This window comes from Myodes glareolus, chromosome 2, assembly GCF_982192425.1.
Source record: "Myodes glareolus chromosome 2, mMyoGla1.1, whole genome shotgun sequence".
NCBI classification, from domain to species: Eukaryota; Metazoa; Chordata; class Mammalia; order Rodentia; family Cricetidae; genus Myodes; species Myodes glareolus.
Window position 1 is genome coordinate 8,247,832 of NC_142027.1, and position 122,306 is coordinate 8,370,137.

The 122,306-nt window shown below is 48.8% G+C and overlaps 1 protein-coding gene and 1 long non-coding RNA gene across 3 annotated transcripts; both read left to right on the forward strand.

Moving 5' to 3' along the window:
- Positions 1–13,871: 13,871 nt before the first annotated feature.
- On the forward strand, positions 13,872–97,305 carry Rcan1 (regulator of calcineurin 1). 2 transcript variants are annotated; one of them, XM_085685788.2, is made up of 4 exons: positions 13,872–14,149; positions 91,085–91,258; positions 92,744–92,903; positions 95,662–97,305. In XM_085685788.2, exons 1-4 carry the CDS (start codon positions 13,907–13,909, stop codon positions 95,832–95,834), a joined length of 750 nt encoding a protein of 249 aa, XP_085541914.2. In that variant the 5' UTR covers positions 13,872–13,906; the 3' UTR covers positions 95,835–97,305. The 2 variants fall into 2 exon arrangements, with proteins under 2 accessions (XP_085541914.2, XP_048278511.1); XM_048422554.3 differs by lacking the exon at positions 13,872–14,149 and adding an exon at positions 87,886–88,151.
- Positions 97,306–117,716: 20,411 nt separating this feature from the next.
- LOC146895732 (uncharacterized) lies at positions 117,717–120,413 on the forward strand. Its single transcript, XR_014997848.2, has 3 exons — positions 117,717–118,009; positions 119,362–119,462; positions 119,914–120,413. It is a non-coding gene; the product is annotated as an uncharacterized LOC146895732 (long non-coding RNA).
- Positions 120,414–122,306: the final 1,893 nt, after the last annotated feature.

The window sequence follows — 122,306 nt, forward strand, 5'->3', positions numbered from 1 at the left end:
AAAGCTGAACACACCCTATTACAGGGACACTGTGTCATTGATCCCTGGAGACTTGAAATCCCTCTCGTCTCACCATGGATTCTTCTCAGCTGACCCCTACTGGCAGGTATGAAATACTGCACCCTCACCTTTTCCCTGACCCCCAGGAAACACTGGCTTCTTCTTTCCACTCTCCCCACTTTCCTCTCCACACTTTCTAGATCATCAAGGCAGTGACCACCTCGATGCGGAGGCTGAGCAGTCTTGTGATTGATGATTTGCATCCGGCTACTACAGTGGGCCAGGGCCAGACTTTGGGGTGAGACTTCCTCCCTCCCTTGAGCCCTTTGGGGACCTTCTTGCCACTGAAAGTGTGTCATCCTTGGGCTTTTGTAGCGACTCTGGGGCGCCCCAGGCTGCTATCCAAGATGCTGTTCTCCTGCCTTCCAGGTGCCTGGGAAACAGATTTGTATCCAGCAGGAGGCTTGGTAAACACGAGTTCAGAGCATAGGAAGACATTTATCACGGATCGTAACACAAGTCTGGAGTAGCAGTGGCCTCAGCAGCCCTGTGGGCGAGATGCATACATAACACAGAGATACACAAACACAGACACACACAGGCACACATACACAGACACACACGCAGGCACAGGCACACATACACAGACACACGTAGGCACACAGGCACACATACACAGACACACACAGGCACACATACACAGACACACACAGGCACAGACAGACACAGACACACACGCAGGCACAGGCACACATACACAGACACACGTAGGCACACAGGCACACATACACAGACACACACGCAGGCACAGGCACAGACATACACAGACACACGTAGGCACACAGGCACACATACACAGACACACACGCAGGCACAGGCACACATACACAGACACACGTAGGCACACAGGCACAGACAGACACAGACACACACGCAGGCACACAGGCACAGACACACACAGACACACATGCACTCACAGACACATACGCATAAATAAACAAATAAATAAATTCAAAGCTAGAAAAAGAAGGAAATAAAGAAGCAGCCACACCTTTGTGAATTTTGCAACATATTTTGGGGGTGTAGGACGCCCTCAGCATGGTCATGCCTAGGTTCCTGACACCTATAAAGAGTTCATGGCAAATAAGAGTTAAGTTGAAGATAAGATGACCCATGTGGAACGGACGCTTAAAAGAAATCCCACACTAGCTCAGAATTGAGAAGAAGGTAGTTATTTATTTAGGGGTAAACTCACAAATCAGAATTCTCTGCTTGAACGGTGAACAGAGATCAAATCCACATAGAGGAGAAGGTCACGTGGAGACAGAGATCAGAATGATACTGCAAGCCAAGGAAAACCAGGGGCCTACCCCAAGCTGGAAGAGGCAGGAAGCAATTTGCCGTAGACCACAGCCAGTCCTGCTGGTGTCTGACTTAAGACTGTGGTCCCCAGAGCTGGAGAAAAGAAGTGTCCGTTGGCTTCAGCACGCCCTACCCTCAGCTGGTAGTACAGTGCCCCTGTAAGCTCAGGAACCCATACTGAGAGTTAGCTGTGTGGTGGCCTCAGAGCAGACGTTTAAGCTCTCCCAGAGTCCCTGTAAGACAGGCAGCTTCCTCTGCAGAGGCAAAGTGGCACGGACCTGCCACTGCCATGTTTCACTGGAGGCAGAGGAGTAGCTGTCCATGGCTGATCTGAAGTTGGCCTTTTATTTTTGTCACCTCTGTTTCTTGTCCAGTGTGTCGCCCATCTGCTTGTGGTGGCACCTGTGTTAGTCACTCTCACCTCACTGGGGCAGAGTGATGGACGGAAGTAATTAAGGGCGACAGTATTTATTCCGGCTTGTAGCTAAAGAGGAGATGGCCCAGCACGGAGAGGAGGGCATGGGTCCTACCCAGGAGCTTTCGATGTGACTTGTTACAACAGAAACCACAGGCTAGAAGCCCAGTATGTGGTCAAGCCCAGCCCCTAGAGGGGCTAAGCCCCCGGATGTTCCCGCCAGACTTTCTAAAATAGCGCCATGAGTCAGATATCGGATATCCAAATGCATGAAGTCTGTAGGTGACATCTCACAGTCAGACCATTCAAACCACAACAACATCTTCTAAATGTAGCCTCCTAGCCAGGAGCTCCAGGTCCCAATTCCCTGATTCCAGAGTTGCCCTCCAAAGTCCCCACCCTACATACTAGTCAGAATCCAAAACGGCATCTCTCTCCCACACAGAAAGGCGCTACAATGCTGATGTGTTTCCAGATGCCATCGGAAACATTCCATCCTGAGGACCAGCAAGACGGTGGAGCAGACAAAGTCCTCGTTGCCAAGCCTGATGATGGAGCTTCAAGCCCCAGTACCCACAGGGAGAAACGAGAGAAACGGCTCCTGCAAGCTGTCTTCTGATCTCCACATGTGTGCCACAGCATGCACGCACATGCACACACATGTACACACACACACACTAGGAGTTAATTGATTAATTAATCAAGATAATTTTTGAAAATCCACCTGAGCTCCCAACAGGCATGCCTGATCAGAATAGAACCTGCCATATACTCACCTGACAAGGGTGTCCTGTATATTCACGTCTTGTGTAACACAGCAGGGTGTGTGGACAGAACCACGCAGTCAAGCCAGTAGCTCTCCAGACTCCTCCGTGGCCTCAATGCCAATCAGACCTGACCTCCTCTGTGTCAAAACCCTCCCTCTTCCCATTCACCCCTCTCCCTCCCTTCTCCCAGCTTTTTAAAAGGGATGTGTGTGTGCTGTGCCCAACGTTGAAGGTTTTGCCACTGAAAATGAATTTGACAGAGCGATAAACCACAGTTTTGAAAGTCTTTAACCACCAGGGGGAGTGTTTGTACAGGCAGTTCATCTGAACCTTGGCATTTGCTGTGGAGGACTTATGAGGAAGGAATTCTATTCTACACATATGTAAAAGGAGAGAAAAGACCACAGTTCGTGGCTGTAAGAGTAAAATCATTCTTTTAACGCTAATCTGTGCGATCCTGAAGAGGTACAATCGCAATTCATCTGTCTCAATTTCCTGTATTGCTTTTGTGAGCATGCCACTGTCTTTAAAGCTGCAGGTTATGTTTTGGAGCAGTTTGGGGTTATGGAAAACCCAAATGGAAGGTACACTGAGTTTTACAAATGGCTTGCCTACCTCTTCTCCCCTCGTTTTCCAGTTACTAACACTTTGCAGTTGGGTGGTTCGGTTGTTAAAACCAATAAGCCGATGTTGGTATACAATTATTGACTAAATTCACAACTGACAATAAAGTTCATTCTTGGTGTTGAGTGTCCTGCACACAATATACATATAAACATGTATACACGTGTGTGCGACTGCATACAACATACAGGATACAACAAAAATACTCGTGACTCTCCCCACAGAGGGCACAGACTCGGGAGAACCTGCTGCTCTTGTCACAGTGCCATGCAAAGCAGAATGCCCTCTCCCCTCCAGCATGTTGGGATCCAAAGATTGGCAGCTAGCTCACTCCCTGTAACAGCCAACCGTTACCTCACTCAGCATCGCCCTCCGTGGGCACAGCGCTGCCAATCACTTATGGTGGGGGAGGGGGTCTTATCTAACAGCAAAGGAAATGTGCGCTAGGGACCCGGTCCTTTTCTGAAGCCCACCAAGGCTCAGCGTCCTCAGAAAGGAAAGCGGCTGAAAAGGAAAGACCAGTAGAAGTGAGGAGGAGACTGAAATAACTCGATACATCAATGAGGATCGCTATCAGTGGTAGCGTGGGAGTCAGGTGGATGGGAAGCGGTGGGGTTGGTCCAGGAGACCTGGAGCAAGGTCTCAGCCGTGAGTCATCTGAGGTGAGTTACACAAGAAATGGTCCAGTCCTGAGCTGGCCATCCCCAGGTAGGAAGAGAGGAGGGCCGCTGACTTCATCGATACGCACAGTGATTCACCAGGCAATAACGGTCAGGACCTGAAGCCCATGTCTCTGGTGATGATGGGTCAGTTGGATGCCGTTCACAGGGGACCCGGGTTTCTTCCCCAGAGACTGAGATATGGGAGGTGTGGGCTGGAGCAGAGCTTGGCAGAGGGCAAGATGGCTTGCTTCTTGGCCTTCTGAACCGGAGACAGTTTGGGGATTTTGGTCTGGGTTTCTGACATGGGCAAACACAGTAAGTCCCACAGCTGGCAGTCACACCCAGGAGCAGACAGCAAGACAGTTGTCAATAGTATGTCAATAGTAGACTCCTCCATTTTGTTTGTAATACTGGAGCAGGACTCCACGGTGGACAGTGATGGGATAAGGGAAAATATCTGGATTTTTTTTTTTTTTGGTTTTGTTTTGTTTTTAACAAAATAAAAAAAAAAGACATTACATTCTACTGTTTTGTGAAGTGAGTTTGGTGCAGAAGCTAGAGCTGCGGTTGCATAGATGGGACAGACACCTGCAGGGTACCCGGGCTAGAGCAGGTTTGTTCTCCCAGCAGGAGCCAGCCAAGCCGAGGACGCAGCAAACCTACTAACGTGACACGTGGAGCTCACACAGTGTAGGCTAACATGGCTCTGCACCTGCTCTGCTTCCAGAGTTTCACTGCCACTGCAGATCTTGAAGCCTTGTGGGGAGGATTTGTTGGTAAGCTATCTCGTTTATACCCAGGCTAATCCTCCCTGAAGAAACAAGTTCTTACAGAGGCGCTAAGGAGCACTATGAACCAATTCTATCAAGCAAGTAAGATGGACAGAAAAGACTGGCATGCCCCTGCTCCGGGTATTAACAACTACCGGCCGTGGTTAGTGGGACTGAGCATCAGCATCGAGAGTAGTTTAAAATATATAAGCAAATGTCACCTGCCCACCCAAGGTCCAGACACACTTAACACCTGCAGAAAATTGTAACATCGCAGAAGAACATTTTAGTAACAGAAGTCTGGAAAGATTTCTGTCATTAAGCAATTTTGGTGCCAAAAATCAAGGTGTGGTATCTGTTAAAGCTCTCCTATCTCACACTTTAAAACCTGCAGGCAATTTTCAGTTATCTGCTTTCAGGGGGCCCTGTGGGCTGCACCCATTTGTGAAGTTCATAAAAGTAAGTAATTGCAATTGATTTGCAAGAGCAACTCACTGACACCAAGGGATGTGGAAATGCTCTAACTGCATAAAGTAGGAATAATATTCTTCTGTCTATACGTAGATGGGGTTGAAAGTATGAATACTGTAGATTAATAAGCATGGCACTCAATGGTGCCATGCCTCAAAGAAGAAATACGCTTAACAGGTGATTGTTGATGAGCAATCAAAGGAACACAAGGGTTTTAAACAATTTTTCTTTCTTTCTTTCTTTTTTTTTGTTTTTTTTGTTTGTTTGTTTTTTGAGACAGGGTTTCTCTGTAGCTTTGGAGCCTGTCCTGGAACTAGCTCTTGTAGACCAGGCTGGCTTCGAACTCACAGAGATCCACCTGCCTCTGCCTCCCGAGTGCTGGGATTAAAGGCATGTGCCACCACCGCCTGGCGCACAAGGATTTTAAGAAGGCAAAATCATTTCTTATTTTATTTTACTCCCAGAATGGATTCTCTGAAACCCATCCTGAGCCCAGGCATGTGAGCTTCTAATTCAACCTTCCTCCTGAGCATTTGAGACACAGGTGTGCCACACCACGCCCACACCACACCCATACCACACCCAGCTAAAATGTCTCTCCTTTTTTTTTTTTTTTTTTTTTTGCACTTTAAACTGTGTTAGACTCAGTAAGTGTTAGACTCAGTAAGTGAAACTCAGAGTTTCATCCCTGCCGCTGGGATAAAACACCCCAACTGAGACAACTTAAGGAGAAAGTGTCTGTTTGGGTTCCAGGTCCAGGCTCAGTGCATTTCTGAAGGGAAGCCACTTCATGAACTTGCAGCAGCTAATCACATCCAGTCAGGAGGAGAGAGCCCGCGCAGCTGCCTCTCTACTCCTTTATGAACCCGCAGAACCTTACTGCCCACTCTCAGGCTGTGGTTTCCATGACAGTCCCTTTCGGATACACCCTCAGGTGTACCTGAGCAGGACAGCCCTCACAGCCATTCTCTTCCCAGGTGACTCCCCATTATGCCGAGGGCGACAATGACATCACAATGAGAAAGGCATATCATTTTAATTCATTTAGCAAATGTTACTGGGACCCTATACGTGTTCAGAACATTCTAGGCTATACAAATCATAATTTAGATGAACATTGTACCTCCATCAAGCTTTCGTGCTAGAGGAGAGGGGACATGGAAGAAATCTTTGAACCTGTGGTTGTTTTCTTCCTTATGCTGTCAATACTACTACAATGCATGGTTTATACCAGGCATGAAGCTTACCAATAAAGTGGAGGAAACAGATACCATTAATAATACATATATTTAAAATTTTTGCATTTTTAGTGTAGACAACATAACAATGTTATTACATGTTATGATCATATTTCCATATTCCTGTATAATGTGTGAACATATTTTCATATGTCACATTGCATATAGTATTTATCAGGTCCTGGAGCTATAACTGTTGCTATATATTTTAAATATTATCTATATATGTATTAAATATTATGTATCACTTCTATTACTGTATATACAAACATTTTAGTTTTATGCATATAGTGACCTGCCACATGTTAGACATGTGTGTTTTCTGCTATACACAAGCACACCACATTTGTGTGTGTGGAGACTCTCCCTCCACTTGCTAGCTTGGGTTCTGAGAAGATGAACTACTTCACCATTTTTCTCTCTCACTTTAGATACTCAAAACCCCTATTCCCTACTCTCGCTTCCTAGTTCACTAAGATTGAAGCAAACACAAAGAATTTCCCCAACCCCAAAACTCTGCCCCGCTCTCCCACCCACCACTCTCTAGCCCTTGTCCTGGGAACAATACAGAGCATGCCCCACCATTTCTCCAGGACAATGCATGGATGTAATCCCAGGCCAGGCTAGGCCAGCACACAAGGAGCTTTCAAGAATGCAAAAACAGGATGGTTAATCTGAATTCTCAACTTGATGGGATTTAAAATCACCATGGAAACAGAGCTCTTGGTGAATCCGTGAAAGGTTACATGGATTAGGTTATCTGAGACTGAAAGACCCACCCTAATTCTAAATAGCACCATTCCAGGGTCCCCAATTTCCTAAAAAAGTGAAAGGGGTCGAAGCTTCAGCATCCCTCCCTCCCTCCCTCCCTCCATCTCTCTCTCTCTCTCTTCTTCTCTCTCTCTCCCTCTCTCTCTCTTTCTCTCCTGCTGATGCAATGTGACCTGCTGCCTGACACCCCTCCTGTAGTAACTTCCCCACCAGGTTGGACCATGTACCCTAAAACTGAAAGACAAGACAAGTCCTTCCTCCTTTAAGTCCACTACTTATTAAAATGCCAGGCATTTTGATTAGCTAGTGTAGGTCAGCTGCCTGAGGAGAAGAAGATGGGCTGAGTCACTGTGGGTCCATTGAGTCACAACCTGGAGAGCTGAGGTAAGTCCTTCCTCCCTCACTTTGCTTCTCAGCAGGTATTTGGTCATAGCAATGGGAAAAGTAACTGATGAACCACCTTCAGAGATTCCTATTCTCACAGCTGGAAGAACGCGGAATCTGCCTTGAGTGTCCACCAGCAACGGAGAGAAATGTGAATTGCCGGTTTGTAATAGCTTTCCCATAATTCCCCCAAACTGAACTGATGACTTTCTCCTGCGTTAACTGGATGATGCTTTTCTAACCTTAGGAGAGCATCAAAACTACCTGAGCTTTTAAGGAATGGGTTTTGAGAATGAACTGTAGTTAGAAAAATGTTTTTTTCTATAAAACAAAGCTAGAGACTGGGGACTCAGAAAAGTGCTTAAAGTGCTTGCGTTGTAAGAACTTGGGCCAGATTTTGAGGTCCCCTGTAACATGAGGGGCTGGCTTGTTGGGGTTTCTGTCCCACCCGGTACCCCACAGCCAGCATACCCCAAGGAAAATCACACACAGGACTCCATAAGATTATAAACTGATTGGCCCATTAGGTCAGGCTACTTATTAGCTCTTATAACTTATGTTACCCCATTATCCTTATCTATGTTAGCCACATGGCTCAGTACCTTTTCCAGTGGGGCAGCTTACATCTTTCCTCTCCGGTGGTCTGGGCAGAACTGTGAAGGGAGCTTCCTGCTTCCCAGAATACTCCCAGTCTCTTTGCTCCACCTCTACTTCCTGTCTGGCTTTCCCGCCTATACTGCCTGCCTGGTCAATCAGCGTTTTATTAAAATATGATTGACAGAATACAGGCAATTCTCCCACATCAGTCCCCAGAATCCACCTGAGTGTTGTGTGGGTGTGGTGGCTACTCCAGCTTCGGAGAAGCAGCAGCTCATCCCCAGAGCAAGGTGGCTGGCAATCAAGACTAGCCATCTTTGCAAGCTCTGAGCTGGACTGAGAGACCCTGCCTCAATGAATAGGGTGTAGGAATGACTGGTTCCTAACATCAGTATCAAACGGCCATGCATGCACATCCACGTGCATGTGGATCCACACGAATGTGCAGCTACACAATCCAACTTTCATACATACACACACACATAGCACATAAGCACACACACATACACACAAGTGGAAGAAAATAAATAAATAATAAGTCAAAGCAAAGCAAAACACACACACACACACACACACACACACACACAAAATTGCTTGATATTCTGGTTCATTCGTGTGGAGTAACAAAGCTGGAAATTCTAATTGGTTAGTCAGTCTGATTGCTTGAGCAATCTTTGGAACCCTCAAAAAGTCAGCAATTTACCTTCTACTTTAAGTAGAATTTGCAAGTGTCTATAATTTCTCAGACTCTGCAGAAATGCCTTTGGTTCATTTAGTAAACATTCAACAAATGCCTGCTGCATGAGCCTCCTCCATCTTCAGGACAGAGAATAGAAAGCAACTGAGGGTATGGCAGAAGGAAGTTTCTCACCTGGCGGACAGATAGGCTGGCTCGCCCACTGTGGGCATGGCTACATAACGGGGGGAGGGGTGATGGAAGAGGCAGGTATGAGGAGCAAAAATAACCAAGCATGGCATCCTGAGCCTCATTTCCTTTTATGCTGGGTAATTGTCATGGCCGACATAAAGCAGCAGAAGGGGGAATGAGTGGGAAGGAGGGGCAATATCCTAATTCAAATAGCCTCACCCGGTTTGAAAAAAACCTGAGTAGCTCTTCGTGTCTTCTGGTTCTTCTCACATCTGGATCAACTCAGTTGCAAGCAGCAGGTGTGGTGCCAAGGAGAAAGGAAGTTTCTCTAGTCAGACACTAGGTAGATTCGGGTTCCCTTGCTGCAGCCAGTAAAGGGGCTTCAGGGAATGAGACTTGAAGGGTGCCGGGGGAGGGGGGAATCATCCATGTTTCATGGTGGCATGCTCTTTAAAAAGATTGTCCCCAAGTTCAGTTGATTTCCCTTCGGAAATGGCTGTGATTCTGTTTACTCCGGGGATGTGTCACAGCTCACATTCTCATTTTTCTCCTCTTCGGGAACAGCTACTGACTGCTGATGCTGACGGTGTCACTGCAAGCATAAGGCACAGCTTCATCAACCTGAATTTAAGAGGCGTGGTGAGGGTTCCAGGGCTACAGAATGCTATATTCTACAGGCAAAGAGAAATGGGGCATTTTCTTATTAAATGTGCTGCCAGTGGGGAGCAAGAATTCTGGCTACCTAGATATGGAAAACAGGGTGCTAATCTTATTTGTACATAGAGTTTTGACCCGGCAATTTTAAGAGTGCTGTCTTGCGTGCATCCTGCCGGAGCTAGCTCAGGTGTGTCAGGGTGTGCACTGCAGCCTGTGGGAGGGAGGCTGCTCTCTCCTAGGACCGGTACCTCTGCTCCCTCTTTCAGCCCCAAGCATCATTTACCCTCTGCTCTCAGTCTCCCCACCTTTCCCCCTTCTTTTCCTTCCCTTACATTTCTCCTTCTCTATTTTTTATGCCATGTTTCTTTGGACCTTTCTCATATTTATTTGGCTGTGGAATGAAGATAGCATGAGAATGGCCGGGTTCTGCCTTGCTGCCTGCTGCCTGTTTGCTTGAGGGAAAGCCATTTGAGGGATTCCCCGTGCCTCCACTCTAAGAAGCTGCAGTAGTAACAGCTGTCTCTGAGGATGTGAGTAGATGTATTTGCTGACAGATGCACCCATAAAGCATTACATTTAAGAAGGAAAAGGAGAAGAAGAAGGAGGAGGAGGAGAAGGAGGAGGAGAAGGAGGAGAAGGAGAAGGAGGAGGAGGAGGAGGAGGAGGAGGAGGAGGAGGAGGAGAAGAAGAAGAAGAAGAAGAAGAAGAAGAAGAAGAAGAAGAAGAAGAAGAAGAAGAAGACAAAACCCGTTTGTTGCTGAAGAGATGGCTCAGAGGTAAGATTTCTTGCTGCTTTGTCAGAGTGCCCGAGATCAGTTCCCAGTACCTTCACCACGAGGCTCACAACACAACTGTCTGTAACTCCAGCTCCAGGAGATGGGGGGGAGGGGAGAAGAGGGCAAGGCAGGGAGGGAAGGGACAGGGATAGAGGTGGGGGGAGAATAAAATTTAAAAAGTACTCGTGTTGGGCTGGAGAGATGGCTCAGCGGTTAAGAGCATTGCTTGCTCTTTCAAAGGTCCTGAGTTCAATTCCCAGCAACCACATGGTGGCTCACAACCATCTGAAATGAAATCTGATGCCCTCTTCTGGCCTGCAGGCAGACACACAGACAGAATATTGTATACATAATAAATAAATAAATATTTTAAAAAAAAAGTACTCGTGTTACTGTTGGAGAAACTGATTTGGTATCAATCACATCTTAGGTCATGAGCCTAAGAGCCAGCTTTCTCCTCTTTGCTGCCTGGGTAAGACCAGGCAGAGATGTTTTCCACCCAAAGCTTTAGCAGTGACCAGCAGCACTGTGATGTTAATTATGGGTCACCTTGTCCTTGCCACTTGCCTGAGGTTGTCCCCCATCCTCCTGCCCCAGAGCTGCAGCAGAGAGCCAGCTGTGATCTACGCCTGACCACATCTTGGGTTTCTGTCCCATGGTGTGTTCTTTCCTCTCGTTCTCTGCCCATCGGGCCCACTCTCTGTGCCACAAACGGCTTAGGGTAAGCCAGCCATGAAACAGTGCCCTGTCCCAAGGATGAAAACAACAGACCCACCCAGCAACTGGTTGGCTGGGTGTTGTTTTTCCAACACTGGGGCCCCGCACCCTTTGCCATCTTCTTCAGAATGTCTGGCTGGGGTCCACAGAGGGTTTTTGACTCCGTGATGTCATTCTCTCTGCTGAACTTCATCTAATTCCACGTGGCCTTTATCATACTCTATTTTAAAGATGCCGGCTATGTGGAGACAATTGTGTGCCACAAAATTTGCCCCTTAAAGCACCACAAAGTGGTTCTTCCAGTCCACAAGGAGTCGGGCAGTTTTAGCTGTTCATTGCTGCTCAGAGAAGTGTGACTCACGGCAGTCACTCCCTGCTCCCTCCCATCAGTCCCTGGCAACCACTGGCCTATTATTCTTTGTCTCCGTGTATTTGCCTGATCTGGACATTCTATATAAATGGAATATATGTCATTTTGTGAGTGGTTTATCATTAGCATGTCTCCAAGGTCCATCATGGGAGGGTGACAATATTAACACTTCTTTCTTTTGTATGCCAAATATGTTTTCGTTGTGTGGATGCCCTGGTGCCTCCATCCACAGGGCACCTAGGTTCTTCCCATGAATAAAGATGCCAAGAGCAGTGATACTATAAATTGTCAGATGCAGGTTCTTGGTTCTTGTATGATTTTATTTTTCTTGGGTTTATACCTAAGGAAAAAACTTCTGGGTCACATGATGGTAATTTGAGATTTTTTTTCTTTTCCAGGGGACCACCAAACTATCTAGCAGAGTGATGTGTCACTTCACAGATCCACCTGCAGGCCTGAGGGTTCATGTTTCTTCCTATTCACATCCTCTGGGCTTCTGTGAATTATTTCTGCATGAGCCGTCTTTCTTCTCTTGAATTCTTGAGGGTATCATAAAGACAACCACAGGGCCATACACTCAGTTTGGTATAATTTTTTTGTTGTTTTCTTGTTTTGTTTTGTTTTGCTTTTGGACAGGGTTTTTCTGTCGCTTTGGAGCCTGTCCTGGAACTTGCTCTTGTAGACCAGATTGGCCTCGAATTCACAGAGATCCACCTGCCTCTGCCTCCTGAGTGCCAGGAAGCTGGGTGTATATTTTATGACGATAGCTCCACTTCCTGACTAGTTGGGGTGCCTATTTTAGGAAAGAACATGGTGTTAACTCAACACCCCCCCTAAGAACCTAGTGACACTAGCAGAGGGTACCATTTACTGAGTACATACTTGATTATTTCCCATGTGACCTCATTTAATTAGAAGGGACACCAGGTTCTAGATTATTCTCCAAGTAATTAAGAGAAGGATGAAACTCACACTCGAGATTCCCTTCTGCCTTGATGTCCTTGCATAGTGCTCCCTTGAGGTCGCCATAATCCCCATAACAAATTTCCCCAAACCAAGGCCCAGTGTCTTGCCTCATTTTCTACTGCAGCGGTTCTGAGCCTTCCTAAGGCTATGACCCTTTGGTACAGTTCCTCATGTTATGCTGACGCCCAACCATAAAATTATTTCATTGTTACTTCACAACTGTAATTCTGGTACTGTTATGAATCATAATGTACACGCTGGAATTGCAGGATATCTGACATGTGACCTCCGTGTAACGATCCACTCCCAGGATAAGAACCACTATCCTGCTGTATAGGGCAGTTTGAGTGAGAAGTACCCTGTGGGCTCAGGCATTTGAATACTTGGTCCCCAGACGATGGCAGGGTTTGGGGAGGTTTATGAAGTATGGCTTCACTGGAGGAAGGGTCCACTGGGTGTGGGCTTTGGCAGAGATAGTCTCCCTCTATTTCTAGTTCCCTGTCCCTGCTTCTCACTAGTGCTTGGGACGTCATCTCTCATGTCTGTTACTGCCGCGGTCTTCCCACCAAAATGGACCCTTATCGCTCTGGAACCTGACTCTAATAAATGCTTCCATAAGTTCCCTTGGTCTTGGTATTTTATCACCGTAACATAAAATTAACTGATATGCACGGTAATAAAAAAAAAAGACATTAAAGCAGAAAGATAAGAACTTAGAGGGAAGAAAGGAGGCCAGCAGGATGGGGCAAAGGGCACAAGGGAGGGCAATGGGAGGCAGATGAGAGCAGAATACACTATCTGTGTACACATACCTATACACAGTATATGTATGAAAATATACTATTGAAACCCGTTATTTTGTATGCTAATTTGTATTTCTAATTGTTTAAAAATTGGACAGTGGTATAATGACTAATAAATTGACATAAAGACGCGAGGCATGTTATCATGGCGTGATTCAAACCTTATTTGTGATTCCGTGGCAATCCACACTAAGTATTCAAAGATTGCTGATGACCACTGAACAAGTCCTCCAGACGTGGCCGCGCAGGAACCGCAGGAGCTGCCTCCTGGCAAGGACCGGGCTGGTGTCCTTCAACAGGCACCGCCAGCTGTCAGAAAAGAGAACCAACAAGAGGCCTCCGCCCACAACAAATATGGCCATCCTGAGGCTTCACGCTTAGGGCGGTGGGATGGGCCTCACGTGGCAAAATACTGCTCCGTTATTGGTCATGTCTATTGATAGGGCGGGACTTAATGACCCGAGTGAGCCGACCTTAAAGGGACCGCTCCTGTGCTCCGCAAGATCTGCAGCTCGAGGCCGGCGGGCGCAGGCTGGTTGCCCCTCCCACGCGGGGCGGAGACTGGCGGGGCGGGCGCTAGAAGCCGGCGTCCTGGCGCCGCGGTGACCCCGCGAGGGCGAAGCGGGAGCCGGCAGCCGCGGCGCGGAGCCGAGCGCAGCCGAGCCGAGCGAGGGAGCGCGCGCCGGGCATGGAGGACGGCGTGGCGGGGCCGCGGCTCGGGGAGGCGGCGGAGGCGGTCGAGGCGCGGGCGCCCTCCGGGGTGACTCTGAGGCCCTTCGCGTCCTTCTCCGCGGCTGCCGAAGCCGACGAGGGCGGCGGCGACTGGAGCTTCATCGACTGCGAGATGGAGGAGGTGGATCTGCAGGACCTGCCCAGCGCCACCATCGCCTGCCACCTGGACCCGCGCGTGTTCGTGGACGGCCTGTGCCGGGTGAGAACCATGCGGCCATCTGGGCGGAGGGCGGACACTTGTTGCGGGGCGCGGCCGGGGCGGGGACGGGCCGCAGCCCTGTTCCCGGGGTCGCCGGCTCTGAAGGCGGGCTTCCTTCTGCACCGCCTACATGGTCCAGATCGTGTTCTACTGGATCACTGAAGATTTGAAATCAATTCCTCCTCCCCACTGCCATGGTTGGTTACTCTTACCTGCCCCCTCTCCTCCTTCCCAGAGTGTCCAAATTGTGCGGATTAGGGAGGGGAAGGAACGACTCCCAGAATACTGGATGCCCCTGATGGTGACATGCCACCCCTATAAGGAACTAAATATCCTAAAGGCTTAGGAAAGGGTCCTCTTCCCCCTAACACCATTCTACCAAAACTGGCCAATCAACCGCAAGATAATGAGCAACCAAGATCCTCACCCAAACATCGGCTTTTCTTCCAATAGTGCAGATTGAGAATGCAGAGCCGTAGTCCTATTTATGAACAGTGAGTCACGTCTGTTTCCTCCTTCCTTCCAGTGAATGATGTGAACCCCTCCTCTTCCAAGTAAATGCAGGGCAGGGGCTGAACCCCCCAGGGACAAGGTATAGCTCCCCTGGCCACTTCAGATGATAGTTCATTCTGAGGTCCAGCATGCACTGGCTTGTTAGCCCTAAAGGCAAAATTGAAATTTTATTCTCTGCTGTATCCTCAGATCTATAACAGCCCCACAACAGCATCTTAATAAATGTCGAAATTAGTTGCTGTCCTAGTGGGCAGATCCTTAGACAATGCTGTTTCAAGATCTTGCCACAAAATGTATAAGTTACCAGCACCCAAGCAAGTAAGTACAGTCTCACAGTGAACTGATCTTGCTTGAGGGAAAGAGAGAGCCTGGGGTCCCTAAGAGGTCTGAAGTGCTGGCCAGAGCTCAGCCTGCAGAGGTGATGAGGGAGCTCCTGAACTGTGACAATTGTTGCTTGGCACGCGATGTCTGGATGCTTACATAGTCATTGTAAATCCTTTCCGAAAGTAAATGGGCGTATAAATTATACATCACCAAGACACAGTGGTGTTTCTCTTGGCAGCGACCTTCAGCTGCAGTTCATTGACATATGGACCCAGCGCCAGGCTGGGAGCTTTGCTGACATGTTTGACGGAGGGAAAGAGAACAGGCAAATAGCAGATGAAGCAGAAGATGACCGTGCTGTGGGGAGGAGGAGGGCTCAGGGACTAGAGGTCTGAGGAAGGAAGAAGTTGGCTGCTGTGCATCAAATGAGCAGCGACACCTCTGGAATGATAAGGTGGTTCTTGCTAATTCCCGACGCTGGCTTCCTGATGCGGTTCCAGGCTCAGAGGAAGGGGTGGGTGGCCGTGAACCTGCCAAGCTTGTTGCTTTCATGGGGCTTGGATTCTGGAGAGTGTGGAGAGGAACGGACCATAGGAAAGAAGCAGCAAGTAAATGGGGCATTTTTAAGCATAGCCATTCCTTTGTATCCATGGCAGACTCTTGGTTCTGGGACACACGCCCCCATATTAAAATCTGTCCGTGCACAGCCGTGTAAAATAGCATGATGCTTGCAAATAACCTATGCACATCATCCCGTGGGCTTAGTTCATCTTCAGGTTATGTATGATTCCAATAGGTTGTAAATGCTGTATAAATTTATCAGTAGGTTGTAAGTGCCTTATAAATAATTGTTACACTATTTTTTTTTTAAATAATGGCAAGAAGGGAAGGTCTGTGCCTGTTCTAGCTGGTGCAGTTTTTATGAAGAAGAAAGGTTGATTCCAGATTGCCCAGATCTGAACGTGAGGAACCTTTGGGTACAGAAGGTGGTCAGAAATGGTGGTCCAATGTAGAATGTGAAACCGAAGCAGGTAGGAGTGACAGGTGGCGGGCTGAGTGGCATCCAGGTCCATACAGGGCTGCCTATCGGTGCTTTAGGATGTTGAACCAAGAACTGGCTACTTGGGCTAGCCTCAGGAGCCTCACAAGAGGCATCCAGGCCATCAGCCATGTGCAGCAGCTAGAAGCTAGATCAAGGAGTGGAAGCAGCATGGCTGGACCTCCCCCTCGCCCCGTGAGGAGCTGCGCTGCCCGGCAGGAGCTCTCTAGATCTGAAGCTGTGGAGTAGAGGGGCCGAAGCTCGCAGGGAAGGAGCCAGCTGTTGCATCCCAGATCATCCAGTGATGGGGTCTGCCTTCCAGGGTCCAGAGAAGGGCTCTGGGGACAGTGTGGATGCAGAGATACCCACGGAGGACTCAGATCAAGTAGCCCAGGATGGCCCCTGCACAGGCTGACTGGGCTGACAGAAAGTAGCTCCTGAGGGTACTTTTGTTTCTGGGATCCACGCGAAAGGAATAGCAATGCTGATGGGTGGGTGGGTGCCAGGGTAAGCGCGGGAAAGACCAGAAGGAGTTCGAGAGAGTGTTGAAGGGCAGGGTGCCTGGAGAGGTCTGAAGAGCAGCCAGGAGAGGGTCCCCAGAGGGCTGGACTTTAAAGTTGGGTGGAAACTGTCCTATGGGGAAGGAAGGTGGGTGGGCAGGAGAGGAAGCGGGAGGCGGGCCAGGTAGGGGTAGGCTGTGCTCATTGTCAGGGTTGCTGAGACAGACACTGCTTAATGCAGAGGCATAGCATTGAGGGAGAGAGACCCAGCCTGGCGGGTCTCCCCTTGAGGTCTGGAGCTTCAGGATGAATGGGATGGGGAGTGTTCCACACTGATGGGCTGCCGGTTCATGGGTCCGGAGGGTTAAAGTGACGTTGGCGTCATTAACCCACTGGGCGCAGGGCGCCAGTCCGCGGAGCGAATAGCTCTGTACAGGAAGACCGCCTGACTAAACGACCTTCATAGCAGGCCACTGGTGGGTCTTTACCCGTTAGCTAGTGAGAAAGTCTAGCAGGGGTTTTAACTTGCTGTCTGTGGGTCACTTGTGGATGGTAGATTGAAAACGTGCCTGCTTCAGGTTGCCTACTCTGGACTGGCTAGGTTACTGACAGCAGAGCTGACCCCAGGCCCTGGAGCTGGCACCCCCTTTCTAGTCCTGAAGTCTTAAAGGAAATAAGAACCGAACTTCTCACGGGTTGAGAATTTCTGAAACTTTTATAACTGCTAATATGCGAGTCGGATATGTGAGATTTGCTTTTAGTGGACTATGCTAGTTAAATGTCTGCATAAGAAACTGTACCCTCGTTCATGTAAAGTAGACTCACTAAAGAGACTCAGACCATTACCGGGAGTGGAGACCTTTATTAAAATAAGGCCACTTTCTGCCTGGGCAAATATTTGCCGGGCATGCTCCGTTGCACTAGCTGCTCCTTCCACGAATAGGTTCTACTTAGAAAGCAGAGCTGTGCTTTCAACAAGCAATTACCCATGCTTTGGGCTGTTGGCACTGGTTAGTTGGTTCCCTTTACCTAGCCGTCACCAAGCTAGCAGGCAGTTTCAGTGTTCCCATTTGACTTCCATGGGGCTGAGCTCCAGACAGTGGAGAAACATGCGCTTGCCTTGATTGTCTCAAACACGAATGTGCATTTGATGGGCAGAGCTTTGCCTGAGGCTATGTCTGGAAATCGCATAGAATCTACTTGTTTCTACTGAACACACATTTCTTTAAAAAATGATTATGATTTATGATAGATAATTTTCTTTTAATAACATATACTCTGATCTTCATAAGAAGAGCTTAAGCAAGGGTCCTAAATTCTTTATATGCATGTCCAGCCCCCAAGCAAGGAGATTCCAACTGTACCTGCACCTTGGAATCTGTTTTAAAAATGTGTGTGTGTGTGTGTGTGTGTGTGTGTGTGTGTGTGTGTGCGCGCGCGCGTGTGCGCGTGCGTGCGAAGGGGTCAGGACAACTTTTGGAAACCCCTTCACTCCTTCCATCTTGCTTTTGAAGCAGAGTCTCCCATGCTTCTGCAGACTTTAGGCCCTGCCACTGGCCCACAAACTGTGTGCTCTCCTGTCTCCTCCCACCGCACCCCAGGAGCCCTAGGGTTAGATGTGAGCCACCTCTGGTTTCTCACCTGGGTTCTGGGGCTCAACTCATACCATTAGATTTGTACCTGCTGAGCCACCTCGCCACCCCTCCCCCAGCCCTCGGAATCTCAAGGGAGGTTTGAGAAGTCCCCTGTCCTACACTCTAAACTAATTCCATTCTGAGGCGTGGGAGCTGGGAATGACCTGTGGGTGACTGTCTTAGCCAAGTCTGGGCCTCATGGGCTAGAAGGGGTTTGGTCTCAGGCAGGTATAGTAGCTCAGGCTTGTATGAAGGAGCTGAAGCAGGAGGATTGTCTTTTGTTTGAGGAGACCAGGGCCGAGCAGTGAGCTGTGGTCCAGCTTGAGCTACAGTGTGAAACCCTGTGGGAAGAAAATGTGGCTGGGAGAAAGAGGCGATGCATAATTTAAAGAGACACAGAGTAATTGGCCACTAGGTCCTGTCTAAGCAGATAGCCAGCCTGCCTGTGCCTGGATTTCTTCCAGTCCATAATGCAGGTCAGGTTCTCTGACCCGAGGCTCCCTTTCCTTGACAGTCTGTGTGACTCTGAAGCCTAAGCAGAATGACGGGCCATCAGCAAGAGTGTCTGTGTCTTTGGGAAGTTTGCTCTAAGGAAGGGCCATCTTCCTCCCTTCTGCCCTTACATGAGGTCCCCGAGGGTAGACCGTGGGCTTGCAGGCAAGTCCACGTTCCATGGTGATTTGGTGGTTGAAATGATTTGGGGAACTGGAATGGCACCGCCGGTGTCCACAGCTTCCACCCCAAGGTTGAACATCAGTCGTGTTTCTGCCTGTTTCCTTGCCAAATCAGTCTGGGTAACGTACTGGAAATATGACATCCTGGGGGTGGGATGGGGGAGGGAGTTAGGAATCCAGGTAGTTTCAGGCCATTTTCACTTGTCAGCCAATTCTGGGGGCAAAACTTGTCTTCTCTCAGGCATACATCTTGGGTGAAGTTTCCTCTTCTGTTCTTTGGGCCCTGGTGTGGTGGGTTGCGTTAACTTCAGATGTAGTTAAGTTGACAACCAAGATTAGCCTCCACTGTGTCTCTGGCGGAAACCAAATACGCTGTGATAATCTGTAAAAGTCCACATTCGCTAGGTGCAAGGCTTGGTTTAGCATTTACCCACTATTTCCTTGACTTTAGAATTTCAGACTGTTCACAAATAGTGATAGTCGCGCTCTGTTTCCTTTCTAAATTTTTAGTCTCTCTTCCACCGCACAAGTCAGTCCACCACCAAGACTTGCAGATTCTTCATAGCAGAAGCTATAACTGTTCCTGTGCCCACAGCTACAGGCTCTTCAATCCTGGGGACACTTACATAAGGTGACAGAAAAACAGGCTTCGTGACAGAGCAGGAGACTGCCTGCTATTGACTCGGGGTTTGCATCTCAGGCCGCGCCCTTTGTCTCTTTGTTTGGCTTCCTTAAAAAACGGTGGTGAAAACACAATCTTGTCTTCAGTGCCAGTCAGCAAAGGGCTGGTTTGCTTCTGTGAATGCATTGCTCCTGTGCAGTGTGCATGCGTGTGTGTCTTTGTGTGTGAATGTTGACTAGACCCCTTGATGATGCATGTGTCATGCACAGTCAGAGCTGTGGGAGAGTTCCCTTTGTAAACACTAATGACTCTCAGAACCAGCAGATACCGAGGTAATGAGACCAGGGGTGATTCTGCTGTGCTCTGGAAGCAGTAGCAGGTTATCCCATAGCAGTAGATGGTAAACACGTATCCTGTGTATCTGTATTGGCCAGGGTTCTCTAAGGAGCAAAACTGATAGAATGAACACACACAGGATTGTTAGAGTGGCCTACAGACTGTGGTCCAAGTAGTCTCCTGACAAAAAGGCCAAGGATGCAGTGGTTAAAACCTGACGTTCTGGTGCCGGAGTCCCAGGGGAGTCTTAGAAAGGTGCTGGTTTTCAGTCCTTGTTGGCATTCCAAAGAAGTGGTCTCTAATCCCCATGCACAGTGAGTGGGTCAGGATAGATGAGGCTGCCAGTGAGGGTGAGGGCAAGCAGGCAGGAAGCACAAGCTTCCTACTCCCCCATCCCTTCAAGAAGGCTGCCACCAGAAGGCGTGGCCTAGATTTAGCGTGGGCCTTTTCACCTCAGATGATCCGGATTAAGAGAGAGTCTCCCACCTCAAATACTCCAACCAAGAAAAATTCCTCACAGGTATGCCCAGCTGCTGGGGTTGAGTTAATTTCAGATGTAGTCAAGTTGACAACCAAGATTAGCCTCCACCGTGTCTCTGGCAGAAACCAAATACGTTAAAATAGGACCTGGAGAACAGCCGCACTAGGAACATCAGTACTGTAAGGCTCCGTTAGTTTCCAGTTGTGTGAAATATAGTCTCTAGAAATCCTGGCGTGGCCTGTCCACAAGGAGGCAGTGTAGCATAGTGGTTAAGAGCATAGGTCTTTCTCCAGCCGGCCACATTCACCCAACCTGTGTTCGTGAAATGGGGGTGCGAATAGTAGTTTTGGGGAGGGGGAAGAAGAGTGAGTGGGTGACTTGGATCTAGCAAAGGTTCAGTGTGAGTTCCGGTATCAGTTTTCAACGCTGTGTAACAAACGTGTGAGTTACTATATCACTTTTAACTCACCCAGATCGTCAGTGAACTAACAGGGCATGGTTGTGGGATCCAGGAGTGGCTGAACTTGGCACAAAGCTGCACTCAGGTGTCATCTGTGTCTCACACGAAGACCGGCAAAGGCAGATTTCTTGTGGACTGTTACTGGCAGCCTCGGTCCTTTGACGGTTAAAGATGGGTGGTCCTTGAGTCTCTCCACAGGGCAGCTCAGAGTGAGAGCCGCTGCTGCGCTGCCCTAGGAGTGAGGCACAGATGCAGGTGTGACCTGGAATTTGCCCACTAGTCTCCTAATTTTAGGATTTCTGGCTCTTAAGTAAAGGTGATGCTTACAGATGCCATAATACAAGGCAACCGTGCTGGGAGCTGGGTCCTGAGGACCAGAGACAGGCCACCTGGCAGCACCACAAGGACCTTTGCCATCCTGCTTACTTTCTTTCAGACAGGCCTCAGGAAGCCCCACACTCCTCCAACTCCCTAGGTAGCCGAGAATGATCTTGAATTCCTGGTCTTCCTGCCTCCACCTCCCAAATGCTATAATCACAGGTGCCCACCACCATTCCTATTGGGTTGTTGGCTTTGATTTGATTTGTTGTCCTTACAGCCCCGCCCCCCGCCCTCTGTGGAGCTGCTGCTGTTTAGAAATGTTTGCTAAAACAGGCTTAAGACAGAGCTCAGTGTGTAGAACTGCGTGCCGTGCTCAAGGCCCCGAGTTCAAGTCCCGGCACAGAAAACGGGTGTTTGTTAAGTCTTTCTTGTTTGGTTTTCTTTTGAAGTTCACCTTCATAAAAGAATGCCTCTGTGGCTTACACAAACTGCCTAGTTGGTGGTTGTGGAGCTCTGGAGAGGAGATTCCATACCTGTCACTGAATTTCTGAAAGGGATGGAGAAACTGAGCCCGTTGGCGACCACAGCATCCTGGCTCATCTCAGAGGATGAGCAGTCGGGCCTGGTTAACTCAGAGGGGAGAAACTGAACCATGACAGCTCGGGAAGGCCCAGTACTTTTCCTCTGTTGTGAATTTTGACGGGCAAGGTATGAAATTCCCACCGCAGTCATAATTAACCCAGTAGAGAGAGGTATTTGAGGTTGGCCTGGATTTAGAATTAGAAGACAAAAATGTTATTTAAATTAGAGAGCTAATTTTGGAGTTTTTCCACTCAAGAAACAGTAGCTTTTCTCATTTTATCATGGCCTTAGCCTCTGACAGACTTCCATTTCTCACAGCTCAGAGGCTCTGTGGCTGTGTCAGGGTGGAGTCTCTCTGCTTGGCCTACAGATGGCGCCCTCTTACTGTCTCCTCGGAGGGCCTTTCCTGGTGTGTGGGTTCAGGGAGTTCCTGTGGCCTTTCCTGAGGACTTGTAAAGACATAAGGGCCCCGGTCTTGGACCCTGGATTAATTACTTTCTTAGAGACCTCATCTCCCAGTCCAGTCTGTGTTAGGACTTCAGCATGTGGATTTGATAGCTGAGGAAGGGGCCCAGCTAGGCCTAACCACCCACCTCTGCGTTTCCGGTTAATCTCTGAGACATTGTTAATGCCCGTTTGTGTAGTACGCTTTGTTTCCCCTTCGCAGAGCCTTGTGAAATAGGCACTGTTGTCACTGTCCCATTGCTCAGGCGGTGTTCAGTGACCCTAATCCCAGGTCACACAGCGCTGGTCCCGCTCCCACCCAGCTTCCACTCTCTCAGAAGGCCTTGATGCTCACACTCTGACAGAGGGACAGTGACGCACGGGGAGGTTCCACATCTTAGAGGAATCCCGGGAGTTTTGTGAAGGAGCTGGTTTGTGCATAGGGTGCAGATTGACATGGTGCGGCTCTGTCACCCCTAGACTGACACGGTGCGGCTCCGTCACTGCTACATCAACATGGTGCGGCTCCGTCACTCCTTTCACTGTGCCCTTCCCTTGAAGGGAGGCTGTTGGTGATCCCAGTGGGTCAGTCAGCACAGTGACAGCCCTTATGCTCGTCGTGTGCTCAAGCCGACTAGTGCCTGGACATTGGAGCCAGGCAGACCAGGGTCCACCATTTTACTCACCCACCCGTTCGTGCATCATCAACAGTGTTTATTGGGCCCCACTCACATTCTGAGCATTACACCTCTCAGAACTCGCCATGGGAGCCCAGACAACTCCGATCATCATCCTCGATTGCACAAAGATCACAGTGATCTCTACCTAAAGTCCAGGAAAGTCTGTGTAAGAAGGTCTACTGCTCTAGACAATCAGCGTCTCCCCTTTCAAATCTCTGGGCATAGGGAAGATGTGAAAGTTAATTCTGGATATTGTTCATGCCATGCAACTGTGTGTTGTTGGGTGGATTACTTTCTTGTCCAAACCTTGTCTGCTTCCTATCAGTTGAGCAGGTTGGAGTCTCTGAGGTCATCTCTAGCTCCAGAACCACAGTGTACTTACTATTCTCCCTGTGGGTGCCATAGCTCGCTTACCCCTTGCTCCCTACTCCCCGAACCCACACGTTCAGTCAGACTTTCCCCAGTTAGAATTTGCTCAAGATGAGGTGTGTTCAGTACATTCTATCTGTCCTCTGTCTCCAGGTCACCAACCTTCCATCCCCTCCCCAAGCCCTCCATGCATCATCCCCCTTCCCCAGCCTTCCATGCATCCCCCTCCCCCAGCCTTCCATCCACCCCTTCCCCCAGCCTTCCATGCACCCCCTCCCCCAGCCTTCCATGCACCCCCTCCCCCAGCCTTCCATCCACCCCTCCCCCAGCCTTCCATCCACCCCTCCCCCAGCCTTCCATCCTCCCCTCCCCCAGTCTTCCATCCACCCCTCCCCCAGCCTTCCATCCACCCCTCCTCCAGCCTTCCATCCTCCCCTTCCCCAGCCTTCCATCCATCCCTTCCCCAGCCTTCCATCCACTCTCCCCCCATCCCCTTCCCCAGCCTTCCATGCATCCCCCTCCCCCAGCCTTCCATCCACCTCCTTCCTCTACTCTCCCCCATCCCCTCCCCTTGTATTGTTAGTTTGTGGCTAAAGGATGGTGAATCTAGACACTTAAACTTTGTGCCTTTAATTGATTTTAGAAATTCATGTAAAATTGATCTGATGATCTTGCACCAGTGAGGATTTAAGTGATCCCAGCCCTGATCATTAAGTGGTCCAGCTGCTGTCTGAAGATTTGCCAAAACACTAGAATGACATTTGTTTAAAGTCTGACAGCGGAGAGTTTTCCAAATGTCAGGGCAGGTTTACCTTATTGAGAGGATGGCTAGTAGCTGTCTGTCCACCTTATTTATGCTTATTGCCTGGGGAAATTAGTTCCTCGTGTGTGTGTGTGTGTGTGTGTGTGTGTGTGTGTGTGTGTGTGTGTGTGTGAAAGTCTCACTGTGTTGGCCAGACTGCCCTCCAGCTCCAGCTCCCAGCTAGGACAACCCTCTGGCTTCAGCCTCCTAAGTAAATGAGATTACTGGTCCTGCCACTACTCTGGGTGAGGGTATTCTCAGTGCGCACCTTCCCGGTTTGGGTGGCAAACTATAGAATTAGCAATTCCAAAACTAACTGAGTACATTGATTTAGCATTTTATGACTTGCGCCAACTCTGTATGAGTATCACCCTTTCCTATCTTTCTTATGACCTTCTAGGGGAGATGCTGTTATCTGCTCATTTTATAGACAAAGGTGACTTCTCTTTATAAAACAGCAATATCACTGAATCTCACAGTTCCTGCAGGTTTTCTTCCTGCCCTCTCAGAGCCCATGGGAAGAAGCGTCCTGTGAACCTCACCTTGCATTTGTCTGGGAATAACTGAGACCCAGGTGATTCACCAGATGTGGGCAGACCTGGAGCTGAACACAGGTCTCCTTTCTTGGCCTCCTAGCGTGGGCAGCTCCGTCATTTCTGGATCCAGCAGAGGCTTCTTTCTTATTCCACATAAAGGAGCTCAGAGGACCCAGGCAGCAGGGAGTCTCCAGGCCACTGTTCAGCTCTGATCTGAAACTTGCTATTTAGAACCAAGTTGGTCTTGAATTCGCAGAGGTCTGCCTGTCTCTGCCTCCTGAAAGCTGGGATTTGAAACTGTTCCTGTTATTCCTTATGCTCTGGTTCCTTTAAGGGCTAACCACGCCCACTCCCAGCCACTTCTGACCTCCCTCGGCACCATCTTAACTCTCTCTCTTCTGTCTCCCGTCTCTTGGCGTGTGCACACGTGTCTTTGTCTCTCTCTATGTCTGTCTTTATGTCTCTCTGTCTCCCTATTCTTTAAGTAATAAATATTTAGCTTTATGTTTACCCTTACGTTTATTTATTATGTCCTATACACCTTTTATCCGCCAACTCCACCCGCCAGCTCTGCCACTCGCCGCGTGGAACCTGCACCCGTTCTGCCTGGACTAGCCTGCCTCGGTCACCCGCCAACATATTATCTTTTAAAGAACAAAAGTTCCAGCAAGTATGGCTTGTTTAAGTCCATGAAATGGTAACCCTCATTTTCCTTAGGACTACCTGCAGCCCTAAGAGAGGGAAGGAAGGTGTATGTGTGTGTGTGTGTGTGTTACAGTCTGAATTACTTGTCATTTGGAAATATGTAGAATAAACTGCAATTTTGGTATTTTGTTTTATTTTGGTTTGGTTTTCAAGACAGGGTTTCTCTGTATAGCCCTGGTTATCCTGGAACTAGTTCTGTGTGTTAGGTATTTTGTCTTAGACGAGCCTCTCCGCCAATGCAAATAATCCCAATCAGACCAAATTAAACCAAATTAAAAGACACCCATGTTTAATGGAGTGCTCCTGGGTGGCCCCAGGGAGAACATGGAGAGGGGAAGAGAGAGAAGGGGAGACCACACAAAACCCACCCGGAGACCACCTGTTCGTTTTCTAGGGAGCAGTTTAAATAACCTGTGGGAGTGGTCTTGACCTTCCCTGGGGAGAGGTTACCGTTTGGTGGGCTTTCTCATAGGTGGAGTTTGGACTGCAGCAATTCCAGGGGAAGTAGCTTATGCCAGGAGCTGGGGTGAAGCCCCCAGCCAAACAGGCCAGGCATTTTGTATAAAGGGGTGTTAGGGAGCTGATGTGATACTTTCGACCAAACACTGCTGCCTGCCTCTACCTCCTGTTGAGATCAAAGCTGCGTGCCACCACCACCCAGCAGGACTTTGTTAGAAGGTTACTTAGTGTGGAAATGACCTTTACTTAAGGTTGATAGCAACTTAGGAACTAAAGCACATTTAAAAAAATAAGGTGCAGGGCTGGAGAGATGGCTCAGTGGTTAAGAGCATTGCCTGCTCTTCCAAAGGTCCTGAGTTCAATTCCCAGCAACCACATGATGGCTCACAACCATCTGTAGTGAGGTCTGGTGCCCTATTCTGACCTGCAGGCATACACAGAGTATTGTATACATGATAAATAAATAAATCTTTAAAAAAAAAATAAGGTGCAGAAAACACAGATATAGGGACACCATGAACTGTGACGCGTCAATGAATATCGCAGATAACAAATCCTGGGGTCCCTAGCACAGTTTGAAAACAAGCCTTCCAGCTAGCTTTGTGGAGTTTTCCCGCCCTCCTGCACCTTCCTTCATTCTTGTCCCATTCTCTTCCCCTTCTCTGTCCCTTTTGGAGATGGGCACCTCAGAACTTCATCCTGCTGTATTCCCTCCTCTCCTGCTGGCCTCCAGCTCCTCCCCTGCTGGCCTCCAGTTCCCAATGGACAATGGCTGGGCATCCTTTACCACGTGTGGTCCTCGGAAGGCCAAAGCAGCTGTGACCCTTTTGTCTTCGAATGCTGCCCTGGTTTGCAGGAGGCTGTGCCAGGGAAGGTGACCCTCCATCATCAGTGCGTGCTGGCTTCATAGACTTCAAGGCCCTGCTGTGCTTTTAATTTAACGAGTCGGTCCTTTAAACTCCATGTTCACCATGCCCCTACAGCTGTGGCCCTAGTCAGCACTGCAAGATGATTGTGTCACAGAGGCGCCTGGAGGGGCTAAAGAGTAGAAGGGGGACCTTTGGCATAGTGTGATCCATACTGAGTTTTCGGGGTCCCCATGATCCAGCTAGCTCCTTGAAGCTGGAGAGCACAGCTAATCCAAGCTGAGTTCAACAGACAGCTGCCCACCAGCTGTTAGCTCTGCACCATGCTGGCTGCAGGGCTAGTTGGTAGCACTAGGGTGGGATGTCTGGAGAGCCCGACTCATCCACACTTTGTGCTAAGTACATCCATAGGTTAGTACAGTTGTTTAGATCGCTTTGTGGGTCAAAGGGTAATTACAAAAGTAGCCATAGAAAGAAAAATACAGGCGTTCACTAAAACCCTGCTTTGTCTTTTCTCACTCTCTCCCTCAGAGGTGGCATCTGGGCATGTCATATGTTGTTTTTCATACATGTTTCAGAGTCTGCCATGTTTACAGGCTGTAAAGTGCTGTGTCAGGACTTTAGCTGCCTGTCTTTCCGCGGGTAGGCCTGGGCTCTGCATTCCTTTGGCTGCCTGAGGTTCCGCTGTGACAACCGTCTTAGGCCTGCCCTGTTTGGGGAGCGCCTTCCTGCTACACACAGTGTTGTGCCCAGTGTCCCTTCACACGTCTGTTTATGTGTGTGCATACGTTTCTGAGGCAGGAGCCTCTGCCAGTTTCTCTCCATCGTATTACCGTATGGCTGTGTTTACATTGCCACCAGCCCTGTGGAATCCTGTTTTTTACCATTTTGGGTCTTTGACAGATGGGGAAGAATCCCTCCTTGCTTTAAGTAGCCTGTCCTTAAGAAGGAATAGGGCCGGCCATCGTAACAGGCTCCTTGGTCATTTGGCGCATCCTCTTTGTCAATTGCTATGTTTACTGTTTATCTGGTGAGCTTCTGGCCTGAGGCTAAGAATTTAAGAGGGCTATTAATTAATTCATTTATTTATCTGTTTATTTATTATTTACAGCTGACCCTCTGACTCACTGGCAATGACAGGCCCACAGAACCCTTTTCTTCGTTTCATTTGTGATTCAGATGCAGCATTGCATCTGGGGAGACAGGGAGGCAGGGAGGCAGGGAGGGAGGCAGGCAGGGAGGCGGGGAGGAGGGGAGGCAGGGAGTGTTTCTTTTAGTGCTTTGCATTATTGTTCTTTTTTTTCTTTTTTTTTTTTCTTTCTTTTCTTTGTTTCTCGAGACAGGGTTTCTCTGTGTAGCTCTGGCTGTCCGGGAACTAGCTCTTGTAGACCAGGCTGGCCTTGAACTCACAGAGATCTGTCTGCCTCTGCCTCCCTGAGTGCTGGGATTAAAGGCGAGCTCTGGCGCCTCCACTGCCTGGCAGTGCTTTGTGTTCTTACTGTCGGCTTTTCTGTTTTGCTGCAGGAAAGGGGTTGTTGTTTGTATGTTACCCATGACTTGTTCCTGCTCTGCCTACTAACACTTCCCCTTGAACATTTGAAATGCAGCCTAAATGGTGTTTATATATGCTTGTATCAGAACCCCTGTTAATGTCGTTGTCCCTGTCTGAACCAGCTTTGTCCTGATTTTGCGACTATGGCTAGGATATTAGTAGGACCGATTCTCTCCCACCATCCTGTCAGCCATGTAAACTTAAAATGTGTTCAAATAGAGCTGAGCCAGTGAGATGCTCGGTGGGTCAGGGTGCTGGCCACCAAGCCTGATGACTTGAGGCCGATGCCCAGGGCCCACATGGTAGAAGGGCAGAACTGACCCCTGCACACTGTTCTCTCACCTCCGCACAATACACTCACACACACACTCACACCTTTGTCATGTGTGCACATGCATATACACATACACACTAACTACAGTACACTCACATACACCTTTGTCATGGGTGCATACACATATACACATACACACACCTTTGTCATGTGTGCACACACATATACACATATACACCAACTAAATAAATGTAATAAAAAAGTGAGAACTCACTGTACCTTATTGTACTTTCCTGTAAGGGAAGTGTCTGCCCCATCTTGACTCTGTAACCCAGCCCTCGTACCAAAGCCTCCTGCTGCTCCTCACTGGCCGAGTCCCTCAAGTGTTTGGGACAACCTGCTTTGACTTTTGTGTTTTTTCAGACTTTGGAGTATTTCCACACATACAGAGATATCTCATGGGCAGGACTCCAGCCTGAACAGGAGTCCGTCATGCTTTGTGTACGTTATCATGCACATGGCCCAAGGCTGGCTTTGCAGAGGATTTCTGTTGTATCCATGTTTTCACGTCAGCCCTCACTTCCCCTTGTGTTATGTGAACATTCCAAAGGCGTTGGGGGAGGGGCCATCAGAGTTCGGCAGTGGACCAGGTGTCCCAGCCTGTGGTCGATTATTGCAAATTGTTTAGATGCAAAATCATGTCACCTCTAAATGGTGACTGCCATTGCCTGTAATATACATGTTTTGATCTCCTGTGCAAACCATACCTCAGCAGTAAATTACAGATGCAGCGGGCAGATGCCCTGCTCTATGGAAACACGCCAGTGTTTGTCCAAGACCAAAACTGCAGCACACTATAGTTCAGCTTGCCCCGCCACCTCTGGCGGCCACTGTCCTGCTGCCGGCCTGCTGCAGCCTGAAAGTACTTCTGGGTTTCTTCCCCAGTACTTTGTGTAGGTCATGCACCTGATGAAAAGTGCCTCTAGAAGGTTCTATGAAGTATATGCCCCCACTACAGACTTGAGGCTAACCAGTGGAACTCTGTGCGCCCAGATAGTAATGTTCTGTGCCATCCCAGGCCGAAGTCATGAACCAGAAATGGATACTAGAGTTTCCAGTAGCGACCGGGGAACCAAACTTATAATTTTATTACATTTTAATCACTTTCATTTGGATTGTCTCATTGCAATATTCACTTGTAGCTGGTGCTTCTGAGAGGAACTGGATTTTAATTTTAAGACTAGTTGATTTTCATTGCATTTGACATTTTTCACCCAGAGAGGTTGAGACTGGCCCCAAATCACACAGCAAATTCATGATGAAATCCAACCTGGAAATCTAGGCCTCTTTTCTTAGCGTGAGCCCACCCCGCCTCCACCTGCCCCCCACTTCCTTCCACTCTGTAAATGCTAACCCTGGCCCTGTGTTTGCACTGTCAACAGACCCGCACTGCCTGACTTCTGCCCCAGGCTGGGTTGGCCCAGGTGTTTGTGCAAGTTTTGAATTTTGGCTTAAGTCACCCCGCTCTTGTTCCAAGATAAGGCCGGTAAGCCCAGTCCCCCAGCTGTAGCTCAGGTCCTGCACCTGACTGTCCTTGTCCTGCAGTGGACGTCTGCCGCCTGGCCCTCTGCTCTGAATCTGTTAGTGCCTCCTTTGTGGGCTTCGAGTCTGTTGATGGGCTAAAGAGGGAAAGCCAGGTGTGGCAGTGTATGCGCATAGTCTTAGCTCTCTGGGATAAGGCGGGAAGGATAGTGAGTTAAAGGCAATCCTGGGCTAAGTAATGAGACCTGGGGTCGAAAACAGGAAGGAGGGCTTCTAGAAAACACCTGAGATTGCCAGATTGCCCTGTCGTGCAGGGTCCTCCGGAGTGAGGGAGTGAGGGTGCCAGGGCCTCGCCCATACCTCTCTCTTCCCCTTCCGCCATCCGCTCAGCAGGAGCAAAATGAGCCACCCTCCAGGACATGGTAGCCTTTCCTGGCGGATAGGAAGGGCCACCTTGGCTCTGAAGGTTAGAGAGAGGGCAGTATGGAGGGCAGTATGGAGAAAAAGAGCTGAGCAGCAGCTGCTGTGCATTCTTTCCTGCCTCCAGCTGTGGACATGATGGAGCAGCTGTTTCAAACTACTGTTACCTGACTACCCCTCCATGTTGAACTATACGTTGAACTGTGGCTCATAACAAACCCTTTCTCCCTTATATTGCTCTAGTCAGTGTTTGATCACAGAAACAGAAACTAAGATACTCCCACATCACTGGGATTCTCCCACATCACTGGGATACTCCCACATCCCACTCCAGGGGCCTACAGGCTCCCACATCACACTCCAGGGGCCTATAGGCTCCCACATCCCACTCCAGGGGCCTACAGGCTCCCACATCACACTCCAGACCCATGGGCTCCCACATCACACTCCAGGGCCACGGGCTCCCACATCACACTCCAGACCCATGGGCTCCCACATCACACTCCAGGGCCACGGGCTCCCACATCCCACTCCAGGGCCACGGGCTCCCACATCCCACTCCAGGGCCACGGGCTCCCACATCCCACTCCAGGGCCACGGGCTCCCACATCCCACTCCAGGGCCACGGGCTCCCACATCCCACTCCAGGGCCACGGGCTCCCACATCCCACTCCAGGGCCACGGGCTCCCACATCCCATTCCAGGGCCACGGGCTCCCACATCCCACTCCAGGGTCACGGTTCCCACATCACATTCCAGGGCCACGGGCTCCCACACCACACTCCAGGGCCATGGACTCCCACATCACACTCCAGGGCCCACAGGCTCCCTAAAGGGTGGCCATTCCCCTTTGCTGCCACAGAACACTATTTTTCTCAGACAGCAAGATTGTTCTCTTCCATGCTTGTGGCTCTGTTGCTTCTTGTGGGTGGCAGTTCAGAGTCTTCATCTGTTCAGCTTCTGTTTGTTTATTCTAGGAGATCCGCATCTGACTCCAGGGCCAGGAGAGACACCCTCTAAAGTCTGTGGGGGACGTTTCTGTTCCCTGTCTGTAACACCTCAGAATATACTCGCTTGCCCAAGACGCTGAACAAATATGTATGAGCATACTTTACCCATTCCCTCCCTTCCAATTCCAGAATTCAGAGTGAGTGAACACTAGCCTGCCTTGCTATTTGCTTTAGGTCTGACTGGGGCATTGGTCACCCTGGGGCATGAACCATTCCTCTGGCTGATCCCTCTGACCTTGAGGGCAGATGGGATCTGGCTCAGCATTCTGGACTGCTTCCATTTGTTTACTAAGCCTAGTTCCCTCTGGACTCCCTGCAGCAATGGGCCTGATGGTAGAGCCCCCCTGTAATATAGGCATCCCCCTGTAATATAGGCGTCCCCCCTGTAATATAGGCGTCCCCCCTGTAATATAGGCGTCCCCCCTGTAATATAGGCGTCCCCCCGTAATATAGGCGTCCCCCCTGTAATATAGGCGTCCCCCCTGTAATATAGGCGTCCCTCCTGTAATATAGGCGTCCCCCCTGTAATATAGGCGTCCCCCTGTAATATAGGCGTCCCCCTGTAATATAGGCGTCCCCCTGTAATATAGGCGTCCCCCCTGTAATATAGGCGTCCCCCTGTAATATAGGCGTCCCCCTGTAATATAGGCGTCCCCCCTGTAATATAGGCGTCCCCCTGTAATATAGGTGTCCCCTTGTAATATAGGCGTCCCCCCTGTAATATAGGTGTCCCCCCTGTAATATAGGCGTCCCCCTGTAATAATATAGGCGTCCCCCCTGTAATATAGGCGTCCCTCCTGTAATATAGGCGTCCCCCCTGTAATATAGGCGTCCCCCTGTAATATAGGCGTCCCCCTGTAATATAGGCGTCCCCCTGTAATATAGGCGTCCCCCTGTAATATAGGCGTCCCCCCTGTAATATAGGCGTCCCCCTGTAATATAGGCGTCCCCCTGTAATATAGGCGTCCCCCCTGTAATATAGGCGTCCCCCTGTAATATAGGTGTCCCCTTGTAATATAGGCGTCCCCCCTGTAATATAGGTGTCCCCCCTGTAATATAGGCGTCCCCCTGTAATAATATAGGCGTCCCCCCTGTAATATAGGCGTCCCCCCTGTAATATAGGTGCCCCCCTGTAATATAGGTGCCCCCCTGTAATATAGGCGTCCCCCCTGTCTACTACAGATTGTCCCCTGCTCCAGGAAGAAGGGTCAGCCAGTGCAGGCTACTGAGTGCCACTGTTGTAGGGAAGTGACAGATGTGTTTGCCTTGCCTACCCGTGCTTCCTAACTCCCTACATGGAAAACTGAGACTCAGGATGGCCCAGCCAGTGTGTTGAGAGGGTCATACAGGGACACCCTGACCTGGCAGTGACAGGCACTGGCGACGGGTGGCAGGCAGTTGGGTGAGGACCGTCTAATATTAGGCTGAAACATTTGAACCCACCAATACCCAGCATTTTCGCCAGAAATGTGTCTGATCAGGTTTCTTAGAGATCGTCGTGTAGTCGAGCTTTTGGGACCTAGCAAGGTGGAGACCATCAATTATGGAAAGTCGGAGGCAGATTTTGTAGACATGCAGCAGGGAAGGGTTGAGCTTGTCTTGGGGAGGAGCATGCAAGCATCTTTTTCAGTGCAGTGAACATTGGTGAGCAGAACAGTTCCTAACCGTGTTCTCTTCCCATGGACCTAGCGCCAAGGCCCCATCCCATGGCCTCCCGCATGCTAATTAAGTCAAGCCACAAGGTTTTCCTATAATTGCAGATTGAATCCTCAGGGTCAGTCACTAGAACGTGCTAGGAACATTACACATGGAAATCTGGGCAGAGGTAAGACGACCTCAGCCAGGAAATGTGTTTTTATTCCCCCCCTGGACTTGGAGAACACAGGTACAGATGGTTGAACCTGTGGTTTGGTAATAAATGAGTCCTTACTTATGACAAGACTTTGGTCTTGACAAGGGATAGTGGCAGAGATGTTTCCAGACCCAGAACAGTGGCTCTAGTGGAGCGGAGGTCAGGAGTTGGGCCCGGGTGTGCTGGTGCACCTCGCCCCGTTTTGGTACTGACTTCCATCTCTGCCTTGAACTGGGAAGAGGGACTTTGCCCCTCTGCCTGAACCAGCCACCCGTGTTGTGTTCGGAACAACAGTCCAGAACTGATCCTGGGACTTACCAAGTCTTATTTTATTTTATTTTTAGCATCATCCAAAGATGATGACAGAGGTATGTGGCTAGGTACCACTGTCAGGGACTAATTGTGGCACTGTGCCTGACTGGAGAGCTGTATGCCAGCATGGGCACTTAGAACATTTAGGAGGATTCTGGAACCATTTCCTTACAGATACTGAGGGACGACTGCACAGGGCAGGCATCTTCTGGTCCTCTTGTAACATCCTTTACAGTGCCTGGCACTAGGGGCATCAAGGATATAACCGACCAGCCACAGCCAGGCTCCAATGGGACTCAATGGGCAAAGCTCAGTGGCCAGGGGTCAAAGCCTGGGAAGGTGTCAGCGCTGCTGCATCCTGGGATGGGACATGGAGACAGCCTTCACCCCCAGAGATGCAGTTTAGAAGGGGTTTGGAGGTGTACCCCAAAGCTGAAGCTCTTGGTTAGGCTTTGTTATTATGATTGCTGGGACCCATGAACCTTGCTTCTGTATGAATTCATGTGTGCATGCGTGTAGAAAGAGACAGCTGCTCACATTGTTGGGTTCAGGGGGGTCACGCAAAGATGAGAACACCATCAAGTCTAATAAACCAGAAGCAAACTTTATTCCAGAAACCAGATCCTAGGAAAATCAGAAACAAACTTAAAAATAAAAAAATAAAAATAAAACACCACAGGGCACAGAAGCGTATCAGCTAGCTGAGACCACAGTCAGAGATGGTGTTTGTTAGGCTGTGGCAAAAGGCCGGTTTCTAACCCACTTTTTATAGTAGGGGCACCAGGCATTATCTCTGAACAGAAGAATTTTTACAACCTTGCCCTGACCCTTGGGTTGGTCAGCGGAGACCCTAAAGAGGGAGTGAGTGCTAATGTCAATGAGTAATTAGGCAGCCATCATGAAATATGTTTTAGGGGAGACTACAACGAAAGTCACTAATTGCGAGAAAACAGATATCTTTAGCAATTCGTCAGAAAAGGGGCTGCTTGTAACACTAGAAGGTTAATAAATTAGGATTAACTGGTTCTTGGGCTGAGAACTTAGAAGAAAAGCCTTTCACACTGTTTCCAGGTAAATCTTCAGATACTGACTGCCATATTTTATAACCTCCATTATCAGAGCTCATTAATTAAACCTTTGTATTTATCCACTGTCTCCTGGTACCTCCAGGTGTAAACCGGAGTCTTATGCCTCTCCTCTGGTGTCGCCAGTTTCCCATAACAGAGACAATGTCTAACCCAGAGGTCACATATCTCTGTCTCCTAAAGGTTAACTCAGTTTACATCTGCCATTTATCAAGGATGGTCAGGACACTGCTCTTAATTTGTCAGAGACACTCTGGGCTTGTAAATAAAACAGCCAGTTGTAAAATGACCTACGTTTCCCAAGCATCTGAGGAAATAGCTCACTGTGAATGACTGATCCTTGATCTGCTGAGAAAGCTGCTGACAGTCTGTTCTCATTCTCCTAGACTTATAACTTTATATTTCTTTATTTCTACATTTTTATTTTCTTATGCCTGGACTCTTCAACATCACATGTGTGCACGCGTGCATGCGTGCATGAATGAAGCAGGATGGATATGTTAATGGTAGATGTTGGGGCTCTGCAGTAGCTGCTCTGGCCATGTGGGCTCTCAGTTATAGATCAACCTATAGACAGAACAGTATGCCAGACACTGGCAGCTTAAGCAACAGAACCTTCTCTTTATTTGGAAGTTGGAAGTCTGAGGTTAAGGCACCAGCAGGTTAGTTCCTCTTGAGGCCTCTCTGGTGGCTGTGTAACAGGCTGCTTTCTGTTCCCCGTGTCCTCACAGACGGTCCATCTAGTGACCTTTGTGTGCTCTAGCATTTTCTGTCTTGTGGAGATATCAGGCTGACTCCAGACCCACTTAGTGACCCTGTATTAACCTCCCACTTCTAAGGCTGCAGATACTCGGGCTGCAGCCCTCGTGGTGAGGGCTTCAGTGCCGGCCTGGAAGCTGTGTATGAGCTGTGCATATTATCACTCCAGCCAGATACCCAGTAGCCACAGCTTAGGGAACGAGGAGTCATTCTGGCTCATGGCTTCAGGGGACACAATCCACATGGCCAGGGAGGAGTGGCAGCAGAAGTGGGCTCGTCTGTGGTGGCAGAAACGTGGCAGTGGCTTCTCAGGTCTCAGAAGTTCAGAGAGCAGAAAGCTCTGGCTAGAATGAGAAATGGCTATTGCCACCAAGGCCCACCCCCAGGGATGCACAGGGTTCTCACAAAGAAAACCACCTGTCCCACAACTTCCCCAAACAGCGCTGGCAGCTGGGCACCAGGTGTTCAAACATGAGGCCTGCGGATGACCTCGCACAAGGCAAACTGTACTTGGGGACAGAGGGACAAGGATTCAACTCAACCGTGATGGTGACCTGAGCTCTCCAAGGGCCGAATCAGAATACCTGCAAACAGTATTAATTTCGGAATAAATAGTGGGTGCAGGTATGTGTAAGTGCGTGTGGGGTGTGTGCGTGTGCGTATGGTGTGTGTGTGTGTGTGTGTGTGTGTGTGTGTGTGTTGGGGCGGGGGCGGGGTTGTACACTGGGTGTACAGTTGCCCACAGAAGCCAGAAGAGGGCATCAGATCCCCTAGAGCTGTTGTTATGGAGCTGTTATCTGCTCCCTTGTGATGCTGGGAGCTCCCGTGCTCAATAAGAGCAGCACATGCCTTTAACCTCTGAACTATTTCTCCAGCCCCCAACAGCCTCAGCATCTTTTTAAAAAATATATTTCCTTTATTTATGTGGGTGAATGTTTTGCCTACACGTATATGTATGTGTGCATGTGTGTGTGTGCATATGGTGTGTGTATAATGTGTGTGTGTGTGTGTGTGTGTGTGTGTGAGAGAGAGAGAGAGAGAGAGAGAGAGAGAGAGAGAGAGAGAGAGAGAGAGAGAGAGACCTATGTGCCTGGTGCCTAGGGAAGCCAAAAGAGGTCATCAGATTCCCCGAAACTGGAGTTGTAGGCAGTTGTGAGCTGCAGTGGGTGTCGGGAATTGAACCTAGATCCTCTGCAAAAGCAAGCTCTCTTAACCACTGAACTATCTCTCCAGCTCCTCTCCGCCTCTCAGCCACAGCCCCCTAATTGTCACCTCTCCTGTCCCTGAAGTGCTGTCTGTCATAGAAGTCAGCTGTGCCCCTAAACATCAGCCACCTCTGGATGGTCACACTGGGACTTCTCCAGCACATCAGGACATGGCCTGCATGCCACAGAACGCCCGCGAGTGTGTCTCTGACCTGCAGCTCTGCCCTCCAGAGCCTCCTCAGGTCCGCTATTGCTCCACTGCGGTGGGTATTATCTGGAGTCCTAGACTAGCGCACCGTCCTCCACTTTGACTGTCTTAGCTGTCCTGTGGCACGGGTCACCCCTTAACACACCATCACGAGCTTTTGTTGAAATGTCAGCTGTCACCAGCAAGTTGTCTTTTTGACCCCCAAGCACCCAGCACCTAACACAGCCCTGGGTCTTGAATAGATGCCACACTGATAAATGTCCTCCTGTGGCTCCAGTGAGCCCAAGGTGTCAAAGGCTGAGAGCACAGAACCCTCTCCCGAGGCTCAACTGAGCCCTGAGCTGGGAAAAGCCTGCGGGTCCTTGCCTAGTACCCGGGTCACAGCCAGGAAGAAGCGCCTGCTAATCCGAGTGTGTGGCTCAGGTCAGCCCTGCAGTCTGATAAGAGATTCCTAGCTAGAGGGTCACGGCCAGTTCTAGGCCGGTGTCCTCCCTGCTCTCCTCTCGCCATTGTTACTTTCCGAACTTCCCCTGAATGTCTACTACTCTTCTCTGGTGACGCAGACGTTTCCTTGTCCGTGTTTTGGTTTTCTTGTTTGGTTGTTTGTTTGTTTGTCTTTTGTGTTTTTTGTTTTCCTTAGAGTTAATGGCAGTGACAGCTACCTATCTTTGCAGTTTGTTTGCCGTTTCTAACTGGTTTCCTAAGAGGACAGCAGTTAGAAGCTTAGGGAATGGGACTCTCTTCTCTTCTCCCCCTGCCATCCCCTCTGCTGTCACTCCTTCAGTGAGGAAGATTTGCCTTGTGGAGACACAAGCCTGGCTTTCCATCTTCTGCCTTCTAGTCATTAGGTCTAGTCTCCCCTGGCTCTCCTGGCTTTATCTACAGACATTTTTGAAGTTTCTGACCTGAAACTCTTCTCCCGCTCTCCCCAGCCCCGTTCACAGGGTTTCCCTGCAGTGTTTGTCTCCCGGTGCTTTGCTGGCTCTCCAGTGTGTGCCTAACAGGGGTGGTTGCAGGCCATTGCTAAGCAGGTCTGGAGTCTCCCTGCTTTCTGCAGTCTTGAGCCAGCCATTCTCTCGTCCCTAGAGTGGGACAAAAGCTGCGGAGCCCTGACGATCCCCTGAGACTGGCACCAAGGTGGGGCGCGGGAGGAACAGTACATCCTGCCCACTGCTGGGTGCTTTGTGGGCATTTACACCGGCAGCCGCCACACCCACTGCTCCCTGACTCCAGTTCTGAGGAACCTGTCCCTGTGCAAGCACTTCCTCGGGTCCCATGAGCCCCAGCAAAGACATGACTGGATCCTAGCCAGCAGAGTGAGCTGCAGTGATATTTTAGCATGAGCCCCAGGCTGCTTATTCATCCAGTCACTTAACCCTAAGCAAGAATGTATTCATACTTTCCATCGTCCCCAAGCCAGCCAGTTTCCATATCAGCCTGGCCTCAGGAAGGTAGAAGGACACGTTGTCATTCTTTCCATTCATGCTGACCCTGCTTGCTGTCAGGCCTGCGTGCCAGCAGAGCTAGCTACAGGAAGTCACAACTGTTGACCCTGCCGAGCAGCCTCGCCTCTGTACACTTGATGACTGATAAGACGGCTTGACACTCTGGCTCTCCTTATCCGCAAGAGCACAACGCCAGCCACTCCTTTCTCCTTGGCAGTCCCTGGCCACTTAATCTTTTAAGATGCAGAGGTAATTGTGGTTGTAGGCATTTGGGGTCTGACAGAGCTGGTGTGACATCATCCCCTTAAACCCTGACGCCCTGGTGGTGTGGCGATTGTCAGAATGACAGCCGATGCCATGTGCTCCTTTCTGCTGGTTCGCAGAGCGCAAAGGTAATTGGAAAGAAACGAAATGACAATTCCAGTGTCCAGGTTCATGACAACCAACAGCCTCAGTGGGCGAAGCCTGGGCACCCTGGCCTGTCAGCCTCTGGTCCGATTCTAGGGCATCATGGCAGAGTTGGTGCTGAGGGCTTGGCAAACATGCATGGAATCCTGTGCCGTGAGAACTGGGATGGGCTTTGGGCAGTTTATTCAGTGGTCTGAGTCCGGCAGTGTGTCAGAATCACATAAAGAGCTCGTGCAAAATCCAGATTCTGTCAAACATTTGGAGTCTATGTCTTTCATCACAGTGTGAATGTGTGTGTGTGTGTGTGTGTGTGAGAGAGAGAGAGAGAGTTTGTGTGTGTGTGTGTGTGTGTGAGAGAGAGAGAGAGAGAGAGTTTGTGTGTGTGTGTGTGTGTGTGTGAGAGAGAGAGAGAGAGAGAGAGAGAGAGAGAGAGAGAGAGAGAGAATGTGTGTGCTTTTGTGTGCGCTTGTGTGTGTATGTGTGGAGGGCAGAGGTCAACCTTAGGTGTCATTCTATAGATGCCATACACTTTTTCTGGTTTTAAGATGGTGTCTCTCACTGACTTGTAAATCACAAGTAGGCTAGGTGGCCAGCCAGTGTTTCTCAGTGTAGCTTTGGCTGTCCTGGAATTCACTCTGTAAACTAGGCTGGCCTCGAACTCACAGAGATCTGCCTCCCAAGTGCTGGGATTAAAGGCATGCACCACCACTACCCGGTGGTATTTTGTTTTTTAGACATGGACTCTGAGGATCAAACTCATACTTTCAAGGCAAGCATTTTATTGACTAAGCAATCTCCTGACCCCAGCCATTGCTTTTTTAAATTTTTTTTATGATTTATTTATCTTTTATTTTATGTGCATTAGTGTGAAGGTGTCAGATCCCCTGGAACTGGATTTTCAGACAGTTGTGAGCTGCCATGTGGATGCTGGGAATTGAACCCGGTTCCTCTGGAAGAGCAGTCAACACTCTTAACTGCTGAGCCATTTCTCCAGCCCCCAGCCATTGCTTTTTTAACAGACTCTCCATGTGGGGCTAAACAACAGGCCAAAAATCCCTTCAGGGATCCATCACTAAATATAATTATTTTTTAATCAACTAATTACTTGTTACTCGATGAGGAAGCAGCACTTCTGCTAACTCTTTGTAACCTACCTGGAGCTCCTGCATTTCTTCTCAGACGAAACCCTTAGGATGGGTTCTCTGCAGGGCCACTGAAGCCTCCTCCACAGAAGGGTGCCTGTGAGGCCAGAGTCGATGCCAACACTCGACCTTAGGTTAGAACCTTGCCCTCCATCTGCTGTGCTGACTGCTTGCCTAGGAGAGGAGACAGTCGTTTGCTGTACCTGGCCGATGGCTGCTCAGTGAGAGACTGACTGCCCTGTGGTCTATGGCCATTCTTGATTTCCTCCTACACGAGCCCACATGACAAGCTGACACAGAACAAGCTAATGTCTGTCTCCTGTCCCAACTCTTCCTGAAGGTTCTGACTGAACATTGAGCTCAGTGCTCAACCAGATAGGTGGAATGTGGTTTCCAGATTGTGCCCAACCCCTCTTTCCAGTTCCCACAAAGTCCAGTATGATTTCATTTGCTTATTCAAATGATATGTTTCGGGTACATGTCGGGCAGCATGGGGGGTGTCCTGGCAGCTCGAGGGCAGTGTGGCGCAGGGTTCACGTTTCCACAGCGCTTGTCTCAGTCTCTCAGGTCTCGGCATGCTTTCTGGCTGTCGCCGGACTCTGCCCCGACACCCGTGTTCTCTCATCCCTGTCGTGTCGCTTGGGGACACATGGGACTCTCTGTGGGGCTCTCTGTGGGGCTCCAGACCTGCTGTCTTTGCTGTCTCCTAGCAGGCCTTCGTATCTTGGACATTTCATAGGTACTTGAGTTGCCTCTGGAGGCCACCTGGAGCCCAGCGTTTGGACAGTCCCCAAGGCCACACTGCTGGAAGGAGCAGCTCGAGGAAAGGGCAGCCCGGTGTGGGGTGGGATAGGGGTGGGCCTGGCTCTAGGCCCCGCTACTGCACTTCCCTGACAGAGAGCGCCAGCCCCATCCTATTTTAATTCCTAAGTTAACTGAAACCTGTAAGTCAGCTAGTAGGGCTTACAGGTACGTAGCTAAACAAATACACAAACACTCTACGGGGCTGGGCCAACCATAGCTCTGAGCAGAAAGAACCAAGAGGGTGTGCCTGTTCCACATATCAGTCACCACTTAAACCAACCTGTGGGTCAGTCAACCCTTTGGGGGGTTGAACAACCAACCCTTCCACATCGGCGGGCTATCAGCCTACATATCAGATATTTGTGTTACAATTCTTTTTTTGTTTGTTTGTTTTTCGAGACAGGGTTTCTCTGTTTAATCCTGGTTGTACAGGAACTCACTCTGTAGACCAGGCTGGCCTTGAACTTACAGAGACCCGCCTGCCTCTGCCTCCCAAGTGTTGGGATTAAAGGCACGCGCCACCACTGCCTGCTTTGTATTACAGTTCTTAACAACAAAATCAGAGCTATACAGTAGCAATGAAATAATTTCATGTTCGGGGATCACCACAACATAAGGAACAGTATTAAAGGGTCCCAGCATTAGGAAGGCTGAGCAGCACTGACTTAAACTATGTCCAGCAAGCTTTGCCTGCTGTCGGACCTGCCTTTCTTGAGTGACATTTCTGTAAGTCTTTTTGTATGCGTTATGTGTGTTACCACAGTCCTGAGTTTGGGATCTCCTGGAATTCTGTCCTTCATGTTGTACATTCTGCATTGGCTCCTGCTAAGATCTGAGGCCAAACTGCCCTCACCACAGCATCCTCTCAGCTTCCTGAACTGACATCTAAACCCCATGTCTTCTTCCTCTGTTGTGGGTTTGCCTTGGTCTTGAAGAGCTACACACACACACACACACACACACACACACACACACACACCAAAACAGAAACAGGAAAGAATGGAAAGTAAATTATGTAGTTTCTCAATAATATGTTTACTTGGTTGTTTTTCTTTGTTTTGTTGCTGTATTTCACTATGTAGTCCAGGCTGACCTCAAATGTCCTATGATCCTCCTGCCTCAGCCTGCATGCTGGGATTACGGGGGTAAACCACCACACACTTCCCTCTTAAAAACATCTTAAAGTGCATGTATGTGTTCTCCTTGCAGTCTTTAAGGCAGCTGCCTATTTGCTGATGGATACTGACTTCCGGGGGTGGGAGTGGGGCTGGAGGGGCTTGCTTGTTTCTGCTTTGTTTGACTGACAGAGCCTGAGGTCCAGTCCCTGGCAGGTCTGCCCCAAGGCATCTCTCCACCTTGTTTCTAGCTCCTTCAGTCATGGGGAACTTCTTAAAGTGTTCCTGTGTTCTTCCTTATCTCTTTGGTGGGATTCTGGAGTTGCTGGGTCTCCTGAAGAAATGTCCCCATCTCTGACATGGGTTTTCTCTCTGCGTGCTTTTGCGACCCTGGTAATTTTAGCCATTTTCTAGCAGTTGGGAAAGCAGCGTGTGCTGTACCAGTCGCACAGGCTGTACCGGCCGCACAGGCTGTACCAGCCGCAGCAGAGGGTACAAGTGGGAGTGACTGCTGAAGGACGGCCTTGGAGGAGCGGGGGCCCTGAGACAGGAGAGGAAAGGGAGGAGGAAGAAGCAGACAGAAGGGTTAGCAGGAACGAAAGGAGGCCTTCTCTCGCTTTTGGGGGGGGGCGACAAATGGTTGCTTATTATGTACTAAGGAGAAGCAAGCTCAGATCAAGACAGAAATGCTGTGTAGTACAAGGGTAGGTAGCCTTGGGACGGTAGTCGTGCTGCAGGGAGCTCATCTCTTAGGCTGATGCTGACCCAGAGCCTTGCAGACCCATCCGGAGTTACATAGGATGTTTGCAGTGGGACCAGTCAGCTCGGTTCCTAACACTGGTGTAAGAACCATGACCAAGAGCTGGATTGAAATTTTTCACAATCATCATGATGATGGAATGTTGATGAGGGGATTCCATCGGGCGCACTGTTTCCATCACTCAGGGTTACCAACAGAGACCAGCTAAGGGATCAGAACCATGTCCAAATGTGTGACTTCATCTCTCTGAGTTCTCCCCACTGCACTGAATCACCATTTCCGTGCCAGTGCTTGTCCAAAGAAGAAACAAGAGCAAATGGAACCTGGAAACTTCGGGTGCCACAAGTCATGGTTCTCTATGTCTTTCTGTGTCTGTCCGCACAATACATGGCTTCTTTCCATGTCCACACAGACAGCACAAAGCACACAGACACGTGTGTCTTCCTCCTCCATAGGAACAGTGGTCATGCAGCTTCTTTTCATGTCCACGCCAAGAGCAGACAGCACTCAGATGGCATCTATACGTGTCCACTCAGACGGCATCTATACGTGTCCACTCAGACGGCATCTATACGTGTCCACTCAGACGGCATCTATACGTGTCCACTCAGACAGCGCTCAGATGGCATCTCTCAGTATCCACCCAAACAGCAAACAGAGCTCAGACAGCATCTTTGGATCTCAGATGTAAAACCAAATCCCCACCCACGAAAGTGATTCGTCTTGCCTTCTGAATGTCTACTGATGTTTGCTGGGAATGGGGAGCAGGTGAGCGATCTTACACACTTCCATGGATGTTGGGATTGACCAAGCTGGAGGAAGCATTAGAGATCGATCAGTTGTCTCAGTGATTATGAAAGGTTCATTTTAAATTTTTGATGTTGCTTAAAATGAAATAGTTTTCCAAATGAATTATTTTACCAACTCCTTACACATAAATACAGAATACTGTATTGAAGTAGAGAGTCGATCTTGGAGCCCTACAATGCTCTCCTGTACCAACTGAATCTTTCCGCTGCCTAGAAAGTCTCTTTGTTTCATGGTTGAGGAAATCAAGCCAGGAAGGGGGGTTGGAATTGCACCTGGTCTCCATGTTCTTTCCCAAGAAGCAGCAACTCCCAGGACAACAGGAATGTGGTTGAATTCAGATGTCTGACATTCTGACTCCTCGTTGAGGCAAGAGGAATAATTTCAGGACAAGGGTTTAGTTCAGGGCTTTGTTACTTTGGGGTTGTGTGTCGTCTCCTGGTCATAGAGGAGTTAGTAGCCATGTTCTTGTCTCATGGGCCTTTCCCATGTCCCTTGGTTAACATGTAGGTGAACTCTGCCTGTGTTTCGGTCTGTTGCCCTAAATGACAATGGCCACCTCAGAACAGCCGAGTGCAACCAGCCGTCTGTGCTCGGGTTCTCACCCTGTGGATCAACCGGCTACAGCACAGAGAGCAAAGGGAAGCTCAGCGGCAGCTGTCTTCCTGTGTCATTGTTTCCTAAACAGTACAATTTACTAACAGTCTGCATCACAGTTGCCTGTTAGATATTCTAAGTAGCTCAGAGATGGCAGACAGCCACAGAAGGATGTGTGTGGAGTCTGCAAATACTCTGCCTCGTGAGAGGGCCTGGGGGCCTGAACTAGCCCCCATGGACAGTTTTCCCTCTGCGGGACAACTCTACTGTCGTCCTCCCCCCCCCCCCCCCGCCCCCTGACAGAAGAGGGCTTTTCTACACTTGACGGATCGGATCGGCGGCTCTTCTTGGTTCCAAATTATCGTCAGTGATTATTAAATTAGGGCTTGGGTAGGCAGGAAGTAAAAGCAGTTTGCTGTAATTTACCAAATTAAGTAAATTAACTTGATGTGTTTTTTAAAGACTTATTTGTATTTTCTGTGTAGTTCTAACTTAATTAATTGGTAATATTAAAGAAATCTAATTTCTTTACAGTACCTCCATATTCTAACAGCACTGATTTTTTTTGAGTAGATACATTGATTTTTATAGGATATATTTCACCAGTTTTTAAGTAGTTATTTTTGGTTTTTGTTTTTGTTTTCAGAATAATTTAACAGCTCTAACAGGGAACTAATAGCGGTGTGGTCCATTCAGACGAGCCCCGTGTCCCTAGGCAGCCGCCCGGCAGCTGCCCTCAGCTCCTCGCTCTTTCTCACCTGCTCCGTGTCTGGGTCTTGGCTGAAGTGTACAACCAGCGTCTGTGGTCAGGGAGAGGTTTTTTTTTTTCAAAAGAAAAACAAGAGAAAGCAAAAGAAATCCTCAGTACAGCATTGTGTGTGTCTTCCTAAGCAAATTCTCTGCTAAAAGCAGGTGGCACATCTCTTCAATTATGTTAAAAGTCTGTTTCCCGAGTATTGCATGAGAATCATAGGTGGGGGGTGGTCACTTTCTATTTTTAGTTCAAAATTATGTTGCTGGGTTCATCGTGGACTGCATAGATCACGTTTTATTTCAAATGTTTATCCAAATAGGGGGAGGGGCTGCCTCTCTCTTAGTTGTCAAACTTATTCAGAAGGGCAGGATGCTTTAAGTCTAACTCAGATTGCCACGATGTTATACAAAGCCCACTCCTACTTAGTGGGCCTCTGCCCCTCTAATACCCAAAGCAATGGGTGTTCTTCAAGCATAGCGTGAGTCACTTAACACATCTATGAATAGTCAAACCCTAATTCTGTATATTAGTTACGGCGTCAGAAAGAGTTTATAAACATTTCTCCTTCCCGAGATGTTAGGGTTGTAGACTAGACCATTCAGAGAAGACGGCGTCCACAGAAGAAGACCTATGAATGAGGTGGCTGAGCTGATGTGGTGCTGGGCTCTGGTAGATGGCAAGTCTTTCTCTCCAGGCATTGTGGTTGGTGCTGAGGAAGTGCAGGAGAACGCTTCCTCTGGGGTGACTTCTGGCCAGGGAAGGCTTCCTTTTGCTCTCTGCCGTGCCTTCCTGCCTCTCTTTTATTCTCTTTAGCTCATATTTTCCCTGTGACTTTTTTTAGTCTACACATTTAGGAAGGAAAAGGGCATTCCCCCTGTTTGAGGTCCATTAGGGAGTTGGAGAGATGTCTCCATGGTTAGAAGTGGGCACTGCTCTTGTATAGGACCTGAATTTGGTTCCCAAGACCTGCTTTGAGTGGCTCACAACTCTGTTACTCCAGCTTCAGTGCCAACACCCTTTTCTGGCCTCAGTGGGCACCTTCATGTGCGCGCGCACACACACAGACACGCGTACACAACTGAAACTGTTTAAAAGACGTTTGTGGTGCTGTACTTACTGAAAGTTCTGCTCTCCAGGCCCAGGCCAGTCTACTGCAGGCTTCTAGGGTAAGCGATGGAGACCCCACTTGACTTCATCATGGTTCTCTCTCACCCTCTTCACCCCCACGGAGACCCACAGAGGTCCCGTAGGACAGATCTTGTCCCGTTTGTGTTCAGAGACCAGATCTGCAGGAACTCATGCCAGGCCTAGGCAGAGCCTCTTTGAGGTGGTTTCCTCTCTCAGACAGGAATCCACACCTACCTCACAGCCAAGATGAGAAGTTAAGTATACGCGTGAATGCCTGGTACAGTGTGGCACACCTGCACTTCAACTGCTAGAGTCTTCCTCCTTTCCTTCCTTCTGTCTCCAGGTGCGCTCCATCCCCACCCACACCTGTTCCAACCAGGTGTTCTCAGCGGTGTCCCTGTTAGGTCTGCACTGGGCAGAACCATCCTCAGTGTGGGGCAGACCGAGGCCTCTGCTTCTTCCCACCTGAGCCCCGTTCTTCCTCCCACGGACCATGATCACAAGAGGACGTGGTAGTGTGTACTGTGTCACTTCAGAGTCTGAGGCCACCAGGAGTTTGGTATTGTGTTAAGTTGTCGGTGTTGTTGTTGTTATTATTATTATTTGTAAGGGTGTTTGCCTCCACGCATTTCTGTGCCAAAAAAGGGCACTGGATTCCCCGCAACTGGAGTTACAGATGGATAAGCCACTATATGGGTGCTGGGAACCAGACCTAGTTCCTCTCCAAGAACAAGTGCTGTTACCCGCTGAGCCATCTCTCAACTGTATTCAGTCATGTTGAGATAACGGTCATGGAGCAGCTGCCGAGGCCCAGTGTTCCAGGACTTACAATGGCTCCTACACAACCATTCTTCCATGTCAGAAATATTATTCCAGAACTCCGAGAACCCCTGCTTGCTGTCGAAGGTCTTTCCCACAGACACCTGTGCGGCCAGCAGTGTGACTAGATGTGACCTAGTGCCTATCTGGAGCCCCACGGGGAAGTGCTAACGGAAGGGAGCCCTGAAGTGCCAGGGCTTAGGTGCGACAGCTGCCTCCTCTAGTGCCGACGGTCCTGTCAGTCATCTGTGAGCAAGTCTCCTCATGGGAACAAGGCTCCTTTCTGCGGAGTCCACTGAACATGGACTTCACACACTTCTCCATCTCAAACCTCAGTAGTTCCATGGCAGATGCCAGGAAACTGCAGGGAGCCGCACAGCCTGGCTCCAGGCCCCAGGCTGTGCAACTTTCAAAGTTAACTGAAACCTTAAAACACAAGTTCTAACGACTCATCTAATTATACAGCAAAGCCCTTTGGCAGACGCTGGGCGGGTGAGGCATTGTACCCATACAAACACCTTAGTTTCCCTGCTGTCGGGGGACACAGAGAAGGCTGGCCTTCAAGGCTGAGCTCTGATAGGGGGAGCTAATGAGGGGCCTGGAGCCAGCAGGAGGCCTACTTTCAAGAAAGCCTGTTGACCCTCCTCCTGCTGGGATGGCCTTTGAGGGAGGCTCCAGTAGAAACTGCTAGAAGTATACCGCCACCCTGGTGTGTCAGTTCCCTCCATGTTCCCAAAGCTGAATCCTGACCAACCGCAGGAGAGACTGGGAAGAGATTTGGTCTACTCTAGCATGGAGGCATGAATGAGCTCGAGATATAAACAGCCATCATAAGGCTGCCTGCCCCCCTCACCCGTTGTCTGTTACTGTTTCGTGATGTCAGCAATGGTGGCAGCAGGGATTATCACAAAACCCATATAGGTAGGGCTTTCTTCTGCTGTAATTAATTTTAGGGAAGTCTGGCCGAGTGTTTTTTCCAGTCAATCACAAAGACGATATTTAAAGCTTCCAAACTGACTTGAGATCACCCTCAGAGCTGTGGTTTTCAATGTTATACATTTTATTTTTATGAGTTATCAGTATTTCTAGTGATCTTTCTGTATTTACACATACCACATAACATACTCATACATATATACATATACATACCATATACATGCACACACATACATACACTGTACACACATATACATGCATATACAACACACACATACATACAACATACACACTAGACACATACATTTTCATATCACACATACACATTCATATACACTACATATACAAACACCACACATTTATGTGCTGAGAAGAGAGAGGAAAGAGAACTGGGGGACTGTAGACTGGAATGGGGAATATACTTCAAGAGCCCCTTACACATAAGCCATTTGGCTCTGGTCCTATACCTGTGCTATGCCAGAAGAGCCTCTTCAGTTCCCAGGCAGCCCTCTCATCTTTACATGGTCCTCAAATAGTGCTCTTGTGCCTTCAGCCAGAAATGCCTCTGCAACTGGAGGTTTCTTGTCCCTTCTGGTACCACAGACACTTTTAAAGTAACTACTTAGAGACTTGATAATAATTACAGACTGTTTGGCCTCTTAGCTCAGGCTTATTATCAACCAGCTCTTACAACTTAAATTAATCCATTTCTTTTTTATGGTCTTTTTTTAAATTGTTTTTATTGAGCTATATATTTTTCTCCCTTCCTCTTCCCTTCCCTTCTACCCTCTCTCATGATCCCCATGCTCCCAATTTACTTAGGAGATCTTGACTTTTTCTATTTCCCATGAACATTAGATCCATGTATGTCTCTCTTAGGGTCCTCTTTGTTGTCTAGGTTCTCTGGGATTGTGAATTGTAGGCTTTTTTTTTTTTTGCTTTATGTCTAAATTAATCCATTTCTATTAGTTTATATTTTACTATGAGGCTTGTGTCTTGTTACCTCACATCTTCTCCAGCTAATGCTGGCATCTCACTCAACTCTACCTTCTTTCTCCCTGTATTCAGTTTGGCTTTCCTGCCTAGCTCTATTCTGCACTGCCATAGGCCAAAGGAGCTTCTTTATTAACCAATGGTAATAAAACATACAGCATGAACACATCACCTCCTTTTCCTCTGAGGTGTTGTGTAGCGCATTCCAGTGCTATGACCAATGTGATGAGCAGCTTTCACTGTGCGAGAGTCGGGAGAGGGAAAGGCCCATTGCTGTCCTGTGCCCTTCCATCAAGAGTGCATTCTGTTAGCATTGTCTCCCATTCAGTGCTGCATACAGCATGTACACACATGTGCACATGTGCGCACGCGCGCGCACACACACACGCGGGGTGAAGCTGGAGCTGTCTCACATAGGTGTCCACCTCTGTGGAGCTCCATCAAGTGCATACACGGTTATCAGTGAAGAGATCCCAGAGGCGCGGTAATCAAGGGTGTATCACCTCTTGTTGTGTTTCTATTTAGTTTGCGTTTTTGTTTTGCTTTGAGATAGATTCATTGTGTTTGTAGACAAGGCTGACCTTTTCCTCCCACGTGGATGGGATTACAGGTCTGTGTCCCACATCCGGAGAAGCGCGTGTCTGTCCATACCATCCGTGTGCCCCAGTGGTTCTAGTTCCTTGTGCTGCTGAGATAAAAAGCAACTCTGAGCAAAAGCAACCTAGTTTACCTCAGAATTCCCAGGCCACAATCTATCGCTGAAGGAAGTCCAGGCAGGAGCTCAAGGCAGACACCCAGAGGCAGGAGCCGTGGAAGAATGCTGCTTGCCGACCAACTCTCTGACTCTCTTTCTGGCCTGTTCAGGCCCATGCTCATCTCAGTTCCTTATACAGTTCAGGACCCTTGTTTGGGGATGGTGCTGCCCACAGTGGCCAGGGCCCTTCTGCATCAATAACAGTCAGTACAATCCTCATAGACATGTCCTCAGACCAGCCTGAAGACACTCGCTCAACAGACTGCTCAGGCGGTTCTCTGCTGTGTCAAATTGACGGTTGGCGGTGACTAGGACACTAGTCACAGAGATTTATTTGTTTCAAGTTGCAAATTATGCAGAACATGCAGGAGGGCCACTGGATTCATGCTGACTTTCTGAATGACAGTAAAAGAAAAGGCTTGGCGCCCTAAGAGGTTCTAGGTCTCTTGGATGACATGCCTGCCCCATCTTATGCTAGCCATGCTCTCTGACCAGTGGGACAATAGCTCTTACACTGCGATCCGCACACAGGGCTGGAGGAAGTCATCAAGGGACACCTGTCCGGCCACAGCTGTTTTCCACCACCACGCCCCCTACTCTGAGCATCTTGTCCGTGTCTACAGCGCTATCTGGGATACAGAACATGTGGGAGACCCTGCTGCTCTCTGGACCACTCCATCCCCAGAAACATATCCTTCCTTCACAGCATTGGTTGCTGGGCTTCCTCGGGTGCCTCCCGTATGCTGGGCTGCCCTGGAAAATAGAGGAATATTTGGCATGTAGTAGTCACCCCTGCATTGGTGACTACAGGAAGCAGAGCGCTTAGAAGAGAGAGCAGAATGCAGAGGACAGCTGCATGTAGCCCGAGCACGTCGCCTGCATGCTCTAAAGCATCTCTAGGATGTGTACAGTAACTGGTACAGTGTAGACGCTGTGCATGGAGATGCAGTGCCTTTCTTAATTTGTTCTTTGCACTTTGTGATTCATGTGGCAGTACCCATGGATACAGATGCTCAGCTATACTTTGATTTCCAGAAGTGTAAAGACAGCAATGATGTCACTAACGATGTCACTTTATTGGCATTTAGCCAAACTCTGCCTTAAAGGTTTGTCCTAGAGAGAAGTGGCATGTAGTGGCTGTGGTCCAAACCCTCATTTTGGAAATCACAGAGCACTCCATGGGCCCCACTTGAGAGGCTTTGCTCTACATGAACTCACAGAAACTGTGGGGCAGATGGGGGTGTGCCACACCCCAGCTGATGCAGCTCCATGCAGGAGAATGTAATTGAGTGTGGCGTGTGAATGATAAATGACCTGGAATTTCTGGGTCACTGCCTGAATTGGATGGGTAGGACTATGAGCCTTTTATGGAACCAAATCCCCGAGTCCTTCGCCTATGGAAGAATGCAGTCTGCGGTCGCCAGCTCCGAATCCATATCAGGACTAGTGTCTGTTTATGTGGAGCCAATATTGTAAAGTTAAGTTAAAATTTAAGCCTTTTGTTGTTGTTGTTTTGTTTGAAATGAGGTCTCACTCTGTAGCCCAGACGGCTTAGAATTCACTGCACAGCCCAGATTCACCAGGAATTGAGCAGTCCTCCTGTCTCAGCCTTCCATGGCATAAGTCACCACACTAGCCTTAAAAGTTGGGATTTTACTTCCTCATAACTGTTTCTGGATTCATGTTTGACTGCTTTTCATAAACAGATGTCTGGGATAGATTTTACCTATAATAACCCAGAAAGAAGCAACACTTCCCAGAAATGGCCAGTTTCTACAACTCTGCTTTAACAGGGGCTCAGTCATTCTGGCCCTTGGGCTCAGTTCCCAGCACCCACTTGGTGGCTCACAGACATCTCTAACTCTAGTTCCAGAGGCTCTGACACCCTGTCCTTGCCTCTGAAGACACCAGGCACATACCAGTGCATTTACATGCATGCAGGTAAAACATGTAAAATTTAAAAAACAAAATAAAATATTTGAGGCACATAGAACTTAATATTTTTATCCCATGGAAGAAGATGTAACTAACTATTCTGAGTGCTTTTGTGTTCATACACAGAGTGTTAGAATAGAATTGAATTTAGACAGGGTGTGCAGGCAGGTCACTGTTTTTGGATTCAAAAATAGTCCCACCATGGCTTACAAATGTACTTTAGGGATCATTTTTCATGGCGCTACAAATAAAAGTTTTAAAGTAACCACTTGCCACAAACACAAAACAAAACAAGAAACCTAGTGCCAGAGAAAAGAGTATTGGAACTGTTTCCACCGTCTATGCTGTCATGGATCGGGCCGTTGCCTCTGTCTGTGCTGTCATAAGTTCAGCACAGTGTGGCTCATAGCACAGTCAGATGACTTACTGGATGTGGCACTTTTTTGTCTCTTGATTGACCACTCATTGTCTTCACTGCCCCTGCCCTAGGCACCAGCGGCTTCCTCGGCAGCAGAGTGGCCCTTCCGGTGCCTCTCTGAAGCCGTGTCAGTATCACTGACTTCTAACAGTCCTCTTTTTTGTTGTTAGTTCAACCAAAATTTCTTCTGGAACATTCTAGATTATTCTATTAAGCATTAAAAATATTAAAGAATTGCAAAATAGTTTCCATTATAAAATCCTGCTTTTCTCATTTACAGCTATCTTTGTAAAGATGTTTCCAGGAAGTGGTTTCCCACCAAAGCCCACAGCCCCAAGGAAGACATCTATACAAAAAGTCTTTGCGCCTCCTCTTATTCCTTAATTTTAATTCCCATTTTCTACTGCCTCCATGTTCTCGGGGTAAAAGCTGGAAAAGGAAAAGGATGGTCCCACTTTCTGATGTGGATGTCCTTCTGTATGTTGCTTTTATTGGTTGATGAATAGAGCTGTTTCAGCCAATGGCTTAGCAGAGTAAAGCTAGGTGGGAGGTCCAAACAGAGAGAGACAGAGACAGAGAATTACCTGGGGAAAGTGTTGAGAGGCAGGGAAACTGTAAAGTAACTGGGATGTGCAGAACCGTTAAGGCCTTGTTCAAAGGCCTGAGCTAATTCTCAAGGGACAGACTCTTTGTCACTGCACGTCCACTTGTGCCCCGTAACTCTTCTGTACACGCCTGCTGGCCCCATCCATTGTCTTGAGTTGAAGGAACAGGAGGTTCTCGGTGGCTTTAGGCCCTTGGAGCCCTGAGTTAAATCAACTTATTTATAAATTGCCAAGTCTTAAATGTATCACTATAGCCCCAAGTGTGCACTAGCCCTAGACCGACCTGCCCAGATGTGGGAGCCCTGATTATGCACTGGCACTAGACCGACCCTCCCAGCTGCAGGAGCCCCGAGTGTGCACTAGCCCTAGACTGACCCGCCCAGCTATGGAAGCCCTGAGTGTGCACTAGCCCTAGACTGACCTGCCCAGATGTGGGAGCCCTGATTGTGCACTAGCCCTAGACTGACCCGCCCAGATGTGGGAGCCCTGAGTGTGCACTGGCACTAGACCGACCTGCCCAGCTGTGGAAGCCCTGAGTGTGTAGTAGGGAATTCAGATGTGTGCCCTGAGCAGCATTTAGTGGGTTGGTGTAGGAACCTTTCTCAGAGGTCTTGAGTACTCACTGCTCTCACTGAGTAATTCTGGGCATTCTGAGGACCTGTCAGGGTTCTAGTTTGCTCTTTGTTGATCTGATAAACCCCACAACCAAAAGCAGCTTGGGGTGGAAGGGGTTTATTTAGATTACATGTTACAGCCCACCATCCAGGGAAACTAAGGCAGGAACTCGAGGCAGGCACCAGAGGCAGAAACTGAAGGGGAGGCCACAGAGGAGTGCTGCTTACAGGCTTGTTCCCCATGGCTCACCCAGGACCACCTGCCCAAGGTGGCACCTCCTCCTCTCATGGCCCTCCTTCTCCATCCATGTCATATGCATGTACATGTGTGTGCTATGCATGCACATATAGACGTTCTAAATGTAGATTTTGCATACAGGAAAGCGTTCAGAATCTTTGTCTGGCTTACTTGGCTGAATGGCATGATCCCCAGCTCATCCATTTCCTACAGATGTCGGAATTCTCAATGAGTCTGTTAATACGGGAAAGGACGTTGCCAGCTGCAAAGTGTAGGCTGAGTGTCACTTGGACATGTTGTCAGTCACAGTCTGCCTCAGAGACTGGAAAGTGTGAGCTACGTCCAGAAGAATGTCAGGCCCTTCTGTGGGACCTGGCTCCAGACATTTTGGCTGACTTAACACACTCGAACACAGAAATGTTTCAGAGTGTGGTCTTCACAGTCTCACCAGACTGTTGCCACGAGGGGCACTTTTTTCTTTATCTTTTACCTTCATCCCTGCCTATGAAAACTAGAGAGGCCCTGTAGTGGTGTCTACTGAGATGCCTGGCTGGGGCACACTGAAGAATCCTTCAGTATTCATACCAGTGCCCAAGATAAATAGTCTGGAGTTTGACCAAGGCTCTTCCTACAGGTATCCCATGCTGAGAATCAAACACATACTGTATTACTTCCTGATACCACCCAATGGCTCAAGCATGTTTTTGTCTGTCTGTTCCCCTAATTCAGCTTTGCTGTGCTTTTCTAACTCTTCCTGGAATGAGCAGGAAGAGTTATCCTTCCTTATCCACCTTTGCCTTCTCACACTTTCCAGTGACCCTCTAATGGGAATTCTGTGCAGCCAAACTGACAGACTGTTACGGTCTTTGTTACCGTTAGGATTACGTGGAGCCTATTTTTGGTATTCGGGTGAAACATCTTTACAGCTCTCTACAAGCATTTCCTTCCCACACTAGGTCCTGGTTAGCAGAGCTGACCAGACAGGGTGACGGCTTCCAGCCGCATCAGTGCTGAAGGATCCTAGTCGTCAGCTTAGCAATAGACAAGACTGCGGTGCAGGGAGCACCAGGGGACAACCAGAACTCTGGGCTCCCAAGGTGACACCGTGGTTCTGCAGAATCAAACTCTGCTCCCATCTGAACTCCTTGAGAAAGAAACGTCATTTTGGGCAGTTGGCTTTGCTGTAGAGCTGAAGATCACCACACGTGGATGGGCATGGATTACTACAGGTTTGACCATCTGGGCTCCATTGTAGGACAGCAGTTGTCAGCCTGTGGATCGAGACCCCTTTGGGAGTCTCCAACCCTTTTACAGAGGTCACCTGATACCATCTGCAAATCAGATATTTACATCACAATTCATAACAGTAGCAAAACTACAGTTCTGAAGAAGCAGAGAAAATAATTTTATGGTTGGGGTCACCACAGGATGAGGACCTGTATTAAAGGGTCTCAGCATTAGGAAGGTTGAGAACCACTGGCATAGGACATGTGCACTCCAACCCTTATGTGTAGGTTGAAATTTTGTTCTTTATTTTAAAAAAGGAAATTATTACATTTATTCTTTGGGGGAGAAGGCACACACTTCTGTGGAGCTCGGAGGACAACCTGTGGGAGCTGACTCTTATCTACCAGGCGGCCTCTGGGATCAGTCTCAGGTCATCAGGCTTGTTAGCAAGCGTCTTATCCACTGGAGCCATCTTGATAACCCAATCATCTATCGGCTTTCTTGGTAATATTATGAAGGTCTTATCTGTCCATCGCTCACAAGTTTCAGTCACAGGTAGAGTTGGGGCTGCCAGGAACCTAGTGCCTGGGTTCAAGGCCTGTCTTTCTGGGGAAGGGGACAGAGCTGGAAAATCTCCCTATCCTGTTCTTTTACCTGCATTTATTTTTCTATGTGTGAGCGTGAGTTCTACTGTGTACCCTCAAATTTTTATCCTTCCTAACCTAGCTTCTGGAGCGCTGGGATTGTGCCCAGAAAACTGATTCCTGTGGCTTTTGTTTCTTGCAGTGCTAGGAATCAATCCCAGGGCCTTGTGCATGGCCAGCAAGTTTTCTAGCCATTAGGCTAAGCCCCCAGCCTTCCCACACACCAGTGAGTTAGTGCAGGGTTCCTCTGCAGGGCAGCAGGGTGCCTGTCTGTAGAGGTCCAGGAGGAGAGTCTAAAGCAGCCTTCTCCATAGGAGCTCCCTCGCCTGTAGGCTGCCCTCCGCCCAGCAGCCAGCTATGGGGTGGGCACTGCAGGGTTGAGCATGATGGGCTTTTTCCAGCAGCAGTGCCTGGGACCACGGGCACCACCTTGGCAGCTTGAACTTGTCAGCATGGTTTGTCACGGGGCTGATGGATCGTTCCTCACTATTTGAAGAATCTGTGTCAAGCAGGGTACAGTTTCATGGTTAAGTTGCTTTAAATCCTGATTACAGTCAGATCTCCAAGAGACCTAAGCACCACGTGCAGCCTCTCTTCCATTTGTAAATAACCACGCCTGTCTCAGAATGGTGTGGGAATGAATAAAGAGAAATACTGCGGTACCTGGCAGGTGCAGTCAGCTGTCCCTTAGTGGGTGCTCACTGTCGTACCTGGCAGGTGCGGTCAGCTGTCCCTTAGTGGGTGCCCACTGCGGTACCCAGCAGGTGCGGTCAGCTGTCCCTTAGTGGGTGCCCACTGTCGTACCCAGCAGGTGCGGTCAGCTGTCCCTTAGCGGGTGCCCACTGTCGTACCCACCAGGTGCGGTCAGCTGTAGTCAGCTGTCCCTTAGCGGGTGCCCGCTGTGGTACCCAGCAGCTGTGGTCAGCTGTCCCTTAGCGGGTGCCCACTGTGGTACCCGGCAGCTGTGGTCAGCTGTCCCTTAGCAGCTACCCACTGCGGTACCCGGCAGGTGCCCTGAGCTGTCCCCTATGAGGTGGGTACCAGTTGTCCCACTACCCCCGTCATCACTATTTCTCTAGTGCTGCTGAGCCCCCAAGGTCACCGTCTGTGAACAGTGGGCACTTCCTTCTCATCTTCCAGGTATTCTGCATGTGGAACTTGTTTCCATGTTGACTGCTTTTAAAACTTTCCTCATGGCGCCTGTTAACATGAATCTGAGTGTGTCGTTCAGTTTATCCTTTCTCCAGGCTCGGCAGCGATTCTCTGTCATAAATCTGCCTACAGGGGACCGGTAGCACCAGCGAGGTGCTTTTTGGCCCGTGACTCCTGCCCTGCCCTGTCTCCCAGATGGAGTGATACCCGGGCTGCCACCTCTGTTGGAGTGCCATGGGAGCTGGGAGTTAGGGTTTCCTGAAGCACGTGGCTGAAATGAGCCTCGTGAGTGAGAGGCAGTGTAACTGGCTGGGTGACTTCACTAACTGGTGGCTCTGGCATGATCTTCACCACTTTGGAAGGCCAGATGTGTCCACCAGCAGAACAGTAAGTGACTTCTCTGCTGATGCGGTTGGCTAGACCCCAGTGACACAGGAAGGAGCCGCTGTGTCCTTGATTCTTGTCCCCCACTGAAAGGCTCACTGAGTGCCCAGCCTTTCACTGCAAATTGTTCTCAGTATCTCCCCTTACTGACAGCAGTACAGTGATCGTAAAATATAATCTGAACATCTTTGCCACTGATTATAGTGACTTACGAAGAAGCTGTTCCTAGCAGAGCTGTAATCTCTGGAAAAATACTGTTAAAACTCGAATGGCACGCTTCAACTGTGCATCGTAATCTCACTGCTCTTAGACGCACGTCCAGTTAGTGCCAGCCTGGGGTAGTGTGGGCCGCGCCAGCCTGGGTAGTGTGGGCCGCGCCAGCCTGGGGTAGTGTGGGCCGCGCCAGCCTGGGGTAGTGTGGGCCGCGCCAGCCTGGGGTAGTGTGGGCCGCGCCAGCCTGGGGTAGTGTGGGCCGCGCCAGCCTGGGGTAGTGTGGGCCGCGCCAGCCTGGGGTAGTGTGGGCCGCGCCAGCCTGGGGTAGTGTGGGCCGCGCCAGCCTGGGTAGTGTGGGCCGCGCCAGCCTGGGGTAGTGTGGGCCGCGCCAGCCTGGGGTAGTGTGGGCCGCGCCAGCCTGGGGTAGTGTGGGCCGCGCCAGCCTGGGGTAGTGTGGGCCGCGCCAGCCTGGGTAGTGTGGGCCGCGCCAGCCTGGGGTAGTGTGGGCCGCGCCAGCCTGGGGTAGTGTGGGCCGCGCCAGCCTGGGGTAGTGTGGGCCGCGCCAGCCTGGGGTAGTGTGGGCCGCGCCAGCCTGGGGTAGTGTGGGCCGCGCCAGCCTGGGTAGTGTGGGCCGCGCCAGCCTGGGGTACTGTGGGCCGCGCCAGCCTGGGGTAGTGTGGGCCGCGCCAGCCTGGGGTACTGTGGGCCGTGCCAGCCTGGGGTAGTGTGGGCCGCGCCAGCCTGGGTAGTGTGGGCCGCGCCAGCCTGGGGTAGTGTGGGCCGCGCCAGCCTGGGGTAGTGTGGGCAGTGCCAGCCTGGGTAGTTTGGGCCACGCCAGCCTGGGGTAGTGTGGGCCGCGCCAGCCTGGGGCCACGCCAGCCTGGGTAGTGTGGGCCGCGCCAGCCTGGGTAGTGTGGGCAGTGCCAGCCTGGGTAGTTTGGGCCACGCCAGCCTGGGTAGTGTGGGCCGCGCCAGCCTGGGTAGTGTGGGCAGTGCCAGTCTTGTTCTGACTCTCTTACCAAATCTTCTTTCTTTCTCTTCCTTTAAAATTTTGAAGTAACTTTTTATTATGCAGATTTCCAACCTCATAGAGAGGCAAGGAGAGTGTTCTGATGTAGCCTGTCGCGCACCTGAAATCCCAGCCTCAGTGGTGGAGAGCATGCACCCTCCGTCCTTCTGCACACTTTGGCAGCATGTTCCATCTACACAACTCTAAAATAAATTAATTCTAGTTTTCTTTGTTTTTTTTCTTATTTTGGGGTTTGTTTGTTTGTTTGTTTGTTTAGATACATGGTCTCACTGTGTATTTCTGGCTGCCCCAGAACTCACTCTGTAGACCAGGCTGGCCTTGAACTCACAGAGATCCAACTACTTCATCCTCCCAAGTGCTGGGATTAAAGGTGTGTGCCACTAAGAATTCTGTTTTAATAAAAAATAAATTAACTTTGATATAATCATTAAATGTCCATTCTGTTCTCAGATTTCCCAATTGGCTTCATAATATCTTTTTTATAATTTGCATATTTGAATTCAAATCTAAATCAGTGCCCCTCTGTTTAGCTGTTCTGTCTATTTTATGTCCTGATACCAGGGTTCCACCCTTAGTCATTTTCATTTGAAGGCACGGTCTCCTTTGTCTGATGGAGGGAAAAAGCAGTTGCACCCAGTTAGCACTGAGCACGTGTCCTTATTCCCCGAGTCATAGGTGGATCTGGTTTGATTGCACGCCAGCCTTTCCCCTGGGCTGGGCAACCCACGACTGACCCCTACCCTGCAATTGTCAGTGCTATAAGGCTTCAGCGACCCAGCACCTAGCCTTCACCCAATGTCTAAATCAATTTGAAAGTTTGCTTTTAAAAATAATAATTCATTTAATTATAGGTGGTTAAAACGGTGAGGGATTCTTGTGAAGTAATGCTCATCAGGTCCCAGTGATTGTGTAATTCACATCGTGTTTTCTTTCTGTAAGGATGCTTTCCGGGACGATGGCTAGAAACTTAAAAGTCAGAGTCAGGTGTTGGGGCTCAAGGGTGGAGTACAGCATCCTTGGGGACCCGGAAGTGATCCCCAACAGTGCCAAAAAGAGAACTTTAGAAGCAGATGCAAAGGAAGGCGAGTACAGAAGTGATTGGTAGAGTGGTTTGCTGTCTGTCCACTAGTGCCCACTGAAAATGTGTGCAGTGTTCTAGAAAGAAATCACACGAGATTTTAAATCCCCTCTCTCCCTTCAAGACCAAGCAAGCTAATGCAGACAGTGTTCCTTTTTGTAATAAAAACATGATAACGTATTCAGATGGCCTTTAATAAGGCGTGTCTTGGTGCGGAGCAGGGCTCTGTGTTGTGACTGAGCTCATTTGCATCTTAACTACTGTATCTCTGGATTCCAGGCTTCCCTGCCGCATTCTGCTCTTTTGTTTCTCTGGCAGTAGCTCTGACTGTGGGACTGAACCCGAGTTTGAGCCTGAAATGCTGGCTGTGCTGTGCCAAAGGCTTTTCCCCTGGAGTAGATGTGGCCCCCAGGCCTCTTCCCTGGGGTAGATGTAGCCCCCAGGTCTCTTCCCCTGGAGTAGATGTGGCCCCCAGGCCTCTTCCCTGGGGTAAATGTGGCCCCCAGGTCTCTTCCCCTGGAGTAGATGTGGCCCCCAGGACTCTTCCCTGGGGTAGATGTAGCCCCCAGGTCTCTTCCCCTGGAGTAGATGTGGCCCCCAGGTCTCTTCCCCTGGGGTAAATGTGGCCCCCAGGTCTCTTCCCCTGGAGTAGATGTGGCCCCCAGGACTCTTCCCCTGGGGTAGATGTGGCCCCCAGGTCTCTTCCCCTGGAGTAGATGTGGCCCCCAGGTCTCTTCTGCTAGAGTAGATGTGACTCCCAGGCCTCTTCCCTGGGGTAGATGTGGCCCCAGGCAGGGCCCAAAACACTGAAAGTCTTGGGATTTTCTGACTAAACTTTTACTTGGGGCTTAGAATCAGGAGTTTCGATGGTGCCTGGGTTTCTGGGTTTTATATATATCCGACTTTTTAAATGTGGAATCCTCTTCATCAGAATCACTCAGGAGCAGAAGAGGGCTGTGAGTCAGCTGTGGAAACTGCAGCAGGGAATGGATTAGTCAGGAGTGTTTGGGTGGCGGGCAGGCTGTGCGCTCTCAGGAAGTGGTGTGACTTTCCATGGTCTCGTGCCCTGTAAGTCATGTGGCCGCGTGCTCCAGGCACCTGGCTGGGCTTTCTGTTCCTTTTGGAAAATCTTAAGTTTTGAGAGAAAATTGACTGACAGGTGCTGGTTGAGCGAAGGCTGCTGAAGACTTCTGGGCCCAGGGAGTCCGTCCCACTGGGAAGGGAAGGCTGTCTGTCTGGAGTCCAGTGGGAGCTGCTGGGTCCAGTCTGAGAAGCAGCTAGTGGACAGAGCTGCTGTCCCAGAACTTTTGGGCCTGACCTCTTTCCCACAGCCCTGGACTTTAACGCTGTCATACCTGTGGTCTATGCTATGTCTCAGGTAGCTTCAAATTCAGAATAAGGCCATTATATGCCAATCTTCTCTCATCCCATTAAAGAGAAAAGAAAAACTTGTGGGAATGAGGCAGATTAAAAGTTTGAGTCATGTGAATTCTATAAAATTGGTCTCTAGAGGAGAATGTTGGAAATACAGGCAACCACTAAAATTGCTCATGGAGGGAAAGATGTTTATTGTTTTATTGGTCATGTAAGTCAATTAAAATAAACCCAGACACATTTCCATCTTTATAGACAGTACCACAGCCTCCCATGAGCTCAGGTTGGCATAGCGCAGCTAGCTGCATCCCCATCTTTATGGGCGGTACACACAGCAACCCCCCTCCATGATCTCAGCTTGGCACATTGCAGACAACCACGTCCCCATCTTTATGGGCAGTACACACAGCGCCCCCCACTCCATGATTGCAGGTTGGCACAGTGCAGACAACCACGTCCCCCTCTTTATGGGTGGTACACACAGCGCCCCCCACACCGTGATCTCAGGTTGGCATGTGTCACACATTTTAACCAGCACATCAAATAGAATGACTCAGTTGAGAATGGAGGGTGTGTGGGAGTGGTTGAGTTGAGTGTTCATTTTCTGGTTGAGCCAGGGTCTCACATGCCCCAGGCTGACCTTGAACTCAGGATGCATTGAAGGATAACCTTGAATTTCTCATCCTCCTGCCTCCATTCCTGAGCCACATCCCCAGCCCAGGTGCTGAATACTGATGAAGTTTCAGCTGACCCTAATACCCCGGACCATGTGCTAAACATTTTCCCTGGGCAGAACCCTGAAAGCTGCATTGGCCTTTGTGAGTCTGGCATAGTCCCTACAGAGAAGTTAACGCTGACGTTTTCACGTTCTTATCATATGTTGTCATGCTCCTCACAGGGCCGTGCTCCTCATACCTCTCAGCATGTGGAGGAGTCCTCCGGGGGCCCAGGATTCTGTGTTTTCAGCCATGTCATGGCTGCTGCCTAAGCCTGTCGCAGACTCAGGATCCCTTGAGGGCCCAGACTGTATAGCAAGTGTGTCTGTAGCACCACCAAAAATCTGAGCTATAAACAGGATCACATCTGATACATAGATCATGTCACAATGGTAGACTTTCCCTGACAGGACCTGCCCATGCACAATGTGTCCAGTTGAGACACAGTGTGAGTCTTAACCCCAGGAAGCCCGGCAGAGCTTCCTGCCTGTATCCCAAGGCTGCATCCTCAACTGAGCACTCGGCTGTCTCAGACCTGCCCAGACTAGTGAGGGGCTGTCACTTCTCCCCCCCGCCCCCCGTCTCTCGGCTTAGTAGGAGTGTTTCTAGAGCCTTGGCCATTCTGACTTTCCCATATAACCTGTGAGTTGAGTTCTACAGCTTCTTTCCATGGTATTTTTTAAGGCTCTATGCCAGTGTCAGGCCAAGATGCCCTCCAGGAGTCTTGCTGCCGAGCTACAGGGTCAGGGAGCTCCAGCGCTGCCTAGGAGCAGGAGGGAAATGCAGCGTCCTGTAAGGAAAGGTGCAGGAGGCCCACCAATAACACTGACCGAAGGGGACGGGTGGGGGGAGAATGTCCATTGAGAACATTGCAGCGGATCTCAGCCGACGCTTGTGAGCGCATGGAAAGAGGTCCATCTGAGTTCCCCTCCACTGCTCCAACGGAAAGCGGCAAGTCAGCATCATTTTAAAGTCCAGGACAATGTGATTCAGGCTTTGTCATCTGTTTTTCCAGGGGAGAAGTAATTACAGATATTTTCTGCAAGGATACATTGCTGTATGAGTTTCCACCTTGGAGCCAGCCAGCAGGCCTTCCTCCTGACCTTGGACAGGAACAGTGCCGGGGGAGATAGCCACCACTGGTGCTAGTCTACTGTGTCTCTTGGTGTGGTGGGTACCTTTCAAAGCCTTGGTGCCACTCTCCTTGGGTTCATTAGGGGAGGGGAGGGACTTCCAAATGACTGCCAGGAAGGTGGCATTTGGGGAAGGAGCTTCAGGACTCAGAGTTGCCTGTCCCCCTTTATCTCATTGGCGATTCTCTGGGCTCTCACTTGGGAGTGAATACAGCCTGTGTTGGATGGCAGAGTTTAGAGTCACGTACCCCTCTAACCAGGCCTGAAGGTAGCTAGTGCGCTGGGGTTGGTGGCCTGCAGCCATCCGCACATTCGCTGTTTCCCCTTGGAAACAGCAGAAGCTGTAGGTAGGAGCTTTTGTGGGGGGCACAGATCCTCGAACGCTGCGATTATGTCAGTTTATTAGCAGTGCCCCAACACAGATCACAGACTGAGTGTTCGAAAACAGCTGCTTTCCCCCTCCAGTCCTGAAGGCTAGAAGTTCACGATCACCACGTGGGTGGGGACAGAACTGTCTGTCTCCTTAGAGGTTCCTCTGTCTCACGGCCTTTGCAGCTCCGAGTCTGACATAATCACACTAGGCAGCTGAATTAGTGCTCACCCTAATGGCCGGCCTCTTTACCGTAACCAAATTTGAAAAGTCCTCCCTTTAGGTCCAGTCTTGCAGAAAGTGCTGGATATTAGACTCTCGGCGTTTGTGTTTGGGGGTGCCATTCGGCCCATAGCAAAGGTCATGGACTCCACGGTGAATCACAGAACTATTTTTCGAGTCAGGTTATCTGGTGCTTCCTTCTTGAGGTTGTTCTGCCTCCGTCTTAGTGGGCACGAGGCCGGCTGGAATCAAGCCTGCGAGTGAGAACTGCAATTCTCCACAAACCGGACTCCAGGCCGCTGGGGAAGCCTTGACTCCATAAGAGCATTTCTTGAGAACCCATGCGTGGACTTTGGCCACTTACAAGTGTGAGTCATAGCTGGGCCTCTAATCCCAGCTACTCAGTGGCCTGAGGCAGGAGGATCACAAGTTCAGAACCTGCCTGGGTTGCAGAATGAATTCAAGGCCAACCTGGGCAACTTAGTGAGCCTTTGTCTCAAAATACAGAGTAAAAAGGCGTTAGCAATACCGCTGGGTGATAGAATAGGCTCTTGCCTATTCTGTGTGAGACCCTGCATTCAGTTCCAAATACCTCTGATAAAAAACAGGCCTGGATGGCGGCGACTTTCGCCCTTACCTCCTGAGGCTGCTTTAATGCCAACGCACCACCAGTAACACTGGGTAGAGCCTCAAGATCACACCTGGTCTGCCCTCAGTGACCCCAACAGTCTTTTGGGATGGTCACATGTGCCCCATGGAACCATCAGCTCAAGGAATGATGATATAGTTGTATCTGGACCCCAAGATTTGGCCTAGTCAGAGCCCAGACCATGGCTGGTGTTTGGTGAATAGATGGATGGTTCAGTGAGCAACTGAAAGAACGGGTAGTCTGGGAAATCACTCCCACCCCACTCTGAAGCCCTGCAGAACAAGGAAGGCAGCCATCGGGGAGCAGCCTGGTCTAGGTCGATGACTTCTGCCTTCTCATCCCTGTGAGGGTCTCTGCTGTGTGTGTTTCCAGTAGAGCTAAGCCCGCCTTTGTGTTACGTACTGGAAGTAAGTCAGGCATCCTGCAACCCTGTTTGAACCGGGGCTGGAGGGTCAGCAGGGTCACCTTGGCTGTGAGCATCCGTCTTCTAAGTTGTCCTCCGTGATTTGCCATCTTAGGGTCTTGAGTTCTCACCACTAATGCTAGTTTTGAGCAGCCACAGTGAATCAGTTGGCAGATGTGTTTTTAAACCCCAGATCATGTTAGGCCATCACCTCACTGCTAGGTTAGGAAGTGGACAATTAGCAAAGATATAAAAACAATATTTAGATCAAATCATAGGTTAAGTTCTGGACGGTGCCCCCGTGAGGATTTCACATCTTTGACCTCATGCTGACCAAAGTGTGGTTCTTACTGTCTGACTCCCCTTTCACCCTCTGAGAGCCACCAGCACTCAGGCCAAGCATGTGTGGGCACAGCACCTTAGTCATTGGCCAAAGGCTGACCTCCACAGGACAGGGGTGGCGCGAGGCAGATGACGGAGAACGGGGTCATGAGGCTTTGGTCATAGCCCAGCACCCAACAGCTGCAGCCAACGCACTTCTTTCCTGGTGTTTGACCACAAGCCAGTTCAGCGATTGCAAACAGCATGGTCATCAAACATGCACAGATGAGCAGAGCATGCGCAAAGCAAGCACACGGAGCAAACACATGCATCGCTTTGCCATTGCTTCATGTTCTCTCAATAGTCCTCTGCCTGTGTTTGCAGGGAGAACTTGGAAGCATAAGGTTTGTATGTATATATATTTGTTATGTGTAAGTGTGTGTGCCTGTGGGAGCTTATGTGCACCATGTGTGCAGGGCTATACAAGGCCAGAAGAGAGCACTGGATCCTCTGGAACTGGGTTTATGCATTTGGGTGCTGGGAACTGAACACCGGTCCTCTGCAAGAGCAGCAAGTGCTCTTCAGCCTGGAAAAAATAAGGGTTCCTTTAGTTGGCAGCTAGGGAGAATTCAACATGTTTCTGCTAACCTGTTTTAGATGGGATTTAAGTAATTTGTGGGTAGCTGGGAGTTAACAGCCTTTACATTTTTCATGAGTAATATTTTTTCAGTTAAAAAATGCTCTGGGCTGGGGAAGTGGGGCTGTGGTTTAGAGCCCTTGCTACGCAAACATGAGTTCAGATCCCTAGCTCTAAGGAAAACGCTGGGCGTCGCTGCCGATGCTGTGACCCCAACATTGTGCTGTGGCGGCAGATGGATCCTGGAGCCCCCTGGCAGCCAGGCAAAACAGCTTTAGCTTCCTGCTCATTGAGATACGCTGTCTCAAGGGAATAGGTGGGAAATGACATATGTTGTTCTCTGACCTCATATGTGTGTGCACAGGTGTGAATCCGCACTACACCACACACACACACACACACACACACACACACACAAACAACCACAAAAACCATACTTATAATCTCAAGCAATATGTCAGTTATATTTGGTTTATGAAGATGTCGACTGTACTATAACATCATATATGTTTAAACTCAGGAAAACTGTTAAGAATACCATGCTTGTATATCAGAAACCCTTTATCCTGTTCACAGCTGCCTTCACGTTGTTCTCCCCGAGGGAAGAAACAAAAAGTCCCTTAGCAGTCTCAGTTGAGAAAGATGTGGAAGAGGGCTGTGTTTGACTGGGGACAAGGTCCTCCCTCTCCCAGTATGCAGCCAGCTTTGCAAGACAGTTTCATATGTTGCCTCAAAAGCAAAACGTGTTCTGTAATCAAAAGACGGCATTGACTGCCTTAATTCATTGCCTCTCAGTGAGTCAAGAACCTGCACTTGGAACCCATAGACTGTTCAAACCTGGTTCTAAAGCTGAGTGCCTGAGGGCATCTTAGCTCAGACTATCACAGACTGGTGAGGGCATCTTAGCTCAGGCTATCACGAACTGCCACAGACGGATGAGGGTATCTTAGCTCAGGCTATCACGAACTGCCACAGACGGATGAGGGTATCTTAGCTCAGGCTATCACAGACGGATGAGGGTATCTTAGCTCAGGCTATCACAGACGGATGAGGGTATCTTAGCTCAGGCTATCACAGACGGATGAGGGCATCTTAGCTCAGGCTATCACAGACGGATGAGGGCATCTTAGCTCAGGCTATCACAGACGGATGAGGGTATCTTAGCTCAGGCTATCACAGACTGGTGAGGGCATCTTAGCTCAGGCTATCACAGACTGGTGAGGGTATCTTAGCTCAGGCTATCACAGACGGATGAGGGTATCTTAGCTCAGGCTATCACAGACTGGTGAGGGCATCTTAGCTCAGGCTATCACGAACTGCCATGGACTGAGTGACTTAACACAGAGGACTTGCATGTCCCATCACGCTGGGAGACTGGCCAGTGGCACAGCTGGTTCCTGGGGAGGGCCTTGCCCTGGCCTGCAGACAGCAGTCTTTTTGCTTGGTACTCACATGGCAGAGAGAGGGGGAGGGCGGGCAGGCGGGCAGGCAGGCAGGTTCTCTGGTCTCTTCCTATGAGGAGCTATTCCCATCCCAGGACCTCATCTGACCCAGTCCCTTCCTCAGGCCTTCCCCCAGCGGCCATAATGACAGAGTTCAGGCCACAGCAGTGGGGAAACTAATCTGTCTTGTTTCCCTACCCTCTATGGTAATGGGTTGACTCTCTGTGTGTCTCTATGGTGTGGTGCTAGATAGCAGGTGAGAGAGGAGCGGCAGGCCAAAGGGAGGCTCTGGCTCTGGTGGAGACCCTTGTTCTGGGAGACAGAGGTCCCTGTCAAAGTGTGGTAGGAGTTCCCGACCAGTTCATCAGTTTCATGGCTCTGCTGGTGGTGGCAGCTGCTGGGTGGAAGCTCCCTAGCTCGCTTTGAGGGGAAACAGCCCTACAAAAGTCCTGTCTTGTAGACTATGTGACTCTTTCCTACATATAGACTCCCAAGTAGTATTTGAGCTGTGTTTCCTCATCGGGTACATCCCCATTGCTCAGCCGCTTTTCCTACGTCATGCCTTCTTGACTCTTCACAGCTTCAGTTTTCGGTTCTATAGACAGAGCATGGTAAAAGGTCAGGACCTCTGACCTTTCTTGTTTCCCATCTTGGTGGGAAAAACATGTTCTCTTTCCACATCTGAAATGGAATCAAACATTTCTTGTGAAATATATATCAGGCGGTGTGGGGGGATCATTGCTATTCTAAACCTGCTTCCTCCTATTGAGTTCCTGGTCTGCAGGCCGCTCTCTGTGGCTTCCAGCTTCCATTCTCTACTGCAGGTAACTGCACACTCAGTGGCACCAGAGAAGGCTGCATTATCAGGCTGCAAAGATGAGGGTGGCTGACTTTTGAATTGCAGGAGGTCTTCTTGATAGCACTTGATTTTTCCATTGAGTTCTAAAATGTTGATACTCTAGCATTTGGGGGGTTTTCAAGTAATTTATTTATAGCAGTAAATGCCTATAAATGTCAGAGCCTATTTAGTTTGAAACAAAGTTTCTACCCTTTTTTTTTTAAACTAACTTCCTTATTTTTTTAAATAAGGAAGAAACTGTCATCATACCATAAGATCAACTTTTAGACGTCATTTCCTCTTAGAACCTGTGTGTAACAGGTTCTTGGCTTAGGAATGGGCAGGAGTAGAAAGCTGTTATGAAGTGGCAAAACCCATTTGGCCTGAATCAGTTTTAAATCTTACGTTGTTTTGTTTGTTTTTGAGACAGGGCCTTACTATCCGAGGCTAGCCTTGATCCCCTTTGTAGCTGAGGTCGGCCTTGAGCTGCCCTCCTGCCAGGCCATCCCCAGCCCTTGAATCATTTTCTGAATCACTAAAATGTTTTCCCTTGCCCTTTTTATTTTGTAAATCCCTCACTTGGCCAAAGAGCGTGCTGCATGTGTGAGGCGATTCACTGAGGAGCTACCACACCTTTCAGCATGTCTGCTGCGTGCGTCACCCCACTTTTGAGTTGTATACAATATGAGGCTCTGCCTAGGCCCTGTGTGGAATGACACATTTCAAAGGTGTTCTATATTAAAAGAGGTCATTCTTTCCTGCTGAATAAGAAATTAAATGAGTGCGTTTGGTGTGCTGGGCTATTCTTGGCATGTTAGGACAACCTGCTTAATTTTAGATCCCGGTGTTATTATTCTCTAAGGCTGCCCTCCCAGGGAGATCTGGCAGTCTCTGGAAGACTTCACAGTTGCAGGAACAAATAGAGGACAGTGACTGGCGTTCAGGACAATCAGGAGAAGGGACAACGGGGGATGCTGGGGTGTGGGGGAGACAGCGCTAGAAGGCAAGTGACAGGGCCACACGAGAGATTGTTTCATCCCAGACGTCTTCTGTTGAGAAACACTGAGCAAAAACTGGGTTCAGAATATTAGGACACCAGGCCTTCCTACCTCCTGAGCTCCCTCCTCCTCAAGCACACACACACCACGCATGCCTTGGTGCCTGCCCCTTCCAGGGCAGAGCCCTTCATACACTGTCCACTCTCTGAAATGGCCTTCTTAGTACGGGCCAGTCCACCTTACATCAGCAGACCTTGGGTTTTTGTTTGGGAGCGTTGAGGGAGAAGGGATTGAGACAGTATCACTGTGTATCCCTGGCTGTCCTGGAACTCACTCTGTAGACCAGAATGGCCTCAAACTCACAGAGATTCACCTGCCTTTGCCTTCCAAATGCTGGGATTAAAGGTGTGTGCCACCACTGCCCAGCGGGATGTTAGAGTGTCCTCTGACTGAGCTGTGAGAGACAACATGCAGGATCCTCCAGAACAGACCACTCAGCTCGGCCCTGATTCTCCATTAGAACAAGAAACAAACGTGAGGTGGTACTAACACTGGGAGTGGGGGAAGGGAGCCTGACCCAGACTTTGTGACTTGGCCTTGATTTTGCACTTGGCTTTAGTTTCACAGAGGGATGCATCCCATTGGAAGCCTGTGTGATGCTGAACTACATAGAATGCCTATCTGTAAACAGAGACTACTTGTTTATTTCCTGGCCACCCAGACCCAAATAATCACACAGAAACTATATTAATTACAATATTGTTCTGTCAATGACTCAGGCATATTTCTAGCTAGCTCTTACATCTTGAATTAACCCATTTCTATTAATCTGTGTATTGCCACAAAGCTGTGGCTCACCAGAAAGGTTCCAGGTCCTTCTCCTTTGGCAGCCACATGGTGTCTCCTTGACTCTGCCTACTCTTTCTTTATATCTCTGTTTGGATTTCCCGCCTGGCTTTAGTCTGCCCTACTATAGGCCGAAGCAGCTTCTTTATTAACCTATGGTAATAAAACATATTCACAGCATACAGAGGGGAATCCCACATCATCTCCCCTTTTCTGTCTAAATAAATATGAAGGTTTTAACTTTATCATAGTAACATTGCGCGCAACAAAACAGTTATCAAGAAGAAGTATAGTTACAATATTTAGACCATTTACATTTGGTAAGTTAAGAAAAATACTCTATCATCTATCCTGTCTTTGTGAGTCTAAAGTTGTATATCTAATTTATCTTTTATCATAACTAAGGAAAATTACAACTATAACTATCTTTCTTCAACTCTTCAAAGACCCCAGAAGGGTATAATATTACCTAAATTAACAGGAAATGCATTATAAGCAACTTCTAAAACTCTAGAATTGACAGAGATGTCTTGCTGCTTGGACAATCACCCAAAGTTCTTCTGTAACATTGGGGCATCCAATCTTCAGCCTACTGGCCCATAGTATCCAGCAGACTTTTCCATGAAGCAGAAAATTTGAAAGATTGTTTTGCCTATATTGGCAGTTTGTCAATAACTTTCTTCTGTGTCCTGCAGAATGTCTGGCAGACTCTTTCATGAAGCAGGAACCCTGAAGGACTGTCTCACCTTCTTTAGGCAGCTTCAGCAATCACTTTTCTGTGGGTCCTGCATGTCCAGTTCATATAGCATACCATCAAGCAGTCCAGGCAAGAGCAGTTTCTTGCCCAAATGGATAACCTCATTACATTGAAGGCAAATTCCATAATGAGTTTCTTCAATCCCCATCATCCTCTCCAAAGTAATTGGTGATGCCAGAAGCAGACATGTCTCACTGTCAAGAAAAGTCTCAGTTCTTAAAACATTTTAAATGCCATATTCTGTAGGTCTTTGAAAGATTTGAAGAATACCTATTTAATCTGAAATATATCTCTGTTCATCTAGAAAACCTAACTAACATGACTACAAGTTTGACTATTATAGATGACTCTCGATTAATTTGTATTTCTTAAGTATACATTACATTTTTAAATGAGCTGCACAAACACAATGCCTAAAATAATCAGAAATACATATACACAGTGTAACAAAATTGACCTTAAATTTGTATCAATAGACCAAGATTCATGCCAATGAAAAGTATTCACCTCTGTATCATATCCCCTTTTAAATGAAAACGAACACTTATAAACAATCATTTTGGGAATTTGGGCATTGTTTTCTCTAAATTGCCTCCTGCTGTTTGTTGGGTGAAGTATTTTTAGGGTTCATGGAGAACTTTCATGGGATTTTGTTCTATCAAACTACGTTAGTCTGGAATGAATCCTCAGGTTCTCATCTTCTGTGGAAACAAAAGCAAAACCTCTTTTCCAATGTAACATATCCTTAGACTCAAATTTTGAAGTCAAGATACCTTTAAAATATATGTGTTGGTTTAGCTTAGCAGTCTGTACAATAATATTCTCTCTGTAGTTAGCTCATTCACAATCAAAAAAATTAAAGAAAACACAATGGTATACATAATCCAGACTCTCTGTATATTTTCATCTTTACATGACTTTTTTCTATTAATTTTTAATATTATTGTTATTCCTTTAATCTATGTATTGTCTCTTAAAAACTTTGTTTTATTTTTTAAAACTATTTACTTCTTTTTATAACTGTCTATACTCTTTTTCCTCTCTCTCCCATGCCTATGTACATTTTTAAAAACACATTGTGGCCCATTGAGAGGTTTATTTTTGTCTGAATCTGTCTTTATTGCATATTTGTAATCATTTTCTGACCAAAAGTGCCTTTTTTATGCTAAGTGGGCATGGCTAGAACCAACTCCACAGTCTTACCTGTTGGCTCCACCCTGTCCAACTTGGTGGAGGTATGTTCACCACCTCTGCAAGCCATGCTCACTGCCCCAGCTCCAGGGATGCATCAAGTCTGTGTCACCATTAGGCAATTAGTATGTCACTGCTTACAAACCCCATTTAAGTGTGGGACCCCCAAAAGAGCCAGAGTTTGTGCTGCCAGCACAAACCAGGAAGACATCTCTCAATGAAGCCACACAGTTTTTGCGGGTAAAGCTGAGTCAGGAAGCTTTCTCTTACAGGAGCCACACCTCTGCTTGCCATCAGCAACGGCCTATCTGAAAAAAAAATGTGGCTACCAAGAAGCTGCATTTGGCTTCCATTTTTGTGAATCTAGAAGCCCCTTTTTTTCTTAAGCTTTTTTAGGTCTTATGTGGATCCATGCTCCAGGTGAGAACGTTTGTAAATGGAGACCGCTCCTTCATTTCCCAGATACCCAGACTCGATTAATCACACAGAAACTATATTAACTACAACACTGTTTGACCTATTAGCTCAGGCTTATTATTAACTAACTCTTACACCTTAAATTAAGCCATTTCTATTAATCTATGTAACACCACGAGAATGTGGCCTACCAGTAAGGTTTCTGCAGCATCTTTATCCTTCTGCAGCAACATAGTATCTCCTTGACTCCACCTACTCTCTTAATATATCTCTTTCAATCTGACTATATTCTGCCCTGCCATGGGTCAAACTAGCTTTATTTACTAACCAATAAGAGCAGCACATACAGAAGGACCTCCCACATCCCCTATCCAGCCTGTACCCAAGGGTGTCGAGAAAGACTCAAATGCTGTGCAACAAAAGTCCTCACTGACCAACTTCCTGGTCCTCAGGACAAACCTTACCTTCACATCCTGTAGTTAATGGCTCCCCTGTGGGCCAGCCAGGGCCTTCCCCTCCTATCCTGCAGTTCAGGGGTCCCCTGTGGTTCAGCCCAGGGCACCCCCCTCCTTTGCCCAGAGGACGCTTTTGACACCTCTTCCCCACCACTCCAGCTGCTTACTGTCCTCAAGACTTAAGGGGTGGTTCCCCATGTAGACTGGACTCCAACTTACTGCCCTCTAAGCGTCAGCAGGCCCCTCCCATAAGAAAGAGATGAGAAAAAAAAAACAGGTCAGGGATTGCCCCTTTTAACTTTAAAATTGTGGTGAAGGATATATAATGCAACATTTTCTATCTTAGCCATTTTCCAGTGTGTTTAGTGGTATGGTACCAATTGTCCTTTAAAACCCAGTTCTTTTTAGGTCAATATTTGGAGTTTACAGCTACCTGGACTAATCATCCATCCAGGCATTCTGTCAACAAATAGTCAATGAGCCATCTCCTGGCCTCCCAAACTGGACAAGGTGTGAAGCATGGGTGTTTGTCTTCCAGTCCTAGGGGAGTCGTCTCATGGACAGCCTGGGTTGCTAAAAAGATAAACCTGGACCCATTATCATTTTCATCTGAGGCTGAAAAAAAAACAAGGGCCAACCCATGAGGCACCTGGGGCAGGCTTTCCAAGAGGAGTTGAGCTGTTTAACGTTCTATTAAAGTAGGATGAGCCAGGAAAAGATAAGGGAGATGCGGTCACCGAGGAGCCTTGTATTTAGGGCACCAGACATGGAGCCAGCCTTGGGGAGCCTCATTGATCCAGGACAGTGGCTGGAACTAGGCACAGGTGAGACAGGACTCCAGCTGAGAGGACGCTGGAGTGTGGCTCATGATCCAAAGACTGGGTTTTCTCCTGAAAGTACATGGAACCCATAGCTAGGCTGTCACTTCTCACATTGTTTTGGGATGGTTCAGAGGGGCTAGCCTGCTATTTGCAGAGGGGCTAGCCTGCTGTTTTCAGGGTGTCCAGTGGTCGGTCTAAGTATCTATGTGAGCAAACCAATCCGGTTGGGCCAGCACTACCTCAGGTGGGCCCATTATTTACACCAGTGGTGTTCCGGCTTGCACAATACTAGTCAGCTGGCAGGTTGTTCAACAGCTCCCAGTCAGTAAATGTGTGTCTGTTTTCTGTCACTGTGGAACAAATGACAGCAGAGGCACGTTTTGCACCACAGGTGTCTGGCAGGACTAGAGGTAGGGACCAAGCATGCTCATGGGGCACTGGCTCTTAGTGGCTGAAGGCGGGGTCGTGGCTGTCTGCACTTCTGTTCTAGAGGCTGGAGGCAGGGTCGTGGCTGTCTACACTTCTGTTCTAGAGGCTGGAGGTGAGGTCGTGACTGACCTGCACTGTTCTAGAGGCTAGAGGGTGGCTGTCTGCACTTCTGTTCTAGAGGCTAGAGGCAGGGTTGTGGCTGGCCTGCACTTCTGTTCTAGAGGCTAGAGGCAGGGTTGTGGCTGGCCTGCACTTCTGTTCTAGAGGCTAGAGGCAGGGTTGTGGCTGGCCTGCACTTCTGTCAGAATTTGTGGAGCAGACTCTGCCTCCCAGCATGGTCAAATCCTCCTTACGGAGGGCTCCCCACTCCCCACTCCTGATGGCACCTGCATTCCTTGCCTCCGACTCCTCCTTCTTCAGAGTCAGCATCAGAGACTGCTTCATGCCTTCTTTTAGACACAGGTTCACTTAGTTGCCCAGGCTGACCTTGAACTCATTATGTAGCTCAAGCTAGTCTTGGACTCGGAACTCCCCATCTTGGTCTCCAGAGTGGTTGGGATTACAGGTCCCTACCATCATACTTGACTAGAAGGCCTCACTCACATTGAGTGTCTGATTTCAGGAAGAGTCCGGTCCCTTTGAGGGGCTCCCCTGCCCCTTTGAGGGGCTCCCCTGCTCAGTCTCCCTGAGTGACTTAATCTAATGGCAGAGTAGAAGCAGGCCATCCTAGTTACTGTTTCCCCATCACCGCACCCTTTGCCTCTGCCCTCTGATCTGCCATAAGATGCTGTGATTCTATTGTGCCCACCCTGGTAATCCATCATCTCCCAGTCTCAAACTCAGTGTACTGGCCCTGTGTGCATAGTTCTCCTTGCCCCATAGGATGCTCACAATTCTGGGATCCGAGGACACACTGATGTGCATGCTAACAGCCATTATTATATAACTGTATAGTAACTATACAATAGGTAAGGTTCCACGGCGTCTGTCAGGGTTCCTTCCCTGCTGTGTCCTTGAGGTCCTTGCCATGACCACTCTGTTGTGAACCTCACACAACCCTGCCACCCTGTGTATACGTGGTAAGATGCTCCCTGTTGTATAAAGACGTCATACCCCACCTTCTTCCCATTCATGACCCTGTGCTCATCACATTTCTGAAGCTAACAAAATGCCTAAGGTTGTTTAATTCTTTAAAAACAAAAAGCAAAAGTTTATTTTGACTCACAGTTTTGGAGGTTTCCTCCCGTGAATATAGGAAGGTGACGTGGCATATCGTGGAAGTTCATGGGAAAGCAAGATGTCAATGCCTAGAAGAAAAAGTTATTGATATATATACAATGATTGGCATATGCAAAGATTGACATATGCAGTGATTGGCATATGCATTGACTGGCAATGCAGTGATTGGCATATGCATTTATTGACATATGCATTGACTGGCATATGCAGTGATTGGCATATGCGGTAATTGGCATATGCATTGACTGGCATATGCAGTGATTGGCATATGCAATGATTGGCATATTCAGTTATAGACATATACAGTGATTGGCATATACCGTGATAGACATGCAGTGATTGGCATATGTGGTGATTGACATATGCAATGATTGACATATGCAGTGATTGGCATATGCATTGACTGGCATATGCAGTGATAGACATGCAGTGATTGGCATATGCATTGATTGACATATGCAGTGATTGGCATATGCAATGATTGGCATATGCGGTATAGACATATGCAGTGATTGACATAGTCAGTGATTGGCATATGCAGTGATTGATATATGCAGTGATTGATATGTACAGTGAAACTTGTTTTCAACCACAAAGAGAAATCAAGTTTTATCATTTTCAAGAAAATTGATACTATAAGTAATAGTATGAGTGAATTAAGCCAGTCTCAGAATGAAAAGTCTTCTATGCTTTCTCTTATATGTCGCTCTTAGATTTCACATAATACACAGTATCAGGTGTGTGTGTGTATGTGTCTCTGTTTGTATCTCTGTGCATGTATGTGTGTAGATGTCAAACTGTCTAGGGAATAAGGGATGGGGAAGTAGGGGCAGATGGTGAAGGGTAGCAGTGTGTGTGTGTGTGTGTGTGTAGATGCCCCACTGTCTAGGGAATAAGGGGTGGGGGAATGGGGGCCATGAAGAGAAGCGGGGCTGGGGAAGCACTCAGTGTACCCTGGCAGGAAAATATCCTTACTAATACATTGCCGTATGCACCGAATATAGACAGAGAAACTTAAAGAAACGGAGAGAAAGTGACAGAGTCCTACAGTCACCTGACCTTAGGCTCTCCCTAGAGGCTCAGCCCCTAATGGCTTCACTGCCTTCCAGTAGCTCCAATCTGGGACCAAGCTTTTAAGGGGTTCTTGGGGAGCCACTCACAAACCAACTGCGGCAAAGCCTGCTCTTGCATGCGCTCCTGTGGGAAAGCAGTTGACGACTGACCCTGGATGCTCGCTTTCCGGTCTGACTAGCTGCAAGTCTTGCCTCAGCACATCTGGGACATGTTCCCTTTACTTTTGCTGCAGAATGGTGAAACTTCAAAGCTTCAAGAGGAAGCGCTGAGTGTTGGTCCTGAGTTTCCATTTCTGCAGAGGCAACTGCCTGTCTGTGGAATCTGCTCAGCCTTGCTTGGCCCAGAGGCTAGAGCCTCCATTCAAGATGCCGCACACAGTGAGCCTAAAGAGGAAAGGTCCTGAGGCTCAGGTAGGTGCATGCGGCTTCTTAGCTTTCCAGAAGCCATGCAGTGTCCACCGAAGCACTCCCACAGGCCCTCCCCATTCTAGGGCACGGACACCACAGTACCATGTGGATGAGGGATGGTGCTGCAGCTGTCTTTGGAAACTGTTTGCAGGGATTGTCTTTATCACAGCGGCCTGCAGCTCTGCACCCACCCCCACCTCACACGCACTGCTTTCCAGGCCCAGCATCCAGCTATGGCCTCGTGAAAGATTTTATCTAATATACTCATTTATGTTAATGTTCTTACCAAAGTATTTTTAAATGTGGCCACATGTGTGGATTTTTTCTTTGAAAATGAATTATGGAGAGACAGGATGGATGTCCTAACATATCTAGGACCTAAGTGAGGTATTCCCCCTTAGCCACACCCATCCAAGTCTGCAAAACTCAAGAGTGTTGCAAACGAGTGCCGTGGACGAGCCCTTTCATAAAAGCCGCTGCTTCTTTACTAGGAGTGAGGGAAGGAAACAAGGGTGTGCTCTTCCTGTCCGCTGGAAGCCTAACCCTGGCCTCAGGTCCCTTCCCCACAGGTCAGCCGTCATCAGTTGGTTATTGAGATGGGCTCCTTACCTACTGGTCTTGGCTTCTGTAGACCCCCAGCTTCCAGCCTGTCGCCTGAGCCCTGAACAACATGGATCTCTTTAAATTCTCTCTGTGTGTATGTACATGTACATGTCTGTGGAGGTCAGAGGTCAACCTTGAAGGCTATTTCATAGGCACTGTGCAGTTTTTTGAGGCAAAGATTTTTGTTGTCCTGGAACTTACCCTGTAAATGGAGACTGCTTTTCTGTTTCCTGGCCTCCCAGACCCAAATAATTAATTACAACACTGTTTGCCCAATAGCTTAGGTATATTCCTCTTTCATCTTAAATTAACCCATTTTCATTATTTTGTATTTATCACAAGGCTCATGGTTTGTTACCTCTTGCTTCATGGGCAGCTCCATGGCATCTGCCTCCTTTCTACATGCATCTCCCTGACTCTGTCTTTTCTCTCTCTCTCTCTCTCTCTCTCTCTCTCTCTCTCTCTCTCTCTCTCTCTCTCTCTCTCTCTTTCTCTGTTTCCTGCCTGGGTTTTGGGGATTGAACTCTGATCCTCATGCAAAGCAAGAACTTCACCAACTGAGCCGTTTCCCCAGCCCTCTCTGTGTTCTCTTGTTCGTCAGCTTCCAGTCCTGTCTCCCAAGCTGCAACTGAGCTCCTGTATGGACAAGAATTGTGCCTTAGGCATTCAGTTGGGTACTGTACTATACCCTTGGTAATGGCTGAGTTTTGTCTTTTGTTTTTGTTTATTTTTGTTTTTGACTGATTTGACAAGGAGATTTTGGAAGGAGTAACTGCTTTCCTCTCATGCCAATCTCCAGGAGCTAGGTGCTATGTGCCCTTCAGCAAATGCTTACGAAGGAGTTTTTGTGTTCTGGGATATGTAGTTTGGTCTGCCCTTAGTTTAGTGGAGGAAACCAGTCCTGATGGTGAGAGCTAAGAATCCGGGGTTCCTTTACAAGGTGTTTGATGGGGTCCTTTGACCCAAGCATGGTGTGCACCCTAGGTTTTAGTGTCAACTTAACACAACCCAGATCACCTGGGAAGAGGGACCCTCACTGAGGAACTGTATCAACGAGCTTGGCCTGCAGTCATGCTGTGAAGGCTGTCTTGATAACGGTTGATGTGGGGAGCTGAGCCCACTGTGGGCAGCACGGTCCCCCTGGAAGTGAGCCTGGGCCTCATAAGATACCCTGCTGAGCGGGAGCTGGCCAGCAACGCTCCTCCATGATTTCTGCTTCAGTTTCTGTCTGAGTTCCTGTCTCAATGACCCTCAGTGATGGATTTTGGCCTGGAATAAACCCTTTCCTCCCCAAGTTGCTTTTGGTCGTTTCATTTATCTCAGCAACACAAAAGTAAACTAGAACACACACAAGTGTGTAATAAGTGATGGCTGGATGGACAAACTCATCATTTTTCTCGAGACTTGGAAGCCTGACTGGTGTAGGTCCTGGGAGTTTTCCCCTGTAACTGACTGCTTGCCTGGAATTTTCCCTTTAGCAATACATTCCACTGGAGTTGAGACTTTGATCTCTAGAATTTGCTGATTAAATACCAATTCTCTTAGAAGGCCTTGCTCATTAAACAGCTGTTATCTCTAGCGCTGTAATGGGGAAAGTTGGTTGAGTAACATTCCAGTCTTGTTAGAAGGCTGATTCCAAGGAAGGGGCCATTGTGGGGCGGGGCGCCACTCCCCTCCCCCCCGCCGTGATTCCAGAGCTGCTGGGGAAGTGGGAACAGGTGAGCAAGAATTCAAGTGCGGTGTCCGCACAGTAGACCTCCAGGGGGTGTTGGATTCTCACTGCCAGCCTCAGTGCAGTCGGCAGAATGCTCTATACTCTGAGGTCTGCTCATACTAAGGCAGAGGTTGGCCCAGCCTCCCACAGCACATCACAGGACAATCAAATGACTGTTCCCTCACACGTGATGCCTCTGATTATATTGTAAACACTTCATCCAACACAGCTCATTACTGGGGTATTTCACTAAAGATGGTTTGCAGAACAGTTTTTGGTTTTTATTTTAGGTCAAATAAATAGTTCTGATAAAATTTTGGTTTTAGAAAAGGGTTTCTAAAAAAGTCACTGACTGACAGTACATAATATGAATATACTAAAAACACCAGGCTTGGGCTGGCACTTGCCTTGCAAGTAGAGTACTTGCCTTGCAAGCCTGAGGACCTGAGTTGGACCCCCCACCCAACCCTCCTCCCCAGAAAACACATACAGAAAGCTGGGTGTGGGGGTGTGTGCTTGTAAATCCTAGCACTGGGCGGGCAGAGACAGGTGGATTCCTGGGCACTCTGGCCGGCACCCAACCTACTTAGTAAACCGCAGGTCAGTGAGAGAGACCTTGCTCCTGAAAACAAGGTAGATAACACTCCTGAGGAACTAACCCCGGCTGGGATTATTTTTCTGACCTACACACATGTACACGTATATGCCTCATGTACATACAAGACCAAAAAAAAATCACCAAGCTGAGAAATTTTGACTACAAAATGAAATATAAATTAATGGCCCTAATACCAAATTAGTCTTCTTTTTTATGGCGGGGGAGGTTGGTTTCTTCTTTGTTTGTTTGTTTTGGGAGGTGGGTTTTTTTAGTTGTTTTGTGTGTGTGTGTGTGTGTGTGTGTGTGTGTGTGTGTGTTTGATTTTTCGAGACAAGGTTTCTCTGTGAAACAGTCCTGGCTTCCTAGAACTCACTCTGTAGACAAGGCTGGCCTCGAACTCACAGAGATCCATCTGCCTCTTTCTCCTGTGCTGGACCCAAATCAGTCTTCTAACCTTGAATTTTATGTAGCACATCTGTTAACCTTGACCATCAAGATATAACGTTGGGGGGGGGGGGGGAGCCTTTTTTTGTTATTCAAAAAGTAACCAATGCATTGTGCAAATTTTGTGACCAGTGTAAGCCCAAAGAGAAACACAGCAGTCTTCCGTACTATTTCTGTTTACTGTGTTACTTTTCCTCACCTGAACTGTCACAATAGCACTATTACTCGTTATTACTAACACTAATGACTTTACAGTAAATAGCATCCTTTTATAGTAAGCATTTTCACTTCCTAAGTATCTTTATTCTCTATTCAATGGATTTAGCATCTTTATTTTTTAATATATTTTAACATTTTTTTTTCATTTTTATTGTCTGGTCATTAGTTGGATATTCAATGGCCCAAAGGGCACACTTCCATCTTAGCCCTCTGTCATGAGTGTGTTCCTAAACTGTTCCCAGGAGGGAGCTGTTAGTCCGAGGGCTTCAGTAGACCTCCTTCATCCACTTCCAGTCAAGTTATTCACCTGGGTAGATGAGCTAATGTCATTGAATCCTGGCCACTGTCTTGAAGTTAAATGATGCCCTGTTTGTCACGACCTCCAGGTGATTTGTGATGGAACTTTCTTCTGTCTCCTTGAGCTCGTGCCTTGTTTGGTTGTTTGGGGCCAGGGACATGGACCCTCAGGAAGGAGATGGACCCCCGACTGCTCTCAGCTTGCCCTCTTTGGAGATCACTCATGCCGAGGGGAACACTGGACTCCTTTCTGAACAACATGGGGCAGCAAGGCCCACCCCTCCTGTGCCATCCTTGGGACTCCCCACAGGTGTCCACGGGGACCAGGACCACAGTATAGCTCTCTCCATCCACCTTGACCTGCTCCCCACACACTTGCCCATAACCCCCTTATACAAGAACCTCTTTCGTGGGGAAATCAGGCGTCCAGACAACTGGTTGGTTGAGCTAAGTTGATCATGATGGGTACCAAATAATTCCCCTCATTGTGGACGAGGAGCCTCCATGACTGCTTCTCAGAAGTTTGACTGATCCTAACGGATGTTTCTTAAAAGATAAAACCAGGTTGAATGGTTTTTATAGTATTTTTCAACATAAGATGATTGATCAAATATGTCCGACATCTTCACATAAACAGTTTAGAATGCTGCCTTCCCAAGGTCACTTTTTTTTTTTTTAAGTATCTTTTAAAATCCTTGGGGATTGGACTGGAGAGATGGCTCAGCAGTGAAGAGCACTTGCTGCTCTTAGAGAGGATCCAGGATCCACAGCACTCCACTTCTCCCGCCGCTGTGGACACTAGGCACATATGTGGAGGAGTGTTCACAGATAAAACAGTCATCCACTTAAATCTTTAAAAAATTTCATCCTAGAACCACCTCCAGCCCTCCCCAAGATGTTCCGTTTATCACAAGCTAATTCTGTCGGGGCTGTAAGTGCTGAGGTTCTGACTCTCAGCCAGGGCCTCCCCACTATGGCCATTGTTCACGCCTTTTCTCACTGCTGAATGGAATGCCTGACAGAAACAACAGGAAGGACGGGGCTTGGGGATTAGAGAACAAAGTCCATTGTGTCAGAGAAAGCATGGTGGATGGACAACTGGCTTGTTCTGTGTCACAGGAAGCAGAAAGCTGGACCTGGAGGAGAGAGGGGTCTGTAACCCCCAAAGGCCCTCACGGTAACCTGTGTTCCTCAGCTTCATCTCACCTCTTAATGGTTCTGTAGCCTCCCAGAACAGTGCCACACATGAGCCTGGGGGGGGACATTTCACCTTCAAATGGCAGAATAATTTCTGATTAACAATTGCTGTTGAAGCCAATAGTGGTTTTGTGCACTGGAGTGTGATCGAGGCCATCCCCATAACCATGTTAGTCTCATAATTCCCAGGAGCCGACAGAGAGGTTCCAGGGTCGAGAGAACATCACCCAAGTGCTCAGCAAGTCATCTCAGAGAGTGGCAGGCCTGTGAATAGCCTATGAAAAATCAATACATTTGAAGAAGTGCTGTCGGAGGCGGGGGGACACGCACTTGCAGACACCACAGTGAAAGCCTCGTTGCGGCCCCCAGCACCCCACCCAGCACCTGGCTCTAACCAGATGCTGTAACTTTATGTGCCTTTGGGGTTAATCCTCGGTGAAGGCTCTTTAGTGAGATGGAGTGGGAGTGGCAATGACACTGGAACGTTGGAGAATATCAGTGTCCCCAAGATCATCCACGTAGCCCCAAGCACGCAGGGCTCATGGCCGCGTGTCTTCTCCCACCCCACACTCCCACCCAGGGAAATCAGAAATTCAGCTTCTGTAAGAGAACTCCCAGTCTATAAATATTGGCAGCTGTTTTCTTCATGTTGTGGGGTGACTACCATTCTCGGGGACAACTAACCAGACCATTGTCTTGGGGAAAAGAGGACGTTTTGGGTCTCCCACATTCTAGCACAAGGGTGTGAGCCCAACTCTCTGGCACATAAAGATTAACTTCCCCCTGAAACTCAATGGAAGCCCCTGAATTTCCTAAGGAACACCTACGTTTTAGTGGGGTCTTTGTCATATGCTACTATTAACACACCGCCCAACTTTTTTTTTTAATGTGCATTGGTGTTTTGCCTACATGTTGGTCAGTGTGAGGGTTCCAGATCCCCTGGAGTTAGAGTTATCGACAGTTGTGAGCTGCCATGTAGGTGCTGGGAATTGAGTCCAGGTCCTCTAGAAGAGCAGCTGAGCTCTTAACCCCTGTGCCATCTCTTCAGCCCCACCTTGAAGTTCCTATCCCTCAGCCTCCAACTCCCAAGTGCTGGGATTACAGGCATGGATCGCAGCGGCATATGTAGTCCTGTAGACCAATCCCAGAGCTTCCTGCATACGAGGCAAACGTTCTACCAGCCGAGCTGCACCCCATCCATGGAGCTGGGTTTTCCATCTGATGCTGGGTCACAGACTCCAGCCTTGCCTTTCTCCTTCACAGGAGCATCACCCTTGTCCCCCTCTGAGTGAGCTCCTCACCGGCCGCAGTGCCATGTCTGCCAGCTCCTTGGAAGAAACTGCCGGAAGGTTTCCTCAGTCCTAATGATGACGGGGAAGAGCGTCCGCCTGGGAAAGACAGGGGTTTCGGGAGTGGCACCCCAGGAAGTGGGGATCATGCTTCAGAGGTGTTGGAAAGATTGAACAGAGCTTTGTGAACGCCATTTGGCACCTGGAGGAAGACAGCCAAGCTAGTGATTCTGCGGGGCCAGGCGGGCAGGGCCAAACCCCACAGGCAGCAGCCCAGCTTTTGTAGGAAGTGCCAGCGTGTGTCTCTGGGCGAGGACTCCATCTGAGCTGAAGTTAAAAGTGGTCATTAAAGCAAGTGATCCAGGAAGAACAGAGCAAAAAGAGCCAAACAGGAATGAGTAATGGCAGCAGCTCCGGCCTTGCAATTGCTAAATCAATGCTGCCTCCCTTGGTCCTGGGTGATAGTGGCCAGGTGGTTAGGGCCGCTCTGATTTGCCCGAGGCTGTTTCTTCGTCTTAAACTTTGCAGACCCTGCTTTTCCGAGAAGTAATAGAAGGAAGGAGATCTTTATGTGCCCGGGAAAGATTGTGGTAATAAGGAAACAGACGCTAATCAGATTCCGAGCACAAGAGGAGGAAATCTGTGAAGAGCAACCTTCCACTTTAGGAAGAAAAGTATGGTCTTTCTCCATGCTTGAGGGTGGAGGCTGCATTCTCTCCTCCTCCCCCTCTTCCCCTTCATCTCCCCCTGTCATCTTATCTTCCTCTTTCTTTCCCCCTCCCTCGCCTTCTCCCTTCCTCCCTTTCTTTCTTCTCCTCATTAGAATTTTCTTCTGGTTAGAATTCTCACGTTCACTTTAAGCTTCGATTGCCCATAAACTTCCCTCCACTAAAGCCGTTGCTTAGCGCTTCCTCTTGACAGGATGGACACAGCGCAGCCGTACCCGTCACTCTTGGCGCTGGCATAGACAGTCTTTAGAATTCCTATATCAGCCCCAAATGCAGCACAGTTCTTTCCCCTTGACCAAGCAAATTTTTACCAGTGACACCACATGCCAACACTAAATCCTGAGTCCACATGTCATAACTGCGCTTTGTTCTCTGATTGTTCCCAAAATTGACCCAAGGGGCTGGGAGGTGGCTGGATGGTTAAGCCCTGGCTGCTCTTACAGCCAGGGACCAGGTTTGGCTCCCAGCACCCACATGGCAGCTCACAGTCATCTTTAACTCCAGTCCCAGGAGATCCAATGTCCTTTCTGGCTTCTGTGGACACCATTCACTTGGTGCACACGTGTGTGTACACACAGACACACACACGCAGAGGCAAACACTACACATAAATTAAAATTGGTGGCAGGGTTGGGGGGAAGATGCCGGAAACGAGTTCCTTTCTCCCACATTCATATCATCAAGAAGTCTAAAGGAAAGGGGGGGGTGGTCTCTGTTAGAACCCATCTGCCTCCGCTGAGCCCCTGGGACAGCGGCAGGCTTCCTACCAAGATCACTGTGAGTCTCCAGCTAACAGACTGCCAGTTGCCCTGATTTCCCACTTCCCTGGTGAGTTTGCCTGGCAGGCTAGACATAGAGGACACATCAAAAGCCTATTGGGTGGCATATTCCCCTCTCCCATTTCCTTTCCTCTGCTGGGGAACCAGAGAGTCCTGAGCATGCCGGATCCTAGGAGACCCTAAAAGAAACTGATCCTCCTGAGAGCCCCCACCCTCTCCATGCTGTCTGATACCTTTAATAAACTTATGACAGTGACAGTCAGCCTCAGATTCCCCTTGAGCCCCACACCCAAGACCTTTCAGTCTCCAAATATTTTTGATTACAAACCTCATAAGTAAAGATGCTTTGCCTGCCCAGGTTGTTATTGATAAAATCTGTACATGGAATACCTTATAAAAGAGGCCCCTGCCACAGCCCTATAGAAACTGCGGTGCCTCCATGCATCCATATGGTGAGGCCTCCCATCCCTCATGGATGCTGCAGGCCAGTGTGTGCACAGCAAGGACACAGGAAGTACACGGAAATGCCTGGCCCTCGCTGGACTAGCGTGAGGCCCGTAAGCTCACGCTGCCTGCCACCTCAGCGCAGTGCCAGCAGCCTTCACTCTTGATGTTCTTAGCTGCAGCTGGGCCCGCGCTGACCTCCCTGAGAAGCTGAGGTAAGCGGCCTCGTCTGCAACTTCCCTCTACCTTAAGATTGCAGCGCGAGAACATTCCTATGATGCTGGGGAGCTGCGAGAGCCCAGTGGTGGCCAGGGTAAAGCGGAGAGAGAACATTTAGTTGGTCAGAAGAGACCATTGTGATGGACTTTGAAGAGCGAAATTTGAAAGAATTTTACGACTGGAATATGTGAATCCCCTCCCCACAGTCAGCTAACAGTGACTATAGGCTGGAAACCAGTAACGACTGTAAGAGACATCATCCCCTAAGGAGAGGCTGCTTTCACTTTCCTCAGATGGCTTAGGTATGCTAGGTAACTTCCAAAGGATGGAAACAAAATAAACATAGGTCACACGTAAATGTCCTCAGCCTTCAAGAGGAGGCGCAGTGATTGCGTGGGGCCCTGTCCTCAGTCTCCAGCCCCTTCCTGTCCAGTGTCCTGTCCTGAGGCTCTCTCGTGGTGCCCTCTCCCTCATCCTGCATGGTTCTGCATATCCGGTCCGAGCTTGGGTCCCCCTATAGTTGGTTTTGTGACACTTTACTTGGCACCATGTTCAGCTCCCTGGGGTTCTCACAGCCGGAGTTCTGAGGTCCCCCCAACCCTGCTCCCTGATTCCACAGGCCTGCCCAGAGGAATGCAAGCCAGAGAGGCTCCTTTGCGGATTCCCATGGTTCTGTGGAAGAGCACACACAGCATAGACTTTGGGTGACTGAAGCGGCTGTTGGCTCCTTCAGCTTCTGGCTTCAGTTTCCTGTTCTGAGTGCAGCTTTTCCATGACCTGATGAACTTTGCTGTGAGCACTGTTGCCCTCAATCCCTCCCCTTTAACTAGCAAATAAGGATCAACTCATTTGTAATATAACTTATAAATAATGCAGCTTCAGATTGGAAGGGGGAGTTCAGTTGTACAATGCTTGCCCATGACGAACTAAGCCCTGGTTTCAGTCCCTAGCCCCACATAAACCAGGCCTAGTGGAACATGCCTGTAATCTTAGCACTTGGGAAGTGAAGACAGGGATCAGAGCTTCAAGATCAGTCCCGGATACATGAGACCCTGTCCCAAAAGAATGCAGCTGTCCCCCGAAACCACAAGGGACATGCAAGCAAGAACCTTTGAAATACATGTGCTATCTCAAAACTAGCCAGGCAGTGGTGGGACAGGCCTTTAATCCCAGCACCCAGGAGGCAGAGACAGGCGGATCTCTGAGTTCAAGGCCAGCCTGGTCTACAGAGTGAAGTCCAAGATAGCCAGGGCTACACAGAGAAATCCTGTCTCAAGCAAACAAACAAATCAATGAATTGCATGTGTTGGCCAGTTTTCTTCTTGGTAAGGCAATTACTTAAAGGGTAATTTGTTCTTCCTGTGGGGCCTTTAGGAAGAGGCAGAGAGCATGCTGGGAAAGGATACAGCTGTGAAGCAGTGCTGCCTCCACAGAGATGGATGCTCCAGGAACCTCTGTGTGCTCCCCAATTTATCAGGGGGCACCTCAGTGCTCTCAAGGAGCCAGGTTCCCCAGATGACACAGAAGCCCCCCCCCCCAGCCCCATGTCTCTGGAGCTGCAGCCAAGGACACCTTCCCTGCCAACAGATCCTAGGCACCTTCTCCCCCTTAGGTCAGGGTTCTAGAACGCTGTGTGATCAGTGATTTCATTGTTGGGAGGCACCCTGTTCCAGTCTCCCTGCATAATGCCAGCTGTCACCTGAAGCGGCCCCTATTCCTGGGTGACAGCTGGAAGTCTCGCATTCACTAAGTGAAATTTGATTTAGATGAAGCCAATCCGTCCAGACAGGAACAGAATGACATGTTTCATGTGGCTTCAAGGACAGCCTTGTGGAAAATGTGTCGCCTCTATGAGAAAAAGTTGAGCAATATTCTTTTACCTTGATGCCCCTTATTCCCACCCCCACCCCCACCCCCGTCTTCAATGAAATCAAAATTGTAAATTTCAATGAGCCAACTCCATTGTCTCAGATGGACAAAAATGGCCCAGGTCTGCCCACAAAACCTACCTGGGAGCATCATATCATATTTACAAGAAGAAAAGATGGGGGCTGGGGAGGCATCCCAATCAGAAAAGTGCTTGCCTTGCACTGATTTCGATCCTCAGAACCCATGTCAAAAATCTGGGGGTGAAGGCAGGTGTTTGTATCCCAGCACTGAAGAAGCAGGGACAGGCAGATCCTGAGCCCCCTTGGCAAGCTCCTGGTCAATGTTTGATTCGTGAGAAACATCCAAAGTTGTTCTTCAGCCTACATGCACAAGTGCACATGTGCATTACATATATGCGAACACATGTTTGCACACATGCAAACACCATGAAATCAGGCTCCCTTCCTCTTCTGATCCCCTTTAACTTTGCCAAGGTGGGCTCCAGGAGAAGGCAAAAGAAAGAAGTGGGAGGCTCTGAAGGACTGGGGTTTGATACATAGTAACCCAGTGCGAGGCTCCCCCCACACACCCCCCAAAGTTGCTATTTCCCCTGATGTTTGACTGCACACCTACCGCTCAGTGTTCAGAACATTTTTAGAATAAATGCATGTAAGTCTTTAAGGGCTGGCAGCCCTGGGTGATTTGGCAAAGCAAACACCATAACTGGTTTCTTACATAACCCCCAGAGTTGGCAGCAAGGCGCCAGGCCTTGAAATTAAGCAACACTCACTCATCTCAGGAGCCTTGTCTTCTCTCTCTCTCTCTCTCTCTCTCTCTCTCTCTCTCTCTCTTTCTTTTTTTTTTTTTTTTTGTGGAGGGATAAATGCGCTGTTTGTTCCGTTTGCATAGATTCTTTGTAATTCCTGGGTGACTTTACTAGTGCCTTGAATAAAGTTTTGTGTGGAGGGTATGGCTTGACTTCTGGACGTTTGGAGTCTGACTCTGTGCAGCACCTAAAGAAGGCGTTGATACTTTGAATGCTTTAATGAGGTTAGGACAAGTGAGCAGGATGGATTGTCTAAGACTGGTAGTTGGAATTAGGAACTAGGGCCCTCTGGATGCCCATGGTGCCCTCTGGATGCCCTCGGTCTGCAGCAAGCATCCCACACCCTGCAGGCACAGAGGCTGGTAAGACATGCTTGTCTGTTAGAACCTGAGTCTTTCCACATCTTCCTCCCTTTTTGATAAAAAGAAAAAGTGTGGCTGCTGAACAGGATGTCCCCCTCAGTTTCAGAGCCCCGACTCTCTGTCCGACTTTTGTTTCTGTGACACTGGGCATCAACTTGATGGCATGTATTCTGCCATTCTCGTTCTGCTGGGACAGTCTTCGCTTGAATTCTTTGAGCCTCCAGGAAACATGCATATGTTGCTACCCTCCAACTCAGATTTTCCAAAGGAGTATCCTGGGTGCCCTTCCCACCATCCCACTGGGAAGTGGGACCTTTGCCCAGTAAAGTACAATTGGGGAGGGGGTAAAAACACTGCGTTTCACAACAAATCCTACTTTTTTCTTAAAAAACAAAACTCACTGACCAAGACCAATTGCAAAATGTTTCTCTGATGCCCAGCAAGAAACATTGAGGTTTTCAGGGCTAGCAACTCCCCACGACTTGGATTTCTAGGTCTTTCAAAGCCTAAAGACCCCCTGGAGGCTAATTGCTGTTTACCACCGCAGACCTTCGTCCCTTCTCATTCTGTAACATTTTCCATCTTAAGCGGGCCCGCCCCGTTCAGCCCCAGAAGCGTGTTGTCTGGGCAGCGGAGTGGAATTACTACCAGTGGGAACTATGCCGCAAGAGGGGTGGTGAAGCTTCGGAGCTCAGCAAACCTCAGCGGCCTTTTCCACTCTCCGAGCAGAGGTAATTAGCATAGGGAAAATGACTAAGGTGTTGACGTCACCTCTTTCCAGTAGAAACTCACACTTTGTCCCTGTCTGCCTGCAAGCACGCCGGACTTGACTCAGGAATTTGCTGTCCAAACAGGATGCTCTGGAAGCCGAGCCCTCCCCACCCCCAGGGGGCTGGCCCTCAGAGGAGCTTTATAAACCGGCTGGAGAAAGGACCGTGGTATCTGTCTTGCCAAGGAACCGCTCCAGCTTGGTGCTTGCCTGCCTGAGTGAGTCGTTAGCGTCTGCCCCGTAGGAAAGCAGAATGCATTTTAGGGACTTTAACTACAATTTTAGCTCCCTGATTGCCTGTGTGGCAAACCGTGATGTCTTCAGCGAAAGCGAAACCAGGGTAAGGTTTTCTGGCGACCGTGATCTCAGAGAATTTTCCAAGAACGCCGCTAATTGGGACAATTAGCCAAAATCTCAGGGGCGGGTGGCTGTCTTGTGGGGTTTATCAAGTAACCCCCAAAGTAGTTAGAGTCTTGAAAATCAGAAGCTGTTGCCTGAAGAATTAGCTGGGTCGGGAATTGGGTAGAGCTGCTGCTTTGACCACTCCGCTCCCGGTTCCCTATGTGCGGGAGGTGCGGACACTGTGTGTGGCCACACTTGGCTCCTGTGAACTCTGGAGGGAGGCTGCTGCCAGCTCTTGCCCCTGGAATTCCAAATAATCCGATTTCCTCGTGGGAAATAAATACTGTGAGAGGACTGCATGTTTGCAGCATTGGCAAGTGTCTGCCTTCAGCTTCCAGATCCTTCCAACTAGAGAAAAATGCAGGCATAGCAAATGTTAAAACTCAGTGTGGGATGAGATAGCAGCCATCACGGAGATAATTAGTTGTCTTTATCACTTTGCTTTTCTCCATTTGGGAAAAGCATAAGAAGTGTTTTCCCCACCAGTTACTATCAAGCCATTAATAGTAATAGTAACTAATTGATCTTTAATAAGAATCATATATGAAAGGATATTGAATATGTTACGTTTGTGGGGATGGTGTTTGGAATGCTTTCTATTCAAGCCAATTGGGACATGTAGAGAGTTTAGTCATAGCTAAATGTTTACAGCGTTTGAGAGACTGGGGCAGTAGCTTTTTAACTTGATTGTAAACACATTCTATTCACAGACAGACTACAAACTTGATGTGCTGATTATTAGCTCTATAAGTGAACTTATTCAACTGTTTCTCATTAAGTAGAGATCCTATACAAAAAGTGTAGCAGCTGGGTATCTACTATTAGAACAAATAAGATCATTTCCTAAGTGTGTGGTGCTGTGCACTTAGCAATAATGTGTGTTCTCTGGTGCTCTGCTTCTGAGCCCTATCTTGCATTCTAAAAATATTCACCAAATCATCTCTCCCAAATTCTGAATCATAACTTCAAAACTACAGTTAGTCACAGTGCCTGTTGATGAGATCATGTGAAATCCCAGCCTTACCAAAGACACCCTTCTGCCAGAAACCTGCCCAGTGCCTCACAGCTGCAGGAGAGGATGGCCCAGCTGCTCAGCTGGTGACATCCAGGTCAGAGGTCAGCTCTGCTCTGCTCCACACGCACCTCTGCAGCCTCTAATGGGGAGCTGAAGAAAAGCCAGGGGATTTCCAGAGAGCACAGGTGGGGAGACATCTGGGCTCCCCAGCCACCTGCCTCAGAGAAGAGCCGCGTGCACACGTGGTTCTGCTGCGCTCCACCTGGAACAGGCGCAGAGCCTCTAGGTTTTTAGTCCCAGAGATGGCTGGCTCAGAGTTCCCTGCTCTGTCTACACTTCCCTCAGTGTTTCCAGGATAGGCTTGTAAGTTTCTGCCTCAGTTGTCCACCTGTGCAGGAGTGAGACCATGGCTCAGGATCCAGGATCCATCCGTCTCTCACCACCACCCCGAGAAGTCCCTGCAAACTGGCCTGAGTGTTCTTGGTTTTTGTTGGTTTTTTGTTTGTTTGTTTATTTTTTGTTTGTTTTGGGTTTGGTTGGTTGGTTGGCTGATGGTTCCAGACAGGGTTTCCCAATAGCTATGGAGCCAATCCTGGAACTCGCTCTATACACTCTGCTGGCCTCAAACTCAGAGAGATTCACCTGCCTCTGCTGGGATTAAAGGTGTCCACCATCACCACCCAGCTTGTCCAGCTTGTTTTAACCTGTAGAAAAGAACTCAAAAAGCTGGGCGGTGGTGGTGCTGGTGCATGCTTTTGATCCCAACTCTGAGGAGGTAGAACAGGTGGATCTCTGTGAGTCCAAGGCCAGCCTGGTCTACAACAGAGTGAGCAGACTCCTAAAGCTACAGAGAAACCTTGTCTTGAAAAACAAACAAAAAGACTAAGAAAGAAGGAAGGAAGGAAGGAAGGAAGGAAGGAAGGAAGGAAGGAAGGAAGGAAGGAAGGAAGGAAGGAGAAAGAAAAAAGAAAGAAAAAGAAAGGAACTCAAAAAAAAACTGGCATTTAAAAGCCCCCATAATCTTCCTGGAGTCCTTAGGAGGTGCATCCCCCATCCCGCATACTGCTGCAGGAGAGGGTGGGGTCCCCAGCCTTTCCCAGGAGACTGATGAGCTTTTTCCAGAAGTCAAGAGCCAAGTTTGTAATCCCAGAATCCGGGCTTTCCACACTCACAGCTCACTCTGTTTCCTAATTCTCAGCAGCCCTTACAACATCAAGCAAGGCGTGTACCTGCTGGAAAGCATGGCCCACCCACTTGCACCACCTTCAATTTTAAGACAGTAGTCTTTCAAAAAGTTAAAAAGTAACAGACCGAGATAAACCACAGTGGGAGTTCACAAAGAACTTCCTTTAAGGAATGGTCAGACTTTCTTTTTAAGGTCATTGTGCCTTTGTTCTCAGTTTTCAGAAAGGTTCTCCCCTCCCCTTCAGATTTGCTTGCAGGACCTTGAGCCCTAAAGAAATATTTGAAGAACACAAAGTCTACTCTGGATGAGTTGGCTAGACAGCAGCGGGTCATGGGAATATCAGGCTTGGATAATGAGAGACATGACGGTACCTCCTTGGAAAATGCTTATTTTCCCATTTTCAAAGGAGTGCTAATTGTTCTGCTGGTTAAATGAATTTGGCATAATAAACTGTGTCCACTTCCCTTCTTAGAGGATCACCTGAGTTAGCCTAATGGCAGCGCGTGTGCTTAGTCTCTCTCTCTCTTACACATACACGCGCGTGCACACACACACACACATTTGGAGTCCTGGAAATGACTGATAATTCACTTTTCACCAAGGAAGGTAATGAGTAGGGCCTCCCTCAAGCAGGTGAATTTTAACCCCTTTTATTGGTATTGTTTTTCAGGCCAAATTTGAATCCCTCTTCAGGACGTATGACAAGGACATCACCTTCCAGTATTTTAAGAGCTTCAAGCGCGTCCGAATAAACTTCAGCAACCCCTTATCTGCAGCCGATGCCAGGCTGCAGCTCCATAAGACTGAGTTTCTGGGGAAGGAAATGAAGTTATATTTTGCTCAGGTAAGTGTGTCCATTGCAAAGCAGGGTCCTCCCTCCCAGCACGTCCCAGCAAAGCGCCTCATGTGCTGCTTTTGATAGATGCTGGAAAACTAGTGCACATCCCGAGAGAAGAGGAGCCCCACCCCGAATTCTCGGAGTCTCACCTGACCTGAGAAGGAAGCAGGGAAACAAGAGAGCCACCTCGGAGAGGTTACCCTGTAGCTTCCTAGGCTGGATCGGGAATGAGGGAAAGAAGCCCTCCTGGTTCACCCAGGCAGCTTGCAAGGGGTGTCACTGCAGACTACTCTGGTACACTAGGACCTGGGCATTGGGTCTGTGTGAGGTTTCTCAGGGATTAGGCTAATGACCCATCCAGAGGGTCTCCATCTGGTGCGGGTTCTCTAGGCTTACAGCAGCACCCTGGCCTTGTGTAGAACCTGTATGCAGGTCAGCACAGTGTTGTCCATCCAAGGTGGGGGAATGGTCCCCTGAGATGGTTACCACATGGTTGAGACCCTTTCTCAGCTGAGGGGCAGAGATGGGGAACTATGGGTGGCTTTGCCCTTTGCCTGCCAACCCCAGGAGTACCTTCAAGGCAGCTCCCACTTCCATGTGATATTGTGACAGGGACTGGTAGCTTGCCAAGGAAAGAGAAAAGAGGTTCTAGAATGTTACTCCCAAGGTAAAGTCAGTCCTTGTCAGGTCCGGAGCCTTTTCCTCACCCCACCTCCACTCCCAAAATTGTTACTTAGCCTTTGGGTCTCCCAGAAATTGATTTTGAGATCCCTCTACCCTCAACAATAGTGGCTTCGTTTATTCTAAAATTGTCTGTGTTCATTACTGTCATTTAGGGCAAGCATGATCTGTGCAGTGTGAGGCTCGCAGCCCTAGGAGAGGGGGGCTCTCACCCGTACTGATGCTGTTAGGGTTGAATATGAAATGCCCCTCATGGGCTCATGTGTTTGAATACTTGGGTCCTTGGTAATGCCACTCTGGGGAGTTATTGAACCTTTAAGAGGTGGTGACCTAGCTAAAGAAATGGGATCCTTCATGGGTGGACATTGAGGGGTTAGAGCCCAGCCCCCCTTCCTGTTGAAACCCTCTTTGCTTTCTGGTTAGCGCCGTGTAACAAGAGGCCACGTGCTCCTACAGGTCCTAGCCACTGTAAGCTCTGCCATGCCCCCTCCACGATGACTTCACCATGAACTCCACCACGCCCCCGCCATGCTGACTACACCCTCTCAAACTGTGGGCCAGGATAAGTCCTGTCTCCCTTCCGCTGTTCTCATCCGGTGTTGTCATAGCCACTAGAGAAGTTTGCCCAACCAGGCACCTCCCCTCACCTCCATACAGGCATCTTCACAGCTCTTGGAATAGGAGCCGGTGCCCTCCCTGGCCATTGTGTGCTGGCTGTGCTTGCCTCCCAAAGGTGTCCGGGAACCTCTGTGAACTGTTTACCCCGGCACTTCTCTCTCACCGCACTGATGAGCTGCTTTCTCTCCGCAGACGTTACACATAGGAAGTTCACACCTGGCTCCGCCTAATCCAGACAAGCAGTTTCTCATCTCCCCTCCTGCCTCTCCGCCCGTTGGTTGGAAACAGGTGGAAGACGCTACCCCAGTCATAAATTACGACCTTTTATATGCTATCTCCAAGCTGGGGCCAGGTAAGCAGCGCCCTCATGTGGTCAAGGGGCTGGGAGGGGAGGGGAGGTTGTCCTGACACAAGATACAAGTCATGGAGCCCCTTCCATGACTCCCTGCAAATGTGTTTTGTGAACCCCGCATTCTTCCCCATTGCTGCCACTGGTACCCAGAGTGTGTCCCCTGGAAGGGTTGCAGGAGAGACAATAGCAGCCTGTGGGTTTCTGCACTACCATCCCGGAGTGTCCCCTAAATCTGTAGCCCCATCAGGCATACTTGTGTGGCACACTCCCCGGCCACAGAACAAGTTGTTCCAGGAGGGATGAACAGCCGGCTTTTGTTTGGAAAGGGCAAACAGACCAACCTTCTCGGGAATTAGATCCTACCTGGCTTTCCTAGTGGGTGGGAGGAGAGTCCCAGGTCCTGGTGAGGACAGAGCCCAGAATGGGTCTCACTCGTGGAACTGTGAGCCATCGAGAAAACCATCACCTGTAAACGGCGCTGTGCATGGTGCCTGGCCCGTGGGCAGCTCAGTGCTCAGGATGTGGTTTTTAGGAATAGTGAAATATTGGCGGCTCCTCTCCTGTGTACCAGGGCTTGTCGGAGGGAGGGCTAGGGTGCAGAGGTGTGGGTGTCACTCCTGCCCACCACAAGCATGGCTGCCCATCAGCTCCTTGTTTCTCCTTGAGCAGCTATCTGATGTTCCTTTAGGGAAGGGGTTTTATTTTCATGGCCCATCAGCAGTTTCACGCTGAAAGATTACACTTCTGAGAACACAGCCTAAGCGGAAATTCCTCCTGCAGTCCAAAGCAAGAATCACGTTACTAGTGCTAATTGGGGCCTGAAGGTCAAGACTAGAAATGACCTGTGCGAGTGAGCAGATGGCTGGCTGGCCATGGCAGTTCCTAGCTAGCATCATCAGTGAAGCCAAGGGCCCGGCATCAGGGTGTGTCACACATGGAAGCAGAGGGGTTCTCCATCTGTGGCAAGGAGCCAAACTGTCCCAGAGGCAGGAAGTGAGATGAGCCTTCCATCTCTGAGAACCCAGACTGGGGATGAATGGGCCGAAACATCCCTTTGGGAAGTCTGCACTGGACACTGGAGTAGCAAAGTGCCCACCAGGGCCCTGAGGGAATTCTCATGCCCCAGAGTCAAGCACACCTTCAGGACTGACAAGAAGGTTCTTACAAAAAGGACTTTCTCAGAGTGGTTTGCCCTTCATCTATTTAGCAGTGAAGTTAATGGGTTTTTTGTTTCTTTGGTTGGTTTGTTTTGTGTGTGTGTGTGTGTGTGTGTGTGTGTGTGTGTGTGTGTTATTTTTGTTTCAACTGTGCCTTTCAGGACTGCAGAGGTGTCACAATGCAGCCTTGTCCCAAACCTTCTTACTTGGGACGATGGTAGATACTTCTGTGGAAAGCCTCCATTTTCACCTTTCCCAGCAACCCTCAGCACTAGGAGAGCCGAGGCTCCTTCACATTTGCAAACAGTTAGGGCAGCATTTTAGCCTCACTGGTGGGGCAGAGGCCAGGCCACCTTCTTGTTCCATGTGCCATGTTTCATCCTGGCTCTGTGCCTCCCACATCTAAGGTGCACACTGAAGAGCAGGCAGCCCCGCCAAGCCACTGCCATCACCTCAGAACTCATCTAGTTCAGCAGCAGGGTTCAGACCTGGGACCTTGCATCTGCTGACAAGTTCCCCATGTTTGATCACGTCCCAGCACCCTCCTTTTTTAAAATAGAGTTGGGTGGCATTGGTCAAGGCAGCATGTCGTGAGCCTGCCACTGGTGTCTTGAATACTCTCTTGTGGAACTGGCCCCATCGCTGCCTTGGTTGCCCCGTTTTAGAGAAGAGGCAAAGGGCACAAAGGAATAAAGTGGCATGCATGCCTGCCATGCCCAGGTCCAAGTGTTCACACTCACTCTCAGTCCATATAGCAGCCGCTCTGCCATGCTGCCTCCCGGCAGCACCCAGTGCAGACTCCCTCACGGGGTGTCCCAGACCCTTGCTTTTCAGCCACGGTGTGTCAGTAACAGAAGGCTCCCTGACCTTGCTGCAGCGGAGCGATGTGAACGTGGTGGAGCCTGGGCAAGCTTAGGCTAGCCCAGAACAGCAATGAGGGAGCTAATCGCTGATACAAGAATGAGTGGATGAGTGAATGAATGAAGAACAAATCAATGGTGCCGTGGCTGAGGATGTCGCTCAGGTGGTGGAGTACCTGCTTAGCATGTATGAAGCCCTGGGTTTGGCCCCCAGTGCCACATAAACCGGCACAGTGGGATGGGGCCTCTGCATCTAGAAGGTAGAGGCAAGAGGAACAGAAGTTAAGGTCAGCCTCAGCTACTTAGTGAACTTGAGGCCAGCCTGTACTCTGTCAAACCTGTCTCCAAACGAAGGGAAGGATGAGACAGTTGGACAGATCCAAGGCAGCCGTGTGTGTGTGTGTGTGTGTGTGTGTGTGTGTGTGTGTGTGTGTGTATGTGTATACATAAGGCCTCTCCGCACCTCCTCCCTGGTGTGCTCTGGAACCCCAGCTGAAAGCCTTACAAGGGAGACTCAGGACATTTTTCACAGAGTGGCTTTTGCCCGTCCTTTCCCTGAGCTGAGGCTTCCCGCACCTCCCTTGGAGAATGCTATCGGGGGCTCTGGGTAGACCTGGGAAGGCTTAGCTAACAACACATGCTCCTCCTGCTCCCCCTCCCTGCCCTGGTGCCAGTCCCGGGTACCCGCATGTCATGCTCAAGGACTTGCCCTGATTACCATGTGGCGCTTTCCTTCCCTAGGTGAGAAGTATGAGCTCCACGCAGCAACAGACACCACACCTAGTGTGGTCGTCCACGTGTGTGAGAGTGACCAAGAGAACGAAGAGGAGGAGGAGATGGAGAGAATGAAGAGACCCAAGCCAAAAATCATCCAGACAAGGAGGCCAGAGTACACGCCAATTCACCTCAGCTGAACCGGCTCACAGACCGCAACGACACGTTCTGAACCCTGCTCATGGGGAAGAGTATTTTACTGTGCAGGTGGCTGGTCATAGCTTTGGAGGTGACAGCCATGACCACTGTGGCCGAAATTCCAGTTCATGTTGCTCAGAAGAGAATCAAGGCTTTGTCTCCTTGTTCTGATATTGCACCTCAGTCCATGTCCGTGGCACCCGGGAATGTCTTGGGCCATTCACTGAGTCTGTGGTAATCGCACAAGGAAATCTGGGGGCATCTCGAGAAAACTGACAATGGTAGTGTCTTGTACTCGCTCTTTTCTAGGTTCTGTTTCTGCCAAGGACAGGTTGTCTGGTGGCCCAGGGAGAGATTTCTGTTTCCAGTCAGCGTTCAGGGTCCAACCCCACTGGTAGGCAGGGACCTCCCACAAGCCACCACGTGTCCAGCGCAGAAAGGCTCAGTGCCACGGAAATTGTCCTCCTTCCTGCCGTCATGTTCTAGCGTCCATGCATGTGTACTACTGGGTTCTAAGACTAACCTTTGTTCGTGTTGAATTCCGCCGTTGCTGTCTGTCGTGGGAAGAGGGGAGATGCTGGAAACCTGTGGCCTTTCCTGGCTCCTGGCTCTCTCTGCAGCAGCACCCACACATGGGGTCACACCTGGAGATGTCTCACAGAAGAGGGTGACCCGAGTTCCTGTGTAGAATTTAGTGGGAGTGGTGAGAAGAGCAGCTTGGCTGCCGGCGGGTGGGAAGTTTAGGGGTGGTGCTCGGGTTCAGACATCGATTCCCATTGTTTCTTTCATGTAAGTGGTTTGTGCGTGAATTTCAGCCGAAAACGGAACTGTTGGTCGGGACGGTTTCACTGATACATGAAGACAAACTTGTAAATAAAGCCAAGAGCGTTTCTGAGTTCCTGTCGCGTACCTGGGTGAGGATAGAGGGCAGAGGGGTCTCGAGCTCCCTGTGACCTGTGTGTGGTAGAAGTCGATGTCATGTGTCTAACAGGCTGAATTTGGAGCATGTGCAGTCGTAGCCGTGTGTTGCTAGAGGGACACAGTGCCTTTTCCCTTCCATTCCAGATGGGCCGTGACACTCGGTGAACATTTGGGACTTCCTCTTTTCTAGTTGCCGTGTGTGTGTCTGGTAAATAGGTGTTCTGTTTTGGTCTTACAGTACCATTACCAAGTTTGTCACTCTGAAATAACCTAATGCCATTTAACAATGCATGCTTTGGGAGTTCAGAAAGCGGTCTCCACTGGGGAGCAGATTTGCTGGCGTTCAATCTCCATCAGTCCACGACGAGACATGGATCGAACGTTCTCCAAACCCTGTCCACAGTGTCCAGGGGAGGAAGCCAGCACGGGAGAGACCGTCGCATCGCTGCCTAGTATTTCTAGTTCAGTGCTTTTGAGCCGGAAAGGCTAACCTCAAAGATATTTTTTTTAACTGCGTTCTGTAATAAATCAGCACAGTCTGCTCTTCTGGAAGCGTTGCTTGTCTCTTTCTGGGTCACGGGGACATGCGTTCATTTGTCACCACCTGCTGCCATGTCACATACAGAATGTCAAGCACATGCCACTCGGGAAAGGGCCAAACAGACAAACCCAAAATTCAAGCTCTGAACACCTCTGACATTGTGACGTCAGTCCTGCTGCCCGGCACCTTCATGCGTTCCTCCCTGTGATTCCTGAGTGGAGCCGGGAATTAGACCCGAGGCCTTATACTTGCCAAGCGGACACTTTTATCCCTCAATCCCACCCCCACTCTAGTGATGCGTGTTAATTTGAGGGGTTCTCTACTAAAAGGAATATCCACAGAAGTCAAGCTGTTTTTTAAATGTTTCCCTAGTATAGATGTATGTGTGTGGTCGGCCCCACGCGGCATATGTGAAGGTCAGAGGACGGTTGGCGGTAGTCTGGCCTCCCCTACACCATGTAGTCCTGGGGGTGGACCTCAGGACCATGAGGCTTGACCGCAAGAACTTTTACCTGCTAAGCCACCTAAAGGCCAGTTCTGTTCAGAAGACCTGAACTTCTGGTCACCTCTTCCCTGGAAAGGGGTTTGTGAAGCTACTGGCTGGCCTGCCAAGGCCTCAATCAATATTTATTTGCTGTTATAGGGGAATAATCTTGATCGAGATTAACATTAAATATTCCTCCATGGAAACTTACATGCTACTGATCAAATTCACTGACCACCTGTTTAGGAAGTCCGTATTTTAATCCAGGTGTGCGGAGCTAAGTGCTGAACAGCTTCACTGACTGACTACCTGGTGACAGGCAAAACGCTTTTCCAGATAGGAATACAGCATGGGGTTTTCCTTCACTGTTCTGGATGGCTCTGAGACTGAGCGGTATTCCGGCCCCAGTAGTAGTTCATAAATAGCCCTGGATAAGGGCTGAGGTGTTGCTCAGTACCTGACTGGGAGCAGTCCCCACACAGCTGGTGTGGAACGGTGGCACCATCGCTGCTGAGGAAGCTGGCCTTAGAATAGAACTCACGGGTCATCGAATACCCCTGTGGGCTACCCCTTGTGAGTAGTTCCATGGTGAACGCGAGCAGCGGTCCCAGCTGAAAGTTCGAAAAGGTTACTGACTAGATCACCTGGGTCTGCAGGGCCCCAGATGACAAGGTGCCGTTGTCTGAGAGGGGCTCGATAAAGTGAGAAAGGCAGGGGCTCAGTGGCCAGGTCGTAACAGACTTCGCTGTCGGTTGAATGTAGTTCCTAAACAGTGCGTGTTAAAGTGGCGCTTCTGCAACAGTTTCGAGGAGGAAGATTTAGCCCGTGGTTCCGAGGTTCATCCTGTGCTGTCTGACTCAGTTGTTCCTGGTGCAAAAGCATGGTGAGGCAAGATTACTCACCTCCTTGCAGCCAGGAGGCGGAAAAAAGGGAAGGGGCTAGGAGCCAAGTATTAGTTCAGAGGTACACACACACACACACACACACACACACACACACACCCTGCGGCCCCCAACCTGTGACCCGCTCCCTCTGGTTATACGTCCCAACTTAACGTCACTAACTGAGTGATGTGGAGAGGACAAAGCCCTCAACACTTGGCGTGCAGAAAACGCCTGCTATTTAAACTACAGGTTTCATGGTTGTCTTACCAGCCTGACTGACGGTGAGTGATTTGGGATCATCCCAGGACACAAAGCTCCTTGACGTGAATGTTAAGCCAGCTGGACAGTGGCGGCAGACGGTGAGCAGAATGTGGTTGTTCCTGATGCTGTTAAGGCTCAGGGTTGCAGACAGTATCTGCAGTCAGCAATCACCGCATATAGAGAGGACATTCGCAGAATGTCCTGCGATTAGCGCCCACGGGAAAACTGAGTGTGCAGAGTGCTTTCATTTCTAGGTAAAGCATACAGAACTCCCTAGGAGGTAAATAGGCTTCATAAAATGCTAAATTACAAAGAATTAAATGCAACACTTGTGGGCAAAACTGAACAGGCAGAGGGAATACATCCCACCTCACGGTGCAGAAGGCTTGCCTCCATTTTATAGGTGTGTGTCGGCAACAGTCATGGAAAGCCAGCAGCTCAGGTGGGAGCTACACAGTCTACCTCAGAGTTACTTAGGAAGAAGACCCTCTGAGCTTCAGACACCCCCTTCCCCCGTCTCTGGGCTTCTGCTCTGAAAGAGGACATGGAAGGTTTTCTATTTTGCAGTATTTTCTAGGCAATCGGCAATCCGCACTGGAAATGCTCTCTGACTCATCAGAGTCCCGTGGCCATGGGGTAGGCAGATTTTCTTCCCACACGCCCCATTTTCTCCAGGAGGCCTTCCCTGCTGTTATTGAAAGGTCATTTCATCGTGGTCGTGTGTATAAAAGACAGGAGATTGTTAGCAAGTGATGGGGTCGTAGTGCCCACGGTTGCCATTTCCTTTCCCTCTCGATTCTCACAGGGCTTTGACCACCGTTCTTCATGGGAAGGGAATGCCAGGCAGATGTTGAGCCTCTGGTCCTACACTGCTGTTTTTCAACCATGTTTTAATATCTGCACCATTTCCACTCTTTATTTAGAATACTACCCAATGTCCCAACCCAGCATTGTTGTCTGCCCCGTGAGAACAGCCCTGTGTCTGTCCTGCCCCTCTGTGCCCAGTCATGGGCAGCTAGCACAGTGCCTGGCCCACAATTCACTACAAATATTAATGAATAACTAGTCTACTCAGTATTGTCCTGCAAATCTCCATCATTAATGCCTCTTCCCTAGAGCATCGGTGCTAGCTACCCTTGTTGGGTCTCCCATTCTGCCCCATTCTCCCTTGTAGTATATATCTTCCTTTCAACAGAATTGTTTGACTTCCTTATTCCAACATAAAATGGGTGGAAAGTAGATTTTGGGTACCTAGCTAAAGGCTTATAGTAGACACCAAACATACTTGATGAAAACTAATCAGTGAATTAATGAATCAATGGATGACAGATCAGTTGGTGGAGAATGAGCAGGGGGGTGAATGGATGGATGGGTGGGAAAGAATGTGGTTGAACAGATAAACTGGATGAATGGATGGGGTGGTTGGGTGTTTGGGGTAGGGATTGGGAGGTGATGGATGGACAGATGGATGGATGGGTGGCTGGGTAGATAGATGAACTGGCAGATAGATAATGGAGGTTTTGAAGAATGAAAACTGAGCTGCTGCTGAGAGAGAATGGAAAAACAATGAGGCCTGTTCCTGCCTCTCCAGTCAACCCTCCTGTAAGCAGCTCACACCTTTAATCCAGCAAATTACCAGGCAGCTGCCGATGCAGCAGGAAATTAAAGGCAGGGATTAGCAGACCCGATGGTGCTGGGGAGTCACTGAGAAGAAAAGCTTGTTCAGAATTGTTTCTTCTAAGAAAGAGATTGGCTGCAGGGGGAATGGCTGGGAAGGCCTTGAAAGAACTCTGTTCAATAATGAGACTGTTCTTGACTGAGCCACCTACTAGCAGAAATGACAGCACAGGTGTGGGCATCTGTCAAAAAGTGCCACACCCCGGCAAATGGAGTCATTTGCCAACGCGTACCACACCCCGGCAAGTGGAGTCGTTTGCCAACACGTGCCTAGTAGAGGCGATCTGACTTAAAAATCAGCATATAGGGCAAAACTCAAATCTTAGACAGTGGACAGAAAAGGACGGAAGGTCTCGGTTCCCATCGTCTAATTTAGAGATAGATAGGCCAGAGATGCAGAGACCTGGCAACATTTGCAAAACATGGTGTTACACAGAAGAGTGGAGCAGGAACCCTGATTTGAGTGTGGGCATTCTAGATATTTTCTAGAAGACATTGGTGTGTGTGTGTGTGTGTGTGTGTGTGTGTGTGTGTGTGTGTGTAAGGTCAAACCCAAAGCTTTGTACATGCTATGGAAACATTTATCACTGAGCTACACCCCAAGCCACCTTGGGGAGCTGGAGAGGCGGTTCAGTGGTTAAGAGCACTTGCTGCTCTTGCAGAGGATCTGGGTTCAGTTCCTACTAGGCACATGGTGGCTCTTAACTGTTATCCATAACTTTGGTTCTGGGATATCCAGCACCTCTTGTGACCCTTATGGGCACAAGGCAAACACATGGTGCTCATACATACCCACAGGCAAAGCACTTTTACACATAAAATAAATAGAAATTTAAGTCAACTTAGACCGCATTTACTTCCATTTCTTTGTTGTTGTTGTTTGAGACAGGGCTTCTTTATGTAGCCTTGGCTGACCTAGAACTCACTCTATAGACCAGGCTGACCTTGAACCCACAGAGATCCACCTGCCTCTGCCTCCTAAGTGCTGGGATTAAAGATGTGCATCACCACTGCCCAGCTACTTCCTTCAACTTAACATATGATTGATTTCCTGTATACCTAAAACCAATGTGTTTTTTTTTTCTTCAAGAACAATACACATTTGTGTGCAAACTGTAGAAAGATACACGGCCATGGCAAGATTTGTTGGTCCCTGCCATGAGCCCTGACTCTTGTAGAACAGAAATACTGCAGACGTCCAGACATGAAATGATTCTACAACCCAGGCTGGTCCTGCTATAAAAGTTAGGTAGGGAGGTGTGTCAGAGAATTTTAATAAATTACAAATTACTAAAAATTTCTAAGTGTTTTTCAGGGAAATGCGTCTTCCTCCCAGGATATAGGACTAGGCTGGAATGGTCTCTGAGTGGTGGTGCTCAGGGAAGCAGAAGCAGGAGTGACTAATAGATCCTAAGAGGCGCGGCCTTTGGGTGTGTTAGCCGTCCTGTCCGGATGCAGCAGAGTGTCCGAATTCTTCAAGGTCTGGATGAACTGAGATGGTGCCATGCAAGTCCTGCGGCAGGTCCATGCTAATGGCTACCCTCCCTGGTGGGGAAAGTTCTTCATTCAGGCAGGTGACAAGGACACCCCAAAGGGCTTGTTTGGCTTTAAGCTCTTCCCTGGGTAGGATTGAACCCCACTGACAACTTCTGATCACATAAGCTCACAGAGGACTACTCCAAGTGAGGCCGCCAGGTACAGAAGATGGGGTTGTGCACGGGCCAGGCAAGGCCGCTCCCGCTGTAGCTGATTGCCTAGCAAGGGGTCCGAGGGCCTCCTGCGGGCTCAACATGGCTGCCACGGTGAGACAACCTGGTGTACCTCACAAGAACAAGCCTCTTGGCCTGTGGTGTATGGAGAAGGAGGTGTGGCCTGGAGCTCATCCCACAGAGCTCTGCCAGGTTCTTGGGGCTACCTGAAGAGAGCCTGTCTGGGATTGCCATGGTAGACGCTTTCCACTGGACCCTGCTCTGTAGCCACCCCACCACCCTGGCCCACACAAGGGTCAGGAACAGACATCAACACATGGACAAGTGTACCCCAGTGCTGCTTCCTCAGCCACACCTCTGTCACCCACTGAAGACAGAGCCTGACTCCTCTATGGACTCCGCAGCATGGCGGGAAGAGGAACGACGACTACCCACACTGCGTGGCCTCTTCCCCCATACAGGGTTTGCCAGTCCTGAAGCTGCTGCAAACTGGGGGCATTGTGCAGGGGCCTGAGTGGGGCTAAGCTTCCCCTCCAAAGCATCCCACCAGCCAGGGACAGCAGCAGGAACGGAGAAGGGGTGCGTCCCCAAAGGAGCCTGGATCATACGGAGATCTGGGGAAGGGGTCTTACCAGAAGATGAACTCAAGTGAAAACCTGAAGAAATGGGCCGGAGCTTGTGGTGCTTTGGCTACCCAGGAAAGGACCGTTCCCAGAGAAAAGCAGCAACGTGTGTGCCCACAGTGTGGGCACTGACAGGAGGGATGGAAGAGGTTGTGGCCAGGCACGTAGGGGTGGGGAGTCTGGTCAGAGGAGGGAAACAGAGTCAGTGATGGCTGTCCCCTTCTGAAAGACAGCTCCTCGTCAGGCTATCAGGGTGACCCCAGGGCCAGCAGCCCTGACAGATGCTGTGAGCCTTGATGGAGGGGACAAGACCTAGGAGTTGTGGCTGGTTGATGCTAAGATAGCCCTCAGAGTCTCACTCCATGCCCAGAGTGGACAGGCCCTGTAAAACCCTCTCTGAGTGTGGGCAGGCCCTTGGAGGCTGGTGGAGAGGTTACCACTCTTGCATTGTTCCCTTTTGTGTGGCAGTGAGAGAATCAGTTTGGCCCTTAAGGGAGGCCAGGAACAGCAGCGCCCCCTGCTGACCAAAAATAAATAAGTGGCTGCTGTTGGAGAGGGAAACCTTGTGGCAAGGGCGTGGGACTACCTCTAGTCCACAAAACTAAACAAAACAAAACAAAAAAGTCTAACCTGAACCTGGAGCCAACAAGAGAAAACTGCATCTCTGTCCTACCAGCATGGGAAAACAGGTATGAATAACAGCAGGGGCTGATGGGAGCCTGTACTGCCCTATCTACCCTCTCATTTCAGAACAGCTCCCATTAAACACACCAGGAAACCCTGACAGGCTCCCCTCTGGTGGTCCGAGAACCTGACGGCCACACTGGGTGAGTTCCAGGCCACATCATCATCTCCACACAGCACAGGCTGAGAGGCTTGTTCTTGCTGTGTGCACCAGGATCCTCTCCTGGTGGCAGCCAACCCAGGTGCCCTGATATGCCACCTTGCCCTATTGTGCAGTTTGGTAGGGACGTTGAGAACATAAATCCAGCTGCCACCTTGGTTTCAGCCTGATGACTCCCTGAAGACAGGAACCGTTCCTGAGCTCTGACCCACGGACCTGGCACTGATAAATTTGTGTTGTAGCTATTAGCTGTGTAGTAATATAAGCTGTTGGAGATGTGGTCTTGAGGGCCCTGGAACTCACTGCGTGGACCAGGCTGGTCTAGAACTTGCATGGACCCTCCTGTCTCCACCTCTTGAATGATGACATTAGAAATGGGTACGACCACGTAAAGGCCATGCCTTCAAATGCTGCCATGCCAGCCATAAGTCTCAACACCCAGGTTTCAGAAGGGACACCTTCAAACAAGGTCTCATTCCTTCATACTATTACATTGAATTGGACTCCAACATACAAGCTGGGCAAACATACACACGCCAGCATGTGAGCTCCATAGTTTCAAAGGGTAGGTAACTGACTTACAGCGACATGACTGATATGTATGAAACAATCCCATGAAACCCGCGACTCACAGCTAAGTGGCGACTGCCCCTGGTCTGTTTGGCAAAGAGGACAGGTGGCTTGGCTATCCATGGGGACTTCCAGGTAGACCATTAGAAGCCATTCCAATTCCCCTGATGCAAAAGCAGTATATAAAACTGAGTCTTGCTTTGTGTCCTATAGCGTCACATTTCCATTACTGGTGTTAATCCTCCTGCCTCCCTTTGGGCTACCTGCATGATCTGAAACAATCTAATCTTCCTGTCCTGAGATCACTGATGTAAATACACCAGCAACCCTCTCTTTACTACACAAAATACTCACATACTGCAGAGTCAGGGATCAGAACATGGGTATCTTTGTGGGTCGGGAGGGTCACAGTGGGTGGGCTCAGTGGACTGCACAGGGTCCAGGAACACAAGACACCCGAGATTGCAGGGATGGGTAAGTGCTCTGAGACAAACTGCTGGACTTAGGTGAAGGAAAGAACACCCTAGATATCGGAAAACAACAGATTACACTCTCAAGGTAAGTCTAAAGTTATCTCAGAAAGTTTTCCTAGGACTATAAAGAAATTAAAAGATCCCTCCAGCTCAGCAGTTAAGAGCACCTGCTGCTCTTGCAGAGGACCGGGGTTCGGTTCCCTACACCCACACGGCAGCTCACAACTGTCTGTGACTCCAGTTCTAGAGGCTCCCACACCCTCCTCTGGTCTCTGCGGGTTACTGCACACACGGCGCACAGCCCATGACATATAATAAAAATAAAAAGCCACCAAGCTTGTATCACATCTAGCAAGGGACCTCCTCCCACATCAGGGATAGCCCAGCTGCAGGGCTCACTAGCGAGTGCCCAACACACTTGAATAAGAAGTCTAGTTGGGCACCAACCCTTCTGATGCAATAGCAACCTTCTTCGTTCATGAGAGCTGAGCCCTGATGACAGAACTGCCTCTGACAGGCTTTTCTGCTGACCCTGTTGTTAGGGATAATTTCCAACCCACACACTTCAGGGGACACACTCAAGACACCGCACGTGGTGCCTTCTGCTCTTAACAACGGGTACCCAAGCCACCTGTGACTCAAGCCAGGGTCCTGACGCTGCCCTGCCCCCCGTCCCCATCCCCGTCTCCCTGTCCCCCATCTCTTCTGTTTTATGATGTACCCGCTATGTTCCACCCCAGAGCTATTTTGGTAACTCATTCCTTTACTACTACTCAGTTTGTGACCAGCAGGGCCTTTCCCATCATTCTCCCTGCTGCTGTCAAGATGATCTCTTTAAAAGGTGAAGGGTGTGTTCCTGATGTCTTCCATGACCAAACTAAGCCTCCTGCCATGACTCCATCTGTGACAGAGACTCTTCCCCTGCCTCCTAGGGAGACTAGACCATGGATGTGTTTGGATGTGTTGGGGAGGGTGCCAAGCTTCCTCACCCCGTTGTTGCCCCCAGCTGTGCCCTTTTCTGACCTTCCAGCCTCTGACCCCTCTCCCAGACCCTTTTTAAGCCTCTCTCCTTTAAGGAATTATGCCCGACACCTGCCAGCCTCACTAGGAAGAACTATGTGGCCCTGCTCCAGCTAAGGTTCCCCACACAACTGTTCCTCTCTCAGCCCAGTGGCAATGCTTGGCTTCCTTCTCCCAACTCTCCCAGCCCTGTGACAATGTCCAACTGAAAAGTGATTTCGCAGGGGAAGGCTTGGAATGCAGTCTCTACTCAGTGAGTAATTGTTGAATGAATTGCTTCCATTCAGCTCAACTCCCTTTTTTCATTACCCCTTTATAGACCCAGATGTCCCCACACACCCCTGGTTGGGCTGAGACTGTGTGGGTGGGGGCCAAGCAGCTGCTGCAGTAAATATTCCTGGGAGGTTGTTTTCTCAGTGGAGACTACGGTTGCCCCCAGGTGCTGCCAGGATGGGTCAGTTCTCCGACTGTGTGCCCCTGGTGAGGACACCGTCACCTGCCCAAGGTCAGCAGAGTTAAACTGAAGCAAGAAATAACTAAAGATCGAGACAGCACTTCAAGGACATGAGAAGCCCAGAAACCCAGATTATCTGGAAGTGTCTCCTTGGGCCCAGTTTGAAGAGCTGGGATAGAGGGTACATTCATAAGTTTCAGATCTCCTATGGGCAACCAGAGTGACCCCATGGTTCTGAGAACAGAATAGCGCTCATCCCTGAGGGATTTCCTATAGGGAACTCAAAACAAAACAAAACAAAACAAAGCTCATTGGCCAGTTGCCTGAGAAGGGTGTGTATCGTGTATCGACACACCAAGCAATGTTCTGTAAAAATCTAGCATCAGGGCTGGGGGGGGGGGGGGGCAGTGACAGCTGGGTGAGGAGAGGTGCTTGCTGGAAGGAGAGAACAAACTCCACCCATGAAGCACGGCAGGTGCTCCCATACACATACATTCTTCACACACATGAAAACAAATAAATAACTTAGAAGCCCGGCACAGTTAAAAAGCCCTTCTGTAGGAGCCCCTTGTCTTGCTGGCTGAGGGGTGGCTTGAGGAGAGAGTGAGGAGAGAGAGGGAAGGTAAGATGGTAGATCGCCCTGCCGGAGGAGGCCTGTCCTTTCAGACCAAAACAAATGGCCCATAAGCAAGGGACAACTCCACACCACAGGGAGGTGAAAAATCAAAGCCCCGGGGGGTCGGGGGGTGGGGAGGCGACTTCACACCCGGGGAAAACAGTGCATCATACATGTTGATAAGCAAGTGTGAAATCTGGACCTTGACAGTGGATGTCCATGGGGTTGCAAGCGTGACTACAGAAGACATCACATCTAGTCCTGTGCACAGACCTGGTCTGACCTCTCTTGGGCAGCAGTAACCAGGAAGGCGTTGGTTCTCACAGGTGAGGCTGAAGATGGGCAGGTGTGCACGGGCCACTGGCCCAGGAAACAAGTCCAAATAGGATCTCAGCTGCCGTGACTGTGGGGGCTGGGGTGAGGAACTAGGGTGCGATTGCTACCCACAAGCCTCTGCTTCGCTTTTGTCCCACGCCTCTTAGACACAGCCCACTGATTTGGTTTTCTGCTTTGTTTTGTTTTCAATGCATTTCCTGAGATATAATCCACATGCAGACGGTTCACCCTCTTAGCACTGTAGTTTGATGGGGTTTGGCAGAATCACAGAAAGTGCAACAGCCATGGCCCCTTCTTGTCAGCATGTGCCTCGCCTCTGAAAGAAACTGGACGCTGGCTGTCGCCTCCTCTGCCTCCTAGTCCCTTCCCCAAGTGCCCAGCCCCCAGCCGCCATTCGCTAACTCTCTGTTTCTCTGCCCAGGACTTTCCTCTGAATGGCATTGTGGAAGACATGGTCTTTCGTAGCTGGCTTCTGTCTCTTAGGGTAATTGCTTCTCAGATTCGTCTACACTGTATTGTGAGTATGGGGCTTCACTCATTTCAATGACTGAATAATTCCATTGAGTGTATATCACATTTCTTTTATGCATACCTGATGGGAGCCATGGTCAAGCTTACAGGGACACTAGAACATTCTGGAGCTGAGGGCTTATTTACTGGTTGATTGACTGATCAACTGATTTAGGTTTTTGCAGGTTGATGGACATTTGGGCTATTGCTACTTTTTGTCTATTATGATTAATGCTGGTGGGACCCTTGTGCACAGCGTCTGTGTGAGCATATCTGTTTTCATTTCACACAAGGGTGAATTTTCTGGTTATTCTATCTGATCATTTGAAGGGTCTGATCTGGTGGAACATTCCAGCATCTTACACTTGCTCTCTCTTCACTATCTACCTTCCTATGGTCCCCATTCTCCTGACACAGAAGCCCCACCCTCACTACACAGAGTGCCTTTTCCTTCTCAAAGGCCACGCCAGCTAACACAAGGATGAGCTAAGTCCCAGGGATTCGGGAGCTTCCCCGGGGAGTTCACCTGGCAAGGACAAGACTTTTCACACCAACCATTCAGGAAAAACATCTAATCCATACCTGGTGGGAGCCATGATCAAGCTTATGGGGACACTAGAAAGTTCTAGAGCTATGAGCTTATTTACTTACTGGTTGATTTAGTGTTTTAGGATGGGATCAAGATCACTATGTAGCCCAGACTAATCTTGAACTTGTAATATCCCTCTCTCTACCTCTCACATAGCTGGGGTCACAGGTCATGTCACCAAACATGGCTAGACCCATGTTTCTTTCAGAATCTTGTGGTTTAAAGGAAGTGTTAGTGTGTTCTCCTGTCTGGCTGTGTTCCAGGCCCAGTGCACCAAGCAGCTCTTCACTGTGTCCGTGGAGAACAATGGACAGTCGTCCCTCAGTGAAGCCCATGGCCATCAGGTGGAGTCAGGTCAGCGAGCACTGGGAGGTGAGGATGGGCTGTCCTAGTCACAGACCATGGTGAGGCCACGAAGCTCAAGGAGGAACAACAGCCAGTGATGGAGGAACAACAGCCAGTGATGGAGGAACAACAGCCAGTGATGGAGGAACAACAGCCAGTGATGGAGGAACAACAGCCAGTGATGGAGGAACAACAGCCAGTGATGGCAATGACCGCAAGCCTGACCACGCCCAAACAAGGGACAGGGTGGGCCGGGATGAACAAGCCTCCTTTGGCACTTCCCAGTAGGTGCAGAGCTGAGATAAACTGAGGGACCTTGAACCTTGGACCAGTTTCTTTTGCTGGTGAATTCACTCATTCACTTATTCTCTAACAGTAAGTGTGAGCTAAGTGCTAGGAAGGGGAGGAATCCAGGTCATCATAACCTGGCTATGACTGGATGCAAAAGGAACCATAATGAAGGACTGTCTTTCCTCTTGAGGGGAGCTCAAGAAAGGTAACCCCAGGAGCTGAAGAGATGGCTCAGCAGCTAGGAGAGCATATGCTCTTTAGAGGACCTGAGTTCAGTTCCTAGCACCCATGGCCAGCACCTCACAACTGCCTCTGCCAGCTCCAGGGAGACTGTCACCCCCTTCTGACCTCCGTGAGTACTGCACTCTCACGCACACACACACATGCACACACACGCACATACACACACATTCACACAGACACACACATGCACATGTAAGCCAGGCATAGTGGTGCATGCTTTTAATCTCAGCACTTAGGAGGTAGAGGCAGGTGGACCTCCATGAGTTCGAAGCCAGTCTGGTCTACAGAGCAAGTTTCAGGACAGCCAGGGCTATATAGTGAGACTTAGCTGAAAAAAAAATGTTACTATTATTATTTTAAAAAACCTTTAGAAAACAAAGTCCACATTACCAAGGTGAACTCTAACAAACAGAAAGCTCTCTGCCCACATAAACCAAAAAGGGGACAGAGTTGCAGACAGTTGAGAACAATAGCAAAAATGTAGAAATGTTTTCCTCTCCTCTGGCCCTGCATGAGTTACTTTTTATCACCGTGATCAAACACCACCTCCAAGTCGGCTTCTAGAAGAGAGAGCTTATGTGGGTTTATGGCACAGTGGGGGCCTGGCAGCCAGCGCAGGAAGCTAAGCCTTGAACCCCAAGAGGGAAGAGCGTCTTTCAACTCAAAGCCCACCCCCAGTGGCACACTTCCTCCATCAAGGTGATACCTCATCAACCTACCCAAACAGTGCCACCAACAGGGGACCAAGTGTTCAGATGGCCTCAGACCATGGGGTACATCTCATTCAAACCTCCACAAGGCCCCATTTCCACGGCCTCAATATTCTTGGTTGGCTGTGATGTGAGATCTACAGGTCAGTCCGCATCAGCTCATCAAGTTCATGGCCCAGCTTGGGATGTGCTGATCTTAGAGTTGGCGCACACTCTTTCTGTCATTCGGCTGTATCTAGGCAAGTGAATGGCAGGTGCTGTTCTCAATGGGCAGAAGTCATGGGCAAACCAACTGTAGAGTGATGGCCTGCTAAGGATGAGATCACAGTTCAGGGGTGGGTCCCCATGTCTGGGCTTGTTTCTGGGTACTGGCTTGGGCCCACATACTCAGAGCTGTCGTCTACCAACCAGCCTCCGCACCCCAGGTGGGTGCTGGCTCCTTAGCACATACATGTGGTTCATCAGGTACCACCTCTTAGATCCAGACATTATCAGCATTCTAATCCACCTCCATCCTGCCCCTCAGGGTCCTGCACCTCCATGTACACAGCCTGAAACCAACAGGGATGACTTCATCTTCTTTCTCAGACAACTGAGTATCTACCTCCAGGGAAATAACAAGGGCTGGGACTGGTGATGGAAGGGTGCTCCCAAACCAGGGGGTAGACAGCTGCCCCCACCTCTTCAAGGAACCACTCCTCCACTCCAAGTGGAGCTTCGAGCAACTCTCAGCTTCTTCAGGAAGCACATAACATAATAAGTGTCCCTGCTTCCCTGTCCAAGGGCCGCATGCACAGTATGCCCAGTGCATCCCCAGAGACTACATCTCCCTCCTGATAGGCGCCTGATGACTCCCTGGTACTTGGAAATGGTCCTGGGACACTCTGGCATACATCTGGTTCCTCTCTTGCCAAGGACCTGGGTGTTGTGAAAACGTGCCAGAACTTGCTGCTGTTGGGGAAATAGTTAAAAAATAAAATCTGGCATTTTAGAAAACCTGCTCAAAAGGAAACAAAAAAAGACCAGTCAAGCAATATGTCTCTCTGATGAATTCAGCTGAAGAATTTGTCCCTTGATGTTTGTATGTTCTGAAAGGAAACATCATATTAATCAAGACATCTTTTAGTCAACAGGAAATTATTTTGATACATGTAGTGAGGGACTGAGAACATTTTTCCAAAACAGCCACACCACATAAATTCAGCCAAAAATAAGTGTGTCACATTGCAATGAACGCTTCTCAAGATGCCTTAGCTGTAGACTTGCTCCAGTAGGGTTGGTTGTTTAGGCTACGCATGCCAAGAGGTGGCACAAAGCCGAGGCTGGCCTTCATTCAAGTTAACCTAAGTATGTTGAAAACCAGCAGAGACTGACTCTTGCTATGTGCAGCCCAGGAATCACGAAGACTGAGCGAGCCAGGCTGAACTGTGCCTTATAGAATAGGCAGCAAAGTTTGGATGGAATGATCGCCCCAACTTCCAAAAGACCAATGCTGGTTGACAGAGTGGTATCTGGGATGTCAAGAACTCTCCAGAATAAGGTAGCAATACTTTGCAACATTGCTTGTCAAATGATGGGAAATTTCTGATACCACAAAAATGAGCAACCCAATAATAAGGTTGACACTTGAGCTTAAATGCCATCCTCAGCTGTAAAAAAGGCAAGAAGTTGGATATTCCTGGGTGCGTGAGGCAAGTTATGGACAAGTGATCAGGAAAGATGGCATACAAACTTGCTTAGTGAGATCTATTGTACACATTTAAGTCTGTGTCTGTTAAGGGTTAACCATTGTGCTGTTAAGGGTCTTCCTGAGAAAATGACATTCCCATGATCCTTTCTAAAATGAAAACTTACTCTGTATGTTTAGATCTTTTCATCAATCTATTGTTTTCAATGGTCCATAGGACACAATAATCCATATGCCAAGGAAGCGTGTATTAGTTACTTAGTTCATTGCTGTGACAAAATGGCCTGATGGTTAGAAGGGAGGGCTGTTTGGGCTCAGAGATTGGGGTACAGTTCATCATAGTCCTGAAGGCAGGTGCAGAGTTTGAAGAGTCTGTAGCCAAGAGTTGAGAGAGAGAGAGGTGCTGGCATTCCCCTGGCTTCTTGTGCAGTCCCGGACTCCAGCCTGGGGAATGGTGCTACTCACAGTTAGAGGGAATCTGTCCACTTTAATTAAGCTAACCTAAAATCCCTGATGGACATGCCCAGAAATGTCTCTCCAAGGTGGTTCTAATCCTGTCAAGATGAGAATATAAACCCTCCCAAGGCAGGTTCTGGGATAACCTATTGCTGGCACAGGAAAGCCTGCTGTGTGCAGCAATGGGGCCCAGACTTGGCAATGCAGAGGCTTTCTTGGTTTTAATCTTTAAATGCAGATGGCTGCTTATCAACTATGAAAAGGGGAAGGAAAATAATTCAAGCCTTGAGGCAAGGTCCTACATCGCTCCTCAGATCTGAGATTGGGAGACTGCCGGCTCTCCAGTGGAGGCACAGGAATCTACAAATAGTTCACAAAGGCAGCACCTGGTCTTGGGAAATGAAATAAAAATTCAGATACTTGAGACCTGGCCAGACTAATTCGACAATAACTCATGGGCAGTTTTTAATGCTCCTCCAGATTCTGAAATGTAGCCAAGGTTGAGAACAACTCATTGGAGATAGATTGTGAAGGAACTTGCTGCATTGCTAGAGGATTTGCCTTAGGACTTTCGGCAAAGGGAAGCCTATGACTTCATAGGGGAGCAGGACAGTAGGGTGGGATTTGAAAGACTCTCAGTGTCTGTGTGGAAGATGGAGAGGCATGGACTAGGTACTCTCCAGCCAGGCGACTGTAGACTGTTAGCCAGCTTTCCATTACTATAACAAATACCAGAGAAAAGACATCTTATAAAAAGAAAAGAATTACGTGAGCTCACGGTTTTAGAGGCTTCAGTTCATGGTAAATTGGCCTCATTGCTTTGGGGCCCATGGTGAGGCAGTGTACTATGGGAAATGGTCTTGTACCCTGTAAAGATTCTTCACTTGTATTAGTTTAATAAAATGCCGATTGGCCAGTAGCCAGGAAGGAGACCAGAACAGCATTCTGGGAAGAGGAATGGCTCAGTCTGCAGTCATCACCCAGACACAGAGGATGCAAGATGAGATATACCTCACTGATAAAAGGTACCAAGCCACATGGCTAACACAGACAAGAATTATGGGATAATGTAAGATATAAGAGTTAATAAGAAGCCTGAGCTAATAGGACAACCAGTTTATAATTAATGTAAGCCTCTGTGTGTTTCTTTGGGACTGAACGGCTGCGGAACTGGGTGGGACAGAAGCCACTGTCAACAAATGGTGCCCAATGTGGTCTTCGAACCCATGACCCTGAGATTAAGAGTCTCATGCTGGGAGGTGATCTATGCTGTGAATATGTCCTATTGCCATTGGTTAATAAAGACACTGCTTTTAGCCAATGGCTTAACAGAGTAAAGCCAGGCTGAAAGAAATATATAGAGAGAGTAGGTGGAGTCAAGAGATGGCATATAGTCACCAGAGGAGAAAGACACAAACCACCAGCTGGAACTTTACCAGTAAACCACAAGTCTCATGGTAAAATATAAAATATAAAATAATAGACATGGGTTAATTTAAGATGTAAGAGCTAGCCAATAAGAAGACAGAGCTAATAGGCCAAGTGATTTAATTAGTACAGTTTCTGGGTGACCATTTCAAGTCAGGGCAGACATGAAATGAAAAAGCAGCTGCTCCCAACAAATTGGCACCAAGGTGGTCAAAATCACTTAAAAACATGAGAGAGTTCGAAAAGAAATTTTAGACACACAAAAGATCAGAGTTTAATGTAGCTTCTTGCTCTGTTTGCTGTCAGAAAGCAGAGACGTGGCTCCTTTAAGAGGTTTCCTGACTCAACTTTAGCAGTAAAAACTACACAGCATCTTTAAAAAACATCAGCTTCCCAGGTTGCCAGCACAAATGGCTCTGACTCTTTTGGGAGGTCTGGCTATGGAGCAGTTAAATGAAGTTTGTGAGCAGAGTACTACAACTTGCTTAATAGCAACACAGACCCGCTGCAACCAGATACCCTGGATCTGGGGCAGCAAGCATGGCTCTCAGTTGGACTAGGTGGAGTCAACAGGCAGTGCCACGAAGTTGGTCCTAGTCATGCCCACTTAACATTTAAAAAAAAAGGCAAAAAATAATTACAAATACACAATAAGGACAGATTCAGATTTTTGAAAAAGACCTCTAAATGAGTCACAGTGTTGGATAAATGTACATAGGCTTGGGAGAGAAAAGAAAATATAGACAGTTATAAAATGGTTTAAAAAAAATAAAACAAAGTCTTTAGAAAGACAGAGTACAGACAGTCATATATAAAAGGAGTAAAGAAAAATAAGCCATGTAAAGATGGAATATACACTGAGAGTCTGTATTATGTATATTATTGTGTTTCCTCTGAATTTTTTGACTGTGAAGGAAGTTAAGTACAGAGAGACATTTCCTTGTACAGACTGCTAAGCTAAACCAACACATATATTTTAAAGGTATCTTGACTTCAAAATTTGGATCTAAGGATTTGTTGCTTTGGAAAAGAGATTCTTCTTTTGTTTCCACAGAGGATGAGAACCTGTGGATTCCTTCTAAACTAATGTGGTTTAAGACCCCCTGAAAGGTTACCATGAACACCCTCAAAAACTACTTCACCCAACAAAAAAAAAAAACAAAACAGGAAGCAGTTTCAAGAGAACTAGGCCCAAATTACCAAATATTGTTTATAAATGTTTGTTTACATTTAAAGGGGATATGCTATAGAAAAGAATACTTTGCTTTGGTATGGATCATGGTCTATTGATACAAATTTTAGGTAAATTTTGTTGTATACGTATTTCTGCTCTTGATTAAGGTATTATGTTTGTGCAGCTCATTTAAAAATGTAGTGTGTAATTTAAAATACAGGTTAATAGATAGTCATCTATAATAGTCAAGCTTGTAATCACGTTAGTTAGGTTTTCTAGATGTACAGAGATATATTTGAGATGGCTAGTTATTCTTCAAACCTCTCAAAGACTAACAGAATATGGCATTCAAAATGTTTTAAGAACTTAGGACTTTTCCTAACAGTGAGACACATCTGCTCCTGGCAGCACTAATCTACTTCAAGAGGATGATGGGCATCGAAGAGGCTCCTTATGGAATTTGTTAACCATTTGGGCAAGAAACTGCTCTTGCCTGAACTGTTTGATTGGACATGCAGGACCCACAGAAAATGACTGCTGAAGCTGCCTAAAGAAGGTGAGACAGCCCTTTGGGGTTCCTGCTTCATGAAAGAATCTGCAGGACACAGAAGAAAGTGACTGACAAACTGCCAATATAGGTAGAACTGTCTTTGAAATTTCCTGCTTCGTGAAAAAGTCTGCTGGATACTATGGGCCTGTAGGCTGAAGATGGATGCCCCAGTGGTACAGATGAACTTTAGATGACTGTCCAGGCAGGGAAATGTCTCTGTTAATTCTAGAGGCTTTGGAAGTTCCTTACAATGCACTTACTGTTAACTTAGGTAATATTGCACCCTTCTGGGGTCTTTAATGGAGTTGAAGAATAGATAGTTATAATTAGTTTTCCTTAGTTATGATAAAAGATAAAGTAAATATAAATATTGTAACTAATTCTTGCTTGATACCTGTTTGTTATATGCAATTTTATTATGTTAAAGTTAAAACCGTTCTTTTTATTTAGACAGAAAAGGGAGGTGATGTGGGATTCCCCTCTGTATACCATTGGTTAATGAAAAAGCTGCTTTCAGCCAATGGTTTAACAGAATATAGCGAGGTTGGAAAAGATATATAGAGTAGGCAGAGTCAGAGGGAAGCCATGTAGCCGCCAAAGGAAACATATGTCACTTCTGGAGCCACCAGAACCTTGCCAGTAAGCCACAGATTAATAAAAATGGGTTAATTTAAGATATAAGAGTCAGCTAGAAATATACTTAAACTATTGGCCAAACAGTATTGCAAATAATATAGTTTCTATGTGATTATTTTGGGAGGCTAGGTGGCCGGGAATGATCGAACAGCCTCCGCCAAAAGCAGTGCACCACACCTAAGGCATGAGGCAGAGCAAAACTATTCACTTCGTGGCCAGAAAGTAGAGTTAGGGGAGGGTCAGGGCTTCACTGCCTCTTTTGAAGACATGCCCCAAAGGTCTGAAAGCCTCCCACTAGGCCCCACATCTTCACTGAATACACTATGGGAGTATTCAGGAGCTCCCAAAGTACCAGGGGCTGCAACCAAGACTTTTATGAATGGGCTTTAGTAGGATAGCTACCCAAACCAGGGCACTGGAGGACAAGGACCATCTGGGCTTAGGCTGCAGGGACAAGACAACCGGAAGGGAAGCCCGAGTCTGAGAATCCTACAGCCAGAACTGACATCACCATCACTCCTTTTCTGCCTTCCTCTGCTCTTCGGCCCCCGCTGTCTTTAAGGAAGTCTCCAAAGAAATGAGCATTGGTTTTTATATCAAGCAAAGAGAGTGTCCCCGACACAAAGAGGCAGCAATACCTGCTCATATCACTCATCAAAGATGACCTTATGAAGAAAAGGGGACAGAGCTCAGATGGTGGAATGCTCACCTGCCATGCATAATGCCCTGGCTGCAATCCCACCATGCTGTAATCCTCAGCACTGGGATAGAGAGGAAGCCGACTGTTTCAGGGTTATCCCTGACCATCCCTGAGTACAGAGTGAGTTCAAAGCTAGCCTGAAATACATGAATGAATGAGAATTTGTCACAAAAAAACTGACAAAATAAGATAAAAGTAAAAAGAAGATGACCATAAGGGCTATGTTAGGTCGAGAGACTGGATAACTTTAAAAAGTATGTAATAGGCTAGGCGGTGGTGGCGCACACCTTTATCCCAGTACTTGAGAGGCAGAGGCAGGCGGATCTCTGTGAGTTCGAGACCAGCCTGGTCTACAGAGGTAGTTCCAGGACAGTCACCAAAGCTACACAGAGAACCCTTGTCTCAAAAAAGTAATATTTTTATTAAACTTTGATAATTTAATTTAATGTATTTTATTTATATTCATCTCCTCTGCTTCCCTAACTCCTCCCAGATCTACTCCTACCCCCTCAAATCCTCAAATTTATGCCCCCCCTTTTTTTTGGTAGCCCACTGTCTTCTTGGTGAATTTCACCTATTTTCCACTTTGCAGATTTTTGAAACTTGGTTACTCAACTTTGGTAGAAGAAATCTGTATCTGTGATAATTATTAAACAACCCCTGCTTGTGATTGACAGTCTTGTGGCTGATATGAAGTCCCCAAGGTGAAATACGAAGAGACAAAACACAGAAATCATTTTCCTCTCCCTGTCTTGAACATTCTTAAAAGAGCTTGAGAATGGGGTCACTAAGATGGGAGGGAGAGGGTTTAGTCTCACGTTAGAGCAGACATGCCTAGGCCTGGGGTGCTGCCTCAGCTGGGGCTCTCTAACCTGGCAGGAACCCAGGGCTAAGCTTCGAGTTGCTTCTTCAGAACAGAGGGCTGTGATGGTTAATACTGATTGTCAGCTTTACACGATTTAAAGTCACCATGGAAACAAGTCTCCAGGCTTCCCTGCAAGAAATTATCTTTAAACTGGATTAATTGAGGTGGAAAGTTTCACCCTAGATTAGATGGTTCCACTCCATGGACTGGAGTCTTGGACTGATTAAGAAGGAGAAAAAGCTGGCTGAGCAGAGGCCTTCATCTCTCTCTGCTTCCTGACTGGACAGAGTGACCGGCCACCTCCTGCTCCCATGCCTTCCCTGCCTCGGAGTGAGGACAGAGCAAGCCCTACTTTTGTCACAGGAAGGAGACAAGTGAAGGACATGGGGTGGGGGTGTACAGGCATGAGAGGTCTCAGTGAGGAAGTTTTTTCTCTTCCTAAGTAGTTTTTTCTGAGTCTACTATTGCTTGAAGTATCAAGAAGATGTGTGAGAACTCAACAGGAACAGTTGTGTCTCCTTTTCATCTGGAAAACACCTCCACCTTCCTCTGCATCTTCCTTTTAGCAGACAGGAGACAGGTAGGCAACTTTTGCCAGTGTCCTGTGCCCCGCCCCCACATCCCCCCACCTTCCCCCCCCCCGCAAAGACTTCATGACTTCCAAGAGTATGTTCTGCTGGTAGGTATCTCCCCTCCCCTCCCCTCTCCTTTTCTTCACTCTCTTCTCCTCCCCTCCTCTCCTTTCTTCCTCTTCCCCCTCCCTGATACCCCTTCTCCTCCTTCCCTCCTCCCTCTTCCCCTCCCTCCCTCTCTCCTCCCCCCTCTTTCTTTCCCTTATAGGTTCCTGCCCCATTTGATTCTCAGAGAAACTCCGTGTTTCAATGGACAGTGGCCAAATCGCTTGTACAACAGAACTCTGGCTCATCACCTCTAGCAACCTGCCTGGAAAACCATCTCCTACCATCTCCTTTACCTACAAATAAAGCAACACAGCCTGGGAAGCCAGACTGCCATGGGTCAGACCTGTAGGAAGCCAGTTTGCTACCTCCAGTCCCAGGAGCTGGGAAATGACATCTTTAGTCATCAGCCAGGGCTTGATCAGTCCCTGCAGGGGGCAGCCAAACAGGGCCTACTTCCCACTAGCCCACCCGCAGCTTCCCAGGCAGCAGACTAGGGCAGACCTGAAGCCCCTCCCTTTTTCCCACCGTAGCCTACCTTTGAGTCTCTGTAGGAGATGGGCCCTTGCCTCATTAGATCTGAACAGCCTTTGCTCTCCTTACTTGCTCGCTGGACCAGACGCCCAGACTTTTCTCACCCTCTCTAGGGTAAGGTGTCATGAGATCCCTGGCACTGAGTGTAACACCTAGAGTTCACTTCTAGGTTTGAGCCTCTTTTGACTCCAGGCTCAATAGCCAACACCCCACCTTTAGTCTTAGGCGTTGAAAGACCCATTCAGAAGACACTTGATTAGCCTAGCACGGCCCTCGTGCACCTGTCTGTCTCTTCCCCTGCTCTTGCTGTTAATAGTGTGGCCTCCACACAGTTGCTCAGACCAACCTTTCGTCCTCCCCACTTCCATCCCGTAGACTCTGAGAGATGAGACCTACGTCTAAGATTTAGACCCTGACATGTTGTTAAGACCCATTCCGTATCTTGAGAGCTCCGCCCCCTCCCCCACCCCACCTCCAGCCTTGCTCAAGTCCCGCTGGGTCTGCTAGGGCCACGCAGATACTCAACTCAAGCCCAACAGCCGGGTAGGTTTCTCACTGACCTCCAGGATCTGACAAGCTTGTCAGCAAATGTAATTGCTCTCCCAGGGCACTGTGAGACTAGATTTCACAGACGATAGGAGGGTAACAAGGGACTGATGAAAAGCAAAGGTCACAGGACTTGAGCTGGGAACTGGTCAGTGAAAATCTGCTGTTCCACCAGGGCTCGGTGAATCCATCACCCTCAGTGACAGAGAAGGTGGGTGCTGAAGGCAGAGTGCTTCTCCATGCTCCCTGGCTATTGTCCTACACAGGCGTGCTCTGGTAAGACTCACATTATCTTTCTCTAAGTATGTATTTGTTCATAGTTCTGTAGATACACACATATATTTCACCTAGAAACCCGCAGACAGCATAATCACCTATGTAGCTGAATCCAACTGTTCATAGCAACGTCTTACACATGCGTTTAAATTTTTCTCTGGTACTGAGGATAAAATCTAGAGCCTCAGACATGCTGAGTTAATGCTCTGCTGCTCAGTTAGGGCCAAGCTCCATGTTTTATACTACGTAAAGAGCTGTATGGACCCAGGCTGCAGCTTAGCCGCGATGGGGTCTGTTTGGCACGCACACAACCTCGGGTTGCATCCCCAGCTCTGAATCAAAAAGGTGTGGTGGTGTCCACTGGTAACTGAGCACTCGGGAAGTGGAGGCAGGAGGATCGGGTGTCCTCTTCTACCAAACAGTAAGCTTGAGGCCGACCTGTGTTGTACAGGACTAACCTCTGGGACAAAGTAGCACCATCTTCAGGAATTCTGCTGGGCCTACTTGCCGAAGATCATCACTGGGCCTGTTTCTACCTCCCCTCGAAGAAGAAGGAGGCCAAGAAGGTCATGAGGACCTCGCCTCTGTATCCAGTTACCCCTCCTAATAGGCTGTATGTAATTCTGCCCAAACTCTACCTGACCTGGGGCTAGAGGATATGGGGGGGGGAGCTCCACCTACACAGTCATGGGGAAGTCATATCCGTGCTGCGTGCAGACCTTCCAGTGTGGCTGCTTTAAGGCCACCCATGTTCCCACCTGTGCCCTTCACCTATCGCTCAGTAAGCTCATCAATTCCCCAGGTGTACTTTGGGAGAAGAACACCTGTTTGCCATCAGGACCTTAGCAGGGGGTGGGGGAAGGAGGGTCTTGTAATTTCGACTGTTTTAAATAGTTGGAATAAATTTTGTTCATAAGCAAGTGTAATCTCCCTTTTTAAATGGCGTCTTTAGTGTGGCACTCTTTGAGTCCAACATTGTTTTGGGAGATTTGTCTGTCTGTGTGGGCACACACACTTCTGGTCCATTCTCATTTTCTTCCCTTTACTAAAACCTAAGGGAAGAAACAAAAAGTATGAGTACTGGCTCTTTAAGGACACACCCAGCTCATCCCCCCCCCCCCCCCCAGAGCAAGAAACAGAATGCTAATTGAGCCCCCAAAGATCCCCTGTGATGTCACCAGCCAGCACCGGTTTGCTTGGTTCTGCTTCCCTGAAGGAACCACACCCCCAAGCTTCTCAGGCTCAAATGCCATGCCGAAAGTATTGGGGTGCACTGAGCTCATCTCTCGCTCTGCTGCCTAGTTGAGGGGTTCATCTCTGTGCTCCTGGAAACAAAGAGCTAAATTATTCACTTCCTTTACTTTTTAAGAGACTTTACATTTTACAGCAGGTTTTAGAGTTTCAGAAAAACAGCAAAGATAGTAACAGGGTCCCCATGTCCTCCACAAACAGGTTCTTCTTATTAAAATGCTGTATCTGTATGCCCCATCTATTACAGTGAGCTAGGAATGGTGTGTGGTTAGTAAATTCATAACTGAATTCATTTCAAAATTACAGTGAGCTAGGAATGGTACGTGGTTAGTAAATTCATAACTGAATTCATTTCTGCTTTTGAAACCCTTGCCCGATATCCATTCCCTATATCCGCAGCTCACACTCTATCTCCCAGTGTCGCTCTGGGCCCAGTGTGTGCGGCTGTTTCTCTGGCATTCTTTCCCCCTTCGCCCTTGGATGTCTAGAGCAGGGCACTTGTGATTTGGAGGCTGTCCCACCAGGGGAGCCTGTCTGATGTTTGCTTCAGGATGAGATTGGGGTCATCGGCCATTGAGAGGACAGCAGCAGAGGGACAGGCTGTTTTCTTCACATCATGTCAAGGACACACACTGCCATGGTGATTTATGCGTGCTGACAGCGGTCTTGGTCACCTGTCGGAAGCGCTGCTTATCAGATATGTCTGTTGCGAAGTTATTCTTTGTGTTTCCATATTGTACACAGTAGTGTGGAGCCTCTGGTTTAGGGGGGCTGCAGACACCCACAGCTGGGGGAGCAAGCCGCTTTATTCAGTGTGGGATTTAAATACTAATGTCATCCCAAGCCATCCTCATGGGAACATCCATCCAGAATAGAGTGTGTGATGTGTGTGATGTGTATGTGTGTGCATGTGTGGCCTGTGTGTGATATGGGTATGTGTGCGAATGTGTGGTGTGTGTATGCATGTGTGGCGTGTGTGCGGTGTGTGTAGTGTGCACAATGCTATAATGACCTAACATTTTTAGGAATAGCTTACCACAGTTAGCACATGCTATTGTTTTAGAATGGCTGGGTTCTACCTGTTAATACTTGGTCTAGTATCTTGGCATCTGTTTTCAGGAGTTGTGTTGTCCTGTGATTGTCCGTCTTGCTCTCATCTCTGCAGGTCTGCTGTCAGGTGTGCCAACTCCATAACCTAAGGTAAGGCTCGCTAGGTACCCTTAGTATTAAAGCTCAAAATGTGTTTTGGAATTACAGATTTTGGCCTCATTTTGGGTGAGTTTTGTCTTTATCTCCTGTTCTCTTCTGCCCTCCATCCTGTCTGGCCAGTCCTTCCTTGACCATCATTGTACAACAGTTGCTGCCTGGACTCTGGATTGAATCCTGGACCAGATTTATAACAGAAATGTGGGTGTCTTCCTCCACAGAACCCCTAGGGATAATTTCCCATCATGAGGCTAGCATGTGACTAGGCTTAGGTCTCCTTTAGCCTTGGGTTGCCTTCTTCCTGGGTCCCTGAGTGGTGGTGAGCCACGGTTCTTTCTTTCAAAGTCTCCACCTGGGTTGCTGACTTTGTGTGCCGTGTTTGGTTCC

What these genes read in the sequence shown, in the direction of transcription:
- Rcan1 (XM_085685788.2), top strand. Translation starts at nt 13,907, where the DNA reads ATGGAGGACGGCGTGGCGGGGCCGCGGCTCGGGGAGGCGGCGGAGGCG. An exon ending in TCGTGGACGGCCTGTGCCGG is followed by an intron (nt 14,150 to 91,084) that starts GTGAGAACCATG and finishes ATTGTTTTTCAG; the next exon opens with GCCAAATTTGAATCCCTCTT. An exon ending in TATCTCCAAGCTGGGGCCAG is followed by an intron (nt 92,904 to 95,661) that starts GTAAGCAGCGCC and finishes TTCCTTCCCTAG; the next exon opens with GTGAGAAGTATGAGCTCCAC.